The 144,179-nt window shown below is 43.2% G+C and overlaps 2 protein-coding genes and 1 pseudogene across 16 annotated transcripts; 2 read left to right on the top strand and 1 right to left on the bottom strand.

Moving 5' to 3' along the window:
- The first annotated feature begins 12,897 nt into the window (after positions 1-12,897).
- FMR1 (fragile X messenger ribonucleoprotein 1) lies at positions 12,898-57,089 on the top strand. 15 transcript variants are annotated; one of them, XM_059679525.1, is made up of 17 exons: positions 12,899-13,198; positions 26,741-26,793; positions 30,648-30,741; positions 33,307-33,378; positions 33,653-33,801; positions 34,854-34,947; positions 35,035-35,151; positions 36,144-36,314; positions 36,406-36,484; positions 43,012-43,121; positions 43,792-43,929; positions 44,434-44,496; positions 46,743-46,829; positions 49,242-49,437; positions 51,059-51,166; positions 52,308-52,390; positions 54,663-57,089. In XM_059679525.1, the coding sequence occupies exons 1-17, from the start codon at positions 13,148-13,150 to the stop codon at positions 54,771-54,773; spliced, it is 1,776 nt and encodes a 591-aa protein (XP_059535508.1). In that variant the 5' UTR covers positions 12,899-13,147; the 3' UTR covers positions 54,774-57,089. The 15 variants fall into 15 exon arrangements, with proteins under 15 accessions (XP_059535513.1, XP_059535508.1, XP_059535506.1 ...); XM_059679523.1 differs by having other exon boundaries at positions 51,020-51,166; XM_059679519.1 differs by having other exon boundaries at positions 51,020-51,166; positions 54,612-57,089.
- A 25,119-nt stretch (positions 57,090-82,208) lies between these two features.
- Positions 82,209-131,303, top strand: FMR1NB (FMR1 neighbor). The gene is made up of 6 exons (XM_059678623.1): positions 82,209-82,530; positions 106,226-106,345; positions 115,967-116,107; positions 117,446-117,542; positions 130,393-130,544; positions 131,299-131,303. Exons 1-6 carry the CDS (start codon positions 82,209-82,211, stop codon positions 131,301-131,303), a joined length of 837 nt encoding a protein of 278 aa, XP_059534606.1.
- Positions 113,319-113,831, bottom strand: LOC132224528 (ferritin, heavy subunit-like; annotated as a pseudogene).
- Positions 131,304-144,179: the final 12,876 nt, after the last annotated feature.

Genomic DNA, 144,179 nt, shown 5'->3' with positions numbered 1-144,179 from the left:
ATCGGGAGGGAGTCGCAGACTCTGAGCACCAGATCCGGGCGAGTCTTTAGGGACCCAGACTCAAACGGGAGAAGCGGGACTGTCTGGCTTCGGTCAGAGCGAGTGCAGCTTTCTCTCCCAGCTTTGCAGCGGGTGCTGGGACTCAGAGAGGCAGAGCCCCTGGGGACAGGACTGAGAGCCGCCATAACTGCTCTCTCCGGCCCACCCTGTTGATCCTGTGCGACCCGACCCGCCCAAGCCCTGCACAGAGGCATTTGCCGGATAGCCTCAGGCAAAGGCTAGATTAGCACCTCCCTAGAGGACAGAAGTTCTCTCACTGCTGACACAGCTGATTCTCATAGCCACTTGGCCTGGAGGTCAAACCCTCCCTGGAATTAGCTACAACAATCAAGATTTATCTATAAGACTGCGAACAAAGACCACTAGGGGGTGCACCAAGGAAGCATAACAAAATGCGGAGACAAAGAAACAGGACAAAATTGTCAATGGAAGAAATAGAGTTCAGAACCACACTTTTAAGGTCTCTCAAGAACTGTTTAGAAGCTGCCGATAAACTTAATGAGATCTACACGAAAACTAATAAGACCCTCGATCTTATATTGGGGAACCAACTAGAAATTAAGCACACACAGACTGAAATAACGAATATTATACAGACGCCCGACAGCAGACCAGAGGAGCGCAAGAATCAAGTCAATGATTTGAAATGCGAGGAAGCAAAAAACATCCAACCGGAAAAGCAAAATGAAAAAAGAATCCAAAAATGCGAGGATAGTGTAAGGAGCCTCTGGGACAGCTTCAAGCGTACCAACATCAGAATTATAGGGGTGCCAGAAGATGAGAGAGACCAAGATATTGAAAACCTATTTGAAGAAATAATGACAGAAAACTTCCCCCACCTGGTGAAAGAAATGGACTTACAGGTCCAAGAAGCGTGGAGAACCCCAAACAAAAGGAATCCAAAGAGGACCACACCAAGACACATCATAATTAAAATGCCAAGAGCAAAAGATAAAGAGAGAATCTTAAAAACAGCAAGAGAAAGAAACTCAGTTACCTACAAGGGAATACCCATACGACTGTCAGCTGATTTCTCAACAGAAACTTTACAGGCCAGAAGGGAGTGGCAAGAAATATTCAAAGTGATGAATACCAAGAACCTACAACCAAGATTACTTTATCCAGCAAAGCTATCATTCAGAATTGAAGGTCAGATAAAGAGCTTCACAGATAAGGAAAAGTTAAAGGAGTTCATCACCACCAAACCAGGATTATATGAAATGCTGAAAGGTATCCTTTAAGAAGAGGAAGAGGAAGAAAAAGGTAAAGATACAAATTATGAACAACAAATATGCATCTATCAACAAGTGAATCTAAGAATCAAGTGAATAAATAATCTGATGAACAGAATAAACTGTTGATTATAATAGAATCAGGGACATAGAAAGGGAATGGACTGACTATTCTTGGGGGGGAAAGGGGTGTGGGAGATGTGGGAAGAGACTGGACAAAAATCGTGCACCTATGGATGAGGACAGTGGGTGGGGAGTGAGGGCGGAGGGTGGGGCGGGAACTGGGAGGAGGAGAGTTATGGGGGGGGGAAAAAAAAAGGAACAAATGTAATAATCTGAACAATAAAGATTTAATTAAAAAAAAAAAAAAAAAACTCTTAGCAAGGTGAGACTAGAAGGATCATACCTCAACATAATAAAAGCCATATATGACAAACCCACAGCCAACATCATACTCAATGGGCAAAAATTAAAACCATATGCCCTAAGAACAGGAAAAAGACAGGGATGCCCCATCTCACCACTGCTGTTCGACATACTACGGGAAGTATTAGCCATTGCGATTAGACAAGGAGAAGAAATAAAAGGCATCCATATTGGGAAAGAAGTAAAACTTTCCTTATTCACAGATGACATGATATTGTACATAAAAACCCTAAAGACGCCATCAAAAAACTATTAAACTTAATAAATGAATTTGGCAATGTAGCAGGACACAAAATTAACACCAAGAAACCTATGGCATTTCTATACACCAATAGTAAACTTACAGAAAGAGAGACTAAAAAAGCAATCCCATTTACCATCACACCAAAAAAATTAAGATACCTAGGAATAAACTAAAGAGGTAAAAGACCTCTACTCAGAAAACTACAGGACGTTGAAAAAAGAGATAAAGGAATACATAAACAGATGGAAGAACATACCATGTTCATGGATTGGCAGAATCAACATCATTAAAATGTCCATACTACCCAAAGCAATCAATAAATTCAATGCACTCCCTATTAAAATACCAATGGCATATTTTACAGACCTAGAACGAACTCTCCAAAAATTGATCTGGAATAAAAAAAGATCCCGAATAGCTGCAGCGATCCTGAGAAAGAAGAAGAAAGTAAACTTTAAATGGATAAAGGGCTTAAATGTAAGATGGGAAACCATACAAATACTAGAGGAATCCAAAGGCAACAAAATCTTAGACAAAAGCCGAAGCAATTTCCTCACCGATACAGCTCCTAGGGCATTGGAAACTAAAGAGAAAATAAACAAATGGGACTACATCAAAATAAAAAGCTTCTGCACAGCAAAAGAAACCATCAACAAAACAACAAGAAAGCCCACTGCATGGGAGAACATATTTGCCAATGTTTTCACCAATAAAGGTTTAATCTCCAACATTTATAGGGAACTCATACAACTTAATAAAAGGAAGATAAACAATCCAATCTAAAATAGGCAAAGGACCTAAATAGACACTTTTCAAAAGAGGACATTCAGAAAGCCAAGAGACATATGAAAACATGCTCCAAGTCACTAATCATCTGAGAGATGCAAATCAAAACAACAATGAGGTACCATCTCACACCTGTCAGAATGGCTATCATCAACAAATCAACAAACGACAAGTGCTGGAGAGGATGTGGAAAAAAGGAACCCTCCTTCACTGCTGGTGGGAATGCAGACTGGTGCAGCCACTATGGAAGATAGTATGGAATTTCCTCTAAAAGTTAAAAATGGAACTCCCAGTTGATCCAGTGATCCCACTTCTAGGAATATATCCCAAGAAAACAGAAACACCAATCAGAAAGGATATACGCATCCCTATGTTCATAGCAGCACAATTTACCATAGGTAAGATTTGGAAACAGCCTAAGTGCCCATCAGTAGATGAATGGATTAGAAAACCATGGTACATCTACACAATGGAATACTATGCTGCTGTACAAAAGAAGGAATTCTTACCATTTCCAACAGCATGGATGGAACTGGAGAGCATTTATGCTAAATGAAATAAGCCAGTCAATGAAAGAAAAATACCACATGATCTCACTCATTTATGGATAACAAAGACCATTATAAACTGATGAACAAAAATAGATACAGAGGCAGAGTAGCATCGAACAGATTGTCAAACTACAGCAGGAAGGCCGGGGAGGCTTGGTGGGGGGGCAGTAAGAGATCAACCAAAGGACTTGTATGCATGCCTATAAGCATAACCAATGGACCAAGACACTGGGGGGTAGGGGAGGCCGGGGGAATGTGATGGGGGGGGGGGAGGAGACATATGTACCACTCTTTGTAATATTTTAAGCAATAAAACAAAATTAAAAAAATTAAAAATAAATAAAAGAACAGAAATCATACAATGTCTGCTCTAAAACACAATGAAATTGAACTAGAAATCAATAACATAAAGATAATTGGGAAATCCCCAAATATTTGGCAATTACACAATGCGTTTCTAAATGACACATGGATCAATGGAGAAGTTTTCAAAAGTTTTAAAAATATTTTGAACTAAATGAAAAAATACAACTTATCAAAATGTATGGGGTGCATCAAAAGCAGTAAAAGGGGATTGATATGTCAGCAACGAACAATTGGAATTTGAAATTAAAAACACAATACCTTTCCCAATAGCATCAAGGAAACCATTGACAAAATGCAAAGGGAAACCACTGAATGGGAGAACATATTTGCCAATGATATATCTGATAAGGAATTAACATCCAAAATTTATAAAGAACTCAACACCAAAAACAAACAAACAATCAATTTTAAAAATGGGCAAAGGAGTTGAATAGACACTTCTCCAAAGAGGATGTACAGATGGCCAATAGGCATATGAAAATATGCTCAACATCACTAATCATCAGAGAAAAGCAAATTAAAACCACAATAAGATATCACCTCACACCTGTCAGAATGGCTATCATCAATAAATCCACCAATGACAAGTGCTGGCAAGGATGCGGAGAAAAGGAAACCCTACTGCACTGTTGGTGGGAATGCAGACTGGTGCATCCTCTGTGGAAAACAGTATGGAGTTTCCTCAAAAACTTAAAAATGGAACTGCCTATGCCCCAGTGATTTCACTTCTGGAAATATATTACAAGAAACCCAAAACACTGATTCAAAATAATATATGCACGCTTATGTTCATTCCAGGGCTATTTATAAAGCTAAGATTCGGAAGCAGCTCAAATACCCGTCAGTAGATGAGTGGATAAACAGCTGTAGAACATTTACACAATGGAATTCTATGCAGCTGTAAAAAGAAGGATCTCTTACCTTTTGCAACAGCATGGATGGACTTAGAGGTATTATGCTTAGTGAAATAAGGCAGTCAGAAAAAGACAAATACTATATGATTTCACTTACATATGAAATCAAATGAACAAAATGAATAGACTCGTAGATACAGAGAATAGACTGACAGCTGTCAAAGGGGAGGGGGGATGGGAGGCTGGGTGAAATGCATGAAAGGGTTAAGTAGGAAAAAAACCCCTCATAGACAGGGACAACAGTACAGTGATTACCGGAGAGAAGGGGGATGGGAGTAGGTAGAAGAGGGTAAATGGGGGATAAATGGTGACAGAAGGAGACTAGATTTTGGATCGTGAACACACAATACAATATACAGATGATGTATTATAGAATTGTACACCTGAAACCTATATAATTTTATTAACCAATATAATCTCAATAAATTCAATTAAAAAAGAAGATAAGAACAGGGAATATATCAAAGAAGATATTCAGAGGGCTAATAAGCATATAAAAAGATGCTCAACATAAAGTCATTAGGGAATTGCAAATTAAAACATTAAGATTCCAGGAGACACCTATTAGAATGGCCAAAATTCAAAACATTGACAAACAAAATATGAGGATATGGAGCAACATGAATTCTCATACATTGCTGGTGGGAATATAAAATGGTACAGCAATTTTGAAAGAGAGTTTGCAGTTTCTTACAGAACTAAACATACTCTTACCATATGACCTAGCAGTAGTTCTGTACCTTGGCATTTACCCAAAAGAGTTGAAAACTTATGTCCACAGAAACTTCACATTAATGTTTATAGTAGCTTTATTCATAATTGACAAAAAACTGGAAGCAATCAAAATATCCTTCATAAGTTAATGGATAAACAAACCATGATACATACAACAGACAATGGAATATTATCTACACTAATAAAAGAGAAAAATGGTAATTGGCGTATGACGCTACCCTTTTCATTGGCTAATCAGGGCTATATGCAAATTAACTGCCAACTAAGATTGGCAGTTAACTGCCAACAAGATGGCGGTTAATTTGCATATGTAGGCACAATGCAGGGAGGTGAAAGGGAAAGCAGGAAGAAGCTCCCTGCCACTGACAGTGATCAGAAACCCAGGGGGGAGCTAAGAGCTGGGGGGCAGGGCAAAGGTGGCCCTGCCCCCCAGCCATGATCAGGGAATCAGGAGCCTTTTCCACCCTGGCCAGTGATAGCAGGAAGTAGGGGTGGAGCCAGCGATGGGAGCTGGGCATGGTCGAAGGTGGCAGTCCCGGGAGCTAGGGGTCCCTTGCCTGGGCCTAAAGCGAAGCCCACGATCATGGGGCCGCTGCAGCTGCGGGTCCCCGCTGCCCGGGCCGGACGCCTCAGCCAGAGGCGTCCTGCAGGGGCAGGGGTGGAGCCCGCGTGATCGCAGTGCCCCCCGCTGCCACTGCAGGTCCCTGCTGCCCAGGCCGGACGCGGCCGCCTAGGCCAGAGGCGTTAGGCCTGGGCAGGGGCGGAGCCTGCAACCACGGGGAGCTGGGGGTCCCCTGCCCAGGCCTGACACCTCTGCTAGAGGCCTCAGGCCTGGTCAAGTGGCCGATCCAGTGATTGGTGATCGGAGGGTGATGAGGGTCAACTCCTCTGGCCGAGGCATCAGGCCTGGGTGGGGGGCAGGGCCAGGGATTGGGGGGATATGATGGTCCCCTTGCCCAGGCCTGAAGCCTGGGTCAGAGGCGTCAGGCTTGGGCGGGGGGTGGAACAAGTGATCAGAGGGAGATGGGGATCCCCTGCCCAGGCATGATTCCTGGGCCAGAGGCCTCAGGCCTGGGCGGGGGCCAGAGCCAGTGATCGGGGGGAGATGGGGGTCCCCTGTCCAAGCCTGACACCTCTGGCGGAGGCGTCAGGCCTGGGCAAGGGGCCGGTCAGGCGATCAGAGGGTGATGGGGGTCTACGCCTCTGGCCGAGGCATCAGGCCTGGGCAAGGGGCAGAGCCAGCAATCGGAGGGGTCTGGGGGTCCCCTGCCCAGGCCTGATGCCTGGGCCAGAGGCATCAGGCCTGGGCTGGGGGCAGAACCAGTGATGGGGGGAAATGAGGGTCCCCTGCCCAGGCTGATCCTGCGATTGGAGGGTGATGGGGGTCAACGCCTGAGGGCTCCCAGTATGTGAGAGGGGGCAGGCTGGGCTGAGGGACACTCCCCCCACACACATACCCAGTGCACGAATTTTGTGCACCGGGCCCCTAGTCCTATATAATAAAAGGCCAATATGCAAATTGTCCCCTTGGGAGCTCAACAGGGAGAGCAGGAGTTTGATTGCTCGCTATTATGTGTGATGACCACCAGGGGCGGCACAGAATGAAGGAAGGCCCCAGACGGTAGCTAGAATGCCCCGACTAGCCCTGATGGCTGACCCGGCCTAGGGACCCTATCTGTGCACGAATTTCATGTACTGGGCCTCTAGTTCCCCAATAAAAAGAAATGCACTACGAAGTCATGAAAAGACATGAAGAAACCTTAAATGCATATTGTTAAGTGAAAGAAACCAATATGGAAAGGTTACATACTGTATGATTCTATTTAAGTGACTTTCTGAATAAGACACATATATGGAGACAGTAAAATCTCAGTGGTTGCCAGGGATTAGAGGGTTGAGCTAATGACTAAGTATTTTTAGGGTGATGGAACATTATGCTTTTGTCCAAATCCATACACTGTACAACACAAAGATTAAATCTTTTTTTTTAATTAACTCTTTATTGTTCAGATTATTACATTTGTTCCTCTTTTTTTTCCCCCCCATAACTCCCCTCCTCCCAGTTCCCGCCCCACCCTCCGCCCTCACTCCCCACCCACTGTCCTCATCCATAGGTGCACGATTTTTGTCCAGTCTCTTCCCACATCTCCCACACCCCTTTCCCCCCCAAGAATAGTCAGTCCATTCCCTTTCTATGTCCCTGATTCTATTATAATCAACAGTTCATTCTGTTCATCAGATTATTTATTCACTTGATTCTTAGATTCACTTGTTGATAGATGCATATTTGTTGTTCATAATTTGTATCTTTACTTTTTTCTTCCTCTTCCTCTTCTTAAAGGATACCTTTCAGCATTTCATATAATCCTGCTTTGGTGGTGATGAACTCCTTTAGCTTTTCCTTATCTGTGAAGCTCTTTATCTGACCTTCAATTCTGAATGATAGCTTTGCTGGATAAAGTAATCTTGGTTGTAGGTTCTTGGTATTCATCACTTTGAATATTTCTTGCCACTCCCTTCTGGCCTGCAAAGTTTCTGTTGAGAAATCAGCTGACAGTCGTATGGGTATTCCCTTGTAGGTAACTGAGTTTCTTTCTCTTGCTGTTTTTAAGATTCTTTCTTTATCTTTTGCTCTTGGCATTTTAATTATGATGTGTCTTGGTGTGGTCCTCTTTGGATTCCTTTTGTTTGGGGTTCTCCGCGCTTCTTGGACCTGTAAGTCCATTTCTTTCACCAGGTGGGGGAAGTTTTCTGTCATTATTTCTTCAAATAGGTTTTCAATATCTTGGTCTCTCTCATCTTCTGGCACCCCTATAATTCTGATGTTGGTACGCTTGAAGCTGTCCCAGAGGCTCCTTACACTATCCTCGCATTTTTGGATTCTTTTTTCATTTTGCTTTTCCGGTTGGATGTTTTTTGCTTCCTCGCATTTCAAATCATTGACTTGATTCTTGCGCTCCTCTGGTCTGCTGTCGGGCGTCTGTATAATATTCGTTATTTCAGTCCGTGTATGCTTAATTTCTAGTTGGTTCCCCAATATAAGATCGAGGGTCTTATTAGTTTTCGTGTAGATCTCATTAAGTTTATCGGCAGCTTCTAAACAGTTCTTGAGAGACCTTAAAAGTGTGGTTCTGAACTCTATTTCTTCCTTTGACAATTTTGTCCTGTTTCTTTGTCTCCGCATTTTGTTATGCTTCCTTGGTGCACCCCCTAATGGTCTTTGTTCGCAGTCTTATAGTTAAATCTTGATTGTTGTAGCTAATTCCAGGGAGGGTTTGACCTCCAGGCCAAGTGGCTATGAGAATCAGCTGTGTCAGCAGTGAGAGAACTTCTGTCCTCTAGGGAGGTGCTAATCTAGCCTTTGCCTGAGGCTATCCGGCAAATGCCTCTGTGCAGGGCTTGGGCGGGGTGGGTCGCACAGGATCAACAGGGTGGGCCGGAGAGAGCAGTTATGGCGGCTGTCAGTCCTGTCCCCAGGGGCTCTGCCTCTCTGGGTCCCAGCACCCGCTGCAAAGCTGGGAGAGAAAGCTGCACTCGCTCTGACCGAAGCCAGACAGTCCCGCTTCTCCCGTTTGAGTCTGGGTCCCTAAAGACTCGCCCGGATCTGGTGCTCAGATTCTGCCACTCCCTCCGGATTGAAAACAACAACCGCGCCTCCGCCGCCAGCCCGCTCCGTGCACTCCGCACCTCAGAATTTGACTTCAGCACTGCGCCTCCTCTGAGTGTCCCTGTGTGTTTCTCTTTCCTCCTAGTTGTAGGACTTCCACTCAGCCAGCGTTCCTGTGGTTCTGGGTGATGTCCCTTCCGTTTTTTGGTTTCACTTTTGAAGTAGTTGTTCAAAGCAGCAAACTCCGGCATTAACCTATGCCGCCATCTTGGTTCTCCCAAAGATTAAATCTTAATGTAAACTATGGACTTTAGTTAATAATAATGTATTGACATTGGCTCATCAGTGATAACAATTATAGCACAGTAATGCAAGATATTAATAGAGGAAACTGGGAGGGAAGTGTCAGGAAACTCATATGGGAACTCTATGTTTTCAATTTTCCTATAAGTCTGAAATTGTTTTAAAACTTAGAGACGATGTAATTTTTTTCTACTATCTAGTTCAAAGGTGATGTCAAAGTAAGGCAAAATAGACAGAATGTGCTATGAGAGAAATGAAGCTTTAGCAGTGTATGTAAGATTTCTAGAGTTAGAAAGGACAAGGAATTTCAGCTGGGATTGAGGCATGAAAAAGACTCAGAGGGTAAATTGAGGAGCAGGAAATATAACACAGAATAAATCAATGCAAAGACAATAGGCAGCAATTTGATGGAGGCAAGGAACCAAGGCTTACAGGCATGGAAGTGGACTTGACCAGGGCTTTGTCCTCAACACATATACATTCAATAAATATTGAGTAAGCACCTACTATGTTCCAAACATTGTGTTGTAGTAGGCACTGGGGACAAGCAGTGAATAAAAGAAACAAAAAGTTCTGTTCTCACTGAGTTTACATTCTAGTGAGAAGAGACAGACAAAACCTGCCTGGTGTTTTTAAGAAATAGCAAAGAAGCCAGTATGGCTGGAATGGAATGGAGGTAAAAGGTGAGATAGAGGAGATAATAGACTCCAGTATGTGAAGAGCACTAAGACCAGAATAAATAAGGGCTTTGAGTTTTACCCTGAGGCATTTAGAGAACAATTGGAGGGTTCTGAGTGGCAAAGGGTCTTGACTGAATAAGGTCACCCTCTATTCTGCTGAGAGACCAGAGAAGTTGGTGCAGTAATATAGGTAAGAGACAATGGGGGCTTAAACCATGGTTTTACCAGTTCAACCAGTTATAAATAGATTGTGGACTCTGAAAGAATTTGCTGATGAATTAGATGAGTGAGAGAAAGAGAGTCAAAATGAAACAGTTTTAGGCCTGAGCAACGAATTCCAAGAAGAGGTTGCCAGTGACCGAGAGAAGGATATGGGAGGAGCAGGGTCACAAGCAGGGTTGAGCCTGAGTCTGAATTCAGCATTCAGTGGAGCTGTCTTGAAATGGGGCATTTCAAGAGCTAGAGATCAGAGAGAGGCTGAGATACAGAGTTAAGTGGGCAAGACTAAGTCACAGTATATACAGGTATCTAGGATAGTCATGTTGATTCACTGAACATTTCATAAAATCAGCCACATTGTATGTGCCAAAGATACAAAGGTGAACAAGATATCTTTCCTGACCAGAAAGAAGTCACAGTCCAATTAGGGAAATATAAATAAGTGATCCTAGTCCAATAAGCATAATAGTAGAGGTAGTCAACATCTACTGAGTCCCTGCTATATGCCAAGCAGTATGGTGAGGAAGCAGGGTGTATGAATAAAATTCTATAAGATCATAAAAGAAATTCTTACAAAGGTTCATAAAGACATTCACAAGGATTTTCACCATACTGTGACATCAGGGAGTTGGCAGTGACCTAGACACCCATCACCAGGGAAATGTATTAGTAAAATCTATGGAATACTCAGCAACAGTTATAAGCAAAAACCAGGTGTACGCACAGCAATGTGGATTAGCTCAAGAACATAGTGCTGAGAGGAAACAGTGGGAAACAGATTTACAGTTCAAAGCTATCTCTATAAATGTAAAAGGCATACACACAAAACACTACATGCCTTAAATTTTCAAAGATCTATATCAAACATATTTCAATTGGTGTCTAGAAAAAGAATGAGAGTGGGGATTGGGAAAGTTGAGGAAAAATAATATTTACAATATAAAATAATATAAATAATAGAAAGGCCTTGCAGGGATTGATGATAATGTGCTGAGAATTGAAGAGCAAAGTTAGCTAAAATCTCTGCACCTGAGTTAAAATAACTAGGTAATAGGAATATAGATGATAACCCAATGGAGAAGGGTATTTCTGGGGGCCAGGAAGGGTGTGAAGAGACATGAAGGCATGATAGTGCATCATAGGTTCAGGGAACAGCAGCATGTTTAGTGTGGTTTGTGGTGGTTGTGGAGAGCTGATAATAACTGGAAGTTCTGGGTAAAGGGAATAACACCTTACACATGGAAGGTATTATCATTCTCATCAATATGTCCCTTTTTACACCATTGGGGTTAAAGATCATGCTGTGCTCCCATCCAGGTTATAGTGAGATTTTCTTTCAGCCCTATTGCAGTCTTTGCTTCCGTGACTACTCCAGAAATCCTAGTCCAATAAGTCATTCTTATTTACTGTGGCCTCAAGGAATGTGACCCTTGGTCTGTTGCTTTTTTCAAGTAACACTGATGCTCTAGCTAGGAATGAGGTAGGAAGAGAACTGGAGGCCCAAGGATGCCTCTCATTTTGGGGCACTTACTTGGGACAGTTCACCTTGCCCCCCCCCAAATCAGTGCTAGGAGTTAACTCTCACTGGTCATATTCTAGGTGGAGTCTGGCCACCCCTCCTTCACCCCAGACTGGATCCTTTTCCATTATCATAGGTGTACCTATCTTTATCACAGTTGCAACTCCATATTAACTGTTCTGATGATTTGATTTCTGTCCATCTATGCTTCTGGGATCCAAGTTCAATGCCTACAGTCTTTTCTTTCTTTTTTTCTTCACCAATGATTCATTAGCACTTAGCATAGTGCCTGGCATATGGTAGAGGCTTAATAAACTTCTCAGTTGGATACAAGCCTTCCAAAAGAAAACTAGGTTAAGGTGGATCCAATTATACTGCAGAAGTAGGAATGAGAAAGTTGGGGTTTGTTCTGTGGAGGGTAAGGCGGAAGAGCTGCAAGGAGTGCATGGGCCCCTATAGATGGGTTGCCTGGCTGCTGCTATACATATGCCCACCCCACCCTTTAGGGAAATAAGCTGCAAGTAAATGAACAAGTGTTTAACACATTCTTCTTTTTTTTTTTTGTATGTCAAGTAAAACAATGAGACTAAATCAAGGGAAGGGAAGTATATGGGTAAGTGCTGGGTCTGTGGAAGGACTAACATTTCCAGTGGTCCAGTCACAATCCATTGCAACTCAGAGAACACAGGATGTATCTACAGGACAGCCCAAAACATCTTGGGGAGGAGGCAGCATTACTCTCATTGTAGTTGCCACCTTAACTAGTTCAAAGTCTTCAATCTAATGATTCACCTTTATTCTTGACCTCCTCCCCCCCAACACACACTCCACCTTCACCTCAATCAGGCTTTGCCCCACTTTAAAAAAACAAAACTCAAAACAAAACAAAAAAACTCCAAACCAAAACCGCCAGGTTTCTAAGTGAATGCACTTGATCGCGATGGTAGGCCCTTTCCCACGCCTCCATTTGCCCTTCTATACAGGAATGAGCACTCTAGCTGTCCCCCAGAGACGCCAGGCGGCCTGACCTCCACCTTCCAGACGACTAGTCGCCGCCCTTCCCACCTTCCCGCGTTCCTCAGAGTCCAGGAACCCTGAGTCCGCGCGCGAAGCAGTTTTCAGGTTACATGCAGCAGATTTCACGCTGTACGCAGGCGCGCGCTCCAAGGCCCGCGCAGAGAGAGGGCGGGGATGAGGGGCCGAACCCTGGGGGGGGAGGGGCGGTACCGATCACGTGACGTGGTTTCACTGTTTACACGCGGAACGGCCGGAGCGTTTGGCCTCAGTCAGTCGTTGGGCTCCGTTTCGGTTTCACTTCCGGTGAGGGGCAGCCTCCGACTGGCCGTAAGCCGACGGTGAGAGCAGGCGGCAGCGGTGACGGCGGCGCCTCTGCCGGGGGGCGTGCGGTAGCGCGGCGGCGGCGGCGGCGGCGGCGGTTGGGCCTTTAGCGCCCACAGACCACCTCTCCAGGACGGACTCCAGGTGCCAGCAGGGCCGTCGAGAAGATGGAGGAGCTGGTGGTAGAAGTGCGGGGCTCCAATGGCGCTTTCTACAAGGTACTTGGCTTCAGGGCAGGCCCCATCTTCGCCCTTCTTTCCCTCCCTTTTCTTGTCGGCCTCGGCGGGAGGCAGGCCTGGGGCCCTCTTCCCTAGTGCTGCGCCCTAGGGGACTGGACGCTCTAGGCGGGATGTTGTTTGGAAGGGAAGGACCGGACTTGGGGCCTGTAGGAAGCCCCTCGAGCTTCGCTTCCTTTCCCGTTAGCGGCCCTGGCGCCCTAACAGAATGAGAAGCGAACCAGGAGGAGAGGGTCCCCTTTTGGGGGCCGAGCCGCGCCAGGGAGAGCTGGGAATGGGCGCGGACCAGTGGCAGGTTGGAGATCCTTGCAGGAAGGGCCGATGTCTATGTGAAGGGACTGCATGGCTTATTTCTCTTTTCCTAAATATCCTCTCCCAGTGGGATCAGGGCCTGACGTGATGGTAGTTGCTGAGGAGCGGGGGGCGCTTTGGTGGAGCCCCCTTCTGCCTTGCAGAGGGTTTGATATCTCCTTTGGCTTCTCTTTTTCGGTCCAGCATTGGGACTTCGGAGAGCTCCACTGTTCTGGGCAAGGGACGTGAAGAAAGCAGTAAGAAGCTGTAGCCACTACCAAATCACAATGGCAACTGATTTTTAGTGGCTTCTCTTTGTAGCTCTCAGAAGAGATTTTTAGATCCAAAACTTTCAGGAAGACACTGACATATCCAAGTAATGTATTAAAGAAGTTAGTAATCTTGAATATTCGTGGCCCCTCTACCTTGTTATAAATGTGAGCAAATTCAGGAATAAAGATGCTTCAGTAACTAAAAACATTAGCTACTGTACCACTTAAAAAACAAAATTTTAACCCTCCAAAGACCTGAATATATGCTATGAAACTAAAGGAAATTAACTGAATGTTATTATAGGGAATTTTTTTTAAATGAGTAAAAAAATTGTTTTGTACTTAACTGTCTCTCTGAATGTGCCGTGTTGCAGTAGATTGTATTGTTGAGGTTTTAAATCGGCATGATGGCTTTACTGTGTGTTTTTCTTTTTTAAGTTATGCCACTGCAGATCAACTAATATCTTACATTTTCAAAAGGAAGATTAAAAAATATTTGAGGTATTAGTAGTGCATCTGTTGTTACACACTAACTCTAGATCTAATAATCTATAAATTCTTGTTTCCTCTTCAGTATCCTTCTGTAACTTCTGCAGGTAATATCTCACCTTGCTATACAGTCTTGGCAATAGAAGGTGTGTATGACAGGAAGCATGGAAAGTAGCTGTTGCCATTGTCCAGCATGATTCTTAAATTTATTATAGAACAACTTAAATGTTTCAAATGAGACTGATTTGGCTGAAGGAAAATAAACAATTGACTCAATTATATATGTGTTTACCAATTTTATGGAGATATTTGGAAATCAACATATTTCATAAATGAGTAAAGTATATAAAGTGTTCCATTCCATACTTTTAGCAAAAAGATAAAACATTTTGCTGTAAAAGGAGGAAAAAATAACCCAACATTTATGTTCTTAAGTCTCACCAATATAAAATTGTTTCTGTTGACTCTGCAGTCAAAATTTTTATTGCATTTATTTCAGGGGTCCATAATATCTGCTAGTTAGTTTGTGTGGAATTTTCTTTGGTTCCAAGATGGGTAGTTTTGCTTACTAGATTTGTGGTGCTAAGTATTAATAAATATAAGCAGGGGCTAATGGTTGAACAATATTCTAATCTGTGTTATTAGCTTAGATTGCATGCCACTCTTATTGTTTTGTAGTGGAGTTTGCTTGCTATACAGGGCAAGTAGCACATCCTGGTCTTGAAGGATTTATCATTCTCTTCCAGCAACTTATGATTTGTTCCCATGATTTTGCTTGCAAACTTATTGGAGTATAAGAAGCCACCACATAATTTTATACAAGAAACATAAAGTGAATTAAGCCTGCTAAAAAAATACCCTCTGTCTTTCCTATCAACCCCAGGTTTTTGTTGTGTGTGTGTGTGTGTTTAACAAAGTTGCTTAATTTGAAGGTGAATAAAAAGAATGGGTGTCCTGTCCCATAGTTTCCTGAGGGGAAATTTGAACAAATATATGAAGTGAAATTGCTGTTTTATTTAGTTAATTAGGTTTAAGAAAACCTCAAATGATCTGTATTGGTGGAAAAATAGTTTCTATAATGAAAAAGGTTTAAACTTTTATAGGATTCATTGTTGTGAGTTATAAAAGTAAAGCAAAAGTAAACTAAGTTGCTTATCCAGTGGGATTGGCAGAAAAGATGGGAAATAAAGACCAATAAAAAATAAACTATTGTGGAGAAATGTTAAATTTATGAAAAAAGGAAGCTGGTTCATTAAATTGATAGAAAAGCTCTTAAAAACAAAACAACTTCAGTATAATTTAACTCAGACTTTAATTTGCCTAACAGAACCACCATATTACAAGGGACAGTTCTTCATATTCTGTGAGCATATTATACACAACCTTGCAATACAAACTGGGTAGATATGGCAACAGTTGAATTATTTTTTCTAAAAAATAACTTACGCTCAGGATGCAGAATTAACAGAACCATGAAACCTAAACCCTAAAATAATAAAAGCTCATTTCTATTTTTCCCTCTGGTGTTTATTTTTAAAAACTTGAAAGTTAGATTTATTAATTATCAAAACCACTATTATTATGCTTAGCTATTTCTTTGACTTAGAAAATGATAGTCACATGTACAACTTATAGAGCCTTAAGTTATTTAAGACATGAAAACACTTGCATTATACCTCACAAAATCTTTACAAAGCAGTTCCTAAACGAATAATGTTGAAATATAGTCTTTATTCTAGGGCATCTGCCTAAAATTGTGCAGTGGGAGTTTTGTTGTTATTGTTGTTGGGTTTTTCTTTTGCCGAGTTTATATATTGAGAATGGTAATGAATTAACTCCATTTTAGATGTAGAATGTATGTCATTTCAATATGAATGTACTAATATATTCCAAGATATGTAGGTTTTGTATACTAGTATGGAAATTATTAAAAATGGCTAAGTTGTATGTTGGAAGCATAAGATACAATACCTTTTTGTTTTCTGAAAATACAGGGTTTCTCAAAAAGTATACACACTTTAACAGCTGATAGCTCAATTTTGAAAATGAACTGTATTTTAATAAACACTGCCTTTATAATTATTCAAAGTTTGTATATACATTTTTGGAGGTCACCTTAAATACTGACTGATAAGTAATATGGTGTAAATATAATGAACTACATTTTTATTGCTAAATTAAATTTTAATATAATTTATGTTTTTAAGTTTGGAATCTGAGGATAGACATTAATTTGGTAAATAGTGATATGGAGCTAGCAGCTAAAGATGGCAAAATCTACAATCCAGGATTTTTTTTTTTTTTTACCGAAGACATAAGTGGTCCAACATGTCATATCAGCTACATAACCTGCTAGAAATCACTGTTTTACTAAACTTGCATAAGGCACTATTCATGTTTCCTCTGAAGTCTCTAAATCTAACTTTGCATGCTGGTGATATTCTGTACTTCGAGGAAATAAATTATTCAGTTCAACCACATTTTTTTCTTCCAAGAGTCTAAATAATTTTTTTTTAATGTGCAGTATCTTTGTGGATGCATTATTTTCCCCTTTGAAACTGTGTTTTTTTCCAACTTCATACTCAAACATTCTGAAAATCTCCAAATAATGAATTAAATACAAAATTCAATGCTGTAATAACTGGATTTCTGATTCCTGCCCACTATGGAATGTACTTACAGATTGATAGCTGTTAACAGATGCTGAGAGCTTTCTAGGTGCCAGGCATTGTTCTAGGTGCTTTCCTTCTGTTAATTTATTTAATATTCTCCCATTATGAGGTACTGTGGTTTCCATTTTATAGATGAGAATTTAGATGTACAGACAGATTAGGTAAGTGACTTAGTACTATATGTCAGCTAGTAAGGGTCAGATCTGAGATTTGAGATCAGGTCTGACTTCCTGAAATGATGAAATTTAGTTTGAAGAAATGAATTGGATTTGATTTCCTACCCATTTTTTTTTACTTCACTGTAATCTTTTATTGTATTTATTACTGTAACACTGCCTTAGCATTCTCTAAGTAAGTTGCAAGGTTATATTGCCATTTTTTATTGTTGATGCAAAGATGTCATATCATGTAAAATGTTCAACTAATCTATCTTCATGCTTTTTATACACTCTTGCAACTTGAAATATTACACTGTCATTCTTTGTATGAATTCTTTTAATGAAAGATAAAGTTAGAAATCTTTGACCTTGCTGTGAAACTGGCTTTTGTTACAATGAGAGCACGTAAGAACCAAACTATTCAAAAGTTAGAATACAGTCCCTTTCGGGTGGCTTAGTTGGTTGGAGCCCTGTCCAGTGCACCAAAAGGTTGCAGGTTTGATTCCCAGTCAGGGCACATACCTAGGTTGCGGGATCGATTCTCTGGTTGTGCATGAACCGGAGGCAACCAATCTATGTTTCTCTCTCTCTCTCTCTCTCTCTCTCTCTCTCTCTCTCTCTCTCTCTCAAATAATAAAAAACATATCCTCAGGTATGGATTTTTTTAAAAAAGTTAGAATATATACAGGAAAATTAATAGCTTTTAATATTATTCTCTTTGTACTTGTATGTTGTCTTTGGTTCAGGGTAACCCACATGGACATACACTATGGTTGGAAGGTTGTTGATGAGGTTTATGTACTTTTCCCTTTTTGTTCATTCCCTTGTTTTTGTTTTTTAAAAAATCTTTATTGTTGGAAGTATTACATATGACCCCTTTTCCCCCCATTGACCCCTTTTAGCCTGTCCTGGCCCCCCACCCCAGGCCTTCACCACACTACTGTCTATGTCCATCAGTCATGCATATATGCATACAAGTTTTTTGGTTGATCCATTCCCTTATTTTATTATTGCCTACATAGTAACTTTATATGTGAGACCTTGGGTTTGAGTCACAATTTTTTTATATGATTTTTAAAATGTTTTATTGATTTCAGAGAGAAAAAGGGAGAGAGAGATAAAAACATCAATGATGAGGGAGCTGCCTCCTGCATGCTCCCTACTAGGGATTGAGCCTGCAACCTGGGCATGTGCTGTTACCTTCTGGTTTATTGGTCGATGCCCAACCACTGAGCTACACCAGCCAGGCTGAATCATATTTTATCACATATTTTATCTATCCTCTATCTCTTATAGGTTTTCTTTTGAAGGATTATTTTGCAATGCTCTTAAGTTTTCTCTAGTGAGAATTATCACTGCATTACATGTGCTGTCTTCAATGATAATATAGAGATTATATTTATTAGTGGTCAGGGGCTTACAATGAAATTTCCCTACATGGTAATGTCTCTAGTGACCAGTGACTCATATCTGTGAGAGTTTACTAAACCAAAGGGTGTGAGGTATAGGGGGGGAGTAAGAGTTCACCCAGATGGGATGGATTTTCATCTTAGTTTCATCCATCCTGATAATGTAATATTTGAATTGGATTTCTAGTCATTATACACTTTGGTAAGTATGACTTTTGTGATTGTCTCTTTGGGCCAGTAGCCAATAACTTGGGAATCCCATAATGATTTTTTGATTTCTTATTTATCCCCCCTGATGGGGAACCAGTGTCTGCCTTTAGCTGCACTTAAGCACCTTTCTCAGACCCCAAAGATTTTCATCACATTTTTTCTTTCTCAGAGTCTAAATAACCTTTTAGTATTTACTATCTATCTTTGAGAAAATAGCCATTTCCTTTTCTGTCTCAGTTTTTAAATCTTTAAAAGTATGATTTTGTTGAGATGTAACTCTGAAATGTAAGAGCACTTATGGTTCTGCATCTTTTATAAAGTATGTTCCTGTATGCTTTACCTCTAAATTATTTAATGACAACTATGTGCCAGGCATTGTGCTAGACACTGGACATGTGTGATTTTATTACTCACAACAGCATTAAAAGGCAGGTCCCGTTCCCCTGTATCTGTTCCTTACTTGCAGATGAATGAGGAATCTGAAGTCTAAACCACTTTTTGGAGATTCCCACAGCTATGATGTGGTAGAACCAAGATTTTGAACCTGGATATCATTCACAGCAAAATTTTTTAAAATATATTTTATTGATTTTTTTACAGAGAGGAAGGGAGAGGGATAGAGAGTTAGAAATATCGATGAGAGAGAAACATTGATCAGCTGCCTCCTGCACACCCCCTACTGGGGATGTGCCCGCAACCAAGGTACATGCTCTTGACCAGAATCGAACCTGGGACCTCTCAGTCCGCAGGCTAACTCTCTATTCACTGAGCCAAACCGGTTACGGCAAACAGCAAAAATTTTAACCACTAAGTTAATTGACTCTTACAAGAATCCTAGCTCTCATTCAGTACAGCTCCCTTTGTGTATTCATTCAAACCCATTCAATCAACCTTCTTCGGTAATCTCTCAGAAATCCCCTCCCCAAACACCAACTTGACTATCTTCTCCCCAAACACCAGTTTTGCTTGATAATAGGTAGGTAGGGATTACAAAAAATGTAGTTCTCCAAGTTGGTGGTGGGGGTATGATAGTACTCTGGAAGTGTCCAGGGAAGGGAGAGTATGAATGTTGTGGTAAGGGAAGGACAGGGCCAAAAGGAGGATTATTGGAGACATAATAAGAAACAGAAAGATGGGACCCTTGTTGGAGGTGACACTTTAGCAAAAGGCCTTAGAAGTCATAGGAGGTGGTTGTTCTTGGTGTGAGTGCAGAAGAAACCAGTTAGTTTCTGTTATTTCACTTATTACAGCAGCAACGAGAAGGTATTATTACATGCCTTCTGTATTTACTTAATATGCAAACAGTGACCAAAAATGACTGATTTTGGAATAATCATACAAATATCCATCCATATACAGATAAGCCTCCTTAATTCAAAGGCAGTGGCCCTGGTAGGCTGTGATGATTACTCAAACCATTTCTGACACTACATCCAGAATTGCTTTCAAAGCCTTTGAAAGCATTTTTGTTTTGTTTTGTTTTCTTTTGTTTTGTTTTGTTTTCTTTTGTTTTGTTTTGTTTTGTTTTGTTTTAAATAGTCACAACAATTGTAGATCTCCCTTCTTTGAGGGAATGTTTGATTTAGGAAATAGACAAATGTGAATGAATATGATTAAACTGTGCAATATCTTTTTGGCAAATAGAAAAAATATATAGCAATGAAGTAACTGATTTTCAGAGTGCTTTTAAGGTGGTTTTGAAAATAATCCCCAACATTTGTAAATGTTTTAAGTCAGTATAGTCCAGTATAACTTTATTCGATGAAAGAAATAGTTTCTACTTACACTGTCCACTACAGTAGGCACTAAGCCATGTGTGGCTATTGAGCAATTGAAATGTGGTAAGTATGAGCAGGAGACTGATTTTTCATTTTATTTCATTGTAATTAATTTAAATATAGAAAGTCACATATGACCAATGGCTGCTAAGGTGGACAGCACAGTTTTATACAATGGCAATAGTATTGGAAAGACACCTGATTTAATGACAACAGTTTTTCACCCAGCAGTAATAAAGTTCTCTTACCTAACTAAAGGATTTAACATTTTCAGCATCTAATATACAGTAAAGAATTAATATTAATTACAGTTGACCTTTGAATATCCCTGGGGTTAGGGGTGCAAACCTCCATGCATTAAAAAAATCTGTGTATAACTTTTGACTCCCCCAAAACTTAGTTTTCCTTTGGTATTTGTGGAAGATTGGTTCCAGAATTCCCCACGAATACCAAAATCTTTGGTTGCTCAAATCTGCTATATAAAATTGTGTAGATGAATGCATAATAGGCCCTTTACATCCGCAGTCTCCAGTGTGGATTGAAAACAGTACAGGTACTTATTGGGGAAAAAAAATCCGTGTGTAAGTGGACCCATGCAGTTCAAACCCATGTTGTTCAAAGGTTAACTGTACTGCCAAAATATGCAAACATAAAACTTTAGACAGAAGCAGTGGCCCTTCTGCCACACCCATTTCTCCAATTCTAAGCCTTTGTTCCTGCTGCCCCTTAGGCCTGTGCCTCCCTAACCTCCACTCCCTTTTGTTGGGCTAATTCTTCCTTTAAAGCTCAATAGGAACCTCATCTTCTTTTGTGTCTTCCTGATCAACACATCCACACACCTTCCCTCTAACACACATACCTTTCCTCCAAGGCTAGCATAGGAACCCCTGAGGCAATGATCCACTTAATAACTACTCATACAGTTCTTAGTAGGTACTCAAGACCTGCCCTCTCACCCCCAGGAAGTTTGCTGTTAGTGGGAAAATGGTCAATACTGTAGTAATAAAATGGGATATGTTTATAGAAGTGATAAGCATAGGATGTATAAGAATGCAGAAGACAGAATTTAACTTAGTCTTCAGGGTTTTCTCATAGGAGGTGAGATCTGAGCTGAAACCTAAAAGACCAATAGGAAGTAGCTAAGTTAAAAGAGAGGGAGGACAATTGGAAAGAAGGAACAGCATTTACAAAGAGAGGCCCAAATAGTTTAGCACTGCTGAGTCACAACCTCCAAGGATGTGAAAGATGAAGCTTGGAGAGATAAGCAGTGGGGCCAGGTCATGAAGGGACTTTTACAGCCAGAGGAATTTGGCCATTATCCTTGCAGGTAGGGAAAACTACGGAAGAGAAAGGTACAGAACAAAATTGAGTAAGAATCTTAAATCTCTCAAGCCATTATAAAATGAATTAAGATATAAAGCTCTTTGGGTTTCTTTAGTTTGTCCTACTCATTTACTTTTCAAAAAACAAAAACAAAACCTTCCACACCTATTAAAAACTTAATTTTACAGAATTACGGACATGCTGATTAACAAATTCTTCATAATAAGTTAGCTGTTACTTTTGTTATGTCATTTTATAGAATTATGGGCAGCATACTGATTAAGGAATTCCCCATAATTAGCTATTATTTTTGTTATGTCTTTCTACGGGTTACTAGCAATTGTGGTATCAGATTTTAAAGAGTTATTACCTCTGTGCTTTATATTACTACTAGTGACCTGTTGCACAAAATTCTTGCACATTAAAAGGGAATGAATTTGAGCAGTGGTTTTCAACCTTCTGGCCCTTTAAATACAGTTACTCATGTTGTGACCCAACCATAAAGTTATTTTCATTGCTACTTCATAACTGTAATGTTGCTACTGTTATGAATCGTAATGTAAATATCTGATATGCAGGATGGTCTTAGGCGACCCCTGTGAAAGGGTCCTTCAACCGCCAAAGGGGTCGCGACCCATAGGTTGAGAACTGCTGAATTAGAGGAAATATTTTAATATTGCTATTTTGTTTCCATCTCTCCATCCCAATCTCTCCCAGTCTCTGTCTCTCTTTGTTTTTCTCAGCAGTCCTCCAGACCTGCCTGCTTCCCTCTCTCCCTCTTCATCGTTCCCAGCTGGGAGGGGGCTGGGCCAGTGGGGGCAGCTCCACCCTCTGCCTGCCCTGGGGCCTCATTCTGAGAGAGGCTCTGAGTGAGCTGGGAGGGAGGGAAAGAAAGGGAGAAAAGGCTGTGAGCTGGTGGGTGCTGTGTGTTTGTGCGTGTGTGCGGTTGTGAGTGAGCATGAGTGCCAGCCCTGCCTCCCCTGGCCCCATCCCCGCTGCCACAAATCCCCACCCACCAGAGCCTGCTGCACGCACAGCTTGGGCATTAGGTTGAGCCTTCGGTTGTTTTGGATGTAACAGACCCTGGCTCTTTATATATATACTAGCAGCCCATTGCAGGAATATTCCTGCAAGATTAGGGTTTCCTCTGGCCAATCTTGCCGCCAAGCCCCGCCACACAGGGCCGCACATGGGGCTCCCGGCTCGGGGCAGAGCTTAGGCAGCTTGTTTGCGCCACCAAGCCCCGCTGCGCCCAGGGCCGCACGTGGGGGTCCCGGCTGGGGGCGAGGCTTAGGCAGCACACAGGGTCCTGGATGGCATCTCACGCTGGCCTGCCCTGCCTGCAGTATGCAAATTAGCCGCCATCTTTGTTGGCGGTTAATTTGCATATCACACTGATTAGCCAATGGGAGGCGTAGCAAAGGTACAGTCAATTACCATGTTTTTCTATTATTACATAGGATACTAGAGGACTGGTGCACGAAATTCATGCACGGGGCGGGGGGGCTGTGTGTCCCTCAGCCCAGCCTGTACCCTCTCCAATCTGGAACCCCTCGAGGGATGTCGGACAGCCCTCTCATAATCCAGGACTGCTGGCTCTCAACCACTCGCCTGCCTGCCTGCCTGACTGCCCCTAACCGCTTCTGCCTGCCACCCTGATCACCCCTTAACCACTCTTCTGCCAGCCTGATCGACTAACTGCTCCCCTGCAGGCCTGGTTGCCCCCAACTGGCCTCCCCTGCCAACCCAATTGCCCCTAAATGCCTTCCCCTGATGGCCTGGTCACCCCTAACTGTCCTCCCCTATAGGCCTGGTTGCCCCCAACTGCCTTCCCCTGCAGGCCTTGGCCCTCCCAACTGCCCTCCCCTGGAGGCCTGGTTGCCCCCAACTGCCCTCCCCTGCCGACTCGATTGCCCCTAACTGCCCTCCCCTACAGGCCTAGTTGCCCCTAACTCTCCTCCCCTATAGGCCTGTTTGCCCCCAACTGGCCTCCTCTGCTGTCCCGGTCACCCCAACTGCCCTCCCTTGCCAGCCTGGTCACCCCTAAATGCCCTCCGCTGCAGGCTTGGTTGCTCCCAACTGCCCTCCCCTGCAGGCCTAGTCCCCCCAAACTGCCCTCCCCTGCAAGCCTGGTCGCCTCTAACTGCGCTCCCCTGCCGGCTATCTTGTGGTGGCCATCTTTGACCACATGGGGGTGGCCATCTTGGTGTTGGTGTGATGGTCAATTTGCATATTACCCTTTTATTCGATTAGATAGACTAGAGGCCTGGTGCACAATATTCGTGCACAGGGCGGGGGTTCCCTCAGCCTGGCCTGCACCCTCTCCAATTCGGGACCTCTCGGGGGATGTCTGACTGCCTCTCACAGTTCGGGACCGCTGTCTCCTAACCGCTTGCCTGCCTGCCTGCCTGGCTAATCGCCCCAACCACCTCTGTCTGCCTGATTGCCCCTTACCACCTCTACCTGCCTGCCTGATCGCCCCTTACTGCTCTGTTGCTGGCCTGATCGCCCCTAACCGCCTCTGCTTCACTCCGCACCCAGGACCCAGGATTCCCTCCTCTGGCAGGTTGCAGGCACCTGGGACCTGGGCTTCCCTCCCTCTGGCCGACCATAGGCACCCAGGACCCGGGCCGGCTTTGCCCGGGCTGGCTGCAGCCGCAGGGGACTGTGGCCCGGCGGCTTTACCTGGGCCGCAGGCGCTGGCTCCCTAGACCATGGGGCGAGTGGCTTGTCCGTCTCCAGTGCCACAGTCGCAGGCGAAGCCGCTGGCGCCCGTGACCACAGGGCGGGCGGCTTGTCCCTCTCCTTGGCTGCAGCCCAGCTGCTGGGACCATGGGGCGGATGGCTTATCCCTCTCCCGGGCCTCAGGCGCAGCTGCTGGCACCTGGGACCACAGGTTGGGTAGCTTGTCTCTCTCCCAGGCCGCAGGTGCAGCCACTGGCTCCCGGGACTGCGGGGTGGGTGGCTTGTCCCTCTCCCGGGCCACAGGCGCAGGCGAAGCTGCTGGTGCCTGGTACCGTGGCGTAGGTGGCTTGTCCCTCTCTTGGGCTGCAGCCGTAGCTGCTGGCACCCGGGACTGCAGGGCAGGTGGCTTGTCCCCATTCTTCTCTTGCGAGCTCATTTGTGCCTGGCTGGTTCCCATTCCTCTCTCTCCATTGTTGAGTGTCTGAGCTGTGATGGCATGACGGCGTGAGGGTGTGGCATTCATTTGCATATTAGCTCTTTATTATATAGGATATTTTTCTCCAAGTACATATGAGATTGAGAATTTAATTACACTCTGGTAATGGGACATTTTAGTGGTATTAGAAGTATATTGTTGTTAAAGAAAATTTAGTGTACTTGTGTATATATAGATTTTCAGTTTTTGCAGTTACATTAGTTATTTATTACTGTGTACTAACATTTTATTAAGGAGAAAAAGATATGTTACAACAGATCTATACCAGCTGACATAGGGCTCTGGAACAAGTTTCATAGTCTCCAGCTTTGTACTCACTACCTCTCCTATTAGATGCTGAACTCTGGAGCAGTTTTTTCATGTTTTGTTTTAACTAGTCAGTATTCCCAGGGCCTAGCACAGAGTAGGTGACTACATATAGATGTGATTCATGAATGAGTTATCCTCATGAAATGAACAAACTTTAATTTGAATTTCCATTTTATTATTTTTTTTAATATGTTTGTATTGATTTTGAGAAGAAGGGAGAGGGATAAAGAGACAGAAACATCAATGAGAGGAAAGCATCGATGGGTTACCTCTTGCATGTCCCCCACTGGAGATCAAGCCCACAGCCCCTGCATATGCCCTGACTAGGAATCAAACCGGAAACCTCTTGGTTCATGGGTCAATGCTCAACCACTGAGCCATACCAGCTGGGCTCCATTTCATTCTTAAATATAAAATATTTGGTATCTGTGATTTTTTTAAAAATATATTTTATTGATTTTTCACAGAGAGGAAGGGAGAGAGACAGAGAGTTAGAAACATCGATGAGAGAGAAACATCGATCAGCTGCCTCCCGCACATCTCCCACCGGGGATGTGCCTGCAACCAGGCACATGCCCCCGACTGGAATCGAACCTGGGACCCTTCAGTCCGCAAGCCGACGCTCCATCCACTGAGCCAAACCGGCTTCGGCGGTATCTGTGATTTTTATTTATTTATTTACTTACTTACTAGGGGCCCGGTGCACGAAATTCGTGCACTGGGTGTGGGGCGTGGGGGGGAGTGTCCCTCAGCCCAGCCTGCCCTCTCTCACATACTGGGAGCCCTCAGGCGTTGACCCCCATCACCCTCCAATCGCAGGATCGGCCCCTTGCCCAGGCCTGACACCTCTGGCCTAGGCGTCCGCCCCGGGCAGCGGGGACCCACAGCTGCAGCGGTCCTGCGATCATGGGCTTCGCTTTAGGCCCAGGCAAGGGACCCCTAGCTCCTGGGACTGCCAGCTTCGACCATGCCCAGCTCCCATCGCTGGCTCCACCCCTGCTTCCTGCTATCACTGGCCAGGGTGGAAAAGGCACCTGATTCTCTGATCATGGCTGGGGGGCAGGGCAAAGGCGGCCCCAGGGCCGCCTTTGCCCTGCCCCCCAGCTCTTAGCTCCCCCCTGGGTTTCCGATCACTGTCAGTGGCAGGGAGCTTCTTCCTGCTTTCCCTTTTGCCTCCCTGCATTGTGCCTACATATGCAAAGTAACCGCCATCTTGTTGGCAGTTAACTGCCAATCTTAGTTGGCAGTTAACTGCCAATCTTAGTTGGCAGTTAATTTGCATATAGCCCTGATTAGCCAATGAAAAGGGTAGCTCGTACGCCAATTACCATTTTTCTCTTTTATTAGTGTTGATTTATTGGTATCTGTGAAATTTAACTAAAAACAAATGATCTTCAAGTTTAGAAGGTAACTTAACTGTTTGTTTTTACAGGCCTTTGTAAAGGACGTTCATGAAGATTCAATAACAGTTGCATTTGAAAACAAGTAAGTGTCGATATAATTTTAGTGTTCAGGTTCTTTAATATTTTATGCTAATTACTCGTTTTACTCCTCATTAAAAAAAAATTCAAGTTTAGTTTGAGTGTTTTTCAGGAATGCATCTTCATGTTACTGACCAGGAAGTTCCTGAACAATTCAGTATTAAACCAATGGAAAAACTGTTCCTGCTAATGACCTCAGAGATTCCTTTTGTATATTCTTGATCCTTATATCTCAGTTTCCTTGAATGTGAAGAGAGAAACCAGATCCTTCTCTATTAATAACTGAGAGTTTGGATAGGAATATTTGTAATTGTTAAAAGATGAAAATGAATGGATTCACAGGTATTGGTAAAATTGATGTGTTTTGTAAGGTTAAATCTAAAATTAGTGGCTTTAGTTTTCTAGTATATTTTGTTGGAAATAATCATGTTTACCCCTTATTTTTTATTTGTTTCATATATTTATATTCAATAATAGTGGTAACTGATCTTTTCTGCTTTCTTCTGTTAGATGAGTAAATAAACATATAATAGGTCTAGGAATATTAGCTGTACAAAAGTATCAGTAATATAGATGTTACCATTTTATTTGGGGAGGCCAGTCTCTTGCTTAAAACTTGTTTTCAATTACAGTTTATATTCAGTGTTATTCTGTATCAATTTCAGATGTACAGAAAAGTGGCCAGAAAAATCCTGCACTTTACAGAGTGGTCCCCCTGGTGCCCCAAGCACCCACCTGGCCACACATAGTCATTATGACACTGTTGACTATATTCCCTATGCTGTAATCCACATCTCTGTGACTATTCTGTAACTACCAATTTATACTGCTTAATTCCTTCACCCTTTTCACCCAGCCCACCTTACCTCCTCCCATCTGACAACCGTCAATCTGTTGTCTGTATCTATGTTTACTAAGATTTTTGATTGCTAATAAAGGCTATTTTCAGAGTAGCCATTCAAGATTGTAAAATACGAACAAACTCCTTGACTGCAGTGTAGACATGGTCATGATATTAGAATTTTATTGAACTCTGAAGAATAGTCAATAATGATAAAGTTTTGACTTTTATATACCAAGAGAATTAACAGTACATCAAAAGCAAATTACAAATTTACAGAGAGAAGAAATAGATTAGTGGTTGCTTAGCACTTGGGGAGATAGGGAGCTACAGCTAGAGTATAAGATTTCTTATTAAGATGATGAAAATGTTCTAAAATTGACTTTAATGGTTGCACATATCTGTGACTATACTTAAAACCATTACATTGTACATACACTTAAGTGGATGGATTATATGATATGTGAATTATATACCTCAAATCTGTTAAAACATAGTATCTGACCCAGATGTACTGTAATTAGATTGTTCACAGATTCTTTTAGCTACCAACAGGGCAAAGTAGTATTCTCTGATCCCTAAAACACATTTAGGTGACAGAGATAAAAGGATTTAGTGTATCCGACTCTGTTCTTAGTTCCAGACTAATAATTTCAGTCCAAATTACAGTTTACATGTTAGAATACCTTTCTCTGTATACATAGAGCCAAAAGTTCTAGAATCTGCGTCTTTGCTGTTTCTGGTATCCACGGTTATACACTAGACCAGTGATGGCGAACCTTTTGAGCTCGGCGTGTCAGCATTTTGAAAAACCCTAACTTAACTCTGGTGCTGTGTCACATATAGAAATTTTTTTGATATTTGCAACCATAGTAAAACAAAGATTTATATTTTTGATATTTATTTTATATATTTAAATGCCATTTAACAAAGAAAAATCAACCAAAAAAATGAGTTCGCGTGTCAGAGGTTCGCCATCACTGCACTAGACAATAGCATCACACCTCTAACGGAGGAATCTTTGATAACTTGGAGAGTAATTTTTTTTTCTCATAATTATACTCTTTACTGCTTGCTCCAATCACTAGTTAAACACTGTTTCCCATAAAAGGAGAATTATCTTTATTTGCCACTCTTAGTTTCTCCTGTAGTCCTTAATCTAGAGTATTAAGCAAACAGTCATTTCCTCTGTATTTAAGAATTATCTAGTTTACACACTGCTTTATCAGATCATTTCTCTTGTTTCCAATCAAATTTCTACTATAAACTTAAAACTATCATATCTTTGGACCTACTACTTCTCTTGTGTACTCTAGCTGTATAAAAATTTCTCTTCAAACTATCTGCCATCTCTGGAATTTGAAATAGATAAACTGTTTTTCCTTGAATTCATAGAGTATATTTTAGAGTCAACGCTGTATTTAAGCACATCACCAGGACTTGCTAGGTCCCTACCAGAGTAGTCTCTTTGCCCTTTTTTGTTTTCTTTTTAACAGAAAAGCAACTAATATTTTATAGAACTTCGGATTATATTTACCCTTCCTTTCAATCATAACCTCCTATTACTGTAATACAAAATTATTTTACATGCTTTTTTTGTTTATTTGGTTTTTTACCTTCCTTATTTCATGTATTTTGAATAAAGAATTTGAATTTTTCATTCTGGCTGGTTTGGCTCAGTGTTTAGAGCTTTGGCCTGCGGACCAAAGGCTCTCAGGTTTGATTCCCAGGCAAGGGCATGCACCTCAGCTGTAGGTTCCCCAGCCGTGGTAGGTTGTGGGAGACAACCAATTGATGTGTCTCTCTCACATGGATGTTTCTCTATCCTCCTCTCTCCTTTCCACTGTCTCTGGAGATCAACAGGAAAAATATCCTAGGAACCAAGAAAATGACATTATGTATTATTACTTGCTTTACAAATCGAATTTAACAATGATTTGTAACATGTTAAAAGTCACTGGTTTTCAATAAGTTGAAAAAGGCTTTTCTGAAGTAAAGACATTTTTTTTTTTGTTTTATAGTTTTCAAGTATGTATAATACTAGAGAAAGGGCTCAGTCTAACATAGGTCCTAATCAGATTTCCACACATTCTGACTTAATTACCTACTCTCCTGTCTTATATAATAGCTCTTCTTTAAAAAAAAAAAATTGTACTTTTCTCAGTAGAATTTTACTAAGAAAGCTCTTTAGTAAAAAAAACCAGAACAAAACAAAAACCAGACATGACTGCTCTAGCAGTTGAATCCTCCAGTGTTTTTGTTTTTTTTTTAAGTTTGTCTTTTAGTATTTTATATCATTGTGAATATAAAAGAGTAATTTGGTGTTTTTCAAAATTGTTCCATATCATTTAAAATTAAAAACAAACAGGCAACTTACTGAACTCCTATAGGCTGTCTCCATTGGGTTTCTGTGGTTTAGGAGACCCCCATCAGGCCCCACCATACTGATCAGCAGCCAGCTATCCATGGCAAGAATTGACCACCTCGTGGGATCTAAAATTTAAATAGGGAAAAGTGAGTTCTGAATTGCTAATGTGCTGACTGCCCCATTTTGCTTGGGAATTAGATGGCATTTAGTACCAGTTTCTGTGGTAATTGGAATGTGGTTAAAATTCCTTTGCAAGTAGAAGTATGGCGATGGTATTACTAACACTTACTAATATTAACATATTTAATTTAAGCATCAAAGGAAATTGCTGTTGTGCCCTTACATTTAGAACTCTTAGAGGTTGGAATTAATGAAAAAAACTCGTTTGGAAAATTGTAATGTTGATCTGTTGTGTTTAAAGAAATATTCCAAATGGAACTACAGGGCTCCTGTGCTGCATGCAGGCTTTGTTGAGATGTCTCTATATTGCCCTTGTGCCCCACTCAGCAAAACACTGAAAGTTTTAAAGCATTTGCTTCTTTAAATTAGAAAAACAGAGGGTCACATTTAACCAAAGTTGTTGGCATCGTGGTCATTGTTTCTATTAAACACACAAGCTTGTTAAATAATTGTGTTTGCTTATTTGCAGCTGGCAGCCAGAGAGGCAGATTCCATTCCATGATGTGAGATTCCCACCACCTGTAGGTTATAATAAAGATATAAATGAAAGTGATGAAGTTGAGGTAAGTTTCCCATGTCATCAAGTTATTGAGCACTGAAGGAATGGGAGCATTTAAATTCCCTGTGCCTTTTGTACTCCTTGTTTTTAACACTGTTTAAACTACCTTGAGAATTTTAGCTGTGATGGACATTTGTTTTTAATTTGAAATATATGTTGCTTAAATGTGGCTGCCTGAGTAGCGGTTTGGGGCCCATTTTTGAAAATCACCACTGATTTCCTTTGTCCACTAGTACTTCTTTTCTTGCTTCCCTCAATCTCTGAATCTTTGGATTAGGAAAATTAGTTTTACAAAGGAAAAAAATCATAACTTCATAATAGAGCATCATCCTTGAATTTCTTTAAGTAGTAGTAAATCATCCTGGTATATTTTTTCAAAGCCATGTATGTGTTTTAATATATACATATGTAGGCAAAACCTTTTTACAGGGCATGCTGTGAACCACCAGCTCATGTACTATTTATGTCTTTGACCAAAAGGTGCTGTGGAGATGTAACACATTAACCGAAACATTGTGTTTGTGTTTTCTCTAGTTACAGAAAATTGGGGGGCATGGCTTAAGACACTTAGAGTCTGGCTTATGTTATGCTTGATCTGTGTAGTATCCTCTCTTTCCTCATCTTTCACACACTCCATTTTAAGTTTCTTCTTTCTCCACAATGCCTTGTTAGTAGATGCCACTTTATGAGTATGTGTGTATTAAGGAAGCAGTTAAATAGACATTTGTACAGGTAAGGTAAGTATACTAGGTCTTTGAATTCTTATTTTTTGTACTAGGTACAGATGGTGCAGTGAAACAGAAGAGTCCCTGCCTTTATGAGGTCACATTCTAGTGAGGATTGCTAACATGGCAGGTGTAAGTCCTAGGAAGAAAAAAAAATTCAGGATAGAAGGTGATGTAGGGGTAGGAGTGCTCAGAGAAGGTCTCTGGATGTTCAGGTCTGTGTTCTTTTCTCTATAATTATAAATTAGAAATAGAATAAAGTACTATTTATTTACAAAAAATGTACTCAGTACCTTGGACTTGGTTTTATGAGGGATCCCAGTAGAGAACTAAACACGGTTTATACTTGAGAACCTTTAACTGTTAATTTTCCCCAGGAGACTACAAGCTTCCTGAAGGCACGAATCAGGACTTTTGGTCTGTCTATATTGGGAGTGCTTATAATATTTGGGTGGATAAATGGGACCTTTTTTTTCTTCAAATGAAACACATGACAGGTGGTAACCAATGAGACCCTGTTGCTACGGTGACCTCCCTATATTGCCTAACAATAATACCTAACTGAGGTTACTGGTCTGGCTAGAGCAGAGTTGAAAGGGGCTGATGGTGGCAAGAAGGGGAAGGTAGGTTAAATTAAGCTGTATTTAGTCACTGTATTGTATTACTATTAACTTAAGTTATAGAAGGGAAGTAAGATACCAGGTCTTTTTGGTCTGTCTATATCAGGAATGTTCATAATAGTGAGGGATAGAGCTTTTTTCCCCCCACCCCTCACCCCAAACTTAGTCACTTGACAGGGAGACCAATGAGACACTGTTGCCAGGGCAACCTCTTTGTTTTACATAATAATGACCAAGTTATATCTCTGGCTAGGGCAAAGTTAATAGGAAGTCATGGAGGCAAGAGGGAAAGGTAGGTTTGGTTTAGTTGTATTTAGTCACTGTATTGTATAACTATTACAATTATAGTTACAACTATTAACTTCAGTTGTAAAAGAAAGAGTTGGAGCTTTGTGTTGCTTGTTAGCCTTAGGCTCTGTACCTTTTTCAGTTCTCTCCTCCCCACCCATCTTGTCCTCCTCCCTTCTGCTGCTGCTTCTGCTTCTTAGTATTTCTGTTTCTCTCCCCATGTATACTGTATTGTCTCTTTTCCTATTAACTTTAATTTGCTAGTGTCTTCACAAAAGGTTCCATGCTGAACATAGTAAGTGAACTTGAAGTGGTCATGAGGGAAATTGATGTGAGAGCAAGAAGGTGGTATCCAGAGTATTGCCAGTGTGGAGTTGCCCATTTTAGTAGAGAGCAGACAGGAGAAGAGAGAGTGACCAAGGATCTCTTCATTTAGTCCTTAGGAGACATGAATGCCAGGATGGTATTTTCAGTGGGCTGTGAGTGGTCAGCGGCCTTACCCATTTAGTGACCATGCAGCCAGGTGTAGACCAGAATCAATAACTTCCAGTTATTTGCTTATTAGAACAATACAAAAACCAGATTGTACATTTTAGATAACTTTTTTAGCCTTCAAAGTATCTAAGGAAAGTATGCCCAGGTTTATGGTCAGTTAGCTTATCCTGAGCATTCATATTCAGAGTACTAATTATTATTGAATTAGAGCAGATAAATAGGAAAGCTCTTTTTACAGGGCTCTCTGAGGTAATCAGGCAGCTTCTGATTATGTATCTGTGTTTAGCTGTAGGGGTACAATCTGATTTAAGGATACAGGATACAGGATATGGGTTCAAAAGACACCTAGAGTCATTTTAAGAAATTTTCCTCAATGTCTGATAATCTATAAATTTCTGAGTGATGTTAATCATGAAATATTCTCTTGTAATTTTTGTGTAGGTTTATTCCAGAGCAAATGAAAAAGAACCTTGCTGTTGGTGGTTAGCTAAAGTGAGGATGATAAAGGGTGAGGTAGGAAAATGCATATTTAAAATTTTTTCTTATACTATTTCCCTTTTCTAAATCCAGGTACTACATTTCAGTCTGGATTTTTATTTTAAAGTAATAAGTAACGTGAGTCATTTTATTACAATGTTTTCTGTATATTTTAAGTATGTTTCATGTGTTTAAGTTGATCAAAAAGTGTTTTTTAATATCAAGAATTTAAAAATTGCTGAATTGGCAAAGCTTATTGTTCTTTCTATAAATACTATGACCAGGAATAAATTTTATTTATTTCTCTCAGTTTTATGTGATAGAATATGCAGCATGTGATGCTACATACAATGAAATTGTCACAATTGAACGTCTACGATCAGTTAATCCCAACAAACCTGCCACAAAAGATACCTTCCATAAAATCAAACTGGATGTGCCAGAAGACTTACGACAAATGTAAGTTGATGGGCAAGAAACTCTGAGAATTTACAGGTGATGTGCAATGAGTTTAAAAGAATATACATGTTAAAATAATAAAAATCAATTTTTAAATTCAGTGAAAATGGTTTTTAAAATGTAGTGAAAAAAAGTGCTTAGCTTTTTTGAGTATATAACTAAGCCAGCATTGCACTTGCTTAAACTTGGCTAGATACCTGGCTCATGCACATTTGTTTTCTAAAATAAACTAACTTTCTTAACAGACTTTTAAGGTTTTGAAGCTGATTAATACAGATTGTCATAAGTCACAAATAAAATTCTAGACAATGAAAATTACTCCAGGTTTTTTTCCCTTTTAGCTAATATTTTCAGATAAATATGTAATAACTAGGGCTAATGAAGCTTCAAAAGGTCATCTCTATCTTTATCTGTAGTAATGCTTAAAGATTTTTAGTTAAGAGATTCCTTTTTAAAGATTGCATCGAAGGAATATAATATGTTTTATTTGTACATGCTGTACTTTAAACATTAACTTGCAGTTCAAACTACATAGGAATCTTACATTTTGATCATAGAGATTAAATAGGCATGTACATTTTTGTGCCTTCTGATTTATGTACATTTCCTTCTCTTCCTTAAATTGGTCAGCAGTTTTTCTTTAGAAAAAAACAAAAACAAAAGTTGGGTACCCTATAGCTATCCCAACAGTTTTCAACAGTTAATTCAAGAAAATAACTTACTTATATGTAAGTGAAATGAAGTCTGCAGAGGAATAATGGCTTTCCTAACTATGTCACCTTTAGTAATATAAGACCATCTGAAATCCCTTAAGAACATAACTGTGTGGGTTTTTTTTTCTTTTTCTATAATCTCAAATGCTTGACTGAGCTGAGTATTGCTAAGGTGAACAGCAAAGGAACTAAACCTTTAAATGGATATAAGTATATCTTGCATAAATCAAATTTAATATGAATCCACAATTCTAATTGGAAATCTCTCTGCATATATTTATGCCAGTAGTTGGTAATCATTCATTTTAACTTCACAATGGATATTTATTTTATTTTTAGGTGTGCCAAAGAATCGGCACATAAGGACTTTAAAAAGGCAGTTGGTGCCTTTTCTGTAACTTATGATCCAGAAACTTATCAGCTTGTCATTTTGGTGAGTGTTTTGAGTTATTTATTTTGGTGTATATCATTTGGGGTATTTGCTTTGATAATAATGTTGTTATATAATAATATCTTTTAGTCTATCAATGAAGTCACCGCAAAACGAGCCCACATGCTGATTGACATGCACTTTCGGAGTCTGCGCACTAAGCTGTCTCTCATACTGAGAAATGAAGAAGCCAGTAAACAGCTAGAGGTAGGTTGAATAATGAGAAACTAGTATGCATACCTATCTTTCCTCACTACTATTAAAGAGATACACATATTCAGATAAGAAATTTTCGTTTTTCAACATAAGTCACGAATATGTTTGGGCTTCATTAATGGCATGCTAGAACCAAATATTAAATTGTGATAATAATGTTTAAAGAGAGTGCTTATCCACAAGTTTTGTGTGTCATTTTAACTTAGTTCAGTCATCACTGAGTATTTGAAAGAATTCATAGTATTTGTGGATCCAGATCATTAGTTCTTATAGACTCTGATCTCATTTTAGGTTGCAGGTGCATATGTAAGATAAGTTGTAAATCACTGACATTCTATAATTATTCAGTGTAATTTAATTACTGTATCAACAGTTTTTATAAATCCCTTTTTTCAGGTTGGGGGGTGAGATGAGATGATATCATTTTAATGCTTCCATCACTTCATCAAAGGGCTGTCTAGACCCTAGTATCTAGTGATAAGTTATATAAATGGCACTGTTTCTAGAATATATAAACCAATGTCCATTAATAAAAGTGAAACTAATACAATTTTCTGTGGAGATGTTATTTATTTTTTTTTTTACTTGAAAAACATTGAGTCTAACAGACCCAGTGAGCTGGTTTTTATTTAGGGAACATTTGATCTGATTCTTAATCCTACATTGTTTTCATCACTACATTGTTGATGTCATTGGCTAACTAAGGCAGCCTTGCAAATAGGTTTTCAAAAGTTACCTTGGAAAATTGTCAACAAGCCCTTTCCTGTTAACAAAAATATCTCAGATAGCATAAAGACCTTCAGTAACCTAAAAAGAACTTACGCTATGGGTGGGTGTTATTTTCTAAAACCTGTTAATTTCCAACATAAATGAATTTATAGGCCCCTGGTATACAGGTTCAAGATAATTTACATGGCTGACCTAAATACAGTTGTCTCAATAGTGAAAAGCATAATATTAATCAGATATACATTTCCCATCAGAGTTCAAGGCAGCTTGCCTCAAGATTTCATGAACAGTTTATTGTACGAGAAGATCTGATGGGTCTAGCTATTGGTACTCATGGTGCTAATATTCAGCAAGCTAGAAAAGTACCTGGGGTCACTGCTATCGATCTAGATGAAGATACCTGCACATTTCATATTTATGGAGAGGTAAATATTTGACTAGTTTTTTTTTCTAAAATAAAATCCAGTATTTCAAATGGTTCATCTTTTGGCTTAAATATTTTTCCCCTTTTATTAGGATCAGGATGCAGTTAAAAAGGCTAGAAGCTTTCTTGAATTTGCTGAAGATGTCATACAAGTTCCAAGGAACTTAGTGGGTGAGTCAGAAATTGCTGTTGAGCCCTGGCCATATGCTAAGTGATTAAAACACCGGCCCTCGCAAGGAAAGGTCATGTGTTGGATTTCCGGTCAAGGCTACATACTTGGATTGTAGGTTTGACAATTCTTGTCCTCATTGGGGCATGTGTGGGAGGCAACCAATAGATGTGTCTCTCTTACATTGATGTGTCTCTCCCTATTCCTTTCCCTCTCTCCCTCCCTTTCTTTCTCTGCCCCCTCCCTCCCTTTTACTCTCTCTAAAAATCAATGGAAAAAATATCCTGTTGACATACTCTACAAAAACAAAAGTTTGGTAAATCATTTACACCAATAGAATTTCATTTTAATTCATTTAATTGAAATATAATATTTGAAATATGATCTATTGCTGTAATGTACAGAAAATATTAGGTAAATGTGATACTCCAAGATTACATTTCAGAAGGTGTACAAAAGATACTGCTTTGTTAGTTCAAACCAATTAGTGCCGAGAAAGATACATTTTGCACAGTCTCTTCACTATATTTTACATATATTAAAATTAAGTATGTTTTTTCAAAATGAATGACATTTTGGGTGCTTTATAATTTGGAATAGATTCATATTTGATCCCTCTAATGGGGCTATAAAACAATAGCATCCTTAATTATCTCAGAGTTGAAAATCTGAATGTAGGCTTAAATCTAGTAAGTTTCAAAGCTATAAATATCTCTGAAGGTCTTGGGCTTTCTGCAACATCAATGGTAATTATATTTTTACTAGAGGCCCGATGCACAAAATTCGTGCAAAGGGCTCAGCCCTTGAAGCCCTGGCTGCCGCGGCCCTCGTAGCCCCAGCTTTATCCGAAAGGTCCTCCAGACAGTCGATCTGCTGTTTGGCCGTTTGGTCAATTTCCATATTATGCTTTTATTATAGATTCTACCCATTTCCTCCTCTCACTTGGCATTAGCTTGTTCTTTGTACCTATGGGTCTGTATATGTTTTGTTTTGTTTGTTTTGCTTACTTCAGTTTCCACATATAAGTGAAATCATGGTATATGTCTTTAACTTCTTTCATTTACATAATACCCTCTGGGTCCATAGGTTCTGTTACAAATAGCAAGGTATCATTCTTTTTAATGACTGATTCCATTGTGAGTGTGTGTGTTTGTGTGTGTGTGTATTTAGCACATATTTATCCATTCCTCTATCCATAGGCACCTAAGTTGCTTTCATATATTTTTTAAAATATATTTTTATTATTTCAGAGAGGAAGGGAGAGGGAGAGAGAGAGAAGCATCAATGGTGACAGAATCATTGATCAGCTGCCTCCTGCATGCTGTCACTGGGGATGGAGCCCACAACCTGGGCATGTGCTCAAAACAAATTTTGGCTTCAGTTTTACCCCATCCCTTCCTTAGATGAGATGGTGGGGCAAGCACATGATGAAGGTGGTCAGTACAAGGGTGCTTTAGGTACTTTGGGAGAGCCCTTGGAGTTAGATGTAATTTACATGTAGATTGCTTGAATCAGCATTTCTTACGTATGTAATTTATGATGATGTCTATGAAAGCAGTCACTTCTCAGTTAATGATATGACTGAATTTTATAAAATGAGTGAAAGAATAAAGTGCTTGAAGTCTATGGAGTTTTAACAGATGTATTGAATAATAATCTTAAACTGGTGTTGAGCTTTTTCATAGTAGTTCTGAGTTATTAAAGTGTGATTTCTTAATCTTTTACTCTTGACGTATCCCTTCAACTTTTAATATACTGATATAATTTGTAAGGCACAGAAGAATATTCTGTTAACACATTGGCCTAAAGAATGTGCACTTCTTTTAGATGTATCTGTAGCTGCTTAAGCTGCTTTAAAATTTAAAGGATCATTTATAAATCTGTCATAAAATTCTAAAAATACATTCATATGCTACATATGACATTTTGGTCAACAGCACTCCACATATACTTCAGTGGTCTCATGAGATCATAATGGAACTGAAAAATTTTTGTCGCCTAGTGACACTGTAGGTATTGTGACATCATAGTGCAATGCATTACTCACATGTTTGGGTGATGCTAGTGTAACCACACCTACTGTGCTGGCAGTCATATAAAAGTTTAGCACATACAATGATCTACAGTGTATATACTTGATAATGATGATAAATGACTGTTACTGGTGTATTTTCTATGTTATGTTCTTATCATTATTTTAGAGTGTGCTCTCTACTTACAAGAAAAAAATTTGCTGTAAAAGTATATCGTGTTATGCCAGTAGCAGCCTCATACATCTCCTGTTCATTGTGTCTCAATTGCATCATTTTCTCTTATGCTTTATTTAATTTATTTTTGTTTTATATAATAACACTAGTGGCCCAGTGTACGGAATTCGTGCACGGGGAGAGGGGCTGTCCCTCAGCCCACCCTGCACCCTCTCCAATCTGGGACCCCTCGAAGGATGTCCTACTGCCGGTTTACAGGGATCAGGCCTAAACAGGCAGTCAGACATCCCTCTCGTAATCCGGGACTGCTGGCTTCTAACCACTCACCTGCCTGCCTGATTGCCCCTAACCACTCTGCCTGCCGGCCTGCTCGCCCCCAACTGCTCCCCACCACCAGCCTGCTCGCCTCCAAATGCCCCCGCTGCTGGCCTGCTTGCCCCCAACTGCCCCCCCTGCTGGCCTGATCACTCCAAATTGCCCCCCCCCCCCGCTGTCCTGATCACCTCCAACTGACCCCCACTGATGGCCTGCTCACCGCCAACTGGTCCCCTGCTGGTCTGCTTACCCCCAACAGCCCCGCCCCTCATCAGCCCGATCACCCACAACTGCCCTCCCCTCTTGCCCTCTAACCACCTCTACCTCAGCCCAGCCACCATGGCTTTGTCCAGAAGAACATCTGGAAGGTCTCCTAATCTGATTAGCATATTACCCTTTTATTAGTATAGATAGAGGCCTGGTGCACAGGTGGTGGCTGGCTGGTTTGCCCTGAAGGGTGTCCTGGATCAGGGTTGGGGGGGCCCGCTGGGGTGTCTGGCCAGCCTGAGTGAGGGGTTGAGGGCTGTTTTCAGGCTGGCGATGCCCCCCAGCAACCCAAGCTTCCCGCCTCTCCTTTTTTTTTAAGCACCTCCTTGAGCGGAGGCCAGGGTGGGCTGGACGCAGGTATCTGGGATTTATTTATCTTTTATAATTGAAACTTTGTAGCCTTGAGTGGAGCCCACAGCCGGCCAGGGCAGGTGGGAAGCTCGGCTTCCTCCATCGCCGGGGGAAACCCAAGCCTCCTCACTCCAGCTCTGTGGCTGCCGCCATCTTAGTTGGGTTAATTTGCTTATTTGCTCCTGATTGGCTTTTGGATGTAGAGGAGTGGTGGAGTGATGGTTAATTTGCATGTTTCTCTTTTATTAGTATAGATGCTGTAGAGACTCATAGCCTAAGGGTTGGCTATAACATAGCCTAGATTCACAGTAGGCTATACCATCTAGTTTTGTGTAATTGTAGTTTAGTTTTTGCACAATGACAAAATTCCTCAGCTAAGCATTTCTCAGAACATATTAAGTGGTGTATGACTGTATTTGCCATGGGCAAAGAAGCAAATTTAAATCAGGTACAGATAGAATTGAAATTGTCAAATAAATATGCATATATTTTTATTTGTTAATACATTTATTTAAAATATATTTTTATTGATTTCAGAGAGGAAAGGAGTGGGAGTGAGAGAGAAAAAAACACCAATGATGAGAGAGATTCATTGATCAACTGCCTCCTGTATGATCCCTACTGGGGATCGAGCCTGGACCAAGAATCACACTGACTGCTCAACTACTGAGCTATGCCAGCTGGATGCAAAGATAGTTTTCCTAGAGGCCCAGTGCATGAGATGCGTGCACTTGGGGAGGGGAGTTTCCTCAGCCTGGCATGTGTCCTGTCACAGTCTGGGGCTCTTGCAGGCCGGGCCCCCTCACTCCTTACTGCCCGCCAGCAGTGGAGGCAGGAGAGAGGCTCCTGCCAACTGCCGCTGCACTTGTCAGCCATGAGCCCAGCTTCTGGCTGAGCAGTGCTCCCCCTGTGGGAGTGCACTGACCACCAAGGGGCAGCTCTTGCATTGAGCATCTGCCCCCTGGTGGTCAGTGCACGGCACAGCAACTGGTCATTCCGCTGTTCAGTCAATTTGCATATTACCCATTTATTATGTAGGATTATATATCCTTTTCCTTAACTTTTAATAGAACGTTGAAGAAAGATTGATATACACCACTGTACTAGCAAGTTTAAAGTGTACACTTTTGTGCAAAATAAGAACCTATCTTTGAAATGCTTTAAAAATTCAAAATTCTCCAATCAGTTTATGAGTATTAATCAATTCTAATACCTAGCCATGGAGTTTAAACAATGATAACCTTGCCGAAACCGGTTTGGCTCAGTGGATAGAGCATCGGCCTGCGGACTGAAAGGTCCCAGGTTCGATTCCGGTCAAGGGCATGTACCTGGGTTGCGGGCATATCCCCAGTAGCAGATGTGCAGGAGGCAGCTGATTGATGTTTCTCTCTCATCGATGTGTCTAACTCTCTATCTCTCTCCCTTCCTCTCTGTAAAAAATCAATAAAATATATTAAAAAAATAATAATAAAAAAATAAAAAACAATGATAACCTAGTAAAATGGAAAGCCAAGTTTAACTCTATCTATTCATTTGAAGAGTCTCTGTTTTGGTCTTTCAGTTTTATTTAAAACTAGAAGCCGGGTGCATGAAATTCATGCCGGGGAAGGGGGGTGTCCCTCAGTCCAGCCTGTGCCCTCTCGCAATCTGGGACCCCTTGGGTAGGATCCCTAGACCTGGCCAGCAATCAGGGCCTATAGGGACTTTCCTTCCCCTCGGCTGCTGGCAGCTGGCCCTGCCCCCGCCACTACCACTGCTTGCCATCTGTGTGGTGCTTGCCCGCCACCGGTCACCTCCCTCTGCAGGCAACAAACGGGTGTGATCGCTTGGCTGGCCTGGACCTCCCTCTGTGGGATGATTGATCGTGGGGCCCCCAGATTGATTGTCCTGAAGAGAGAGGCCCCACCCACCCGGCGAGGGCTCCACAATCAATCGCTATGCAGAGGGTGGTCTGGGTCTCCCTTTTGGGGGCAATCGCGGAGCCCCCTCCCCCAGTTGATCACCCCGCCTGGGCCCCTCTGCGGGGCGACCAATCGTGGAGCCCCCACATCGATCGCCCTGCAAAGGGTAGTCTGGGCCTCCCTCTGCACGGTGATCATGGGGTGATGGCAGTGTCCCCCCGACCAGTCACATCACACCTGCCTTGGCTGACCTGGCACCAGTGTGTGTCATAGTGTGGTTGTCCAGAAGATCGTCCAGACGGTCGTTCTGCTGTTCCGTTGTTTGGTCGATTTGCATATTACGCTTTTCTTATTATAGACTAGAGGTCCAGTGCATGAAATTCGTGCACAGGTAGGGTCCATAGTCCTGGCCAGCTATCAGGGCTGATTGGGGCCTTCTGGCTGCCAGCCGGGGCCTTCCTTCCCTTGCTGCCAACTGCCAGTTGGGGCCTTCCTTCATTCTGCGCCGCCCCTGGTGGTCAGCGCACATCATAGTGAGTGAGCGAACTCCCGCTCTCCTGGTCAAACTTCCAAGGGGACCCTTTGCATATTAGCCTTTTATATATGTACTAGAGGCCCATTGCAGGAAGATTCCTGCAGGAACAGGGCTTCCTACGGCTGGAGAAAAGAAACACTGCGGCTGTGTTTCACCTCCCGCTCCCAGCCGCTGCGGCAGTTTTCTTTCTCCCACTCCCAGCCGCTGCGGCCGGGTTTTTTTCTCCCGCTCCCAGCCACTGCAGCCAGGTTTTGGTGTTTTTTTTTTCTCCCACCCCAGCCACTGCGGCCAGGTTTTTTTCTTTTTTTTTTTCCTGCTCCCAGCCGCTGTGGCTGGGTTTCCCCTCCTGCTCCCAGCTGCTCCGGCTGGGTTTCCCTTCCCACCTCCCACCTCCGCAGCCTTGGCTCCGTTCCTGTCCACACCACCTCTACTTTGCTCCCTCCTGTAGCGCTTCACTTCCACGTTGGCTTCAGTCTTTGCTCCCATCTTTGTTGGCAGTTAATTTGCATATTGCACTGATTAGCCAGTGGGAGGCGTAGCAAAGGTATGGTTAATTACCATGTTTGACTAGAGGCCCAGCGCATGATTGAAATCACGCAAGGAGGCGCCCTGCCTCCCGCCCTGCAAGGAGGCACCCCGCGGGGGACCACTACCCACGCCTGACCCGCGTAGCTCCTGGCCGTCATGTTGTGTCCACTGGGGTGGGGGCAGGTGTGCTCCTGTGTGTTGTGTCCCCGCTCCCTCCCGCCCCCAGCCCCAGCCGCCCTTCCTGTCCATCTGCGTGCGCAGCTCCTCCTGAGTGGTCGTGATGCAGCCTCCTCCTGAGCAGTAGTGAAGCTCGGCTAATTAGCATATTCTGTTTATATAGATAGATAGATAATGCAGTTGTTTACAGTGGGGTGTAAGGTATGTGTTCTTAAAGCCAAACATGAATTATTCATTTCTTAATTTAGGCAAAGTAATAGGAAAAAATGGAAAACTGATTCAGGAGATTGTGGACAAGTCAGGAGTTGTGAGGGTGAGAATTGAGGCCGAAAATGAGAAAAATGTTCCACAAGAAGAGGTATGTTCTAATGCATATGTTTCTGGTTTGTATAAGAAAAGTAAAAGATTTTTATTTTTTTATTTAAGATTAATTTAGAGTCCTGTGATACGCACATAATGTAGATGTACAAATTCTTGATTATCAGACATGCCAGTTAGTGGTATAGTTGTAGATACGGCCTCTGTTAATTCTCTAATGCCGTGACTTTGGATTGGTCACTTTAATCCCTTTAACTCTTATTTCTCAATCTTTAAAATGGGTTGTTGTAATTGTAAAAAAAGTACAAAGCACTTTTCAAATATCATTTAACTTTACTGATAAACAAAATTGGGACACTGCTTAGGTTTTCTGGCTTTTATGTTTTGCCTTTATTATTTTGTGTGTATGTATAAATATTTGTGTGGGGGTTGGGGAGGTGAGGGCATGCTCTTCTGTACAATGGTACTGTGTTTAAAATAAAATTTAAATTGCCATAATTTTCATATATTATCTAGTCTTCCTTTTGTGAAAGGTTCTTTTGGCTGAAATTAAATCTTTTGGGGTTTTTATTGCATGATTTTTGCATTCTGTTTTGTTTACTAAAACTGTTTATAATAATTTATCTTCCTAAAATATGATCATTGATACAATAATGGTGCTAAATAAAGACTTAAAATTAGTTATTTTTTCTCTTTTGTGTTTTACCAAGGAAATTATGCCACCAAATTCCCTGCCTTCCACTAGTAACTCAAGGGTTGGACCTATTCCCTCGGAAGAAAAAAAACATATAGATATAAAGGAAAGCAGCGCTCATTTTTCTCAACCTAACAGTACAAAAGTACAGAGGGTAAGAAATATTTATCACGTTGAATTACACTGAAAGTAATTTCTTCCACCCAGATGTTACAAATGGGCATTTTGGGTATTTTCTCTGGTTAGACTTACAAGATACTCATGTATTTTTTTCAAATCTGATTTTTAGGTTATGAGATATTACAAACCAAAGTGATACCTACTTTTCATTTTATTTACAGTGACAAATCTTATGTTGTAAACATAAAATATGGGGTTGCATTTAATGGTCACATTTTTCTTTTGAGGGTGGACTTTAATTTTTCCATGTTGTATCTCTTGAAATTTTGCAGGTTGTATTAGGTCAAAATGTACCATCTGTTTACATGCATTAGTTACTACTTAAAACCATATTTTAGAAACAGATTTTCAATATTTGAACTAACCTAACTGTTTAGAAATGAGTTTAAAAGTCCTACAGTGAAAGTCCTGCGTTCAGGCTTCTGCGTATCATTTGTTATAGTTAATGACATCACTTGCATTCCTTATACTGCTTTAGGTGTTAGTGATTTCATCAATTGTAGCAGGGGAATCCCAGAAACCTGAACTCAAGGCTTGGCAGGTAGGAAAACATTCCTTGAAAAATACATTTTAATTTTATATTTTAATGTTTATCACCCTTGTTAAGAGAGACTGCAAATGACCTTCAGGGTTGGAGGCTGGTAGAGGAGTGTTTATGGGTACATGAATTTATTGCCCTGGGGAGAAAGCTCAGATTTCTTCCTGTTGCTTATAAGGCCTTTCTTTCATGGTAACCTGTCCAATATCATTTGTTACAACTCCTCCCCCTTGCATTCTAGAGAGACTTAAAGCCATACTGAAGTATTTAGAGGTCTCTGAACAGTCATACTGAACAGTCAGATGCATATGTTTTCTCCGCCTAGAACACTCTTCTTCCTGCCACCATGCTTTGACCTTACTCCTTATGCAGCTTTCTGTGTGTACTTGTCACAGGTCCCCGATCGTAGCACTCAGAACGTACACATTTACTTATCTACCTCCTCATCCACATTGTGAGTTCCTTCCTTGAGTGCAGGGACTTCTACATAGCTCGTGAGAACTGTTTATGGGGAAAATGTTGTGACTCACGAGATTCAAAGCAAAAATGCCATTTTATAAAGAGAAATATAACCTCAAGTGCCTTAGATATTCCTCTCTGCTGGGCAGCTCAGTTCTCACCCTAGAATAGGGAATCAATTTTCTTGGTGTTAAGTATAGAAGGCCACCATTCTACTCTCACAATTTTTTCATTTTAATTTACTATTCTGGTCCACTAGCGATAATGCTTAAATTAGAGTGGCACTTGGATACACTAACAGTTTGGATATGTTGAAAAAGAAAATGTTTTAAAATTATTTGTCCCAACGTTGATCAAACTAAATCAGTGACATAGGGTTTCAAAGCTTATTTTGGTAGCATATGATCCAAAGGATCATATAGCATTTCATCATATGACATTTTAGAAAATAGTACACTTTACTGCTTTCTAACAGTCAATTGGGGGAAAAACTCAATAGTCAAGATGTTTTTGAGAAGGAGATCTGATCCATGGGCTTGATAATTTCCATAGTTCATTTATTATTTGATGCAAAAAAAATCCATTATGAAGTCCATGGGTTTTCAATTGCACCTGATTATTCAGATGGTCATTGCTACTAGGAAGCAGTTCCTTTTCTACCAGATAAAGGTCAGTCTGCAAGCTATATTTCCTAATTGTTCAGTTTTGTTCCCCATCAATAGCCATGTTCATGTGGAAGGAAAAAGAAAAAAACCTGTTCCAGCCCCACATCCGTTTAAGATTCTGTGTACTGAATGCAAGCAAGCAAAAGCAGCCCAGGAGTAGCCACACCTATCAAATGAATGCTCTTTTTAAGAGTGATACTTGCTAAAGAGACAGCTTCTTGGCTTCTAATACCTAGAAACTTCGCCTAGAAACTATAATATTCACATCAGAGCCATTGTATGTTTTTTTAGTTACTTGTGAATATTAGTAACCATGTGTATTTCTTCAGCAAAATGTAGAACTGTTCTCAACTTTGAACGTCATAATTGCCAGCTGTTAGTTTGCACAACTGGCCTAGGCTTCCCTATAACTTGTGACAAGAAATAGTGTTTTTTCTCATTTGTACTGATGGGCTGGAAGTATAAATTTTTAGTATACAACTTTTAAAAAATCTATCCTTATATTAAAGTAGTACCATAGAAAGAAGATGAAACTTAACTTGTGATTCAGCTTTTTTTATAATTTTCAGAGCAAATTGTTGAAATGTATTGTAATGTTAAATTTTATGCTCATGGAAATGCCAGGTTTTTTTCCCCCCTCACGGAATAATTACTCAGTGCATTTTAATGTATCCTAATTCTGTTTGTGTGTTTTTTTGTTCTCTGTTGATTTGGTTAGCTAATTGATTTAATTTTTAATTTTGTACCATAATATCAAAATTTTAATGATTTTTAAAAGAATTTGATTTCGATAAAAATTTTAGATGAATTAAAGTATTTTGTTTATGCATCTCATGTTAGTTAAAGCCTGTATAATTTTGAATTACATAATTTGTGACTTTGCCAACATTTTTAATTGTAGTGTTTAAAACGTAATAACCTGATGCATTTAAGGGGTTGCTATATTGATCTGTCCTTATTCACAGATGTGTAAAATATGCCAGCTATTTTTGTTTTCATGTATTACTGATTATTTGTGTACCTACTGTTTGTCAGACCTTGTCCTAGGGATTCAGTCATTATTTGCATTTTTCAGATTAATCCATTATTAATTTTATGGGATCATTGTCACCATTTCTTTTCCAGGGTATGGTACCATTTGTTTTTGTGGGAACAAAGGACAGCATCGCTAATGCCACTGTTCTTTTGGATTATCACCTGAACTATTTAAAGGTGAGAACAGCAAGAACTTTAATTTTAAATTCTTTTTGCACTAAAATATAAAAACTCCATAGTAAACCTTTCAGTAGTTAAGATTCATTCTGAACATATAATGAATGACCTGTAAAAAGTAATAGATAAAATACTTTGTTTAGCTTATTATATTCCTTTTGAAAACACAAGTCAATTTTCATCATCATCATAAATGTAAGAACCAATATCCCAGTTCTCGGTAAATTCCCCCGTTTCCCATTATTCCTCTTTTAAACCTTGCACTTAATTTAGGTTAATCCTTTACACAGCTTTTTCATTAGGTAGATCCTTTCTAGCCTTTGTGAGTTTTCCACTTGCTTTTGTTGTCTCTTTTATGTCATTTATTAAGGAAATCCCAGTGTTTCACAAAATCTTTTTAAATGTGTACCCTTCATATTTTTCTCTATACTCTGTTATACAAAACAAACAATTTTTGTAGCATTTATCCCCCCTCTAGATTGCAAACTGGAAAATAGGAACGAGGTTGCTACAAGGTATAAATAGAAAGGGCACTAGATTGGCAATTCAGCGATTTGCTTCTAGATTATCTTTTGTCATGGACTAGCTGTGTAACTTTAGGCAAGTCGCTTCCCTAGATGCTTTTTAAAATTTCTGGCCAAAAAGTTCTATAAATCAATAAGATGGAGTCTTATCCATGTCACTTCATAATTCCTTCGATCCATGTGTTTCAAAATATAATGTAACTGGTACTAAGTAATATTTTAAAAGTAATCCAAGTTTCTATTTCATTTATAATGCTATCTTAAGAATTTGTTGCCTATTTCTTAGAGAAATAAAATTAAACAATTTCTACTTGTATGCAAATAAGGGAAAAAAAGGTTCAGTAGTTAGACATTTCATTCATTTTTATGGTGGTTAGTTAATTGAAAGTGGGAAAGTTTTATCCAGCAAGGCTTGCATGGGTAGGATTTCCCATTGATTTGCTTATTTATTTTTGTTTTAAAACATGTTTATGTGTAATCTGTTGTATGTGTTTTTCTTCATATTCTTAGCTTACATTATAAAGACCTGGAGAGTTAGTGTGCATTGTATTGATCCCTTGTTCTTTTGACTAATCTTCTTTCTTAGATCTTTTGATTTATTCTTCACAATTGAATATCTTTTTTGGTTATCAGCAGCTGTCCTGTTGCCATTCTTTCCATCACCAGATCTTCACTTAATTGGGCCTGGCATCTTTCACCAAAAGGTGACTGCTTTGCCCCAGTGAGATAACATGGACTACCATTCTGTTTTGCAAGATATACCCATTCCATTAGCTATAACTATGCTTTTGGAGTAAGCCACTCACTCAGCTGCAGTCTCTTCTTTGTTCAAGTCCGTTGTAAAACAAATTCTAGTTCAGAGCTCAGATCAAACTCACCCAAATCCTTACCTGCCCTTTCTTTTCCAGAAAACTGCCACAACCAAGATTTTAGGAGCTTAGCTTTTCAGGGGCTTCTCCAGTGACTATTCATGTAGACAGTTTCTCTGGTGGCCTCTGCTTGACTGAGACACTCAGTACTACTATATTTATGAATCTAGCTCCCTATAGCCCATAAATGAGATGTTTATGGGTAGATTGGAAGGATGAGGCTTATAATTGAGACTGTATATGGATTTGACAGAACCCAACATATTGGAAGCACTGTATGTAAGGATCTGTCTGTGGAACCTAGGTGTATATTTTGATCAACTAAATTTATATTGTTCATCATACTTGGTCTAGCAGAGTTGTAGTGTTTAAGAGGTTTGCAAGGCATGATGTAAGACCTAACTTTTTTGGCCAGCTATTAAATAGTTTCCTGCCCTCTGTAAGGAATATGAGAATTTTCAGTTCATTGAAAATAATTGTTCCTTAATTGTATAATCACATCCAAAGACCTACTGTAGTATATGTTCTTTGCAGACAAGATGGCCCAAACTCAATGCTTTGTAAATTAAGATTAACTGGCAAATCTATTTCAATTCAGAGTATTTACAATGTGTGATTTTTAGGGTTGGCTGGTTAAACCTTAAATGTCTATTTCTGTATTCATACATTTTAGAGTTGTTTTATTCAATATCCTGTCATTAAGAAGTCCCAAAATTAGCATATCTGTACCTTAGCAGATTCCGTTGAGTAACAGTGCCAAATCAAGCAACTTTAAATTCTACTAATGCTGAGTATTTTTGTTATATCTCTAATTCTGGGCATCAGTAATCTGTTATTTAATTTTGTTTTTTAAGGAGATCATTCAATTTCCTGATAATTCTGTGTAACAGTGTTGACTATAAATTAAGAACTAAAATTGAAATATTTCCAGTATACTTTTTTATCTTATGAAAAGGAGAAAGGTATTATTAAGTAAAATGTCAAATTATTTTTACTGTTATCTTGTATATTTTAAATAGGAAGTAGACCAGTTGCGTTTGGAGAGATTACAAATTGATGAGCAGTTGCGACAGATTGGAGCTAGTTCTAGACCACCACCAAATCGTACAGATAAGGAAAAAGGCTATGTGACTGATGATGGTCAAGGAATGGGTCGAGGTAGTAGACCTTACAGAAATAGGGGGCACGGCAGACGCGGTCCTGGATATACTTCAGGTACAAACTAAGCATTTTACTCAGTAACTTTATCTGTTCCTACACTTAATAGCTGCTAACCTCTAATATTCATTAGAACCCCATTATAACTATTTCTCACTACATGGTTTCTGATTCACAATGGGTCAAATTGTGTTGCAAGAGACATAGAGTAAAAACCTGATAATGACACATAGAGTTCACAGGGCAGGTGTGAGTTCTGTCCACGTTCTGACTGGGGATAAATCTGCTTAAGCCCTTGTGTGTTGATGATTTTCTTAAGGCCTTTCCTAATTTTATTACTGTATAGCCAAAACTTTTTTACATTTGTGTACTGTGGCTCATTTTTTGTCAGGCATGTGCTGGTCATACTTGCTGGATGGACTGTGTAAATCAGGGGTCTACATCCTGTGGCTCATAAGGTGATTTTGTATGGCATGGCCAAAGTCAGCCCTAGGCACAGTCAAGAAGTCGGCAAAGTTTCTCTTTGCCTTCCCAGCTCTTCTGTCAGTGCTTCTTTCTTCTCTCCCAGTACCTTTCCTGAATGCTGTCCCCACCTGCCAGTGCCTACTGTCTTTCTTGATCAACTGTGTAACTACTATGTAACTTGCTGATGATGGTATAAGGTATAATCCATCTCACAAATATTTGCGTTTCAAAAAGGAACTCTTTAAGATGGAAAGCCTTCGAGATCCACAGGAATGAAGCTATAATGGTGAAGCTATAATTGGTCATTAGCTCCAACAAAGGAAGAGAGAGAGGTAGTAGAGTTGACATTCTGGAGTTGGGGAGAGATATACCTACTCCTATGGCCAACTTTGAACCTAACCCATAACCCTCTTTCAAAAGTTTGTTCTTTTTGATGTTGAAGTCCCACCGCACTTTTGAGCTCTTTTCTTCCACTCCCATCCCTTAGGTCATTAATCCACCTTCTCAGGCATAATGACTGTATTATAATAAAACTTTCATTAATAATAAATTATTCTAGTGGGAATGGGAGGGAAGGTTGTGGACCAAGTATCAGGAAAGCATATCCCCATTCATCTGGTTCAATCCCTGTTCCTACAAGAGATCCTTCCCTGAGACAGTTGCCATGGTGGCCGCCTTTGCCAGTCTCTCAGAGGTGACCAAAATGTGTGCTGCATTCCCCTATGTTCCTTAGCCAAAACTTATTAAAATGAACTCTATGAGAGGTTTTGTTTCTCAAGGTATTACTTTTAAACATTGTAGACAACTTTTCCTCCAGAGAGCGCAGATGGTTAAAGGAGTACAGCTGTTTAATGATGTGGCATACTCAGATTTGAACTTAGATGGCTAATAAAATGCCTTTTTTTAAAAATGAGAACCAAAAATGTTTTCCAAGATTACCTAAAAAATTGTAAAACCCTTCATTTTGAATTTAAGATAATTTGTTTCACAAAGCAGAAGGTGATAATACCTTTTGGTAGACATATAAATTGGGAGGAAGAGTATTAGATTACCCCTGAAAGGTTTCTGGAAGCTTCTGATAACCTAACTTTTTTTTTTTTAAGTCGGACAATGGTATATAACTTTTAACTCTCGATAGGAACTAATTCTGAAGCATCAAATGCTTCTGAAACAGAATCTGACCACAGAGACGAACTCAGTGATTGGTCATTAGCTCCAACAGAGGAAGAGAGGGAGAACTTCCTGCGCAGAGGAGAGGGACGACGACGTGGCGGTGGAGGAAGAGGACAGGGAGGAAGAGGACGCGGAGGCGGCTTCAAAGGTAGAGGTTTTCTTTTTTAAAAAATCTCTGTTGTTGAAAGTATCACATATACCCCCTTCTCCTCCCCTCCATTGACCTCTTCTAGCCCACCCTCATCCCCCATCCTATATAATAAAAGGCTAATACTAGTATGCAAATCTACCAAACAGCGGAATGACCAGTCGCTATGATGTGCACTGACCACCAGGGGACAGATGCTCAACACAGGAGCTGCCCACTGGTGGTCAGTGTGCTCCCACAGGGGGAGCACTGCTCAGCCAGAAGCTGGGCTCACAGCTAGCAAGTGCAGCTGGGGTGGCAAGAGCCTCTCCCACCTCAGTGGCAGTGCTAATGATGTCCAACTGCTGGCTTAGGCCCTAATCCGGCAGTCAGACATCCCCCAAGGGCTCCTGGACTGAGAGAGGGCGCAGGCTGGGCTGAGGGATCCCCCTGTCCCCCGAGTGCATGAATGTCATGCACCAGGCCTCTAGTAAGAAATAAAGGTGAATTGTAACAACTGCCTGAAGTTAAGTTAAAAATCTTGGTGATTTAACACTGTATTACCAAGACCCCATTTCTCCTGTTTTGTACTGCTCATTATAGTAAAGCCTCAGCCTTTCATACAGTAATTGACAAAATATTAGCCTTTCTTATGGTTCATGTAGAATATGTAAATCAGCACTGATAACTAGTTCAGCTTCTTCGGAGAGTCTAAACATAGCATCTGAAATTAGCTCAGATTGACCTGTGACAGTTGCACAGTTGTAATGCCTTCAAAATATTTTGTTTCTATGTAACTGTAATCACTAGGTTGATTATATTTTGGATTTTTTGGTTGGTGTAAGTCAGTGGTCAGCAAACTGCAGCTCAGTAAACTGCGGCTCACGAGCCACATGCGGCTCTTTGGCCCCTTGAGTGTGGCTCTTCCACAAAATACCGACTCTGCACATGGGCCACGAAGTTTCAATCGCACTGTACATGTGTGCCCGCACGTGGTATTTTGTGGAAGAGCCACACTCAAGGGGCCAAAGAGCCGCATGTGGCTCGAGAGCCGCGGTTTGCCGACCACTGGTCTAAGTAAATTGAGGATATGGGAATAAAGAGCTTCCAATAAGCATGTTAGAATCAATAATTGTTGAACCTTTTTAAAACGCCCCTATAGGAAACGACGATCACTCCCGAACAGATAATCGTCCTCGTAATCCGAGAGAGGCTAAAGGGAGAACTGCAGATGGATCCCTCCAGGTAAACCCATATTCCTTTTTCATCTAAATTATTTGCATTACGGTAGTTTGAAATTTAATGAGTTTATTTTTGAACATATTCAAAGATTATAAATTTGATATCTGTGAAATAATTTCCTTTTACCATTACAACTGTGATAATCTTTGTTTTCATGCAAACATACAAAGATTTCTCTAGAGAATATGTAGTTAAAGTATTTGTGAAGACTTTAATTGTCATATGACTTCAATACCACATTGGTGGTCCCTCTGATTTCCCCAAGAAAAAAACACACCCTGGAATGTACTGAGAGTGAGACCTGAGTCAACCTTGTGGGTCCCTCTTCCCCTGAGAAGCAGGAATAGAGTATCCTCTTTAAATGGAAAGTAAGGAAAAGAAGGCATGTATTTCAAAAGTAATAATTATAATAGGCAGGGCTGATGATACTCAGCTAGAACCTGCTGAATCAGTCAGCTGCTTGTTTACAGCCAGCCTCTATTCTGAAACTCCCATATCAATTGGTTGTCACCTGTACTGTATCTATTGTTAAATAATTTTAAAATTACTTCGGACAATGTCCAGACACCTTTGCTAAGTGTTTTGTGTGTATTTTATCTAATTTAATCTTGCAGCAGCCACCTAAGGTAAGTCTTTTTGTTCTTCTGTTTTAAAGGATAGTAAATGGAAGTTTAGAAATATTCAGTTCTTTGCCCAAGATCACATAGTTAGCATATGGTGCAGTGATATTTGAACCCTGGTGTCTGATTCCAAGAGCACATGTTCTCTTCTACTTCTTTGACTCTTAATTCTTACCCCAACTAGTTAGGATTCCTTCTCGACTATGGATTGGTTTGGGACCAACACCCTAGATAAGTGAGAAAGAACTTTTTAAAAGCAGAATCTTTATGACAAAATGTTCTTTAAAATTCATAGTAGTTGTAAGTACATGTTAACTACTGGTGGGTTCTTCAGGACCAGCATAGAAAAGACTTTAGACCTAGATAAAAATATGGATGAAATAATGTACTTACATGTATTTACAAAGATGTAAGGCATTTAATGTACCAGTTTTGTAATTCCTTTCTTAAATGGACATATTTGATGAACTAGGCTTTCTGATCACATTGGTTAAAAGGATGCATATTTGTAACTAAAATAGCATATCAAAAGAAAGGCTGTACTTTCTATGTAAGTATGAGAATAGATGTAAATCAGACACTTACTGGCTCATTTCACTTAACATAATACTCTCCAGGTCCCTCTGTGCATGCAAAAATGAAATAAAATAAATCAAAGCACCAAACCCTTGACAACAAAACATTTAAAACATACAACCATACCCAACATTTAAACACTCTTTGAAATTACATTGAACCATTTTGGGATATATGTAGCATTTGTACTTGAAGCAGATCAATATTTGTCATTATTTTAGGCCCATTTGTCAATATTACCTTCCCTTTGTACAGTGTCTAGAATTCTATTAGCAGTGTTTTAAGTGTCCTGTGTTAGCACTTAAAATATTGTATAAATCAGTATTTTATTTGTAATTGCATTCATCTTTACACTCTTCCTGGGATTACAGTTCCTCTGGTAATTAGTGTCTCCAAATTTCCCTGTACAGCTTTTATTCAAAGTTCAAGTTATATTATCATCTGACTTTCCTTACTGAAATACAAGCTGCTAGAAACCAATGCTCATATTCTTCTACCATAGACAATGGGAGCGCTCAGTATAGACAAACTTAATCACACCCATGATGGATATAAAGGTGTAAACTGAAGGCTAGTTAATAAGAGAGTTGAGTTATTATCCTGGTAAAGTCAGATTCGAAAGATATTAATTTGCCTCTTTTCTCCTGCATTTCATAATCTTTGAAGAATAACTCACTTTTAAATTCTGAATATTATAGCCATGTTTATTTTGTAATAATCATTCGTTTTAATTATTTGTTTCTCACTGTTTTATTCTGCTTAGAAGAAGACACAGTAGGATTGTTTTTATCTAACTTTGAATGCAATGGGATGACCAGTGTGTTCCAGTTAAAGAAGAAGAGTGTCTTAAAATCATAAACAAAATAAAGATCCTACCTGACCTGATTTCTTTCACTACTTCTATTCTCATCCCTCATTTCCCTTTTTGACATGTGGAGTTTACACTTCAGGCTTAAATTTCTTGTCAGGCCAATTACAGATTACAATAGGATTTGGTGTGTGTATATAACAAATATAACTTGTTTTAGATCAGAGTTGACTGCAATAATGAAAGGAGTGTCCACACTAAAACATTACAGAATACCTCCAGTGAAGGTAATCGGCTGCGCACGGGTAAAGATCGTAACCAGAAGAAGGAAAAGCCAGACAACGTGGATGGTCAGCAACCACTTGTGAATGGAGTACCCTAAACTGCGTAATTCTGAAGTTATATTTCCATTACCATTTCCATAATTCTTATTCCATATTAGAAAACTTTGTTAGGCCAAAGACAAAAGGTAGGCAAGATGGCACAGGGCATGAAATGAACACAAATTCTGTTTAAGAATTTTATTTTTCTGGTATTGGCCATAAGCAACAATTCTCAGATTTGCACAAAAATGATATCTTGATCTTGAAATTTTCAAGCACTGCTTTTAAGTATACTTAGCACTTCAGGACAGGATTTTAGTTTGGTTTATTTTTTAAAGTACTGAAAAGTGATATTCTTTGTTAATTTGGATCATTTTCCTACATAGGTGATAACACTGGTACATTTCAGTTTTTCTGAATAAATAGCACTTATGGTAATCATATTAGACTTCTGTTTTCAGTCTCGTATAGAAGTCAATGAAATAATATGTCATTTCATGTCCTGTGTCAATTTATGTGTTGGTCCACTATTTCAGTATTTTAGTGGACCCTGAGATGTGTGTGATGTGACGTTTGTCATTTCATTAGCAAAAAAAAAAAAAAAAAAAGTTGTATGATCTGTGCCTTTTCTATATCTTGGCAGGTAGGAATATTATATTTGGATGCAGAGTTCAGGGAAGATAAGTTGGAACACTAAATATTAAAGATGTTGCAAACCCTGTCAAACATTAGTACTTTATAGAAGAATGCATGCTTTCCACTTTTGTTCCTTGCATAAACATCAGGTTAGGCAGTATAAAGAATAGGATTGTTTTTGTTTATGTTTTGTTGCACTGAAGTTTGACAAATAGTGTTATTGAGAGGGTTGTGTAATTTTTTTCTGAATACACAGGAGAAGAAGTAACTGTCTTTTCATTTGAGAGAGGCTAAAATGTTTTCAGCTAGGAGTAAATCTTTTTGGTTGAAAGTTAGTAGAATATGCCTGCTCTTTGGCCTGATGACCAGTTTTAACTTAGAGCCTTTTTTATTTTGTTCTCCCCTTGTTTTGTGAAGATTTTCATATTTTAATTTCAGGCTTAATTTGGGGAGATAGGAGGGTCATTTCTGTGTGTGCATAATAAACCTGTGAAGTACAGGTACTTTGTCTAAAAAATATTGGAAGCAGGTTAAATGTTTTGTAAACTTTGAAATATTAGGTCTAATGCATAAGCAGAATTGGAAAGCAGACTAAGATTGATTAACAAAAAAATTTTTTCTTTTTTTTTCTTTTTATTAAGCAGAATTGGAAAGCAGACTAAGATTGGTTAACAAAAACTGTTTTGTTTTTTTTTTAGTTTCTTTTTCTTGTTTGATGTGTTGGGTTTGGTTTTGTTTTTGAGTCTTTTTTTTTTTTTAAATGGGTGAAACTTAGTGAGGCAAATTATGTGAAGGACCTTCACTCTAAGATGTTATATTTTTCTTAAAAAATAACTCCAAGCCGGGGTACCACTGAATCTGTATAGAGCCGTACAAACAGAAGTTCTGCCTCTGATGTATTTTGTGAGTTTGTTTCTTTGAATTTTCATTTTACAGTTACTTTTCCTTGCATACAAATAAACATAAAATGGCAACAAACTGCACATGATTTCAAGAATATTAAAAAGTCTCTTAAAAATATTGCCAAAATTAATGTTGATTTCTAGTTATTTATTCTTGGAATGTATAGTATTTGAAAACAGAAATTGGTACCTTGCACACATCATCTGTAAGCTGTTTGGTTTAAAATACTGTAGATAATTAACCAAGGTAGAATGACCTTGTAATGTAACTGCTCTTGGGCAATATTCTCTGTACATATTAGCGACAACAGATTGGATTTTATGTTGACATTTGTTTGGTTATAGTGCAATATATTTTGTATGCAAGCAGTTTCAATAAAGTTTGATCTTCCTCTGCAAAATTGATGTTGATGCAATCCTTACAAATGATTGCTTTTAAAATTTTAAGATAGAAAAAGAAATCTATAGAAAGTGTTCTGTTATAAAATGTAACTGTTACCATTGGAAATTCACGTCATAGAAAGTTAGCCGTTATCTACCAACTTTCAATAACTTGATCATATTTAATAAGGTGAAAAAAATCAACAAAATGGTACAGAAGCACATTGTGCCATTACGATATGCACTAAGTCTCTTTTTTTACAAAGGCTGAATTCAGCAGGGCGCTAACTTGCTTAAATGTGAATTACTAACTTCTAAAACTGTAATTTGATTCACATGTTTTCAAATAGAGTTGGAGTTGATTCATATTACAATATTTGTGTGCTAAATGTGTATGTTTTTCAGTTAAAAGTTATGATGTTTTTAAAATCTTATTAAAGTTTCAAAAAATCTGAAGATTGTTTATCTAGATGTAAATTTTTATTAAAAAGTTGCACTTATGAAAAAGCAAAAAATTAGTCTGACAAATGTTTGCTCCTGGTCTTAAATTTCTAAATATATTTTAAAAAATTAATGATATGTGGGGGGAAAGTTATTTACCATACATAGCATATATGCCTTGCAAATCTTTTTATGTGTCCTTAAAAGGTAAAAATGTTGATATTTGAAAATATAATTATCCATATTCCCAGTTAGAAGATTTCAACACATTAATTACATACAATGCCACTAAACCATATTAAACACATACTTTTATCTGTGTAACCATAAACATACCCTGCCATTTGGAAAATATTAAAGTGTCTATGTAGCTAAAAATGAAAATAACTTTGATGTCAATATCCATTAAGAAAATAAATGACAAGACTGAGGTAGAATGAGCCTGAATTGGCTATTGTGGTCACTTCAAGGAACTCTGGCACAGCCTGGAAAAGAAGGATAGAAATGGAGAGGCAACAGTGTCAAAGTTCTACGTGGTGTTAGTCCAAAATGATTCAACGATGCAGGACAATCTCCTCTACATTGATGTTTTTGTTTTGTTTTTCAGAAAAATTAGCCTTTGTTTTCTGCTTGTCTAGTTTTTCATTGTGGTACTTTGTGGTTCTTTGATACTTGTTTTGCCTAGTTCTGGGCTCCTCCAGAGCCAGAAGAGCTGATCACAGTCTATTAGAGGTGGTAGGCAGAAACAGTCCTCAAGTAACTTGGTTGAGTTTTCTTGGTTTCAGTCTTTTTTCAGTGCTACACATGAACAGCCTGCTGGTAGTACTGACCTTGAGACTCAACTGGGTTCACTCAGAGGCATTTCTCTCATTTGATCACGATCTTAAAGGTCCTGGTAGCTTGGAGTCTACTGCCCTTTTAGAGTCAATATACTGATTTGATCCCTATTGAGCCAGTTTGTTTCATGACCATAAACAGTATCTTTCCCTCATAACCCTCTAATCCCTCTGATAACCAGATAATTCTGAAATAGCTATTACGAGATGCTCATCTGATCGCTTAGAAGGCTTAACAGGTACCAGCATTTAAATCTTGAGCATCTTTTCCTCTGTGTGTTTGTCTAGGGCTGTTTAAAATATTTGGGACTATTTATAAATTTTCCTTCTATTTTGCAGAACTTTAAGAAATGGGGAAATTATTTTTTATGCTGAGTTTTATTGTTAGTGGGAGAGGTTTTTTAAAAGTCTTTGCAAGTATAGCTGCTAAATGTTTAAAAACTGACCTTCAAAATTGATTGCTTAAAATTCTTGCCACCCGTTTTGGTATACCATACACTTTATCACAGGAGTAGTTTGAAAGTTGGAAAGAAGATTACGTATCAACAAAAGATGGTTCCACAGAATACTGGGAATTAGAGTCTATTATCATTATTCAGCATATACAGAACTTGAATGACTTGCTAAGAGGAAAAAAGAATGCTAGTGTTATTTCAAGTATATAGCTTTTTTTTAAAATACTATGACATCTTTATTAAATTTCTCTGGCGATCAATACTTGTAAGATAATTGCATCAAAGAACAGTACCTGTGATCAAGGAATATATATCATTGAAGGGGCAAGTGCAGCATAGATACTACATGATAGAAAGGGACATACGGAGTTTTGCTGTAAAATGGATGAATCCAGAGATAGAGTCCACACTTGACCAGGGCATGGAATAGCTTTGTGATAACTGGATGAGTCATTTCACCTCTAGGTTTTGATCTTTTGGGTTAAATAAATGGTTGCTAAGGTATCTGAACTCCAAAGTGTGTACACATTAACCCTTTGAGTGCCAACCAATATCCTAGGAACTATGCTAAAATTGCCAAGGCATTTTTGCTGATTTTTACAGCAGTTTAGGAAAAAAATAATGAATTGCAAGTAAATGAAGTTACATATTCAAAAACTTAAGGAAACCTTTACTACATTTGTTTTCATCTTTGACATATATTGTTTGCTGATTGTATTATAAAATACTAGTAGAAAAAAATTGCCGATAGCGCTCCTGGTACTTTTGGCAAAGGACAGGAGGAGCGCGATTGCGCTCCCAGGCACTCAAAGGGTTAATAAAGTATTCATTATTTATATGGAGAAAGCTACAGAGAGTATTAACAAACCACCCACCTGATTTCATCAGGTTCTCATTAAATATTTACCAAATATTCACTAAATAGCAGGCACTTCACAAGCTTTTTAGGGATACAAAGATTCTATTTCATGCCTTATGAAAGCTCAGTTTTTTAATAGAATTTATTGGGTTGACATTGGTTCACAAAACCATACATGTTTCAAGTGTACAACTCAATAAAACATCTGCACACTGTATCGTGCACCCATCACACCAAGTAAAGCCTCTTTCAGTCCCCATTCATCTACCTTTGCCCACCTCCACCTAGCCTCCACTCCTATTTCCCCCTGGCTATCACCACATTGTTGTCTGTGTCTGTGTGTTATGTATATATGTTTTCTGGCCAATTCCTTCACCTTCTTTCTACTAGTTCCCCCACCGCCCTCCCCTCTGACAGCTGTCAGTCCATGCCTCTGTTTCTTTGTTCCATCAGTTTATTTTGTTCATTAGATTCCACACATAAGTGAGATCATATGGTGTTTGTCTTTCTCTGACTGGCTTAGTTCACTTAGCATAATAATCTCCAGGTCCATCCATGCTATCGCAAAATGTAAGAGTTCCTTCTTTTTTATGGTTGTTAGTATTCCATTTTGTAAAGGTACCACAGTGAAAGCTCAGTGTTGAGTGCGCTTTATGAGTCAATGGGCAGTTCTGGTATATGGTATAGTAAGTGCGAAGATGCTCAGGGTGCGGTGGGAGCTCTTTGGAGAAACAGTCACGGGTTTTGTCAGGAAAGGGCTTCTCAGGTGAAGTGAAATTTTACCTATGAGGGAGGACAGATTGGAAGAGTTAACCAGGAGAAAAAGTGCTGCAGGCATTGATCTAGGTATGAAAAAGTATACTATTCAGGAAGCTTCCAGGATTTCAGTGTGACTCAGACATAGGATTTGAGGTACAGATTAAGAGAGGTGAGCTAGAGATACTGTCAAGGAGAGCCTATGGTGCCACGTTAAAGGTTAGACTTTAGGAAGCCTTTGAAGGATTAGAAACAGATTTACACTTGTGTGGAGGGACAGATAGAATTGCTGCACAACTTGAATCCTCTGTCAAGTTGCCTGGTTACCAGCTAGCAGGAGGTACTAGGCCCAAATCCTCTGCCCCACAGTCCAAATCCAGCTTCCCACAAGGTCACAGCTGTTAGCAGTCTGTGTTCCCACACAGCTGCCTGACAGATGGTATTTAAGTCCTGATTTGATTTGCATGCAAGGCTGTTGTCAGGGTTGCTCTGTGGAAGGGTAGACTCAGGTTTTTTAGTACAGCCATAAGGTGCAGCCAACAGTACCCTAGCCTTTGCATGTCTGCATGAGCGAATGGGTGTCCATATGCCTCTTCTTTCTGATTCACCTTGCTAATATTTTTCCCTCATTAAAACCTTTTCCTTTTGCATGGTGGTATGCTGTTTGCCTTCATCCACTACTTTACAGATGGTGCCCAATAGGCAAACTCCACTTGTTCACCTGGCCTTTTGAAAATGGCAAAAGGGATCAAATAAGCCATACCAAGGGATGCACCAGATCCCTCCTAGGGCTGGTGGTGGGGAACCTAGCTGAGCTGAAATCACTAGTGAACATGTTATTGTAGTGTATATGTATGGCCATGCCATGTACCACAAAGGCCCTGGAAAATTCTCCATGTAAGGCAGATTGAGAAAGTTTGATTCCTTGACACTCCCTTACAAGTCAGCCAGCCATGTGAGCCTATGGTAGAAGAAGAGAAAATAGCCCTTGGTCCCAAGTGCACTGAAACAGTAGATGCAACCTAACCTTTTAGATTTGAAATCTGTCATTGTGTAGTGTAGCATCCAGGGGCTTGAGGGGTGGTGGTTGAGGTACAGCCTGAGGGGCTTCAATAATGCTAACAGAATTTGACTCCCAGCAATGGTCACAGGCTTGAAATGCTTGAGCCACACCCATGAGATAAGTGACACTGAATGGGAAAAATTGGGGGGTTACCACCAGATTCCCTTTTGCTGAATGAATTGGCTAGTCCAACTTTTGGGGAGAGAGCAAATGTGCCTGCCCTGTGCTTGAATTAGATGCTCCTGAAAATTGGATTCACATAGCCACAAAGAGGAGACTTTCCCAAGGTGCTGAATGAAAACTGGAACATGCCTACTGAGGTCACAGCTTCTTTGAGGCACTCTGGCATTATATAATGGTTGTGTGAAAATCCTAGGCATCAGGGATAACTCATGACCAAATGAACTTAATTCAGAGAATGCTGGAAAAGTTGATGCAATCTTACATGAGGATATCTCTTACTTGACTCTGCCAGGGAGTAAGGGATGGGATAATACTTTAGGGTTGATTTAGGTCCCACCCTAAAGTGACACATGACATAATGAGCCCTGTAAGGTTTTCCAGGTCTCAGCAGAAATTAAAAGGAGAAGAGCACCACTCCAAACTTCATTCTGAGGCTCCCTCAGGCAGCACGCTATGGGCTCTCGGTCTTGAGCAAAGGGATTGCTAGGTAAAGAGATGGGCAAAGCAGAGGGGCTGGTGGGCTGATAAGCAACCTAAGTCACTCCAAGGAGGTTTCAGGGAGAATAGGAAGAAGAAGAAGAAAAAAAAAAAGACTGAGCCTGGCCCACGTGGCTTGGTGGTTGAGCATTGACCTATGAACCAGGAGGTCATGATTCCTGGTCAGGGCATATGCCCGGTGTGGGACGTTCAGGGGGCAGCTGATTCATGATTAGCTCTCATCATTCATGTTTCTATCTCTCTCTCTCCCTTCATCTCTGAAATCAATAAAAATATATTTTAAAAAATTATATTACATGTGTTCTCTAGGTTTTTCTGGGTAGAAAGGGGGAAAACATTTTATTTTTAGTTGATAGAGTATGAAGTTTACCTTTACCGTCCTGTTTCAGGCATTTTGGACTTCCCCAGAAACACTTAATAACTGCAATATATCAGTGATAATTTGGGCAAGCCCATTCCATTATAGTGATGACATTTTAAAAATTTATCTTTTTTAAAATTTCTTTATTGATTAAGGTATTACACATGTGTTCTTATCCCCTCATTGCCCCCCCACTCATGCCGTCACCCCCCCCCCCCGTTGTCTGTGTCCATTGGTTAGGTTTATATGCATGCATACAAGTCCTTTGGTTGATCTCTCCCCCTTACCCCCACCCTCCCCTACCTTCCCTCTGAGGTCTGAGCATCTGATTGATGCTTCTGTCTCTGGATCTGTTTTTGTTCATCAGTTTATGTTGTTCATTATATTGCATAAATGAATGAGATAATATGTATCTTTCTCTGACTGGCTTATTTCACTTAGCATAATGCTCTCCAGTTCTAAAATTTATCTTTATTTAAGAGTCTGTTCTAAGTCAACCAAATTTGATTCGGGAGTGCTGCAGTAAAAAGCCACAGAAGCAATACAGGCCCCTCAGAATTTCAGACCTCTAGGAAAGGGGCACTTGCAGTCGGTTCTGGTAACTTGGTAACTCCCAGGCAGTCCTTTATAGTGCTGGGATTTAGACCACAAAGGAGAGGGTGCCAACAACTGGCTGATACTGGTGTCTCTGAGGAGACGTGATACTGGTCCTGAAAGAAGTGTGTATGTGGAGAGGGGGGTGGGCGGGGGGGAGGGTGGATCTGGAAATTGGTTTCAGCTACTACTAATGAACCATTTCTGCCAGAGTGGAGAACCATGGTCTTCCTATCTCCCTTTAGAGCAGTGGTTCTCAACCTTGGCTGCACATTAGAATCACCTGGGAATTTTTTTAAAATCCAGATTTCTGGGCCTCATCCTCTGGAAATTCTGTTTCTTTGTTACTAATGTTGTGGCCCCACCCCATAACAAAGAAACAGAATTTCCGGAGGATGAGGCCCAGAAATCAGGATTTTAAAAAGATTCCCAGGTGATTCTAATGTGCACCAAGGTTGAGAACCACTGCCTTAGAGCCTCTTACCAGCAGAACTTAATAGGCAGCACTGACAAAGGAGAAATGTGGTGTTTAGAGTCCCAGACCAACCTCACAAAGCAGAGTATAGAAAGAAGGATGATGTGGAACTGAGGGACGCTATCTTAATTATTGACAAAGTGCAACAAGCCAAAAACCTGTGAAATGGAAATGGTACATCCAATTGGGGGTCAAGCCAACTGCAAGAATAGATAGCTGCCCACCCAGTAGGTACTGAAATGGCCCCATTGCCTGCTTTGCTTGAACTACTGGCTAGATGGGGATCGCAATTTTGAGACTAGGTACCATACAAGGAAGCCTGTTTCACTAATGGGTAAGCAAGTTCAGTGGAATACTAAGCCATTTGTTATAATACTGGTACAACCAGTGGCATTGGCTGCTCTGCAGTATCTATAGGTGTAACTCCAAGTGTTGCTTTTGATAATAATTCATTCTGCTCCTTGATGAAGGAAATAAACCTTTACCTAGACTCACGGACTGCTGCTAATGGCCTCACTCTTTAGTCAGGCCATTAGACCACCCAGGATGAGACTGTTAAAGTCATATCCTATGGAAACATATAAGTCACCCTCAAGGTCAATAAGTCACATATGTATCTCCTGAAAGGACCACATGCTGAGAAAAGCAAGGTATCTGCAATGGAAAAGTCAATCCTGTGAGCCATCATATCCATGGTGACCTCCTAGACCAGTGATGGCGAAACTTTTGAGCTCGGCGTGTCAGCATTTTGAAAAACCCTAACTTAACTCTGGTACCGTGTCACATATAGAATTTTTTTGATATTTGCAACCATAGTAAAACAAAGACATTTTTGATATTTATTTTATATATTTAAATGCCATTTAACAAAGAAAAATCAACCAAAAAAATGAGTTCTTGTGTCACCTCTGACACGCGTGCCATAGGTTTGCCATCACTGTCCTAGATCCATGTCCAGACCCACCACAGTAACAAAACCAACATAAAAAACTAGCCTTCGGTTGGTTATTCAGATTGATTTTAATTTAGCTATAAATCCAGTTTGGAACTGGGAGAAGGTGAGTGTAGCTTACACCTACTCTGCAGCCATCTTGGAATTCAAAGGGAGTCTCTTAAATGCAGCAAGAAAAAAACTGTTGGATCCAAGATGGCAGCCGACAGGAGGGCAGTGAGGGAAAGAATGTGAGTGAGGGAGTGCGTGGACATGTGGGGCGTGTGCGTGCATGTGTGAGTGAGGGACAGTTATATTCTGCAGGACTGTTGGGGGCTGGAGGACCAGGCTCCCCTAGCCGGGCAGCCTCTACTACCGCTGCAATCTCTCCTGGGGTGGCAGGTTCTGCTGCAGAGGCCATGCCATCTTGAAGGGGAGAGAGGCTGTGACTGGGAGCCCAGCCTCACCTCCACCTGGGGAAACCTTGGACACCACCCGGGACCCTACAGCCACAGAGGCCAGGAACCTGCTGCCTTGGTTGCGAACCCATGAACACCAAGACTCCAGCCTCCCCAGCTGCGAGCTCCTAAAAAGTTTGTCCAGGGGGAGACAGAATGGCAGCCAAATAGGCAGATGTGTCCTGTGCCTTCTCATGGAGCAGATAGAAGAAACAGCTGAATCAAATAACATCCACCTGGAATTGGCAAATTAAACACAGCTGGTGGGACAATCCATGGCCCGAAAGGTCAGAGGTCGCCTGGAGAATAGTGGGATTGGGGATCTGAGCTTGAGGGAGAAATATGCGCAGCCGGGAATAGGGTCAGAAGGAGACTGCACTGCACCAACTCCATGTCCCTTGGGGACAATATAGTGCTTGACTATGGAAGGGGGTCCACAAGGCTGCTGGCATCGGGGGGACTCTAGATCTAAGCCCACAGCCATGAGAGGCTACACCCAGAAAGGCAGCCTGAAGTTCTGCACTGGTCGCACAGTGCTGGAGGGAGAGAGACGCACAGTGGCACAGTTGCTCTGTCTTTATAATTCCCTTGCTTTTACTCACTAAACCCAATGCATAGGATCTTTCAATTACAAACACTCACTGAAGCTGCAGTGCTTGGGAAGGTGGCTTTGTGGAAGCTGGGGAGCAAAATAGGGAGAGGCGACCAGGAAACCAGTTCTGGGACAGTCTAGTTCCTCCAACCAAAACAGCCATTTTTCTCCTGAAGACCAGGCCCCTCCTAGCAGCACAGCCGCACCCAGCCTTTAGCTCTGCAGGGAAACAAGGATTCTGAATACTCTCAGGGAGCCCTCAGGGACTGGGTTGAGGGGCCATTTGGTCCCAGAAACTAATACAGCAACACCCCCACCTAGAGCTCATGTCAGAAATGCACCCTTGTGTAAATACGACTGAAAGGAGGCAGAAAAACAAAAGAGGCAGATTGATCTCGCCTGCCTGAAACCAAGGCTGTGGAATCTGACACAGAGTAGCAGTAGATCGCTGGGAACTTCAACAGGATGCTGACTACCTAACAGGAAACTGAGACATGACAGACAGAACAGTAGAGAGGCGTCTTAAACGAGCCCCCATGGGACACTAAAACTCAGCTGAAGTGAATGAACTTCACTACTTCATATTTTTATTTTTTTATCTTTTACTTAAGAAACTAAATTTTTCTCTTTATTTTATTTATTATTATTATTAACCTTTCATTTGTAATTAATTAATTAATTAATTAATTGGATTAGTGTTCAATCTATTTTTATTTTCATTTTTAATCATTATTTTACTCTATCTCATTTTTTTCCTTTATGCCAACCCTTTCTTTCTCATTTTCCCCCTTTTCATCTTCTCTTCTCCTGTACCTGCTTTACTTTTTTTCTCTCTCTTTTTACTCCTTGTTAAAATTGATCTTCTTTATATGCTTTATTGATGCATTACTAATATAGTAGTCTCTGTTGGCTTACTCATATATCTAATTTCCTCTCCTCTGCTCCAAGTCCATGCACCCTTTTCTTTTCTCTTTCTTTGCTAGACAATTTTTTTCTTGCTGCTGTTGTTTGTTTGATTGTTTTGTTAATTTTGTTTTTTTGTTTTTTTATTTTATGCTTTTGTTTTTCCTCCCCTCGATTGTTTTCTTCTCCTATTAATAGCTTAATTAGTTTCACTCATCAAACTCAGGCCTATCTGCTCCCTATTCTCCTTTCCCCAAAATAGATAAATATATACATAGATAGATTAAAGAAAGGGGAAATATATATATATATATATATATATATATATATATAGATATATATATGTATATAATTTATGTATATATAATTTATGTATATATTTATATATTATTATGTTTAATTATTATTTATTATTTTATATTTAATTATTTATTATTGAATTTTGGGTTTTTTTACTTTTCTTATATACTCCTTATCTTTCTACCTCCTTTATACTGCATTGTGGCCATTTCCCCATTCATTCAATTTCTTTACCTTAACTCCTGGAAATAAGCTCTGAATCTTCAGATTCAGCTCCCTTCCTTTTTTTCTGGGTGTTTGTTGTTTGCATTTTTTGGTTTAGTTGTTGGTTTTGTGGAGTTTTCTCCCCACATACATATAGTTTCTCCCCTTCTTTTTTCTTTTCTCTGTTACCATTTTTCCTTTTCTCAATATCATTTTTGTGCTCTTTTTTTCTTCCCTAATTCTCTTTTATCTGGTGGTCACCTTTATTGGGGTTATCGGTTTCATAAATACATTCATGTTTTGTTCCCTCTGAGTTGTCAGTCTAGTCAGGTTGTATTTTGTACCTTTTGTTCAATGTGGTAAAGAGTAAGCCACATAAACAGACGCCCTGAAAGGAGCAAACATGGAGAGAAAAAGAAACAGCCCCATACAAAAGAAAAAGAGGAATCACCAGGGAAACAAGTAAACAAAATGGAGGCAAGCAATTTGTCAGAGAAAGAATTCAGAACAATGGTCATAAGGACACAGAAAAGGATGGAAGACTAATTCAACAACATGTGTAAGAATCAAGAAGAAATAAAGAAGGACCAAGAAGAAATGAAGAATGAAATAACTGCAATAAAGAACACAGTGGAAAGCATCAATAGTAGACTAGAATAAGCTGAGGACCACATCAGTGAGCTAGAAGACAAGGTAGGAAAAAATATCCAAGCAGAGTAGCAACTGTAAAAAAGAAAAAACTTCAAAAAGAGTAGTAGAGCCTAAGGGAGCTTTGGGACAACATGAAACAAAACAACACCCTCATAATAGGAGTGCCAGAAGGAGAGGAAACTGAATAAGGAATAGAAAACCTGTTTGAAGAAATAATGACAGAAAATGTCCCTGATATTGGGAAGAAAAAACTCACACAATTCCAAGAAGCTCACAGAGTCTCAAACAATTTGAACCCCAAAGGACCAACACCAAGACACATCATAATTAAATTGGCAAACACTCACAACAAAGTAAAAATTATAAAGGCTGCCAGAGAGAGACAGAAAGTTACCTATAAGGGATCTCCCATTAGACTATCAACTGATTTGTCAACAGAAATACATCAGGCCAGAAGGGAATGGAATGAAATATACAAAGTGAGGCAAAGCAAGGGACTGAATCCAAGAATACTATACCCAGCAAGGCTATCATTCAAAATTAAAGGTGAAATCAGGAGCTTCACAGACAAAAAAGGGCTAAGGGAGTTTATTACCACCAAGCCAGCAATGCAAGAAATGCTAAAGGGTCTGCTGTAAAAAGAATAAATGGGAAGGGAAGAAGGAACACAGGCATAAAGAATAAAAATGGTGACAAACAAGTACCTAACAGTAATAACCTTGAACGTAAATGGATTAAATGATCCAATCAAAAGACATAGGGTAGCTGAATGGATAAGATAAAATGATCCATGTATTTGCTGTCTAACAGAGACCCACCTCAGAACAAAGGACTTACTCAGACTGATAGTGAAGGATGGAAAAAAAAACTTTTTCAGGCAAATAGAAATGAAAAAAGAAGCTGGGGTAGCAATACTTATATATGCCAAAATAGAGCTCAAAGTGAAGGCCATAACAAGAGATAAGGAAGGCCACTTCATAATACTAAAGGGAGCAATTCCACAAGAGGACATAACTCTGGTAAACATATACTAGTATGCACCCAATACAGGAGCACCCAAATACATAAAAAACAAACAAACAAACAAAAACTTCTGGAAGATAACAAGGGAGAGATCCACAGCAATACAGTCATAGCAAGGAACCTTAATACCCCACTGACACCACTGGATAAATCCTCTAAACAAAAAATCAGCAAAGAAACAACAATCCTAAATGAATCACTAGATCAGATGGAATAAATTGACATCTTCAGGACATTTCACCCAAAAGCTACAGAATATACATTCTTTTCATGTGCACATGGGACATTTTCAAAGATAGACCACATATTGGGACACAGGCAAAGTCTCTGCAAATTCAAGAAGATAGAAATCATATCAAACATTTCTCAGATCATAATGGCATAAAATTAGAAATCAAATACAATAAAAACTGAATAAAAAAATCAAACACTTGGAGGCTAAATAGCATGCAATTAAACAATGACTGGGTTACCAAAGAGATCAAAGAAGAAATAAAAACAATCCTGTTAAGAAATGACAATGAAAATACAACAATCCAAAATCTAAGGGACACAACAAAAACAGTCCTGAGAGGGAAGTTTATAGCTCTACAGGCCTACCTTAAAAAACAAGAAAAAATGGTAATAAATAATCTAACCTTACAACTCACAGAATTAGAAAGAGAGCAACAAGAACAGCCCAGAGTGAGCAGGAAGAAGGAAATAATAAAGATCAGAGTGGAGATAAATGACATAGAGAAAAAAAATACAAAAGATAAATAAAACCAAGAGCTGGTTCTTTGAAAGGATAAACAAGATTGATGAACCTCTAGCCAGGCTCACCAAGAAGCAAAGAGCGAGGACCCAAATAAACAAAATCAGAAATGAAAGAAGTAACAACTGACCTCACAGAAATACAAAGGATTATGAAAAAATGCTATGAGCAACTCTGTTCCAACAAAATGGACAACCTAGATGAAATGGACATATTCTTAGAAAAATACAAGCTCCAAAAACTCAACCAAGAAGAAAAAAGAAACCTGAATAGGCCAATATCTACTGAAGAAATTATAGCAGTAATCAAAAATCTTCCAGCAAACAAAAGCCTTGGTCCAGACAGCTTTCCAGGGGAGTTCTATCAAGCATTTACAGAAGAACTGAAACCTATCCTACTCAGACTATTCTAAAAAAAATTTAAGAGGAAGGCATACTTCTAAGCTCTTTCCATGAAGCCAGCATTACCCTAATTCCAAAATCAGAGAAAGACACCACAAAGAAAGAGAATGATAGGCCAATATCCTTAATGAACATAGATGCTAAAATTCTCAACAAAATTCTAGCAAATCAGATTCAGCATTACATTAGAAAGATCATAACACATGACTAAGTGGGATTTATTCCAGGGATGCAAGGATGTTACAATATCCACAAATCAATAAATGTGATACATCACATAAAGAAATTGAGAGACAAAAATTACATAATCCTATCTAATAAAAGAGAAAAATGGTAATTGGCGTACGACGATACCCTTTTCATTGGCTAATCAGGGCTATATGCAAATTAACTGCCAACTAAGATTGGCAGTTAACTGCCAACAAGATGGCGGTTAATTTGCATATGTAGGCACAATGCAGGGAGGCAAAAGGGAAAGCAGGAAGAAGCCCCCTGCCACTGACAGTGATCGGAAACCCAGGGGGGAGCTAAGAGCTGGGGGGCAGGGCAAAGGCGGCCCTGGGGCCGCCTTTGCCCTGCCCCCCAGCCATGATTGGAGAATCAGGTGCCTTTGCCGCCCTGGCCAGTGATAGCAGGAAGTAGGGGTGGAGCCAGCGATGGGAGCTGGGCACGGTTGAAGCTGGCAGTCCCGGGAGCTAGGGGTCCCTTGCCTGGGCCTAAAGCGGAGCCCACGGTCACGGAGCTGCTGCCGCTGCGGGTCCCCGCTGCCCGGGCCGGACGCCTAGGCCAGAGGCGTTAGTCCTGGGCAGGGGTGGAGCCTGCAACGCGGGGAGCTGGGGGTCCCCTGCCCAGGCCTGACACCTCTGCCAGAGGCCTCAGGCCTGGTCAAGGGGCCGATCCGGTGATTGGTGATCGGAGGGTGATGAGGGTCAACTCCTCTGGCCGAGGCATCAGGCCTGGGTGAGGGGCGGAGCCAGGGATTGGGGGGATATGATGGTCCCCTTGCCCAGGCCTGAAGCCTGGGTCAGAGGTGTCAGGCTTGGGCGGGGAGTGGAGCAAGTGATCAGAGGGAGATGGGGGTCCCCTGCTCAGGCATGATTCCTGGGCCAGAGGCCTCAGGCCTGGGCGGGGGTCAGAGGCAGTGATCGGGGGGAGGCGTCAGGCCGGGGCAAGGGGCCAATCAGGTGATCGGAGGGTGATGGGGGCCTACACCTCTGTCAGAGGCGTCAGGCCTGGGCAAGGGGCTGATCCTGCGATTGGAGGGTGATGGGGATCAACGCCTGAGGGCTCCCAGTATGTGAGAGGGGGCAGGCTGGGCTGAGGGACACTCCCCCCCCACACACACACCCAGTGCACGAATTTCATGCACCGGGCCCCTAGTCATATCAATAGATGCAGAAAAAGCATTTGACAAAATCCAAAACCCTTTCTTGATAAAAACTCTCAGAAAAGTGGGAATAGAGGGGTCATACCTCAACATAATAAAAGCCTTTTATGACAAACCTACAGCCAACATCATACTCAATGGGAAAAAACGAAATCCTTTTCCCCTAAGAAAAGGAACAAGAGAGGGATGCCCACTTTCACCACTCCTGTTCAACATAGTACTGGAAGTGCTAGCCATAGCAATCAGACCAGAAGAAAAAATAGAAGGCATACAAATTGAAAAAGAAGAAGTAAAACTGTCCTCATTTGCAGATGACATGATACTGTACATAGAAAACCCCAAGGACTCCATAAAAAAACTACTAGACTTACTAAATGAATTTGGCAATGTAGTAGGATACAAAATTAACACCCAGAAATCTATGGCTTTTTTTATACACCAAGAATGAGCTCACAGATAGAGGAACTAAAAAAAAAATAGCATTTACCATTGCACCAAAAAATTGAGATAACTAGGAATAAACTTAACTTAGGAGGTAAAAGATCTGTACTCAGAAAACTACAGGACATTGAAAAAAGAGGTAGAGGAAGACATAAACAAGTGGAAAAACATACTGTGTTCATGTATTGGTAGAATTAACATCATTAAAATGTCCATACTACCCAAAGGAATTTATAGATTAGATTCAATGTAATCCCCATTAAATTCCAACTGCATATTTCAGAGACCTAGAACAAACTCTCCAAAAATTTGTCTGGAATAAAAAAAGACCCCCGAATAGCCACAGCAATCCTTGAGAAAGAAGAACAAAGTTGGAGGGATCACAATTCCAGATATCAAGCTATATTTTAAAGCCAAAGTTCTCAAAACTGCCTGGTACTGGCACAGGAACAGACATACAGACCAATGGAACAGAACAGAGAACCCAGAAATAGACCCAAGCCATTATGCTCAATTAATATTTGACGAAGTAAGAGCATACAATGGAGTCAAGACAGTCTCTTCAATAAATGGTGTTGGGAAAATTGGACAGATACATGCAAAAAAATGAAACTAGATCACCAACTTACACCATACACAAAAACAAACTCTAAATTGTTAACTGTCTTAAATGTAAGATGGAAAACCATAAAAATCTTAGAAAACTCCATATGCAGCAGAATATCAGACATGTGTCATTTCAATATCTTGACTGATACAGCTCCTGAGGCAATGGAAACTATGGAGAGAGTAAACAAATGGGACTACATCCAAGTAAAAAGCTTTTGCACAGCAAAAGAAACTATCAACAAAACAACAAGAAAGTCCACTACATGGGAGAACATATTTGCCAATGCTATTTCAGATAAGTATTTAATCTCCAAAATTTACAGAGAACTCATACAGCTTAACCAAAGGAAGATAAAGAATCCAATAAAAAAAATGGACAAAGGACCTAAATAGATACTTTTTAGAAAAGGACATACAGAAGGCCAAGAGACATATGAAAACATGTTCAAAGTCACTAATCATCCGAGAGATGCAAATCAAAACAACAATGAGGTATCATCTCACTCCTGTCAGAATGGCTATTATCAACAAATCAACAAACGACGAGCGCTGGTGAGGATGTGGAGAAAAAGGAACCCTTGTGCACTGTTGATGGGAATGCAGAGTGGTGCAGCCACTGTGGAAAACAGTATGGAGTTTCCTCAAAAAGTTAAAACTGGAACTGCCATTTGACCCAGTAATTCCTCTTCTAAGAATATATCCCAAGAAACCAGAAACACCAATCAGAAAGGACATATATACCCCTATGTTCATAGCAGCACAATTTACCATAGCTAAGATTTGGAAACAGCCTAAGTACCCATCAGCAGATGAGTGGATTAAAAAACTGTGGTACATCTACACAATGGAAGAGTACGCTGCTATAAAATAGAAGGAACTTTTACCATTTGCAACAGCATGGATGGAACTGGAGAGCATTATGCTAAGCAAAATAAGCCAGTCAGAGAAACATAAATATCACATGATCTCACTCATATGTGGGATATAGTGATCAACATAAACTGATGAACAGCAATAAAATCCAGAGACAAAGTTTCACTGAACAGACTGTCGAACTTTAGAGAGAAGGCAAGGGAGGCTGGTAGTTAGAGATCAACCAAAGGACTTGTGTGCATGCATATTAGCATGACCAATGGACACTGACACTGGGGCGGTGGAGGCTTGCCCTCAGGGGTGGGAGTGGCCGGGAGTCAGTAGAGGAAAAAGGAGACATATGTAATATTTTTAAAAATAAAATAATAATAATAATGATAATATATAATAGGGAATATGCACCACCACACCACCATCACACCACCACAAAAATGGTGTCACCCACAGCAGAAGCAGGGTTTCTATAACAGAAGATGACTGCACCCCATAACAAGCAACAGGAACCTGAGGCTGCGCACCCAACCCTGGCACCAGGCCGGGGAACCTCAGGCTGCACCCCCCGCCCAGTAGGACTTGATGGGGGACATCAAGGTGTGTACCCCGCTCTAGTGCTGAGCTGGCAGGCCTCAGGCTGCTCCCCCCGCCAGGCTGGGGGACATCAGGCCATGCACCCCCACCTTGGCACCAGGCCAGGGGACCTCAGGCTGTGACCCCGCCCAGCAGGGCTTGATGGGGGACCTCAGGCTGTGCCCCCTGCCCCAGCGCCAGACTGGGGGGCCTCAGGCTGCACCCCCTGCCCAGCGGGGCTTGATGTGGGACCTGAGGCTGCACCCCTCTCCCGGTGGGGCTTGAGGGGGGACCTGAGGCCATGCCCCCTGCCCAGTAGGGCTTGATGGGGGACCTCAGGCTGCACCCCCCACCTGGCAGGGCTTGATGAGGGTGGGACCGGCTGGGTCTGGATCCAGCCCAATGAGTGTGGGGGGGGCATGGCGGGGTCTGGGTCTCATGCGATTTTGAGGCGCACATGGGTGGGCAGAGACTTGATTCTGGGTGCCATGGTGTGCCCCGGCCTCTGACAGGAGCAAGATTTTCATATACATTTTACTAATTTTCTTTCATCTCTGACACTTCTATTATAAAGGGAAAATAGCAATATTAAAATATTTCCTCTAATTAATCCCCCTTTAATGTGCATGAATTTTGTGCACCAGGCCACTAGTAGTAATAATAATAATAATAATAATAATTGCTTTAAAAAAACAGTAACAAAAAGCAGTTAGTTACTTATAAAGGAAGTCCCCTAAGACCATCAGCTTATTTCTCAACAGAAACTTTGCTGGACAGCAGGGACTGGCACAAAATATTCAAAGTGATGAAAAGCAAGGACCTACAACCCAGTTAAGCTCTCATTTGGAATCAAAGGACAGAACTTCCCAGACAACAAAAAGCTAAAGGTGTTCATCACCACCAAACTAGTATTACATGAAATGTTAAAGGATCGTCTTTAAGAAGAAAAATAATAAAAACTATGAATGATAGAATGGCAGTAAATGAGTATCTATCAACAATTATTTTATTTTTTTCTTTTTTATTGAATTTATTGTGGTGACATTGCTTAATAAAATTATATAGGATTCTGGTGTCCAAATCTATAATATATCATGTGTATATTGCATTGTGTGTTCACCACCCCAAGTCAAGTCTCTTCCATTACCATTTATTCCCCATACCCTAATACCTCCCCCACCCCCTTTCAACAATTATGCAAATGGATTAAATCCTCAAGCAAAAGACATGGTGATTGAATGGATAACAAAACAAGATCCTTACATATACTGTTTACAAGAGACTCACTTCAGATCTAAACACACAGACTGAAAGTAAAGGGGGGAAAAAGTATTTCATGAAAATGGAAACAAACAAACAAAAGCTTGGGTAGCAATACTTATATCAGACAAAATCAATTTAAAACAACAGGTATAACAGGAGACAAAGAAGGACCCAGCAATTCTACTTCTGGGTAGTTATCCAAAGAAACCCAAATCACTAAATCGAAAAGACATATGCATCTATATGTTCATTGCAGTAAATTTACAATAGCCAATATATGGCACCAACCTAAATGCCCATCAATAGACAAATAGATAAAGAAGAAGTGGTGCATATATACAATGAAATGTTACTTGGCCATAAAGAAGAGTGAAATCTTGCCATCTGCAAAAACACCAATGGACTTAGAGGATATTGTGGTGAGTGAAATAAGTCAGACAAAGACAAATGCCATATGATTTCACTTATATATGGAATAAGAAAAACAAAATAACAAACAAGCAGAACAGAAACAGACTCAGATATAGAGACCATTTTGCCAGATGGGAGGTGGTTCAGGGAAATGGATGAAAAAGGGGAAGTCCTTAAGAAGTACAAAGTGGTGGTTACAGAATAGTCATGGGGATGTGAAGTACAGCATAAGGAATATAATCAACAACATTGTAATAACTATGTATGGTGTCACATGGGTACTAGATATATTTGTAACCTCATCGAACCTGAGGCCCTTCAATCCGCAGGCCAAAGCTCTATCCACTAAGCCAAACCAATCTGTGCTCTTCTTCTTCTCCTTCTCCTTCTTCTTCTTCTTCTTCTTCTTCTTCTTCTTCTTCTTCTTCTTCTTCTTCTTCTTCTTCTTCTTCTTCTTCTTCTTCTCTCTCTCTCTCTCTCTCTCTCTCTCTCTCTCTCTCTCTCTCTCTCTCTCTCGGAGATAAGGCAGAGGGTTTTGAAGCCGTACCAACAGGAGGGATAAAAAACTCTACTTCTCTACTTGCACACAGAGCAGTCCAAGTAAGACCCCAGAGGCTTGACATAGTGTACAAGTTGGGGAATTATGATGTGTTCCAACCATAAAGTGAAAGAAAGGATGGAAGGAGATGAGGTTGGAGAAAGGGGTCCCAGGCTGTCCTCACATGGAAATCATTACAAAGCCTCTCTTTCCCATACTCCCTCTTCACTCTTTCTCCCTTTCACCAGGTTCACCTATTTGCTTTAAAATAACCCCTCAATTGAAAATTGAAAACAATTCAGGCCTTACTCAGGATTTTCACCTTTATCCTGAGAACAATAGGAAGCCATTTGGCAGACTTAATTAAATGAGTGGTCAGAGCAGGTTTTCTTTTTAAGTTTGTTCTTGTTGCTGCATTGAGAATGGTCTGAGAAGGAATGGACAAGAAAGATTTGGACAGACCAGTCAGGTGGTGATAGGTAAGAGAGATCATGGTGAACTGAAGTGGTGGTAGCAATAAGATAGAAGGAGTATTGGACAGGTGTGGAAAGCATTTCTAAGGTAGAATTGATAGGTCTTGCTGATGGGTTGAATGATCTTTTACCCTCTCTGCATCCACCCCCTTGGGCATTTAACTTTGAAGTGTCCTCTGCCTCTGTCTCTGGACTTGACCATGTGCCTGGCTTTGGGTAATAGAATGAAGCAGAAGTGCAAGTATGGTGCTTAAAAGTCTACAACTCGAGAGGTCTTGCTCTTTCTTGTGTTTCTGTCATCTCCATGAGGACATTCCTGAGGTAGCCTACTGGCATGGAAAAGATATGTGGCAGAGACTTGAAGTGCCCAGTCAGCCCAGTTGAGACTCATCTAGATCAGTGGTTGGCAAACTCATTAATCAACAGAGCCAAATATCAACAGTACAACGATTGAAATTTCTTTTGAGAGCCAAATTTTTTAAACTTAAACTATATAGATAGGTACATTGTTATTAACTTAATTAGGGTACTCCTAAGGCTTAGAAAGAGCCACACTCAAGGGGCCAAAGAGCCACATGTGGCTCGCGAGCCACAGTTTGCAGACCACGAAATTAGCAGAAGTGCCAGGCTCACCTGTCAAGTGTGTGTGGGAAGAGGGGTAGCACTAACTGCCAGTTCATTGACAAAGGCTCTACCCAGCTTATATCATCTATAGCCTCAAGCAAGTCACACAATCTCTCTGAACCTTAGTTTCCCCTAAAAATGGAGATATTAACACTTACCTGAGGCTTGTTAGGAGAATTAGTGTAATGAGCACATAGCTCATCTTAAATAAAGAATAGCTGTTAAATCTGGTGTTAGACATTTTTAGGGCTTGCCAAATTTTCTGTTTTTTTTATTTCCTTCCAGGCACAGGCCTCCCATGAATGAAGCATGGCTCCATAACTTCCTTTGGCCAGTGAAGTGGATGGAAATAGAAAGGATAAGTGTCCTTGCTGGGCCAAAGCACTGAAGAGCCAGGGTGGTGTGTTTCTCTACACTCTCTTCCCCTGACACAGCAATTTGGAAGCTCAAGTTGAGATGGCAACTGGTCTCATGCCAATTCTAGATAGGGAAAAGCTATCACACCTTGTTGATAGGGTGACAAAATTGGACGCAAGGCTTAGAAACATGTTAACAGAGGAATTCCAACTCAATGTAAACAAAGAAAAGCCACCAGGAAGACTGATGGCTAAGTCAAGCCATCCAGTCTTGCAAAAACTCCCAAACAATGAGTGGAGAAAGTGGTAAACATTCAACATTCAGCATATCTTTTTCTTTGTCTGAATTAACTATGAGTTCTATTTTTCACTTTCAAGCACCATAAGATTAATAATATTAAACCTAACCTTGCCTTGGCCGGTTTGGCTCAGTGGATAGAGTGTCACCCTGCGAGCTGAAGGGTCCCACGTTCGATTCCAGTTGGGGGGCATATGCCGGGGTTGTGGGCTTGGTCCCCAGTGGGGGCATGTGGGAGGCGGCTGATAGAAGGTTCTTTCTCATTGATGTTTCTGTCTCTCTCTCCCTCTCCCTTCCTCTCTGGAATCAATAGAGATGTATTAAAGAAAACAACAACACCTAACTTTATAGGGAAGTATGAGAAGAGGATCTAACCTGGTCTGGGGTTCAGGTAAGGTCTGCTGAAGAAATAATATTTAAGCCAGCTGTGGGCAAACTAAGGCCCGCGGGCCGGATCCAGCCCATTTGAAATTAATAAAACTAAAAAAAAAAAAAAAAAAAAAAAGACCGTACCCTTTTATGTAATGATGTTTACTTTGAATTTATATTAGTTCACACAAACACTCCATCCATGCTTTTGTTCCGGCCCTCTGGTCCAGTTTAAGAACCCATTGTGGCCCTGGAGTCAAAAAGTTTGCCCACCTCTGATTTAAGCTGAGACCTGAAGGAGGAAGAGGAGGAGTTAGCCAAGGAGAATGGAAGGGAAAGCATATGCAAAGGCAGGAGAGAACACTGTGAGTCTGGGCCTGTTGGGTATGGCCATAACATACGAATGAGGAAAAGGTACTAGAGCTAAGGCTGAGAACCAGCCAGTGTGGCTCAGTTGGTTGTGCATCATCCCATGGTACAAGTCACTGGTTTGATGCCCAGGTTTAAGGCTTGATCCCCAGTAGGGGGCATGCAGTATACAGCTGATCAATATTTCTATCTCCCTCTTCCTTCCTCTAAAACTTAACCACTGTGCAACATTGCCCAGGCTCTATCATATCTTTTCATTCCTCTAAGTCTTTCTTAAGCCTCTGCCATGAAAAATACCTTTCACATCTTTTTTGTCAGGACATTTTCTATTCAATCTTCAAAGCCCAAATTAAATGTCATTTCTCAGTAGCTTTCACTGAGTTTAGGCAGAATTATTTGCCCTTTCCTCTGTGTTCCTGCAGCTCTGTGTTCATACATTTGTTTTTAAGAGCAGCCATCATATTGTATTTTACATGCCTGCTTCTCACACTAGACTGGAGCTCCCTGAGCCCAGGGCCTCTGAATTATTTCATTTTGTTCTCCTAGAAGCAAGACCATTGAACTTGCTTGGTTGATCTCCAGCTTGGGGCAGTGGACAAGGATGAGGCTAGATATTTAAATAGGAAAGCATAATTGACATAGTGGTGTTCCGTGAAGAAATGGGAGTGAATATATCACTGGAGGTGGGTGGCTAGAGAACACAAATAGTAGGTAGTAGTGGGCTAAATCTTGGGGCATGCCTACATTTAGCCAATAGGATGAGGATTAGAAGGACATGAGAATCCTGCTTTATCATAGCAATTATCCATTAAAATGTTTTTAGTCAGAGGATACCATGTGCCACTCACTATTTAGACACTGAAAATACATCAATAAACAAGGCAAACAAGATCTCTGCTTTCATAGAGCTTACAGTCCAATAGGGATACATAGTTTTGCTTAGGGAAAGAGGAAGGTTAATAGTTTCAAATGTTGTAAAGATTTTGAGGAGGATAAATACTTCAGTGGTCTTGGAATTTGAAAATTGTAAGGTGAAGGAGCCATGCAGCCAGTTTCATTCCAAAGATAATGACCAAGAGTTGTGATGGGAGGGAAGTCAGAGATTCAGATAGTAAAATATGAAAGAAGAGGATAGAACTTTCTGGAATTTAGTAAGCCCTTGAAATGCTGAAAATGAAGCAGTTGCTATAATCAGATAATGTAAGCTTCAAAAGAGAGGAGGTTTAACACAAGCATTAAAAACATGATTTGGGGTAACAAAGCATCTAAAGAGTTTATTGACCCCTTTTCTTCACCTGGAAGTGAAAGGAGAGTTTCCGGGGCAGTGAGGAACCCCAGGGAGGGTCAATCAATAAGAAGCCCAACTTCAGCCATTTACTGTTCTATAAACCAGAGAGTGCCTAGTCATGATCTGAGGAATTTTGTCCACCTGAGTTCTTGTTAAAATTTTGGTTTCTAGTGGTATGATATGGATTCCTCAGGAATATTGCACTGTTGTAGAACTGTCATGCCTAGCCTTTACAGAAAACACAGATGCTACAGTTAATTACTAGACATAGTAAGCCAGATCCGGAAGGAATCTTCACAATCAGGCTGTCCACAGCCTGTAATTTTCAGAAGGGTAAACAAAGGCTCAGAGAATGCAACCCATGAGTTGGTCGAGAACTGATATTCCAGCCTGTGTTCTCTCGTTTAATCCCCTGTTCTCTCAGGGCATCTGCATGGTGCCCAGCAATATGATTATTTTCCACATGTGCTCTGACATGAAGAAGGTTGCTATTGGGTGGCAATTGTTCATAAGTCTCTCGAGTTTCTGCATGTCTCAGGAGAGCTTTTGTTATTTGTCTCTGACCCAATAGTCTTGCATACTCTGCTAGAATCTGTGAAACTGTGTCAGGCTACCTTGTAACCCACAGAGTAAAACCTCAGACACTTCACAAGTTCCAAGCAGTGGTTTCAAGAAGCAGTTAATAGTATTTTGTGGGACAGGCATCTTCTGGTCAAATTAAAGAAAAGCTGAGGCAAAACAAGCAAAAACAACAACAATAACAAAAACACAAACCCTGCCCTAACTGGTTTGGCTCAGTGGATAGAGCGTCGGCCTGCGGACTGAAGGGTCCCAGGTTCGATTCCGGTCAAGGGCATGTACCTTGGTTGCGAGCACATCCCCAGTAGGAGGTGTGCAGGAGGCAGCTGATTGATGTTTCTCTCTCATCGATGTTTCTAACTCTCTATCTCTCTCCCTTCCTCTCTGTAAAAAAATCAATAAAATATATTAAAAAAAACACACACACACAAAACCCCCCCACACACTTAAAATATAAAAAAAATAAAAATAAAAAAGCAGTTTCTTTTTGGTCACATCCTTTAAAAAACTAAAGAGCATTATTAATTGCTCCTGTATGTGAGCATGGGGTGGGGTGGAATGTGCTAAATTTTAAGAATTATTTTCATAGGAAACCTCTTTCTCTCTCCCCCGCCCTGTAGAATACCTATTAACATTGGAAAGAACAATAGAATAAAAATTAGTAGCAAGTCATTTTGAAAGCCAGAGTAAAATGTAATAAGAACAAGGCTGGAAATACAGTTGACGGGGGTAGTTTTCACATCCCTTGAAAATTAGAATAAAATAGGTTAGCAAATATGCTAGCACCACCTACAGCATCCCTTTGCAGGCATGCCCAAACCAAGCAATTTTTTCTTTTTAAAAAATATATTTTTATTTATTTCCCGGAGGAAGGGAGAAGGAGAGAGATATAGAAACATCAATGATGAGAGAAAAATCAATGATCTGCTTCTCCTGCACGTCCTCCACTGGGGATCGAGCCCACAACCCGGGCATATTTCCTGACTGGGAATTGAACTGTGACCTCCTGGTTTAAAGGTCAACGCTCAACCAGCTGGGTCAAACCAAACTATTTAATGGGATTTTGCTTATGGTTAGATTTTAGAGCAAGAAGGGGTCTTAGAGACAATGCTAACTCTCTCATTTTACACATGCAATACTGAGGCCCAGCAAGTTGAAGGCACTTAGGATCATCCAATTCATTAGTGGCAAATGATGGGAATACATGTAAGTGTTCTACATTACTCATTAGTGTTCCTCACACACTCTTTGTTTTCATGTTTCCTATGTAAAGAGTTTCTAACTCAACCTTAATTTCTCTGAAGGCAAATATTATTTGTTCCACTTAAAAGCTCGTACTACAGTGTAACAACCTATTGAATATCTACCCTATTCACTATAGTCACTGTGCACATCCAGCACTGCCCCTCACAAATTTCTGCTGTGATGAAAATGCTTCATATTTGCACTGTCAAACATGGGCACCATGAGATAGGTATCTATATATCTATATCTATATCTATATCTATATCTATATCTAACTATATATCTATCTATATCTATACATCTGTCTATATCTATCTATCTATCTATCTATCTATCTATCTATCTATCATCTATCTATATATCTATGTCTATGTCTATGTCTGTCTTTATCTATATTTATTAATATATATATATATATATATATATATATATATATATATATAGCACTGGATATATTGCTACTGTGACTAAGGAACTGATTTCTTAATTCCGTGTACTTAAAAAAAAAAAGTTTTATTGCTTTCAGAGAGGAAGGAAGAGGGAGAGATAGAAATATCCATGATGAGAGAGAATCATGTATCGGCTGCCTCCTGCAAGTCCCCCACTGGGGACTGAGTCCACAACCCGGGCATGTGCCCTTGACCAGAATTGAACCTGGGACCTTTCAGTTCGCAGGCTGACGCTCTATCCACTGAGCAAAACTGCCTAAGGCTTTCCATGTACTTTTTAATTAATTAAAATGTACATTTAAGCAGACACATTTGGCTAGTGGATACTGTAATGAGCAACTGTAGTGACCATAGATGCTACAGTGCCTTTCATAGGACTGAATCTGAGTAGGAATTAACAGTCAAGGCTGGAATCTAAATTCCATTTATCCATTTTGTTGATCTATGACAAACTGCCATGATCGTGGCACAATCGTCAGGCCCTATTTATTTATTCAACAATTAACGAACACTAGAAAGACCAGGCCTTGAATGGGAGAGGGAGCACTAGATATCCAAATGACCGTTAAAAAGGGGCGGGGCCTAACTGCTGGCATGTGCTGCGCAGGGCGTACCACGCATGCGTCAAAGCCCAAGCGCCTGTTGGGTGAAGGGCTGTTGGCTGGGAGGCGTCGTTTGAGGTAGTCGGCAGCGGAGCAATGCCGTCGGAAGGGAGATGCTCGAGAGGGAAGACCAGGCCGAGGAACAAGGCTCTGAAAGGGGCTCGCATAAGGCTGGTCAGATGTGACGAGTCCTATGCTGCCGAAAACCCGGTGGTGAGGTCGCATTTCAGAGGCAGCATCGATCTTGGGCGCCATCCCATCATGGCTGCCACACCTCAGCCCGGCTGGCAGGCGTCCCTGCGCGGCCTGGAAGCTGAGAGGCGCAGGCCTCTGATGAACATGTGGGCCAAAAATCGCTTGGTCCTGTTCCTGCTCACCATCCTTGGCATGACGCTGCTGTGCTACCATTTGGATTTCAGTGAGTATCCACTCTGGGGAGGCCACCAGGGAAGGGGTGCGTAGGCGCCCCATGGCAGCCACCCACGAACCTGCCCTCCCCGCTTCCTCCCTCCCCCCTACAGGCCTCTCTCACCCAATCTCCCTTCATAACCATCCTCACACCCCACAGAAAGCCCTTCTGTCCTCAACTTTACCTCACCAAACACTGAACTCCCTTACTGCCTCACCTTTTTAGAAAAATTGAGGTGAAATTTATGGAATATAAATTTTACCGTTTTACAGTGGACAATTTGGTGGCTACCACCTCTCTTTGGTTCCAAAATATTTTCATAACTCCAAATGAAAATCCACACCCGTTAATAATGTGGTTCCTCCCCATTTTCTAACCCCTGGTCACCCCCAAACTCCACTCTGTCTCTATGGATTGAGCTAGTCTGTGGACATTTCATAGCAATGGTAACATATTTGTACTTTTGTGTCTGGCTTGTTTAAATAGCATAATGGTTTTGAGACTTATCCATGTTGCAGTTTGTATCAGTACTTCATCCTTATCCACTGAGCCAAACCAGCTAGGGCAGTACTTCATCCTTATGAGTGAAAAATATTCCATTGTATGGCTCTACTGCATTTTATTTATCCATTTATAACCTAATGGACATTTGGGTTTCCAGTTGTTGACTATTATGAATAACTAGAGGCCCAATGCACAACAATTTGTGCACTTGGGGGGGGGGGTCACTCAGCCCGGCCTGTGCCCTCTCACAGTCTGGGACCCCTCGGAAGATAACTACCTGCTGGCTTAGGCCTGCTCCCGGGTGGCAAAGGGCAGGCCCAATCCCTAGGTGCAGCCCCTGGTTGGGCTCAGAGCAGGGCCGATTGGGGAGTTGGGGCGCCGCCCCCTGTCATGCACAGAGCAGGGCAGGGCAGATTGGGATGTTGCGATGCCACCCTCAGTCACGCTCAGGGTAGGGCCGACTGGGGGGTTGGGGCACCGCCCCCTGTCACACTCAAGGCAGGGTCGATGGGGAGGTTGGGGCACCAACCCTGTCATGCACAGAGCAGGGCCGATGGGCTGAGGGGGTTGGGGCGCCGCCTCCTGTCACTCACAGAGCAGGACTGATGGGAGGGTTGGGGCGCTGCCCCTTGTCACGCACAGAGCCAGCTGATCTGGGGGTTGGGGCGCCGCCCCCTGTCACGCACAGAGCAGGGCCAACCAGGGGGTTGGGAAGCTCCCCTCTGTCACACACAGAGCAGGGCCGATCCGGGATTTGGGACGCTGCCCCTTGGCATGCACAGAGCAGGGCTGATCAGGGGGTTGGGGTGCTGCCCCCTGTCACCCACAGAGCAGAGTGGATCACAGGGTTGGGGCCCTGCCCCCTGTCAGGCACAGAACAGGGCTGCCCCCTGTCACACTGCTCCAGGGGCTGGGAGGCCTCAAGGCTCTGCTGATCCTGGGGTGTGAGGCCTCGAGGCTCTGCTTGATGCCAGGGCCATGAGGCCTCACGGCTCGGCTGATCTCGGGGCCAGGAGGCCTCGCGGCACCTCTGATCCCGGGGCAGTGAGGCCTCGCTGCTCGGCAGCTTCGGGGCTGTTTGGCTTTGCTCCACCACTTGGAGCCTGCCTATGCAAATTAACTGCCATTTTGTTGGCGGTTAATTTGCATATCACCCTGATTAGCCAATGGGAAGCATAGCAGAGGTACGGTTAATTACCCTTTTTGTCTTTTATTAAATAGGATACCTCTGTGACTATTCCTTTACAATCTGTGTCAACATGTTTTCAGTTCTTTTGAGTATAGACCTAGAGGTGGAAATGTTGGGTCACATGGGAATTACATGGTGAATTTTTTTGAGGAAGTCCTAATCTGTTTACCAGTGTGACTGAACCATTTTACATTGTCACCAACAATGTGTGAGGATCCCAGTTTTATCATTTGCTATAACCTTCCCATTTTTTGATTATCACCATCCTAGCAGGTATGAAGTGGTGGCTTAAGGTTTTCATTAGTAAACTGTCTCATGCTCTTGAGCATTTTTTCACGTGCTTTTGCATTTTTGTATATCTTCTTTGGGGAAATGTCTATTCAAGTTCTTTGACCAATAGAATATAACATTCTATTTTTTTATTTTTGTTTTTACTAAATGCTAGAGGCCAAGTGCACAAAAATTTGTGCACTCCGGGGGGAGGGGGGGGGTCCCTCAGCCTGGCCTGTGCCCTCTTGCAGTCTGGGACCCCTCAGGAGATAACAACCTGCTGGCTTAGGCCTGCTCCCGGGTGGCAAAGGGCAGGCCCAATCCCTAGGTGCAGCCCCTGGTTGGGCTCAGAGCAGGGCCGATTGGGGAGTTGGGGCGCCGCCCCCTGTCATGCACAGAGCAGGGCAGATTGGGATGTTGCGATGCCACCCTCAGTCACGCTCAGGGTAGGGCCGACTGGGGGGTTGGGGCACCGCCCCCTGTCACACTCAAGGCAGGGTCGATGGGGAGGTTGGGGCACCAACCCTGTCATGCACAGAGCAGGGCCGATGGGCTGAGGGGGTTGGGGCGCCGCCTCCTGTCACTCACAGAGCAGGACTGATGGGAGGGTTGGGGCGCTGCCCCTTGTCACGCACAGAGCCAGCTGATCTGGGGGTTGGGGCGCCGCCCCCTGTCACGCACAGAGCAGGGCCAACCAGGGGGTTGGGAAGCTCCCCTCTGTCACACACAGAGCAGGGCCGATCCGGGATTTGGGACGCTGCCCCTTGGCATGCACAGAGCAGGGCTGATCAGGGGGTTGGGGTGCTGCCCCCTGTCACCCACAGAGCAGAGTGGATCACAGGGTTGGGGCCCTGCCCCCTGTCAGGCACAGAACAGGGCTGCCCCCTGTCACACTGCTCCAGGGGCTGGGAGGCCTCAAGGCTCTGCTGATCCTGGGGTGTGAGGCCTCGAGGCTCTGCTTGATGCCAGGGCCATGAGGCCTCACGGCTCGGCTGATCTCGGGGCCAGGAGGCCTCGCGGCACCTCTGATCCCGGGGCAGTGAGGCCTCGCTGCTCGGCAGCTTCGGGGCTGTTTGGCTTTGCTCCACCACTTGGAGCCTGCCTATGCAAATTAACTGCCATTTTGTTGGCGGTTAATTTGCATATCACCCTGATTAGCCAATGGGAAGCATAGCAGAGGTACGGTTAATTACCCTTTTTGTCTTTTATTAAATAGGATACCTCTGTGACTATTCCTTTACAATCTGTGTCAACATGTTTTCAGTTCTTTGAGTATAGACCTAGAGGTGGAAATGTTGGGTCACATGGGAATTACATGGTGAATTTTTTTGAGGAAGTCCTAATCTGTTTACCAGTGTGACTGAACCATTTTACATTGTCACCAACAATGTGTGAGGATCCCAGTTTTATCATTTGCTATAACCTTCCCATTTTTTGATTATCACCATCCTAGCAGGTATGAAGTGGTGGCTTAAGGTTTTCATTAGTAAACTGTCTCATGCTCTTGAGCATTTTTTCACGTGCTTTTGCATTTTTGTATATCTTCTTTGGGGAAATGTCTATTCAAGTTCTTTGACCAATAGAATATAACATTCTATTTTTTTATTTTTGTTTTTACTAAATGCTAGAGGCCAAGTGCACAAAAATTTGTGCACTCCGGGGGGAGGGGGGGGGTCCCTCAGCCTGGCCTGTGCCCTCTCGCAGTCTGGGACCCCTTGGGAGATAACAACCTGCTGGCTTAGGCCTGCTCCCGGGTGGCAAAGGGCAGGCCCAATCCCTAGGTGCAGCCCCTGGTTGGGCTCAGAGCAGGGCCGATTGGGGAGTTGGGGCGCCGCCCCCTGTCATGCACAGAGCAGGGCAGGGCAGATTGGGATGTTGCGATGCCACCCTCAGTCACGCTCAGGGTAGGGCCGACTGGGGGGTTGGGGCACCGCCCCCTGTCACACTCAAGGCAGGGTCGATGGGGAGGTTGGGGCACCACCCCCTGTCATGCACAGAGCAGGGCCGATGGGCTGAGGGGGTTGGGGCGCCGCCTCCTGTCACTCACAGAGCAGGACTGATGGGAGGGTTGGGGCGCTGCCCCTTGTCACGCACAGAGCCAGCTGATCTGGGGGTTGGGGCGCCGCCCCCTGTCACGCACAGAGCAGGGCCAACCAGGGGGTTGGGAAGCTCCCCTCTGTCACACACAGAGCAGGGCCGATCCGGGATTTGGGACGCTGCCCCTTGGCATGCACAGAGCAGGGCTGATCAGGGGGTTGGGGTGCTGCCCCCTGTCACCCACAGAGCAGAGTGGATCACAGGGTTGGGGCCCTGCCCCCTGTCAGGCACAGAACAGGGCTGCCCCCTGTCACACTGCTCCAGGGGCTGGGAGGCCTCAAGGCTCTGCTGATCCTGGGGTGTGAGGCCTCGAGGCTCTGCTTGATGCCAGGGCCATGAGGCCTCACGGCTCGGCTGATCTCGGGGCCAGGAGGCCTCGCGGCACCTCTGATCCCGGGGCAGTGAGGCCTCGCTGCTCGGCAGCTTCGGGGCTGTTTGGCTTTGCTCCACCACTTGGAGCCTGCCTATGCAAATTAACTGCCATTTTGTTGGCGGTTAATTTGCATATCACCCTGATTAGCCAATGGGAAGCATAGCAGAGGTACGGTTAATTACCCTTTTTGTCTTTTATTAAATAGGATACCTCTGTGACTATTCCTTTACAATCTGTGTCAACATGTTTTCAGTTCTTTTGAGTATAGACCTAGAGGTGGAAATGTTGGGTCACATGGGAATTACATGGTGAATTTTTTTGAGGAAGTCCTAATCTGTTTACCAGTGTGACTGAACCATTTTACATTGTCACCAACAATGTGTGAGGATCCCAGTTTTATCATTTGCTATAACCTTCCCATTTTTTGATTATCACCATCCTAGCAGGTATGAAGTGGTGGCTTAAGGTTTTCATTAGTAAACTGTCTCATGCTCTTGAGCATTTTTTCACGTGCTTTTGCATTTTTGTATATCTTCTTTGGGGAAATGTCTATTCAAGTTCTTTGACCAATAGAATATAACATTCTATTTTTTTATTTTTGTTTTTACTAAATGCTAGAGGCCAAGTGCACAAAAATTTGTGCACTCCGGGGGGAGGGGGGGGTCCCTCAGCCTGGCCTGTGCCCTCTTGCAGTCTGGGACCCCTCAGGAGATAACAACCTGCTGGCTTAGGCCTGCTCCCGGGTGGCAAAGGGCAGGCCCAATCCCTAGGTGCAGCCCCTGGTTGGGCTCAGAGCAGGGCCGATTGGGGAGTTGGGGCGCCGCCCCCTGTCATGCACAGAGCAGGGCAGATTGGGATGTTGCGATGCCACCCTCAGTCACGCTCAGGGTAGGGCCGACTGGGGGGTTGGGGCACCGCCCCCTGTCACACTCAAGGCAGGGTCGATGGGGAGGTTGGGGCACCAACCCTGTCATGCACAGAGCAGGGCCGATGGGCTGAGGGGGTTGGGGCGCCGCCTCCTGTCACTCACAGAGCAGGACTGATGGGAGGGTTGGGGCGCTGCCCCTTGTCACGCACAGAGCCAGCTGATCTGGGGGTTGGGGCGCCGCCCCCTGTCACGCACAGAGCAGGGCCAACCAGGGGGTTGGGAAGCTCCCCTCTGTCACACACAGAGCAGGGCCGATCCGGGATTTGGGACGCTGCCCCTTGGCATGCACAGAGCAGGGCTGATCAGGGGGTTGGGGTGCTGCCCCCTGTCACCCACAGAGCAGAGTGGATCACAGGGTTGGGGCCCTGCCCCCTGTCAGGCACAGAACAGGGCTGCCCCCTGTCACACTGCTCCAGGGGCTGGGAGGCCTCAAGGCTCTGCTGATCCTGGGGTGTGAGGCCTCGAGGCTCTGCTTGATGCCAGGGCCATGAGGCCTCACGGCTCGGCTGATCTCGGGGCCAGGAGGCCTCGCGGCACCTCTGATCCCGGGGCAGTGAGGCCTCGCTGCTCGGCAGCTTCGGGGCTGTTTGGCTTTGCTCCACCACTTGGAGCCTGCCTATGCAAATTAACTGCCATTTTGTTGGCGGTTAATTTGCATATCACCCTGATTAGCCAATGGGAAGCATAGCAGAGGTACGGTTAATTACCCTTTTTGTCTTTTATTAAATAGGATACCTCTGTGACTATTCCTTTACAATCTGTGTCAACATGTTTTCAGTTCTTTTGAGTATAGACCTAGAGGTGGAAATGTTGGGTCACATGGGAATTACATGGTGAATTTTTTTGAGGAAGTCCTAATCTGTTTACCAGTGTGACTGAACCATTTTACATTGTCACCAACAATGTGTGAGGATCCCAGTTTTATCATTTGCTATAACCTTCCCATTTTTTGATTATCACCATCCTAGCAGGTATGAAGTGGTGGCTTAAGGTTTTCATTAGTAAACTGTCTCATGCTCTTGAGCATTTTTTCACGTGCTTTTGCATTTTTGTATATCTTCTTTGGGGAAATGTCTATTCAAGTTCTTTGACCAATAGAATATAACATTCTATTTTTTTATTTTTGTTTTTACTAAATGCTAGAGGCCAAGTGCACAAAAATTTGTGCACTCCGGGGGGAGGGGGGGGGTCCCTCAGCCTGGCCTGTGCCCTCTTGCAGTCTGGGACCCCTCAGGAGATAACAACCTGCTGGCTTAGGCCTGCTCCCGGGTGGCAAAGGGCAGGCCCAATCCCTAGGTGCAGCCCCTGGTTGGGCTCAGAGCAGGGCCGATTGGGGAGTTGGGGCGCCGCCCCCTGTCATGCACAGAGCAGGGCAGATTGGGATGTTGCGATGCCACCCTCAGTCACGCTCAGGGTAGGGCCGACTGGGGGGTTGGGGCACCGCCCCCTGTCACACTCAAGGCAGGGTCGATGGGGAGGTTGGGGCACCAACCCTGTCATGCACAGAGCAGGGCCGATGGGCTGAGGGGGTTGGGGCGCCGCCTCCTGTCACTCACAGAGCAGGACTGATGGGAGGGTTGGGGCGCTGCCCCTTGTCACGCACAGAGCCAGCTGATCTGGGGGTTGGGGCGCCGCCCCCTGTCACGCACAGAGCAGGGCCAACCAGGGGGTTGGGAAGCTCCCCTCTGTCACACACAGAGCAGGGCCGATCCGGGATTTGGGACGCTGCCCCTTGGCATGCACAGAGCAGGGCTGATCAGGGGGTTGGGGTGCTGCCCCCTGTCACCCACAGAGCAGAGTGGATCACAGGGTTGGGGCCCTGCCCCCTGTCAGGCACAGAACAGGGCTGCCCCCTGTCACACTGCTCCAGGGGCTGGGAGGCCTCAAGGCTCTGCTGATCCTGGGGTGTGAGGCCTCGAGGCTCTGCTTGATGCCAGGGCCATGAGGCCTCACGGCTCAGCTGATCTCGGGGCCAGGAGGCCTCGCGGCACCTCTGATCCCGGGGCAGTGAGGCCTCGCTGCTCGGCAGCTTCGGGGCTGTTTGGCTTTGCTCCACCACTTGGAGCCTGCCTGTGCAAATTAACTGCCATTTTGTTGGCGGTTAATTTGCATATCACCCTGATTAGCCAATGGGAAGCATAGCAGAGGTACGGTTAATTACCCTTTTTGTCTTTTATTAAATAGGATACCTCTGTGACTATTCCTCTACAATCTGTGTCAACATGTTTTCAGTTCTTTTGAGTATAGACCTAGAGGTGGAAATGTTGGGTCACATGGGAATTACATGGTGAATTTTTTTGAGGAAGTCCTAATCTGTTTACCAGTGTGACTGAACCATTTTACATTGTCACCAACAATGTGTGAGGATCCCAGTTTTATCATTTGCTATAACCTTCCCATTTTTTGATTATCACCATCCTAGCAGGTATGAAGTGGTGGCTTAAGGTTTTCATTAGTAAACTGTCTCATGCTCTTGAGCATTTTTTCACGTGCTTTTGCATTTTTGTATATCTTCTTTGGGGAAATGTCTATTCAAGTTCTTTGACCAATAGAATATAACATTCTATTTTTTCATTTTTGTTTTTACTAAATGCTAGAGGCCAAGTGCACAAAAATTTGTGCACTCCGGGGGGAGGGGGGGGGGTCCCTCAGCCTGGCCTGTGCCCTCTCACAGTCTGGGACCCCTCGGGAGATAACAACCTGCTGGCTTAGGCCTGCTCCCGGGTGGCAAAGGGCAGGCCCAATCCCTAGGTGCAGCCCCTGGTTGGGCTCAGAGCAGGGCCGATTGGGGAGTTGGGGCGCCGCCCCCTGTCATGCACAGAGCAGGGCAGGGCAGATTGGGATGTTGCGATGCCACCCTCAGTCACGCTCAGGGTAGGGCCGACTGGGGGGTTGGGGCACTGCCCCCTGTCACACTCAAGGCAGGGTCGATGGGGAGGTTGGGGCGCCACCCCCTGTCATGCACAGAGCAGGGCCAATGAGGAGGTTGGGGCGCCGCCTCCTGTCACTCACAGAGCAGGACTGATGGGAGGGTTGGGGCGCTGCCCCTTGTCACGCACAGAGCCAGCTGATCTGGGGGTTGGGGCGCCGCCCCCTGTCACGCACAGAGCAGGGCCAACCAGGGGGTTGGGAAGCTCCCCTCTGTCACACATAGAGCAGGGCCGATCCAGGATTTGGGACGCTGCCCCTTGGCATGCACAGAGCAGGGCTGATCAGGGGGTTGGGGTGCTGCCCCCTGTCACCCACAGAGCAGAGTGGATCACAGGGTTGGGGCCCTGCCCCCTGTCAGGCACAGAACAGGGCTGCCCCCTGTCACACTGCTCCAGGGGCTGGGAGGCCTCAAGGCTCTGCTGATCCTGGGGTGTGAGGCCTCGAGGCTCTGCTTGATGCCAGGGCCATGAGGCCTCACGGCTCGGCTGATCTCGGGGCCAGGAGGCCTCGCGGCACCTCTGATCCCGGGGCAGTGAGGCCTCGCTGCTCGGCAGCTTCGGGGCTGTTTGGCTTTGCTCCACCACTTGGAGCCTGCCTATGCAAATTAACTGCCATTTTGTTGGCGGTTAATTTGCATATCACCCTGATTAGCCAATGGGAAGCATAGCAGAGGTACGGTTAATTACCCTTTTTGTCTTTTATTAAATAGGATACCTCTGTGACTATTCCTTTACAATCTGTGTCAACATGTTTTCAGTTCTTTTGAGTATAGACCTAGAGGTGGAAATGTTGGGTCACATGGGAATTACATGGTGAATTTTTTTGAGGAAGTCCTAATCTGTTTACCAGTGTGACTGAACCATTTTACATTGTCACCAACAATGTGTGAGGATCCCAGTTTTATCATTTGCTATAACCTTCCCATTTTTTGATTATCACCATCCTAGCAGGTATGAAGTGGTGGCTTAAGGTTTTCATTAGTAAACTGTCTCATGCTCTTGAGCATTTTTTCACGTGCTTTTGCATTTTTGTATATCTTCTTTGGGGAAATGTCTATTCAAGTTCTTTGACCAATAGAATATAACATTCTATTTTTTTATTTTTGTTTTTACTAAATGCTAGAGGCCAAGTGCACAAAAATTTGTGCACTCCGGGGGGAGGGGGGGGGTCCCTCAGCCTGGCCTGTGCCCTCTCGCAGTCTGGGACCCCTCGGGAGATAACAACCTGCTGGCTTAGGCCTGCTCCCGGGTGGCAAAGGGCAGGCCCAATCCCTAGGTGCAGCCCCTGGTTGGGCTCAGAGCAGGGCCGATTGGGGAGTTGGGGCGCCGCCCCCTGTCATGCACAGAGCAGGGCAGGGCAGATTGGGATGTTGCGATGCCACCCTCAGTCACGCTCAGGGTAGGGCCGACTGGGGGGTTGGGGCACCGCCCCCTGTCACACTCAAGGCAGGGTCGATGGGGAGGTTGGGGCACCACCCCCTGTCACGCACAGAGCAGGGCCGATGGGCTGAGGGGGTTGGGGCGCCGCCTCCTGTCACTCACAGAGCAGGACTGATGGGAGGGTTGGGGCGCTGCCCCTTGTCACGCACAGAGCCAGCTGATCTGGGGGTTGGGGCGCCGCCCCCTGTCACGCACAGAGCAGGGCCAACCAGGGGGTTGGGAAGCTCCCCTCTGTCACACACAGAGCAGGGCCGATCCGGGATTTGGGACGCTGCCCCTTGGCATGCACAGAGCAGGGCTGATCAGGGGGTTGGGGTGCTGCCCCCTGTCACCCACAGAGCAGAGTGGATCACAGGGTTGGGGCCCTGCCCCCTGTCAGGCACAGAACAGGGCTGCCCCCTGTCACACTGCTCCAGGGGCTGGGAGGCCTCAAGGCTCTGCTGATCCTGGGGTGTGAGGCCTCGAGGCTCTGCTTGATGCCAGGGCCATGAGGCCTCACGGCTCGGCTGATCTCGGGGCCAGGAGGCCTCGCGGCACCTCTGATCCCGGGGCAGTGAGGCCTCGCTGCTCGGCAGCTTCGGGGCTGTTTGGCTTTGCTCCACCACTTGGAGCCTGCCTATGCAAATTAACTGCCATTTTGTTGGCGGTTAATTTGCATATCACCCTGATTAGCCAATGGGAAGCATAGCAGAGGTACGGTTAATTACCCTTTTTGTCTTTTATTAAATAGGATACCTCTGTGACTATTCCTCTACAATCTGTGTCAACATGTTTTCAGTTCTTTTGAGTATAGACCTAGAGGTGGAAATGTTGGGTCACATGGGAATTACATGGTGAATTTTTTTGAGGAAGTCCTAATCTGTTTACCAGTGTGACTGAACCATTTTACATTGTCACCAACAATGTGTGAGGATCCCAGTTTTATCATTTGCTATAACCTTCCCATTTTTTGATTATCACCATCCTAGCAGGTATGAAGTGGTGGCTTAAGGTTTTCATTAGTAAACTGTCTCATGCTCTTGAGCATTTTTTCACGTGCTTTTGCATTTTTGTATATCTTCTTTGGGGAAATGTCTATTCAAGTTCTTTGACCAATAGAATATAACATTCTATTTTTTTTCATTTTTGTTTTTACTAAATGCTAGAGGCCAAGTGCACAAAAATTTGTGCACTCCGGGGGGAGGGGGGGGGTCCCTCAGCCTGGCCTGTGCCCTCTCGCAGTCTGGGACCCCTCGGGAGATAACAACCTGCTGGCTTAGGCCTGCTCCCGGGTGGCAAAGGGCAGGCCCAATCCCTAGGTGCAGCCCCTGGTTGGGCTCAGAGCAGGGCCGATTGGGGAGTTGGGGCGCCGCCCCCTGTCATGCACAGAGCAGGGCAGGGCAGATTGGGATGTTGCGATGCCACCCTCAGTCACGCTCAGGGTAGGGCCGACTGGGGGGTTGGGGCACTGCCCCCTGTCACACTCAAGGCAGGGTCGATGGGGAGGTTGGGGCGCCACCCCCTGTCATGCACAGAGCAGGGCCAATGAGGAGGTTGGGGCGCCGCCTCCTGTCACTCACAGAGCAGGACTGATGGGAGGGTTGGGGCGCTGCCCCTTGTCACGCACAGAGCCAGCTGATCTGGGGGTTGGGGCGCCGCCCCCTGTCACGCACAGAGTAGGGCCAACCAGGGTAGTTCGGAAGCTCCCCTCTGTCACACACAGAGCAGGGCCGATCCGGGATTTGGGACGCTGCCCCTTGGCATGCACAGAGCAGGGCTGATCAGGGGGTTGGGGTGCTGCCCCCTGTCACCCACAGAGCAGAGTGGATCACAGGGTTGGGGCCCTGCCCCCTGTCAGGCACAGAACAGGGCTGCCCCCTGTCACACTGCTCCAGGGGCTGGGAGGCCTCAAGGCTCTGCTGATCCTGGGGTGTGAGGCCTCGAGGCTCTGCTTGATGCCAGGGCCATGAGGCCTCACGGCTCGGCTGATCCCGGGGCAGTGAGGCCTCGCTGCTCGGCAGCTTCGGGGCTGTTTGGCTTTGCTCCACCACTTGGAGCCTGCCTATGCAAATTAACTGCCATTTTGTTGGCGGTTAATTTGCATATCACCCTGATTAGCCAATGGGAAGCATAGCAGAGGTACGGTTAATTACCCTTTTTGTCTTTTATTAAATAGGATACCTCTGTGACTATTCCTCTACAATCTGTGTCAACATGTTTTCAGTTCTTTTGAGTATAGACCTAGAGGTGGAAATGTTGGGTCACATGGGAATTACATGGTGAATTTTTTTGAGGAAGTCCTAATCTGTTTACCAGTGTGACTGAACCATTTTACATTGTCACCAACAATGTGTGAGGATCCCAGTTTTATCATTTGCTATAACCTTCCCATTTTTTGATTATCACCATCCTAGCAGGTATGAAGTGGTGGCTTAAGGTTTTCATTAGTAAACTGTCTCATGCTCTTGAGCATTTTTTCACGTGCTTTTGCATTTTTGTATATCTTCTTTGGGGAAATGTCTATTCAAGTTCTTTGACCAATAGAATATAACATTCTATTTTTTCATTTTTGTTTTTACTAAATGCTAGAGGCCAAGTGCACAAAAATTTGTGCACTCCGGGGGGAGGGGGGGGGTCCCTCAGCCTGGCCTGTGCCCTCTCGCAGTCTGGGACCCCTTGGGAGATAACAACCTGCTGGCTTAGGCCTGCTCCCGGGTGGCAAAGGGCAGGCCCAATCCCTAGGTGCAGCCCCTGGTTGGGCTCAGAGCAGGGCCGATTGGGGAGTTGGGGCGCCGCCCCCTGTCATGCACAGAGCAGGGCAGGGCAGATTGGGATGTTGCGATGCCACCCTCAGTCACGCTCAGGGTAGGGCCGACTGGGGGGTTGGGGCACCGCCCCCTGTCACACTCAAGGCAGGGTCGATGGGGAGGTTGGTGCACCACCCCCTGTCATGCACAGAGCAGGGCCGATGGGCTGAGGGGGTTGGGGCGCCGCCTCCTGTCACTCACAGAGCAGGACTGATGGGAGGGTTGGGGCGCTGCCCCTTGTCACGCACAGAGCCAGCTGATCTGGGGGTTGGGGCGCCGCCCCCTGTCACGCACAGAGCAGGGCCAACCAGGGGGTTGGGAAGCTCCCCTCTGTCACACACAGAGCAGGGCCGATCCGGGATTTGGGACGCTGCCCCTTGGCATGCACAGAGCAGGGCTGATCAGGGGGTTGGGGTGCTGCCCCCTGTCACCCACAGAGCAGAGTGGATCACAGGGTTGGGGCCCTGCCCCCTGTCAGGCACAGAACAGGGCTGCCCCCTGTCACACTGCTCCAGGGGCTGGGAGGCCTCAAGGCTCTGCTGATCCTGGGGTGTGAGGCCTCGAGGCTCTGCTTGATGCCAGGGCCATGAGGCCTCACGGCTCGGCTGATCTCGGGGCCAGGAGGCCTCGCGGCACCTCTGATCCCGGGGCAGTGAGGCCTCGCTGCTCGGCAGCTTCGGGGCTGTTTGGCTTTGCTCCACCACTTGGAGCCTGCCTATGCAAATTAACTGCCATTTTGTTGGCGGTTAATTTGCATATCACCCTGATTAGCCAATGGGAAGCATAGCAGAGGTACGGTTAATTACCCTTTTTGTCTTTTATTAAATAGGATACCTCTGTGACTATTCCTTTACAATCTGTGTCAACATGTTTTCAGTTCTTTTGAGTATAGACCTAGAGGTGGAAATGTTGGGTCACATGGGAATTACATGGTGAATTTTTTTGAGGAAGTCCTAATCTGTTTACCAGTGTGACTGAACCATTTTACATTGTCACCAACAATGTGTGAGGATCCCAGTTTTATCATTTGCTATAACCTTCCCATTTTTTGATTATCACCATCCTAGCAGGTATGAAGTGGTGGCTTAAGGTTTTCATTAGTAAACTGTCTCATGCTCTTGAGCATTTTTTCACGTGCTTTTGCATTTTTGTATATCTTCTTTGGGGAAATGTCTATTCAAGTTCTTTGACCAATAGAATATAACATTCTATTTTTTCATTTTTGTTTTTACTAAATGCTAGAGGCCAAGTGCACAAAAATTTGTGCACTCCGGGGGGAGGGGGGGGGTCCCTCAGCCTGGCCTGTGCCCTCTCGCAGTCTGGGACCCCTTGGGAGATAACAACCTGCTGGCTTAGGCCTGCTCCCGGGTGGCAAAGGGCAGGCCCAATCCCTAGGTGCAGCCCCTGGTTGGGCTCAGAGCAGGGCCGATTGGGGAGTTGGGGCGCCGCCCCCTGTCATGCACAGAGCAGGGCAGGGCAGATTGGGATGTTGCGATGCCACCCTCAGTCACGCTCAGGGTAGGGCCGACTGGGGGGTTGGGGCACCGCCCCCTGTCACACTCAAGGCAGGGTCGATGGGGAGGTTGGGGCACCACCCCCTGTCACGCACAGAGCAGGGCCGATGGGCTGAGGGGGTTGGGGCGCCGCCTCCTGTCACTCACAGAGCAGGACTGATGGGAGGGTTGGGGCGCTGCCCCTTGTCACGCACAGAGCCAGCTGATCTGGGGGTTGGGGCGCCGCCCCCTGTCACGCACAGAGTAGGGCCAACCAGGGTAGTTCGGAAGCTCCCCTCTGTCACACACAGAGCAGGGCCGATCCGGGATTTGGGACGCTGCCCCTTGGCATGCACAGAGCAGGGCTGATCAGGGGGTTGGGGTGCTGCCCCCTGTCACCCACAGAGCAGAGTGGATCACAGGGTTGGGGCCCTGCCCCCTGTCAGGCACAGAACAGGGCTGCCCCCTGTCACACTGCTCCAGGGGCTGGGAGGCCTCAAGGCTCTGCTGATCCTGGGGTGTGAGGCCTCGAGGCTCTGCTTGATGCCAGGGCCATGAGGCCTCACGGCTCGGCTGATCCCGGGGCAGTGAGGCCTCGCTGCTCGGCAGCTTCGGGGCTGTTTGGCTTTGCTCCACCACTTGGAGCCTGCCTATGCAAATTAACTGCCATTTTGTTGGCGGTTAATTTGCATATCACCCTGATTAGCCAATGGGAAGCATAGCAGAGGTACGGTTAATTACCCTTTCTGTCTTTTATTAAATAGGATACCTCTGTGACTATTCCTCTACAATCTGTGTCAACATGTTTTCAGTTCTTTTGAGTATAGACCTAGAGGTGGAAATGTTGGGTCACATGGGAATTACATGGTGAATTTTTTTGAGGAAGTCCTAATCTGTTTACCAGTGTGACTGAACCATTTTACATTGTCACCAACAATGTGTGAGGATCCCAGTTTTATCATTTGCTATAACCTTCCCATTTTTTGATTATCACCATCCTAGCAGGTATGAAGTGGTGGCTTAAGGTTTTCATTAGTAAACTGTCTCATGCTCTTGAGCATTTTTTCACGTGCTTTTGCATTTTTGTATATCTTCTTTGGGGAAATGTCTATTCAAGTTCTTTGACCAATAGAATATAACATTCTATTTTTTCATTTTTGTTTTTACTAAATGCTAGAGGCCAAGTGCACAAAAATTTGTGCACTCCGGGGGGAGGGGGGGGTCCCTCAGCCTGGCCTGTGCCCTCTTGCAGTCTGGGACCCCTTGGGAGATAACAACCTGCTGGGTTAGGCCTGCTCCCGGGTGGCAAAGGGCAGGCCCAATCCCTAGGTGCAGCCCCTGGTTGGGCTCAGAGCAGGGCCGATTGGGGAGTTGGGGCGCCGCCCCCTGTCATGCACAGAGCAGGGCAGGGCAGATTGGGATGTTGCGATGCCACCCTCAGTCACGCTCAGGGTAGGGCCGACTGGGGGGTTGGGGCACCGCCCCCTGTCACACTCAAGGCAGGGTCGATGGGGAGGTTGGGGCACCACCCCCTGTCACGCACAGAGCAGGGCCGATGGGCTGAGGGGGTTGGGGCGCCGCCTCCTGTCACTCACAGAGCAGGACTGATGGGAGGGTTGGGGCGCTGCCCCTTGTCACGCACAGAGCCAGCTGATCTGGGGGTTGGGGCGCCGCCCCCTGTCACGCACAGAGCAGGGCCAACCAGGGGGTTGGGAAGCTCCCCTCTGTCACACACAGAGCAGGGCCGATCCGGGATTTGGGACGCTGCCCCTTGGCATGCACAGAGCAGGGCTGATCAGGGGGTTGGGGTGCTGCCCCCTGTCACCCACAGAGCAGAGTGGATCACAGGGTTGGGGCCCTGCCCCCTGTCAGGCACAGAACAGGGCTGCCCCCTGTCACACTGCTCCAGGGGCTGGGAGGCCTCAAGGCTCTGCTGATCCTGGGGTGTGAGGCCTCGAGGCTCTGCTTGATGCCAGGGCCATGAGGCCTCACGGCTCAGCTGATCTCGGGGCCAGGAGGCCTCGCGGCACCTCTGATCCCGGGGCAGTGAGGCCTCGCTGCTCGGCAGCTTCGGGGCTGTTTGGCTTTGCTCCACCACTTGGAGCCTGCCTGTGCAAATTAACTGCCATTTTGTTGGCGGTTAATTTGCATATCACCCTGATTAGCCAATGGGAAGCATAGCAGAGGTACGGTTAATTACCCTTTTTGTCTTTTATTAAATAGGATACCTCTGTGACTATTCCTCTACAATCTGTGTCAACATGTTTTCAGTTCTTTTGAGTATAGACCTAGAGGTGGAAATGTTGGGTCACATGGGAATTACATGGTGAATTTTTTTGAGGAAGTCCTAATCTGTTTACCAGTGTGACTGAACCATTTTACATTGTCACCAACAATGTGTGAGGATCCCAGTTTTATCATTTGCTATAACCTTCCCATTTTTTGATTATCACCATCCTAGCAGGTATGAAGTGGTGGCTTAAGGTTTTCATTAGTAAACTGTCTCATGCTCTTGAGCATTTTTTCACGTGCTTTTGCATTTTTGTATATCTTCTTTGGGGAAATGTCTATTCAAGTTCTTTGACCAATAGAATATAACATTCTATTTTTTCATTTTTGTTTTTACTAAATGCTAGAGGCCAAGTGCACAAAAATTTGTGCACTCCGGGGGGAGGGGGGGGGTCCCTCAGCCTGGCCTGTGCCCTCTCGCAGTCTGGGACCCCTTGGGAGATAACAACCTGCTGGCTTAGGCCTGCTCCCGGGTGGCAAAGGGCAGGCCCAATCCCTAGGTGCAGCCCCTGGTTGGGCTCAGAGCAGGGCCGATTGGGGAGTTGGGGCGCCGCCCCCTGTCATGCACAGAGCAGGGCAGGGCAGATTGGGATGTTGCGATGCCACCCTCAGTCACGCTCAGGGTAGGGCCGACTGGGGGGTTGGGGCACCGCCCCCTGTCACACTCAAGGCAGGGTCGATGGGGAGGTTGGGGCACCACCCCCTGTCACGCACAGAGCAGGGCCGATGGGCTGAGGGGGTTGGGGCGCCGCCTCCTGTCACTCACAGAGCAGGACTGATGGGAGGGTTGGGGCGCTGCCCCTTGTCACGCACAGAGCCAGCTGATCTGGGGGTTGGGGCGCCGCCCCCTGTCACGCACAGAGTAGGGCCAACCAGGGTAGTTCGGAAGCTCCCCTCTGTCACACACAGAGCAGGGCCGATCCGGGATTTGGGACGCTGCCCCTTGGCATGCACAGAGCAGGGCTGATCAGGGGGTTGGGGTGCTGCCCCCTGTCACCCACAGAGCAGAGTGGATCACAGGGTTGGGGCCCTGCCCCCTGTCAGGCACAGAACAGGGCTGCCCCCTGTCACACTGCTCCAGGGGCTGGGAGGCCTCAAGGCTCTGCTGATCCTGGGGTGTGAGGCCTCGAGGCTCTGCTTGATGCCAGGGCCATGAGGCCTCACGGCTCGGCTGATCCCGGGGCAGTGAGGCCTCGCTGCTCGGCAGCTTCGGGGCTGTTTGGCTTTGCTCCACCACTTGGAGCCTGCCTATGCAAATTAACTGCCATTTTGTTGGCGGTTAATTTGCATATCACCCTGATTAGCCAATGGGAAGCATAGCAGAGGTACGGTTAATTACCCTTTTTGTCTTTTATTAAATAGGATACCTCTGTGACTATTCCTCTACAATCTGTGTCAACATGTTTTCAGTTCTTTTGAGTATAGACCTAGAGGTGGAAATGTTGGGTCACATGGGAATTACATGGTGAATTTTTTTGAGGAAGTCCTAATCTGTTTACCAGTGTGACTGAACCATTTTACATTGTCACCAACAATGTGTGAGGATCCCAGTTTTATCATTTGCTATAACCTTCCCATTTTTTGATTATCACCATCCTAGCAGGTATGAAGTGGTGGCTTAAGGTTTTCATTAGTAAACTGTCTCATGCTCTTGAGCATTTTTTCACGTGCTTTTGCATTTTTGTATATCTTCTTTGGGGAAATGTCTATTCAAGTTCTTTGACCAATAGAATATAACATTCTATTTTTTCATTTTTGTTTTTACTAAATGCTAGAGGCCAAGTGCACAAAAATTTGTGCACTCCGGGGGGAGGGGGGGGTCCCTCAGCCTGGCCTGTGCCCTCTCGCAGTCTGGGACCCCTTGGGAGATAACAACCTGCTGGGTTAGGCCTGCTCCCGGGTGGCAAAGGGCAGGCCCAATCCCTAGGTGCAGCCCCTGGTTGGGCTCAGAGCAGGGCCGATTGGGGAGTTGGGGCGCCGCCCCCTGTCATGCACAGAGCAGGGCAGGGCAGATTGGGATGTTGCGATGCCACCCTCAGTCACGCTCAGGGTAGGGCCGACTGGGGGGTTGGGGCACCGCCCCCTGTCACACTCAAGGCAGGGTCGATGGGGAGGTTGGGGCACCACCCCCTGTCACGCACAGAGCAGGGCCGATGGGCTGAGGGGGTTGGGGCGCCGCCTCCTGTCACTCACAGAGCAGGACTGATGGGAGGGTTGGGGCGCTGCCCCTTGTCACGCACAGAGCCAGCTGATCTGGGGGTTGGGGCGCCGCCCCCTGTCACGCACAGAGCAGGGCCAACCAGGGGGTTGGGAAGCTCCCCTCTGTCACACACAGAGCAGGGCCGATCCGGGATTTGGGACGCTGCCCCTTGGCATGCACAGAGCAGGGCTGATCAGGGGGTTGGGGTGCTGCCCCCTGTCACCCACAGAGCAGAGTGGATCACAGGGTTGGGGCCCTGCCCCCTGTCAGGCACAGAACAGGGCTGCCCCCTGTCACACTGCTCCAGGGGCTGGGAGGCCTCAAGGCTCTGCTGATCCTGGGGTGTGAGGCCTCGAGGCTCTGCTTGATGCCAGGGCCATGAGGCCTCACGGCTCGGCTGATCCCGGGGCAGTGAGGCCTCGCTGCTCGGCAGCTTCGGGGCTGTTTGGCTTTGCTCCACCACTTGGAGCCTGCCTATGCAAATTAACTGCCATTTTGTTGGCGGTTAATTTGCATATCACCCTGATTAGCCAATGGGAAGCATAGCAGAGGTACGGTTAATTACCCTTTTTGTCTTTTATTAAATAGGATACCTCTGTGACTATTCCTCTACAATCTGTGTCAACATGTTTTCAGTTCTTTTGAGTATAGACCTAGAGGTGGAAATGTTGGGTCACATGGGAATTACATGGTGAATTTTTTTGAGGAAGTCCTAATCTGTTTACCAGTGTGACTGAACCATTTTACATTGTCACCAACAATGTGTGAGGATCCCAGTTTTATCATTTGCTATAACCTTCCCATTTTTTGATTATCACCATCCTAGCAGGTATGAAGTGGTGGCTTAAGGTTTTCATTAGTAAACTGTCTCATGCTCTTGAGCATTTTTTCACGTGCTTTTGCATTTTTGTATATCTTCTTTGGGGAAATGTCTATTCAAGTTCTTTGACCAATAGAATATAACATTCTATTTTTTCATTTTTTTTTTTACTAAATGCTAGAGGCCAAGTGCACAAAAATTTGTGCACTCCGGGGGGAGGGGGGGGGTCCCTCAGCCTGGCCTGTGCCCTCTCGCAGTCTGGGACCCCTTGGGAGATAACAACCTGCTGGCTTAGGCCTGCTCCCGGGTGGCAAAGGGCAGGCCCAATCCCTAGGTGCAGCCCCTGGTTGGGCTCAGAGCAGGGCCGATTGGGGAGTTGGGGCGCCGCCCCCTGTCATGCACAGAGCAGGGCAGGGCAGATTGGGATGTTGCGATGCCACCCTCAGTCACGCTCAGGGTAGGGCCGACTGGGGGGTTGGGGCACCGCCCCCTGTCACACTCAAGGCAGGGTCGATGGGGAGGTTGGGGCGCCACCCCCTGTCATGCACAGAGCAGGGCCAATGAGGAGGTTGGGGCGCCGCCTCCTGTCACTCACAGAGCAGGACTGATGGGAGGGTTGGGGCGCTGCCCCTTGTCACGCACAGAGCCAGCTGATCTGGGGGTTGGGGCGCCGCCCCCTGTCACGCACAGAGCAGGGCCAACCAGGGGGTTGGGAAGCTCCCCTCTGTCACACACAGAGCAGGGCCGATCCGGGATTTGGGACGCTGCCCCTTGGCATGCACAGAGCAGGGCTGATCAGGGGGTTGGGGTGCTGCCCCCTGTCACCCACAGAGCAGAGTGGATCACAGGGTTGGGGCCCTGCCCCCTGTCAGGCACAGAACAGGGCTGCCCCCTGTCACACTGCTCCAGGGGCTGGGAGGCCTCAAGGCTCTGCTGATCCTGGGGTGTGAGGCCTCGAGGCTCTGCTTGATGCCAGGGCCATGAGGCCTCACGGCTCGGCTGATCTCGGGGCCAGGAGGCCTCGCGGCACCTCTGATCCCGGGGCAGTGAGGCCTCGCTGCTCGGCAGCTTCGGGGCTGTTTGGCTTTGCTCCACCACTTGGAGCCTGCCTATGCAAATTAACTGCCATTTTGTTGGCGGTTAATTTGCATATCACCCTGATTAGCCAATGGGAAGCATAGCAGAGGTACGGTTAATTACCCTTTTTGTCTTTTATTAAATAGGATACCTCTGTGACTATTCCTCTACAATCTGTGTCAACATGTTTTCAGTTCTTTTGAGTATAGACCTAGAGGTGGAAATGTTGGGTCACATGGGAATTACATGGTGAATTTTTTTGAGGAAGTCCTAATCTGTTTACCAGTGTGACTGAACCATTTTACATTGTCACCAACAATGTGTGAGGATCCCAGTTTTATCATTTGCTATAACCTTCCCATTTTTTGATTATCACCATCCTAGCAGGTATGAAGTGGTGGCTTAAGGTTTTCCTTAGTAAACTGTCTCATGCTCTTGAGCATTTTTTCACGTGCTTTTGCATTTTTGTATATCTTCTTTGGGGAAATGTCTATTCAAGTTCTTTGACCAATAGAATATAACATTCTATTTTTTTTTATTTTTGTTTTTACTAAATGCTAGAGGCCAAGTGCACAAAAATTTGTGCACTCCGGGGGGAGGGGGGGGGTCCCTCAGCCTGGCCTGTGCCCTCTCGCAGTCTGGGACCCCTTGGGAGATAACAACCTGCTGGCTTAGGCCTGCTCCCGGGTGGCAAAGGGCAGGCCCAATCCCTAGGTGCAGCCCCTGGTTGGGCTCAGAGCAGGGCCGATTGGGGAGTTGGGGCGCCGCCCCCTGTCATGCACAGAGCAGGGCAGATTGGGATGTTGCGATGCCACCCTCAGTCACGCTCAGGGTAGGGCCGACTGGGGGGTTGGGGCGCCACCCCCGTCATGCACAGATCAGGGCCAATGAGGAGGTTGGGGCGCCGCCACTCTCACGCTCAGGGCAGGGCCGATGGGGAGGTCATGGCTCTACCCCGTCACACACAGAGCAGGGACCGTGGGGAGGGGGGGGTTTTGGGGCACCACACCCTATCACACACAGAGCACCACGGCGATCAGGGGGTTGTGGACCTTCCCCCTATCAGGCACATAGCAGGGCTGATCAGGGGTTTGGGGCGCCTACCCCTGTCATGAAACGAGCAGGGCGGATAGGGAGGTTGTGGCCCCACCCCCTGTCTCACAGAGCTGCAGTGCGATCAGGGGCTTTGGGCGCTGCCCCCTGTCATGCTGATCCCGGTGCCGGGAGGCATATTACCCTTTTACTATATAGGATAGAGGCCTGGTGCATGGGTGGGGGCCAGCTGGTTTGCCCTGAAGAGTGTCCCGGATCAGGGTGGGGGTCCCCACTGGGGTGCCTGGCTAGCCTGGGTGAGGGGATGATGGCTGTTTGCAGCTGGTCACACCCCTTTCAGGGTGGGGGTCCCCACTGGGGTGCTTGGCCAGTCTGGGTGAGGAGCTGAGGGCTGTTTTCAGGCTGGCGGGTGACTGAAGCTCCCAACTGCTCCTTTTTTTCTTTTTTCTTTTTTTATTCTCGGCCAGCTTTAGCTCTGGCTCCAGCTCTGAGGCCTCTGCTACTGAAAGCAGGTATCTGGTTTGTTTGGGTTCTATAATGGAAACACTGTATCGACTCCAGCTCTGAGATCCCGGCTGGCTGAAAGCAGGTTTCTGGGGTTTTGTTTAGCTTCTATATTTGTAACAATGTTTCAAACTGCAAGCTCAGAGGCCGGCAGTGGCAGGCGGGGAACGTTGGAGTCCTCCGTCACTGAAACAAGCAAGCCTCATGTTCGCTTCAAGCTGCCTGGCTGCCAGCCGCCATCTTGGCTGGCAGTTAATTTGCATATCGCCCTGATTAGCCAGTGGTAAGGGTAGCGGATGTACGGCTAATTACCATGTTTCTCTTTTATTAGATAGGACTAGAGGCCCGGTGCACAAAAATTTGTTCACTCGGGGGTAGGGGGTCTCTCATCCGGCCTGTGCCTTCACACAGTCTGGGACCCCTGGGGGGTGACCACTTGCTGTTTTAGGCCTGCTCCCCGGGGGATTGGGCCTAAGATGGCAAACAGACATCCCTCTGGCAGCCTGGCAGCCCTCAGGGGATGTCCATTTCCCAGCGGGGATCAGACCTAAGCTGCAGTCAGACATCCTTAGCGCTGCTGAGGAGGCAGGAGAGGCTCCCACCACCACTGCTGTACTGGCAGCCATCAGCCTGGCTTGTGGCTGAGCAGAGCTCCCCCCTGTGAGAGCGCACTGACCACCAGAGGGTAGCTCCTGCATTGAGTGTCTGCCCCCTGGTGGTCAGTGTGTGTCATAATGGCCAGTCAGTCCCAGTCTTTCTGCTGTTAGGGTCAGTTTGCATATTACCCTTTTACTATATAGGATAGAGGCCTGGTGAATGGGTGGGGGCTGGCTGGTTTGCCCTGAAGGGTGATCCGGATCAGGGTGGGCATCCCGCTTGGGTGCCTGGACAGCGTGGATGACGAGCTGATGGCTGTTTGCAGCTGGTCACACCCCCTTTAGGGTGGGAGTCCCCACTGGGGTGCCTGGCCAGTCTGGGTGAGGGGCTGATGGCTGTTTGCAGCTGGTCACACCCACTTTAGGGTGGGGGTCCCCACTGGGGTGCCTGGCCAACCTGGATAAGGGGCTTATGGCTGTTTGCATCTGGTCACACCCCCTTCAGGGTGGGGGTCCCCACTGGGGTGCCTGGCTAGTCTGGGTGAGGGGCTGAAGGCCATTTTCAGGCTGGCAGGCAACTGAAGCTCCCAGCCTCTTTTTTTTTTCTTTTTTTTATTCTGGGATTTATTTACCTTCCATAGCTGTCACTGGAGCTGAGAGCCGGCTCCAGCTCTGAGGCCTGGCTCCAGCTCTGAGGCCGTGGCTAGCTGAAAGCAGGTATCTGGGGTTTGTTTGGCTTCTATAATTGAAACTCTGTTGCCATCACTGGCGCTCTAAGCTCTGAGGCCGTGGTGGCTGAAAGTAGGCATCTGGGGTTTGTTTAGCTTCTATAATTGAAACATTGTTGCTTCTGGAGCTCAGAGCTGGGCTGCGGCAGGTGGGGAACCTTGGCTTCCTCCATCACTGGAGCAAGCAAGCCTCATGTTCGCTTCAGCTGCGTGGCTGTCGGCCACCATCTTTGTTGGCAGTTAATTTGCATATCCTGCTGATTAGTCAATTGGAAGCATAGCGGAGGTATGGTTAAGGTATGTTATGAGGTGTAAGTACAATATCTGTTAGCTCTTATGTTTTCCATTATTAACTTTGGGGGCCAAAGAGAGTTATAGATGCTTTATATGCTGGGATTAATAATTTCACCTTTTTTTTTTTATTAAGATTTCTCAAATTCTGTGACTGAAAGTGAATATATTCTGTGGAGCAGTGAAAATCCTAATGGACAATCTCTGGAAAAAACTTATGTACGGAGAGCTCTGATAAGTTTCTTCTTTCCCACAAGTAAGTTCTTGGTTGATTCCCCCCACCCACCGCCAGGGTCCTTGTTTTGAAAATAGTAGTTAAATGTTTAGGAGGCAGTATGGTGTATTGGCATTGGAGTGGGATAGACCTGAGTTTTCATCCTGACTCTGCCTGTTGTCTTTGGCAAGATTACCTCTTTGAACTTCAGTGTCCTCAACTTTAAAATGAAAATATTTACCACAAAGAATTGCAAGGAAGAGCTGAGACCATATTTTACAGGAACTCCATATGTTTGTTACTCTTTACAAAATAGTTTTCCTTCACAATTATCTAAACCTTTTACAATTTACCTTAATGGCATTGCCTGAAATTTAGTCCCTGACCCAGTTTTGTGAAATCAATATCTTTTGTGGCATAAATCAGGGTGCTGTGTAGCTCTAATGTACGGAATATACCAGATGTTTTCCCATCTGTTTTAATGATAAAAAGTTCAGGTTTCAAGTCACATCGCCTTTCTGTGATTCTGTATATAATGAGTTTATCAAGCACATGATGACCCCTGAGAATTATTAACCACAAATAACAATGTTTCATTTTGTACAGCATGTGGTGCCCTTTCAAGGAGAAGCTTAAAATAAATTGACATATATGAATTACAAAGATGAAGCTTTCATTATAAATCATGCAGAATTTATTCTAATAATATTTGATGTACATATATAAGAAAAAAATAATTTTCATTGTTTAATTCCAGACTCTAGCACTGAATTCTTCTGTGACCTTGCATAAATATCTCTATACTGGTTTCATGAAATACAAGACAGACATTATAATACCTACCACCAATGAGAATAGCAAAATAAACAAGCTCCTTAAATAAATTAAAAATACTGCCATGGTCAAGTTGAGGGGAGAAAGAGCAATCTGAGAAGGTGGTATGTTGTAAAGCTAAAAGAATGATTCAGTGAGTGCTAAAGTTGATCATAAACAACAACAAATGATCATTTGTTTCCCATAGTTACCTATAACTATATTATACAAATACTGAAGCCACCTTTAAAAAATCTAAATAAGATACCTATCTATATTTCCAAAATATTCCTCCAGCCTGGCAGTAACTTGAGTCAAAACCAACTGTATGAGATATTTTCCCCAACAAAACCAAACTGTTCTATTATAAGGGAAAGATATGACTTAGGTTAATTCAAATATTTCAAAACATATATATATCTGCCCTCTTTGAAAAGAATAATTACAAGTTCATAAAATGTGAAATAATTTTAACAAATTTATTTCCTCCTTTGTATAATTGAATATGAACACTCTTACTACATAAGCACTAAAACGAAAGTCTGTTGTTTTGTCATTCAGCTGTTGTTTGTAAAAGATTCATCTCTTATAGATTAAAACTAGAGGACCAGTGTACAAAAATTTGTGCCCTCAGGGGGGTCCCTCAGCCGGCCTGTGCCCTCTTGCAGTCTGGGACCCCTCAGGGGATATCAACTGGCTGGCTTAGGTCCGCTCCCCAGGGGAACGGGCCTAAGCTGGCAGTTAGACATCCCTCTGGCAGCCTGGGAGCCCTTGGGGGATGTCCACTTGCCAGTGGGGAGCAGGCCTAAGCTGCAGTTGGACATCCTTAGCACTGCTGAGGAGGCGGGAGAGGCTCCCGCCACCACCGCTGTGCTGGCAGCCATCAGCCTGGCTTGTGGCTGAGCAGAGCTCTCCCTGTGGGAGCGCACTGACCACCAGGGGGAAGCTCCTGCATTGAGCGTCTGCCCCCTGGTGGTCAGTGTGTGTCATAGTGACCAGTCATTCCCAGTTGTTCTGCTGTTAGGGTCAATTTGCATATTACCCTTTTATTATATAGGATAGAGGCCTGGTGCATGGGTGGGGGCCAGCTGGTTTGCCCTGAAAGGTGTCACTGATCAGGGTGGGGGTCCCGCTGGGGTGCCTTGCCAACCTCAGTGAGGGGCTGAGGGCCGTTTTAAGGCTGGCCACACCCCCTTCAGGGTGGGGGTCCCCACTGGGGTTGCCTGGCCAGCCTGGGTGAGGGGCTGATGGCTGTTTGCAGTCTGGCCAAACCCCCAGTGGGGACCCTCACCCCATGGGGATTTGGCCAGCCTGGTTGAGGGGCTGAGGACTGTTTTCAGGCTACCCACAGCCCCTTCAGGGTGTGGGAGTCCCGCTGGGGTGCCTGGCAACCTGGGTAAGGGGCTGATGGCCGTTTTCAGGCTGGCCGTGCCCTCAGGCGACCCAAGCTCCCAGCCTCTCCTTTCTTTCTTTTATTTTTTCAGCGCCTCCTTAAGCGGAGGCCAGGGCAGTCTGGAAGCAGGTATCTGGGATTTATTTATCTTCTATAATTGAAACTTTGTAGCCTTGAGCAGAGCCCAGGGCTGGCCAGGGAAGGCGGGAAGCTTGGCTTCCTCCATTGCTGGGGGCAACCCAAGCCTCCTGCTCACTCCAGCTCTGTGGCCGCGGCCATCTTAGTTGGGTTAATTTGCATACTCTCTCCTGATTGGCTGGTGGGAATGGCTTGTGGATATAGCAGAGTGGTGGAGTGATGGTTAATTTGCTTATTTTTTATTAGTGTAGATGATTACCTTGAGACAGACTGTCATGGAAGCTTGAGAGGTTACGTGATTCTTCCCTTTTTGGAGAAAATTATATACTTAAACCTGATAAAAGTTGTTCTATAATTTTTTTTTTTATTTTTTTTAATTAAATCTTTATTGTTCAGATTATTACATTTGTTCCTTTTTTTCCCCCCCATAACTCCCCTCCTCCCAGTTCCCGCCCCACCCTCCGCCCTCACTCCCCACCCACTGTCCTCATCCATAGGTGCATGATTTTTGTCCAGTTTCTTCCCACATCTCCCACCCCCCTTTCCCCCCCAAGAATAGTCAGTCCATTCCCTTTCTATGTCCCTGATTCTATTATAATCACCAGTTCATTCTGTTCATCAGATTATTTATTCACTTGATTCTTAGATTCACTTGTTGATAGATGCATATTTGTTGTTCATAATTTGTATCTTTACCTTTTTCTTCCTCTTCCTCTTCTTAAAGGATACCTTTCAGCATTTCATATAATCCTGGTTTGGTGGTGATGAACTCCTTTAGCTTTTCCTTATCTGTGAAGCTCTTTATCTGACCTTCAATTCTGAATGATAGCTTTGCTGGATAAAGTAATCTTGGTTGTAGGTTCTTGGTATTCATCACTTTGAATATTTCTTGCCACTCCCTTCTGGCCTGCAAAGTTTCTGTTGAGAAATCAGCTGACAGTCGTATGGGTATTCCCTTGTAGGTAACTGAGTTTCTTTCTCTTGCTGTTTTTAAGATTCTCTCTTTATCTTTTGCTCTTGGCATTTTAATTATGATGTGTCTTGGTGTGGTCCTCTTTGGATTCCTTTTGTTTGGGGTTCTCCGCGCTTCTTGGACCTGTAAGTCCATTTCTTTCACCAGGTGGGGGAAGTTTTCTGTCATTATTTCTTCAAATAGGTTTTCAATATCTTGCTCTCTCTCATCTTCTGGCACCCCTATAATTCTGATGTTGGTACGCTTGAAGCTGTCCCAGAGGCTCCTTACACTATCCTCGCATTTTTGGATTCTTTTTTCATTTTGCTTTTCCGGTTGGATGTTTTTTGCTTCCTCGCATTTCAAATCATTGACTTGATTCTTGCGCTCCTCTGGTCTGCTGTCGGGCGTCTGTATAATATTCGTTATTTCAGTCCGTGTGTGCTTAATTTCTAGTTGGTTCCCCAATATAAGATCGAGGGTCTTATTAGTTTTCGTGTAGATCTCATTAAGTTTATCGGCAGCTTCTAAACAGTTCTTGAGAGACCTTAAAAGTGTGGTTCTGAACTCTATTTCTTCCATTGACAATTTTGTCCTGTTTCTTTGTCTCCGCATTTTGTTATGCTTCCTTGGTGCACCCCCTAGTGATCTTTGTTCGCAGTCTTATAGATAAATCTTGATTGTTGTAGCTAATTCCAGGGAGGGTTTGACCTCCAGGCCAAGTGGCTATGAGAATCAGCTGTGTCAGCAGTGAGAGAACTTCTGTCCTCTAGGGAGGTGCTAATCTAGCCTTTGCCTGAGGCTATCCGGCAAAGGCCTGTGTGCAGGGCTTGGGCGGGGCGGGTCGCACAGGATCAACAGAGTGGGCCGGAGAGAGCAGTTATGGCGGCTCTCAGTCCTGTCCCAAGGGGCTCTGCCTCTCTGAGTCCCAGCACCCGCTGCAAAGCTCGGAGAGAAAGCTGCACTTGCTCTGACCGAAGCCAGACAGTCCCGCTTCTCCCGTTTGAGTCTGGGTCCCTAAAGACTCGCCCGGATCTGGAGCTCAGAGTCTGCGACTCCCTGCAGATTGAAAACGCCAACCGCACCCTCCGCCGCCAGCCCGCTCCGCGCACTCCGCACCTCAGAATTTGACTTCAGCACTGCGCCTCCTCTGAGTGTCCGTGTGCGTTTCTCTTTCCTCCTAGTTGTAGGACTTCCACTCAGCCAGCGTTCCTGTGGTTCTGGGTAATGTCCCTTCCGTTTTTTGGTTTCACTTTTGAAGTAGTTGTTCAAAGCAGCAAACTCCGGCGTTAACCTATGCCGCCATCTTGGTTCTCCTTTCCATTATTGTTCTATAATTTTTATTCTTTAAAATTGCAAGTGTCTCTTAGTAATTTGAGTCTGAAAGTTAAATTTAGTATCTGGAATAAAGTTCATCAGATACCATCTATAATTATCCTATATAATAAAGAGGTAATATGCAAATTGACCATCATGTTCTCTCACAAGATGGCCGCCCCATGTGGTCACAAGATGGCCATGCCCATGTGGTCACAAGAGAACCGCCCCCATGTGGTCACAAGATGGCTGTGCCCATGTGGTCACAAGATGGCCGCCCCCATGTGGTCACAGGTGGCCACCACAAGATGGCCGGCTGGGGAGGGCAGTTTTGGGCAATCAGGCCAGCAGGGGAGGGCAGTTGAGGGCGATTGGGCCAGCAGGGGAGGGCAGTTAGGGATGACCAGGCTGGCGGGGGAGGGCAGTTGTGGGTGATCAGGCCTGCAGTGGAGGGAAGTTGGGGGAGACAAGGCTGGCAGGGGAGGGCAGTTGAGGGCGATTAGGCCAGCAGGGGAGCAGTTAGGCATAGATCAGGCTGGCAGGGGAGTGGTTAGGGGGCAAGCAGGCTGGCAGGCAGATGTGGTTAGGTGTGATCAGGCAGGCAGGCAGGCAGGCAGATGAGCGGTTAGGACCCAGCAGTTCTGGATTGTGAGAGGGATGTCTGACTGCCAGTTTAGGCCCAACCCCCAAGGATTTCTGTGGGATCAGGCCTAAACCGGCAGTCGGACATCCTCTGAGGGGTCCCAGATTGGAGAGCGTTCAGGCTGGGCTGAGGAACACCCTCTCCCACTGCATGAATTTCATAATATGCTAATTAGTCTGGACAGCTGAATGACCTTCCAAACATCATTCCAGACATCCTTCTGGATGAAGCTGCTGTGGTGGGGGCTGAGGCAGAGGTGGTTAGGGGCGAGCAGGCGAGCAGTTAGGGGTGATCAGGCAGGTAGGCGAGTGGTTAGGGGCAATAAGGCAGGCAGGCAGAGGTGGTTAGGGGTTATGAGGCAGGCAGGCAATGTGGTTAGAGGCGATGAGGCAGGCAGGAAGACGAGTGTTTAGGAACCAGCAGTCCAGGATCGCGAGAGGAATGTCTGAATGCCAGTTTAGGCCCAATGCAAGGATCAGGCCTAAAGTAGCAGTCGGACATCCCCCAAGGGGTCCCGGATTGCGAGAGGGTGCAGGCTGGGCTGAGGGACCCCTGCCCCCATGCACGATTTTGTCCACCATTCCTCTAGTTTAAGTATAAAATAACAGAAAATCAGCATCAGAATGGACCTTAGGGATCATCTAGTCTGTTCTCGTCTATGATTTAAAATCTCTTCTATGATTTCTACTCCTTGAAAGTGATCTTTGAACAATGCCAATAGTGAGGAACTCAGCACATAGGAAGTCCGTCCCATCTCTGACCAGGCGCTGACTATTGCCACTCTTTTCTGGGTGTGTAATGCCCAGCCTGAACATGATATTTCACATGCAGTCCAACTTGGGGAGTAGTCACTCTGGCTCTGGCAGAATTGAAGAAATAATAGCTTAGAGTATACAACAACAAAGTAGGCAAACTCTTAAATGTCTAAAATGCTTGGGAAATCAAAATCAATATCCAGGCCAATTGGTAATGCATTAAATTTGTGACTTTGCACAAGTTATTGTGACCCTTGATGTTATTAATTAATTACTTAATTTTAATCCTCACCCGAGGATAGGATATGTTTCTATTGATTTTAGAGAGGAAGGGGGTAGGGGGAGAGAGAGAGAGAGAGAGAGAGAGAGAGAGAGAGAGAGTAAGAGAGAGAGGGAATGATATAAGAGAGAAACATGGATCAATTGCTTCCTGTACATGACCCAACCAGGGATCGAATCTGCAACCTAGGTATGTGCCCTGATTGGGAATAGAATCTGCAATCTTGTGGTGTATGGGATGATGCTCCAAACAACTGAGCCACCTGGCGAAGGCTATGTGTTTATTTTTTTAGATGCAGGTTGTAAAACTCATTTTGAGAGTTTTTTGTGAAGATTAGAAATGATGTTTGTAAAGCAAGGTAACTGGCCCAAATATGTGGCCTAGTGAATGGTAGCTATTATCCTATACTAGAGGCCCAGTGCACAAATTCGTGCATCAGTGGGGTCCCTTGGCCTGGCCTGCAGGACCGGGCCGAAACTGGCTCTCTGACATCCCACGAGGGGTTCCAGACTGCAAGAGGGTGCAGGCCGGGCTGAGCCCCCCTCCCCCCACCCAGTGTACAAATGTCATGCACTGGGCCTCTAGTTTTTTTATACTGCCCAAACAGATTTATTTGTATACATACCAATGAAGAAAAGTAGTCTTCTGTCAAATGGAGAAGATTAAAATTCTTAAGTAGCTGATTTTGGGACCTACTACAATGGGAAGACTTGCTTTATTGTCTTCAGATGTTAGGTCTATTTACAGGCTTTTTAAATGGGTCTTCCTTTCCCTGGGGCCTGCTTTTCCACTTCCCAATGATATACAAGCTGGTGTTCCAGGTAGTTTCTGTTCTTTTGTTCATCCAGGTACATTCCCATGAAGCATAAGACATCGTATTCATTGTTGGCAGAAGCTATGGTCTTCAGGTCTAGCAAGAGCTTGGTTAACTGGTTCTCTAACTCCAGAACAGACTCTAGAGCTTGTATGCCAGTTTTCCAGTTATCTATCTCAGGCCGCTTAATCACTGGAAGGCAGATTTTACTCTCACATCCTCTTAGATACCTTAGGAATTGCTTTCCATGTTCCCTCTTCACCTCAGCTTAATTTTCAAACAATGTGGCAAAACGAGGTTCTCCTGGGCCTTCAATGTAATAACAGGCCATAGATAAATAAGCATTACTGATGTGCAGCTCATAGATGCCACGTGATTAATAGCAAACCTACACTCTTTAGAGAAGAGGTACTGGGCTGCCATCTCAGCTTTAGTAAAACAACAACACAGGCATGTACAGTACTCTGAATGGTAGGTATTATTTTTACTTTAGCTTCAGAAATTGCCAGTCTTTAAAGAAGAACATAATAAAATAAACCATGAAGTAAAAGTATGCTTTTAACCACTATGTTGTTATTTGCTTATGTTGAGTATCTTTAAAGTCATCATAAAACATCAATCTGTAGTTGTTGATGACATTGGAGATTGAACGTAATCTAAGCTGGCCTTAAGCAATACTGTGGAGATTTTCTTTTTGAGTAACAATCTGTTATCTTCCTTTTTACTGTAGTCGTCATTTGCTTCTCTTCTAAAGCAGGTTGTTAAAAAAATTGGCATTTGAACTCATGAGTCTTACTAGTATAGATTCAAACCTGTATGACTTTATTGCAGTTGCATGAATCTTGGCATTCATGCCATAAATCATTGAATATCCAAAATTATAGTCATAACTTAAGTTCAAAAGGAAGAATCTTAAAATATATGGTAGTGCCAATATGACAAGTGTCCACAGAAAGTAGGTTAGTCCCAATAGCATCACCTTACTCTCTAGCAATAAACTGTGTGAATTTTACTTATGTTCTGCCGGGAGCCGGTCCATCCTTGCTGTTTCAAGGGACCTGGCATATATGGCATACGGTTCTTAATATGTTTGCTCACCTTCTTGGCGCTGTGTTTTAACCAAGGTCACCTCTCCGAGAAAGGTTGAATCCCCAGGTAGGGATTTTCCCCTGAAGTTAGGGAGGGAATAAAACCCCTCAACTAAGTGCCAGGCGGGTAATTAATCACTTTAACTATGAGCAATCATGCTTAAGATACATAATCTTTACTCCCTGGAATGGAGATAAGAAATGCCCTAACCTTTGTAATAGAGATTGATAGGATTGAATCAACTGGTATAAATACAGATGTAACAAGACAGAAAGAGACAGAACTTAGAACACAGAACTTGAGAGACAGAACTCAGGAGACAGAACTAAGAAGAGAGAACCTACAGACGGAACCTACACAGAACCTACAGACAGAAGAACTTCGCTGGAGAGAACATGGCAAAAGATCCTGGACTGAACCTGACTACAGTAATATGGCAAGAGAACCTGACTAGAACCTGGTGACCGAACCTGGCTGGAGATCTCAGACAGAATCTGGCTGGAGAACCTAGCGAGGGAACATGGCCACAGAACCTGGCTGGCGATCCTAAGCAGAACCTCACTGGAGATCCAGACCAGAACTTGGCTAGAGATCCTGCCTGGAGATCCTGGCTAGGCTGCTGATCAACTGAACACTGTCTCCGTGTCCTTCCTTCTTCGCCGACTCCGTCCAAACCTTTGGGGACCCCTGGACCTGCTGGGGTTGGACCCCGGCAATGTTCATTCTTACTGATGCATTCAATGAGTTTCTGTAGCTTAATAAAAAAGAATGAAAGAGGGGAGGCCAGGGTCTGGGTGGAGGAAGGCAAAGGGGGAAATGGGAGACAATTGTAATGTCAAAAATAAAAATAAACTATAATCTATCTATATATATATATGCCTAAGTGACCGTCAGACCACTCTACCATTCGCCTGGTAGCTATGATGTTCAATGACCACCAGGGGGCAAATACTCCGACCAGTAGCGGAGGGAGCCCAATTCCTTGCAGAACCAGCTGTGGGTTAGGTTACTGCTGGGGCACTGTTGGCCCAGAATCTGCTTCACCCGCACCCTAGACCCAGAGATCGGTTTCGACCGGATCCCCGCAGGCCAGGCAAAGGGATCCCACCAGTGCATGAATCCGTGCACCAGGCCTCTAGTTTAAAATAAAATAAATGTGTGAGAGGATATCTGTTGCATTTAAAAAGATGTTATTTTAAGGACATTTTTGGCCTATTCTTGTTCATTTATTCTTGTTCATTTTCTGCATTTCATTTAGAATAGAAAGTGTGATGTTAAATAATCTTGTGGTAATTTTTAGTTTAACTCTTATTTTTTCAGCATTCATTGCTATTTGTATGTCATTCAAACTTTTCATTAAATGTACCAGCTTAAATGTTTGTTTTTTTCTCTCTCACTAATTATTTTAATTCAGGAAAATAATTATTAATCACATTGAATTTTTTTTTCTTGGATTTTGTTTCTAAAAGCATGCATTGTAAAGGAGAATCAGGAAGTGGAGGCTTGCAATAATCTGCCAAATCTTAACAAGAGTGCATGTTTGGAATACAGATGCTGTTATTCATCATTTGGGACCAAGAACTTCAGCTGTTTTGCCCCATTAAGCAATAGTAAGTTCATCCTTTTACATTTATTGTATGTCTATTTTTAAAAATTGAATAAGCAGGTCACAATGCCATACATTTAAATTTGGCTTTCCCAATTTCACATTTAGTAAATGGGGCTTCGATCTCTAGGGAACTACTATCTGTATAATGTCCTGAGGTGGCCAGGCCACCTCATTCATGAGCAGTTTCTGTTTAGCCAATAGATGTGACTATGGAAGTTTGAAATGAGTTTCTTCTTTTGCTTTAGTCACTATCTTGTTCCAAAGATTTCAGACTCTATGAGAGATAACTTTCATTGCCTGGTAGAATGTACCAATGAGACATTCCTTAGCTTACTTTTTTCTCCCCATTTACTTATCCTGAATAGACTTCTTCCCATTTATCTTATCTTCTGCACCTTATTATGTGACAGTAGACTTAAGTATTTTTTATTAAGGCCTGTGTATTCATTTATCTTGGTTTTATTATTTTTGAATTAGGTTCTTCTATTAAGATTTTTTTCTTTTCAACGTTTTGAGAACTAGACAATCTCTTTTTGCTCCTTCATTTGGATAGTAGGGACATATTACCAGTAAGTCCCATGATGAATATATTTGATATGATTAAACACTAACAGATACCACAAAAAGGATGCATGCAAAGCAATGTCTTAGGTTAATATAGCCCCTATTCAATTTACAGCTCTTTGTTGAACATCTAGTATTAATAATGGGAGATGAAATCTGATCATGAATATAGAATTACAATTTTAACACTGTCACGCAGTGTTTATAATTTATTCATCATTTAGTCTTTATATTATGTGAGAAGAGACATTTGGTTTTTGTAGAGGGAAAATTTGAACCGTGACTTACAATTCCCCAATCATATTAGAATGTATTTCTAAACAAAATATACTTATTCATCTGCAAATTCTTGATATTTATTTAATTAAAGTTTATAATTTGGAAGTAAACATTTAAGAAGCCATTCCTTTATCAAGTTAACTATTCATAGATTAATTTACTCTTTGAGTGCTCTAAGATGTATAACATTTGGCTAAAGAAAAACATATTGAGGCCATAGGAAGAATTATGAATCATAATAATATGTTAAGAGAAACAGTAGGATCATTTTGTTAAGATTTCCATTGGGAGGCACGTATTTAAAGTGTCGACTTTAGTTGTGTTTCAAGAACATTTCATAAACTCCTGCACTTATAAAGGAGCAAGTATATTTACCTATCATATATGAATACCTCCTTATTTTACTTTACTGATACTTTTTATAAAGACTTTATGAAAGAGCTCATATTTGCTTCTCTTAATTCATAAAAATAACAAGATATAATTAAATCAACAGAGCCTTTGCAGATATTCCGGATGTTTGGATTTGGTGTGATTAGCATGATCATCCTGGGATGTCTGCCCATTTATTGCTTTTCTCTTCACTGTAGAAGGTAGGCAAACATAAACTTACATTTGTTGACTACTGAGTATACTTGGATATTACTGTTTAGACACATTTATTCATACATTCTAGAAACACGGGGATTACGTTTGGGTCCCTTTTGTTTAAAAAAAGGGAGCTCAGTAAAAATCTAAAAGTAAAATTGCCATAACATTTAAAAATACATGTTATTTTATTTTTCCATAAATTTAAAATATCTTCTTACATAGTCTGCACATTGTCTCATTAAACAAAATACCAACTGGAAGAAAACTTAAATCAGTGAGCTGACTGGGGGTTTTTGAGTGGAAATAGTTTTTAACTGCAAAACAGAAGGATTCCAGCAAGTGTTAGTCTAAAGAGATGGTCATCTATCATTGTGCCTTAAAGCCTTGGTCTGTCTTCAAGCTTATTTTTATCAGATTTCCTCTTAGCATCTCATACAAACTTCCAGTGCATTATTGGCATAATGCTTTTAGTTTATTTTTTAACTAGAGGCTCAGTGCATGGATTCATGCATGGGTGGGGTCCCTTGGCCTGGCCTGCAGGGATTGGGCTGAAACCAGCTCTCTGACATCCCTTGAGGGGTCCCAGATTGTGAGAGGGCAGTTCTCAGGTGGCACACCCCAGAATTGGGCTCCCTTCTCTCTGGTTCCAAGTGTGTCACCTGAGAACTGCAGCTGCTAAGTCACCGCAGCTTGGCAGCTCCTGCATTGAGCGTCTGCCCCCTGGTGGTCATTGCATATCATAGCTACTGGTCAGATGGTTGAACGGTCGAATGGTCACTTAGGCTTTTATATATATACTAGGGGCCCAGTGCATGAATTTGTGCACCTTGAAAGGAACTGTGGGCCATGAGGCTGCGGTGGGCACAGGGGCGGGTCTCCTCAAATCCTCTGCACCCCTGCCTGGCCCCTCCTGCCTGGCCCCTGGTCTCCTCTCTGCTGTCAGCCCTGTTCCCACCACCACCGCTCCCATGTATTGACAGGTCCAGCTCTACTCGCACCTGCTGATGGTGCAGAGTGATTGGGATCAGCACCAGCAGTGGGTGGGAGCGGTACTGGCACTGTCAGAGGGTGCAAGCTGTGGCTGCTGCCCCAATCGCCCCTCAGGAGCAGGGGCAAGTGGAGAAGCCCTCAGGGGCGATTGGGGCCTGCAGCCGCTCATACCCGCTAATGGCACCGAGTGATCAGGAGCGGTGCTGGCAGTGGGTGCGAGAGGCAGTTACTGGCCCAATTGCCACTCAGGAGCAGGGGTAGGTGGAGAAGATCTGAGGGGTGATTGGGGTCAGCAGCCACCACTTGTACCTGCTGATGGCACTGAGTGATTGGGGCCAGCAGCAGGTGTGAGTGGCGGCTCAGGTGCTGGCAGTGGGTGCGAGCGGGGCCAGTGCCAGTAGCAGGTGGGAGTGCTGGGCAGGACCACGGCATGCGGGAGCAAAGAATTTTCAGTAACCACCAGAGGCTAGCCCCGATGACCGCCACCAGTGCCCCGCCTTGGTCTGGCACCCCCTCTCACCTGCTCCACCACCCCTCCAAGGCCGACACCTGCCATATTCCACACTCTGCTGCCTGCTGCTGATATCCGCCATGTTCTGTGCCTGCCCCCCTGGTGGTCAGCACACTTCATAGCGACCAGTTTGGTTGTTCTGCATTCGGTCTATTTGCATATTAGCTCTTTATTATATAGGATAGATAACTCTCCAGCTACTGGGGACAGAGTGGATGTGGAGGGAGAAAGCAGGTTCAGGACTAGGGAGAGGTGAGTGAGGCACTTGGAGCACAAAATCTAAGAAGGCACTCACTGTGAAGTTTGTGCAAATGCAGAGTTGGCTCTAATATGACTCTGAGAGTAATACCTCCTTATATCTTCTGGTAAAGAAAAGGTGCTTGTTGAAGTTTAAACATATTTGATATTTTTATTCACTTTAATAAGAAAGTGGTATTTGGGTTACAAAAATTGATTAGATTTTACTGGAAGATTTAGACATACACATGTTACCTTATTTTCTGTAAAGTTCATTGTGTCTTTTATTTTCTTTCCTTTTCTCTTCTCTTCTTTTCTTTTTTTTCTTTCTTTTCTCTTCTTACCTTTTACTTAAGTCTGATGAAGGTGTCATTGTATTTATAGTTCATAGCAACCTCATATTAGTGGAAGCTTAATATATTTTATTGAATAAATGAATGGTTCAAAAAATAAAGAAATACAGTGCATGGAGTTGGCTAGCCTGGAAGGCAGTCCTATAGTAATTTAAACTTTCTCATTGCTCACATCACTTACTCAGAACACTGTGAAGATACTATTGGGTCACAGCCTTTCAGCTCTTCAATTTTCATACGACAGTATATTATTTTCTCAGTTTTTACTTAGTTGCCTATACTGAGTGGGTAATCTATTCCTTGGCTGCTCTCATTTTCTTTCTTGTTTCAGGGAATAGGAATGGACTTTCTGAGTCCTCCCTTCTTCTGCCCAAATCTTGATTTCATATAAAATATAACCCATATATAAAAATGAAGTTATATTTTCTAGAAACTGGTGGCTAGGATTATGCTGTACTATTTAGTCTCTTATATGATAGGACTGATATAATAATTTCAGTATGGCATCTTTATTGTGACTCTGCCAGAGAGTTTTATGGGTATGTTTAGATTTTTCTCTAAAATAAATTGCAAAGCATTATTCCTGATAAGAATATATTTTCTTCTTTTTACACAATAAGAACTGCTTAAGAGACTGGAACAATGTGAAGAGTATATACATATTGAACACCATACATTTCAGTTTATTATGATTAATTAATTAACTTATTTTACTGTTTTGTATAAGAGTGGTATGTATGTTCCTTCAGTCATTCTGAGCTGCTTGTTGAACCCCAGAGCAGGTGTCAGTTTCATCTTTCTGCTTAGCTGAATTCCCAGGAAGAGTGGATGGTTGAGGGTAGATGGGCCACTGTCAGCTTTTCCTAGCAAGCTGATTTTAGCAGCAAGGGAAATAATTGTGTTAGAACAAAGACCCTGTCCTTGATACCAAACAAGGAGCTAAAATAGAGTTCAAAGCCTGCCAACTCTCTCCCCTTAACTTCCTCTTCTTCATTTCAAAGAATAAAGAGATAGATAAAATATTTCAGAAGGTAAAACAAATGTTTGCATAAAAAGAAAATAGATGCACCAGGAAAAGAAATATGTAGTGGTTTAAAAAAGAAAAAGAAAGAAACCAATCACAGTTTGTCTAAATCAGAAGGGCTAAAAGCCAAATCCAGATCTGCAGTAACATGATCTGGGCCTCTTTGCTGGAAGAACTCTTGAGAAATTGGAAGATACTCTTAAACTCCTCCGGCTGTATCCTGTCCTATAAGTCAAATATGCATTCTTTCAGGAATAAGCTGTTGTAGCTCTCCTCTCTTGACCCTCAGTGGTAAGCCAAAGTAAATTATGTTTTGACATTCCCCTTAACTACTTCTCATTTCTAAGCAGAGGTGGCTTAATTTTGTCCCTGGAATAATCTATAACTAAATCTCTAGTTTACTTCCATTTGACTTGAGTTTAGGTGTGATATGAACCAGGTACACAGAGAACTCAAGCAAGCTTAAACTAGGTGTACATTATAAAAATGGGAGCAGGGAGCATTAAAAAAAATGCTTTCTAAGATTTGCTACTAATAACCTTATTAAACTCCCCTATAAGATATGTTTTGAAATTTGTTACATCTTCAAGGTTACTTAAGTTCTATTTTTGTTCTCATTAATAAGGATCAGAAGCCTCATTAGGTTTAAGTGTCACTGCTAGGCTTAAGATTTATGTATATATGAAGGAAGGAAAAGATCGGGTGGATAGGGACAAAAGAAAGCATGGCAGGGGTCCTTTAGCGGGGAGAGGGCTAGAGAGATAGAAACATCAATGAGAGAGAGAAACATCATTGATTGGCGGCCTCCTACATACCTCCCACAGGGGATCAAGCCCACAACCTGGACATGCTCCCTTAACAGGAATTGAACCGGCAACCTCTTGATTCCTGGGTTGATGCTCAACCACTGACCTACACTGGCCGGAGATGTTCTGTGCTTTTGTGGATGAATGACTCTTAAATCTGAATCCTGAAATTTTCAACTCCACCTTTTCCATATTTCTACCTGCCCTCATGAATTAGATATTCTGTTAGCACTTTATATGCAACATGTGCAAAACTGAAATTATCTTCCTTTTCTTCCAAATCATCTCCCCTTGACAGCTCTGAATTTCTGTCAGTGATTTCTTTAGTCTCCCAGACTAGAAGTCTTGGAGTCATCTGTGACTATTTACTTTATTTCATCCTTAATATGTAATCTGTTCTCTTAGTCTCCCTGTCATTTTTGTTGTTGTTGTTTTCTTTGGAATGAATCTGAAATTTGCCTCTTATCCCATTTTATTGTCACAGCTTAGTCCAGGCCTTGTCATGCTTTCAACTGCTATCCTTGGTAAGTGATTTCAGGAGAGGGGCAAAAGGGTACCAAGGTGTGTTCATCTTCTAGGGCTGCTATAACAAATTACCACAGACTGGATGGCTTAAACAATAGACATTTATTTTCTCACTGTTCTTCAGGCTAGAAGTCCATGATAAAGTTGCCAACTGATTTGGTTTCTGGTGAGGACTCTCTTCCTGGCTTGCAGGTGGCCACCTTCTTGCTGTATTTTCACATGGCCCTTCCTTGATCCATGCAAGAGTGGGGAAAGAGAGAAAGAACAAGCTCTCTGTTTTTTAGCAACAAAAAAAAATTCCTAAAATTTTAGTTTTTATAATGACACTAATTTTATCAATTGTGGCTCCACCCTTATGAACTTACTTAACCTTAATCAATTTTTTTGAGGCCCCATATGCAAACACAACCAAACTTGGAGTTAGGGTTTCAAATATGAATTTTAGGGATACAACCAATCAGTTCAAAACACAAGGCTAGTTAGCATATAAGATCAAAGTCAGGATAGGGGACTGAGGAAGACATCAGAATGAGATGTTTAATCCAAAGAGTTAATATAAGAGTGACAATAACTGGGATGGGGCTGAAAATGGTGTTTGTAAGATGGCTAGAAGGTGAGTCTCAGAGAAGTTTCCTGGAACTTCAATAGGAATGTATTACAGCTGTGACATTAGGAAGGAGGTAAAGCATACGGATGCTTGTCAACTCATTTGGGACATATACTTGAACTCCTAATCTAATTTCCTTCTATTCCAACATGTAAGACTCTGCCAGAATATCTTTCTAAAATAGTATTATTTCACCCTAGCTAGTTTATCTCAGTGGATAGAGCGTCGGCCTGTGGACTGAAGGGTCCAGGGTTCGATTCCGGCCAAAGTCACGTGCCCAGGTTGCTGGCTCAATCCCAGTGTGGGGCATGCAGGAGGCAGCCAATCAATGTTTGTCTCTCATTATTGATGTTTCTCTCTCTCCCTCTCTCTTCCTCTCTGAAACCAATAAAAATATATTAAAAATAAAATAGTATTATTTCATTTCTATATATCATTCAGGAACTTCTGGATTCCAGGCTTTGTACCAGATGCTATGAAGGATAAAATGCTTAATCAGATCATGTTCTGTGGTCTCAAGTGACACATAGTCTAATAAAGGATATATACAAGTTTATAAGGTAGAAAGTCTCACACCATATAAAAAGGTATAGATAAAAACAATTTGCATGTTTGGCTTTTTCCAGTTTATGTTAACTTTTCATACACATTGTCTTATGTGACCTTCAAAACAGAGGTGCAGGGCCCTGGCTTGTGTGGCTCAGTTGGCTGGAGTGTCATCCCATGCATTGGAAAGTAGGTTTGATTCCCGTTCAGGGAACATACCTAGGTTGTGGGTTTGGTCCTCGGTCAGGGCACATATGAGCAACCGAGCAATGTATCTTTGTCACATAAGTGTCTTTCTCTCCCTCTCTCCCTTTCCCTCTTCCTTCCTCTCTGGAATCAATAAAATAAAATTTAAAAAATTTTAAAAAAAACCCACAGAGGTGCAGGGAGATTTGTCCTCTTGCTCAAGATTACATAGCGAAAAAACAAGGTTTCCAATCTATCTTCTGAGCCTGTTACTTTTTCTACTATAGGAAATAGCAAGAATAAAAATGTAAATAAAATAACACAATGTCATCTTATTGCTTCAGATTTACTCAAAGGGCTTTAGCTTTCAAAGTTATCTATATTGGACTCATCCTTTAATTCCAATAATCTTAGAACATTCCATATACCATTTGCTCCAACCAGGGAACTATCTTTATGTTCCTTGGCATACACCAGCCTTTATTCTTCCCTCTGCTCTTTACTTTGCCCATGTTGCTCCCCAATCCTGGGATTGTTCTCTATCTGCTTTACTTACTTGAATTCTTTCTGACCTTCAAATTGCATCTGCTTCAATTCTCCCATGAGGTGTTCTACAACTGCTCCAGGTCCCAGTGTTTTCTCTTTTCTTGGAACCTTTTTTCTGCACTTGTATTCTTATCCTATCTATCTATCTATCTATCTATCTATCTATCTATCTATCTATCATCTATCTATCTATCTATCTATCTGGCTAATATGCAAAGTGTCCCCTTGGGAGTTCGACCAGGAGACCAGGAGTTCAATTGCTTGCTATGATGTGCACTGACCACCAGGGGGCAGCAAGGAACAAAGGAAGGCCCCAGCCAGCAGCTGGCAGCCGGGGAAGGGAGGCCCCAGCCAGCAGCCAGAAGGCCCCATCAGCACTGATTGCCGGCCAGGCCTAGGGACCTTACCTGTGCATGACACCCACTGACCATCAAGGGGCAGATGCTCCAACTGATAGTTTAGCTTGCTGCTGGTGCTGGTGGGCTGAACTGGAAAGTGAGGTGTGAGGTGAGAGCCCTCAGGAAGCTCCCAGGGTTTGGCCCAAGCCCCAGGTGGAGGTGGGCAGGGGCGGGAGCGAGGAGGGACCAGGTGGCACGGAAGGCTGCTACTAGGGATCCCAGAGCCATGGACTGCTCAGCCCTCCGCAGCCTGTGGCATTCTCAGTGCACAATTTGTAATCTTCAGAGCTGCTTCTTTTTATTTGTTAAGTTTCACTAACTACTCCAGCTCTCCTCCGAGGCCCTGCCTGGGCTCACCCCTGCACAAGTCCACACCACCGCATGGACTGCACAGCCCCGTCTGCACTGCCTCACTGGCACCACTTCACCTGCCCCGCACATCCCCACAAGTCCCACCCTGCACAGCCTTTGAGGAGCTCTGCACCCAGAGGAGAAAGAGGGAGGCTGCAGACAGGAGGTCGCAGGAGGAGAGAGCAGAGCAGGGCCCACCAAGTTAGATGGAGGGGAGGGAGGGAGAGACCCCACAGGACTGGGGACAGAGATGGCGGGGAAGAGGGGCTGTGCGGAAGTGTCACCCTTGGTTGAAATAGAAATCCTGACACTATTTTACAGACCTCAGCAGATGTGTGTGTGGCGGGGGGATGGAGACAAAAGAGGGTATGAGGGGACTGGATGGATGGAGAGCAGAGACGTTTGATTCATGACATATTTATTTTTATTTTTGTTAATATATTTTTATTGATTTCAGAGAGGAAGGCAGAGGGAGAAGGAGGTATAAACATCAATGATGAGAGAGAATCACTCTGCTGCCTCCCGCACCACCCCCCCTACTGGGAATTGAGCCCACAACCCAGGGATGTGCCCTTGACTGGAATCAAACCCAGGACCCTTCAGTCCACAGTGGCTCTATCTGCGGAGGCAAACCATCTAGGGCGACCCATGGCCTATTTAAAACCTCTGCAGTAGGCTGAGCAGGGGTCTTACCACAATGCTGTTACCTGATAATGAAGGTGTCTCTCCTTATGTTGGGGTAATCGGAACTGCAGGGAAGTAAAGGCACACCCATGGATCCTGCAAAGAGTTTCCATGCACATGATGCAATTTACTTCGTGTGGCAGCTGAAGAGGGTGAGCAGAACCTTGGAAGGACATGAGGTCTCCAAGACCAGGGGTTGGACGGAAAGTGTGTGCCAAGCATTCTGCACCCTGAATTACAATCTATATATATATAAGAAACATGGAGAAATCAACCTTCTAGACTAGTGTTTCTCAAATTCTGATATTTAGATGGCTTCTATGGAAGTAACCTTGGGGATATTTAATAATACAGATTCCCAGGCTTTAACCAAGAGATTCTGATTTAAGAAGTCTGTGGTTTGGTTCTGACATCTTTAAAGCACTCCACCTCAATCTAGTATGCAGGCCATTTGGAACTATTCTAGACTCCCCAGTTCAATAATTTATTCATAATTTCTTTCTGCAAATATTTATTAAGATTCTAATTTGGTCTAGGCACTTGCATGATGTTGTATTCTTCTCCATTGATAATCTCTTGGGCAGCCCCACTGTCCATGTTATGAGCCATCTAACCCCATATTTCAGAGTTCCCTAATGTACTCATTTCTGAGGAATCTCTCCTGTATTCTGCATTGGCCACCATTTTTCATGCCCACATCCAGAACCTTAACATTCATAAAAAATTAAACTGCTGAGTCTCTGAAATCTTAAACTTCAAAATCCTACTCTTTAACAAAGGTGCCTTGTCCTCTAGGTATTTCCTGTCTTTATCCTTGCTATACCTGTACTCATTGAGACCTCCAGGTTCTTTAATTCTCTGTATTCCCCTAGTCTTCTATATTTTTTAACATAATCTGATTTCTTTAACTAGCCTAGATCCTATTGCCTGATACTTTAATCCATTCTTTCCACCCCATTTATTTCATTGCAACTAAATCCACATACCACTTCTCTGGTCCTAGATCTAGGCTCCTAGGAATTCCTAGAGAAAGGAATTCTCACAAGTATATAGATCTGTATCACTAGAAATTCACAGTGGGCCAATTTAGTGTTTCTAGGCACACCAATCCGCCTGATGTTAACAAACAACATGCTGCCTCACCATCTGAGCTTTTTACACAGTGCATTTGCCCACTGATTGAAATGTTCTTATATACCTCCCCTTCTTCCTCTCCTTTATTTGGTTAACTCCACTCAGAATGTAGGCCTCAGCTTAGATGTCACCTGCCCTAGAAAGTATACACCAAACCTCCTGCCCAGACTGGGCCAGGCTTCTTCCTGTTTAACTCCTACCAGTCTTTGCTTACTTCTTTTGGATTATCTCAGTGTGATATATTTATCAGCCTATATATCTGTCTTCCCTTCTAAATGTTATGCTCCTTGAGGGCAGGTCCCATGCCTTATTCATCTTTATTTCTGTAGTATTTAGAATAGTGCTTATTTCATAAATGAGCAAATGTGTCAGTGAATGAATTGATATGGGATAAGTTGATCTGTACATTTAAAGTATGAGTATATTGGCCACAATATATGACATTTTAATGAAAAAAAAAAGAAATTCTTTTCTAGGACACTGAACAAATATTTTCACCCCTACTTTCCACCTGGGGCATTCTCATTACATATTGGCTAGAATATCTAACTTTGGATCTCAGTAATACATGTTAGAAGGCTGAATCTAAAACCAAGTCCTTGCACCTAGACCAGTGCAATGAGTTTTGAAACAATAAAGCTGTGTTACTGTTTTAGTTGTTAATTAAGATGAAATGCAAACCACTAAATTTAAAATGAAATTTATGGATAAAGAAAACATAGAGCCATTTAGACATGGCATTAAGAAAAAGTATAAGCCCCCAATTTTTATCTAAAATTCTGAAATTCAAATAGTTCTGCAAATCTAAAGCTTTTTTCCTAATCATTTGGCACCAAACCTTGATGTGACCTGACCTAATATACTTTCTAGTTGCCATTTCACGCTTAGAGTAAATATTCATATATTTTGTTGTAGAAATATTACTGTGTTTAATCATGATCCCAAGACTGCATGGGAATGTCATGTATATTCAGTATGTTATGTCATATTGCTTTTTTAAAATTTAAAATATTCTGTCAGGTCAGTACTAGACTATTAGGGAGAACACTTCATAAGTTATGTAAATGTCTAACCACTGTGTTGTAAACCTGAAACTAATTTAATATTGAAGGTCAGCTGTAATCCTATCTAATAAAAGAGAAACATGGTAATTGGCCTACGACCGATACCCTTTTCATTGGCTAATCAGCAAGTTATGCAAATTAACTGTCAGCCAAGATGGCGGCGGGCAGCCAGGCAGCTTGAAACTAACATGAGGCTTGGTTGCCTCAGTGACAGAGAATCGTTGGTTTCCAATGTTCCCCGCCTGCGGCTGCAGGCCTCTGAGCGGGCAGTTTAAGAAAGGGCAGTTTAAGAAACATTGTAACAAATACACCCAACTTCAGCCAGCAGATTCGCAACATTGTAAGCAAAGGCCAGAAACCTACTTTCAGCCGGAGGCCTAAGAGCTGGAGCCAAGCCTCAAGCTAAAGCTGGCCCAGAATTAAAAAAAAAAAAGGAAAAAAGGAGCGTTTGGGAGTTCAGTCACCCCCAGCCTGAAAACAGCCCTCAGCTCCTCACCCAGACTGGCCAGGCACCCCAGTGGGGACCCCCACCCTGATCCAGGACACCCTTCAGGGCAAACCAGCCGGCCCCACCCGTGCACCAGGCCTCTACCCTATATAGTAAAAGGGTAATATGCCTCCCAGAACCGGGATCAGCGGAGCCGTGAGGCCTCCCGGCACTGGAATCAGCATGACAGGGGGCAGCACCCAAACCCCCTGATCGTCCTGCGGCTCTGTGTGTGACAGGGGGCGGGGCCACAACCTCCCTATCCACCCTGCTCTGTGCCTGATAGGGGGGAGCTCCCCCCCCCACGGGCCCTGCTCTGTGTGTGACGGGGTAGAGCCATAACCTCCCCATCAGCCCTGCCCTGAGTGTGAGAGTGGCGGCGCCCCAACCCCCTGATCTGCCCTGCTCTGTGGGTGATAGAGGGCAGCACCCCAACCCCCTGATGGGCCCTGCTCTGTGCGTGACAGGGTACAGAGCCCCAACCCCCCTGATGGGCCCTGCTCTGTGTGTGACAGGGGGTTGCTCCACAACCTCCCCATCGACCCTGCCTTGAGTGTGACAGGTGGCAGCGCCCCAATTCCCCAATCAGCCCTGCTCTGAGCCCGACCAGGGGCTGCACCTAGGGATTGGGCCTGCCCTCTGCCACCTGGGAGCAAGCCTAAGCCAGCAGGTCGTTATCTCCCGAGGGGTCCCAGACTGCTAGAGGGCACAGGCCAGGCTGAGGGACCCCCCCTCCCCCCCCCGAGTGCACAAATTTTTGTGCACCGGGCCTCTAGTTGAAAAATAAAAAAATTCAAAATATTCTGCATTCTGAAACACATATATAGTTTCTTCAGTTATTATTTTTTGAGACTGTAGTTAACAACACTACAATATAAAAAGGCCACAGACAAATCATATAAATATAAATTTGGCCTTCACCCAGTACTTCATTTATGCCTGGAGACTATTTTTATGATTAATTGAGAAAAAGATATGTATTTGCTCCATATCTGTCTTACCTAGTGGAGCTCAGTGACACCCAGTAATGAAGTTTTAGTGGAGAAAAGTGAGTATTACCTTCAAAGTCATCATTTCAAAGGCAAGCTTATCTATCTCTGGGCCCTGTATGCTCAGAACCTGATTGCTCCTATTTCATGCATTGAGCTGAGGATAGGAATGCATTTGTTATTAACTCTTAATAATATTACTTGCAAATCTTTCTTCCTTTATTTCTCTTATGGGTTTCCATCGTTATCTCTGCTTTGAGCATTCCCTTTTCCCCCCTTCACTTGTGGTTAGAGAGTGAAAACTCTATAAACATGTAAATCAACATAGTTTCTGAACCCTCTTTGATTTCCAGGCTCTGTAGATTATTTAAAGTTACAAGGTACGGCTTTAGCCTGAAATTATTTCCAAGCTCCAAGGGGAAAAAGAGACAGGTTAGCATAATAGGTGAGAGATTGTGCTTTAGATCTAGGCAGGTCTGGATTTGAATCCTGGCTACACCACTGGGTAATCTGGTAACCTCAGGCAAGTTACTTTCCTTCTTGGTGCCTCAGTTTCCTCATCTGAAAATGTAAATTATGAAAGAAATACTTGCCTTATTAAGTCTTAATGAAGATTAAATAAGATTGTGCACATATAGTACTTATACACAAGCCTTGGCACACATTTCTCATTACTAGTCATTATTCACTAATGCTGCAGTGTGGTTTAATGGAAGAGTCTGTACTTTAGAGTCAGGCAGACCTAGCATCTCCATTTACCACTCCTAACCTCTTTAAGCCCCAGTTTAATCACTTGCAAAATAGGAAATACAATATTCACCTTCTAGGGTTGTTGTGAGGATTAAATGAGATAAATTATATAAAGCATCTGGCCAAGTTCTTGGCCTATCATAGAATCTCAAGGGCCCCCTTCCACCTACTGTCCACACAAATGCAAAGAAGTATAGGACTGAATACCAGAGATAGCAATAGTTAGTGAAAGTGAAAAATTATAAAATTATAGATGATAATATAATGTGAACTATTACTATTTAGTATTGAAGTTCATAGAAGGAAGGAATCCTTGTAGGTTAGGAGTGAAAAGGGAAGACCTATTAGAGAAATAATATATAAGCTGAGCCTTGAAATGTGGGTGATGTTGTCAGCAGAAGGAAATAGGACAGCATTACAGTTGAAGAGGATAAAATGATCAAAAAGACACCTCATAGATTAATAATAATGGTAATAATGAAAAATATGAGTGGGCCAAGTGCAATATTTTCTGTTAGATATTTAAATTCAGTGAGTTAAACAGTCAGGTTGGAATGTGTAGAGAGTTATGTGGGCAAATGGCCTTTTCCTTATAACATGCCAGTAGTTATTGTTCTATCACTGTTGAGAAACAAGGTTTCACTTTGAACTTTTAATATTACAGCAAATGGATCTATCCTTTACGAAGGAAGGCCAAAAGGATTTTCAAGAAGTTGAAGAAACAAAGAAACAAACTAAAGAGGGATGCTGAAATGTTAAGGGCAGCAATCGAAAATGAGGAAGGATTAAATGAGGACAAGGAACAAGAGGATGAAGGTAATGACAATAGAATATAAAGTTGAAGCACTTCATATTTTATTCTTGTTACCATCATCTTGGTTCATTTAATGTTTACTTTTTACCACAGATGTTAGGACCATAGGAGTATCAACTTCTGAAGTGATAATATCGCTAGGGCTATTTAGATGGTAGGAAGGTGGACAAGAAATGTACAAAGTTATTTGTGTGCCACATTATTGGTATATGTTGCTCAACCCTTCATGGGAACAAAGAAATGGAATCTGGCCTCTCTGACTCTGAGACTCCATGATAGACACATATACACTCTTGCAAAATAATAATGGCCATACTCTCCCATAGATCACACCACATATCTAGAGGACAGAGCATATAGTCTCAGGAGTCTGAAAGATCTGGGATTGAATCGGCTGTCTGCTCTCCAATCTTATCCAATGCAGTATTAGAATAAGCTGCATATATGTATATAGACATATGCACACATATATTACATTATAGCTAGATTAACAATACAAACTCTGTGGCTATTTACTGGGGCATAGAAGTTAACTTTTTTATTACAAAATCTTCATTGTGAGATAGCAGATTTTGTCTGTATGTCTCACAGTAATATAAGATGATATACTGGTAAACTGAAAATGCATGCTAATCATAAATTTCAATATATAGAGACTGAGAAATTTGTTGCAGTCATTTCCTTTTATAACAAAGTGTGATGTGTATATGGTAGTCCTTTCAAGTTGTTTAACTCTGGTTTACTTTTCTCCTGTAGCATGAGAAGAATGCAAACCATTCAGAGAAGACTTAACCTGATGGAGCATTTTAGAAGGATAAAAATTAGTCCTCAATTTTGTTATGTTTACTTCTTAAAATAAAGTTGATAGTTCTGTTTCTGTGCATCAAACCAGAGTCTGAGTTCTTTTCATTAAAAATAATTTCAACAGAATTTTAAAAAAACATACGAAAAGCACTCCTGGCATTTGAGGTCCTAGATAGTAATGGCAGAGATTTCATATTGTTATTCACCTTCTAGTAAAGTGGGTTAAAAAAAACCCCACCAGTGATCATATTTAACCGTATATGATACTCTGTTTATTTTAAGGAAAATATGTAAAAATATTTTGTAGTTGGGTTCTTCTTTTTATTTTATAACATAACATTTTTTTCACCATAAAAGTCAGGCATACTCATTATAGAAAATTTAGTAAATAAGGTTATGTGATTATGTAGAAGAAAGAAAAAAATTCCCACTACACAGAGATGAACATTGTTGTTATGGTATGTTTTCTTTACATTTTAAAGAAAACAGTTGTATTCTGTGACATATATAAATTGATATTTTAAAAATTTATATCTTATTTTATGATTCACTTTCTCCTTTTGAAATGTTTGGGGCTCAAGTTTACCTGGGCTTGTGGTTCATTCATTAAGTGAACATGAATTGAGCTCCTGCTATGGGCCATGAACTTTCTATGTGCTAGAGATGTAGTTATAGGCAAGTTAGAGTAGTCTATCTTGCCTATGACTATATCTCTAGTACATAGAAAGGCCTAGTCACTAGGCCTTTCCTTCGTGGAGCTCTACAGTCCAGCTGTGGAGGAAGCTAGTAAAGAAGTAATGACAGGGCTATAATAGGAGTACCAAGTTCCATGAGAACACATAGCAGGAGCACATAGCCCAGACTTCAAGAAGGGACATAAAATTAAAAGGAGAATCAACAGGTGTTTGCCATGTAATCACTGTGTCATAGGAGGAGTGTCTCAGGTACAAAGGCCCAAGTGCATGGAGTATTTATAGCACTGCAAGTTGTTCAGGATGGCAGCAGCTCGACTTAAATGTTAGATCAGAATATAATGCACATTAATAAGTTGGGTTTTATCCTCTGGACAGAAGGGACCCAATGAAGGGTTTTAAGCAAAGGAATGATATTCTAAAATCTATATCATTAGAGATTACTCTGTGTGTTGTTTGGAGAATTGGAAGCGAGCAACACTAGTGTCAAAGAAACCAGTTGTAAGGCTGTTGTATTAATATGGTGTGTGTGTGGGAAATTGATGGGGTTTAAAAGGGAGTATGACTTTCCGGCTTCTAAATGATGGCCCAAATGTAAAAATAGTGGTGTTATTGACTAAGATGGGACACTTGAGGAGAAGGACTGGTTTGGCACCCTATTATGCAGATGTTGTTTTGTTTCATGTTGTCCAAAATTTCCTTTATGTTCTCCTCTTGTTTTTTAAGTTTTTTTTCCAGTTGTTGCTCTGCTTGGGTGTTTTTCCTACCTTGTGTTCTAGCTCACTGATGTGGTCCTCTGCTTCCTCTAGTCTACTGCTAATGCTTTCTATTGTGTTCTTTATTACAGAGATGTCATTCTTCATTTCTTCTTGGTTCTTCTTCATTTCCTCTTGGTTGTTACACATGTTGTTGAATTTGTCTTCCATCCTTTCTGTGTCCTTATGACCATTGCTCTGAATTCTTTCTCTGACAAATTGCTTGCCTCCATTTTGTTTACTTCCTTTTCCAGTGATTCCTCTTTTTCTTTTGTATGGGGGCTGTTTCTTTGTCTCCCCATGTCTGATCCTCTCAGGATGTTTGGTTATGTAGCTCTCTCTCTCTCTCCTGCATCGACCTAAAGGCACAAAATACAACACAACCAGACACAACACACAGGGCACCAAACACAAATGCATTCATGATACCAATAATCCCAAATAGAGGTGACCACCAGAGAAAAGAGAATTAGAGGAGAGAAAAGACTGCAAAAATGATATTGAAAAAAGGAAAAATGTAGAAGGGAAAAGAAAAAGACTAAAAGTAGGGGTAAAATATATGTATATGAGGAGAAACCTCCACAAAACCAACAACTAATCCAAAAAAATGCAAACAGAAAACATCCAGAAGAGAAGGAGGGAAGCTGAATTTGAAGAGGCAGAGCTTATTTCCAGAAGGTAAGGTCACGGAATTGAATGAATGGGGAAATGGCCATGATTCAATATAGAGGAGGTAAAAAGAGAATGAGTGTATAAGAAGAAAAGTAAAAAACAAAATACTAAATAGATATATGCTATATAATAAAGAGCTAATATGCAAATGGTTGTCATGCCCTCACACCCTTGCACCCTCACACTGGAACTGCTCAGAAAGTCAACACTGGGGAGAGAGTAATGGGAACCAGCCAGGCACAAATGAGCTCATGAGAGAGGAATGGGGACCAGCCAGGCAGAAATGAGCTTGTGAGAGAGGAATGGGGACCAGACAGTCGCAAATGAGCTCACAAGAGAAGAATGGGGATCAGCCAGGCTGTGGGCCAGGAGAGGGACAAGCTGACTGCCCTGCGGTCCTGGATGCCAGTGGCTGTGCCTGTGCCTGAGGCCTGGGAGAGAGACAAGCCTCCCATCCCGTGATCCTGGGTGCCAGTTGCTGGGGCTGCAGCCTGGCAGAAAGACAAGCCATCCACCCCATGGTCCCAGGTGCCAGCGGCTTTGCCTGCACCAGAGACAAGCCACCCATCGCATGGTCTTGGGCACCAGCACCTGCGCCTGCAGCCTGGGAGAGGGAGAAGCCACCCACCCTGCAGTCCCGGATGCCAGTGCCTGTGGCTGTGGCCCAGGAGAAGGACAAGTGCCTACCCCGTGGTCCCAGGCATCTGTGGCTGCAGCCTGCCCATGGTCCCCTGCAGCTACAGCCAGCCTGGGCATAGCTGGCCCAGGTCTTGGGTGCCTGCGGCTAGCCACAGGGAGGGAAGCTCAGGTCCTGGATGCCTGCAACAGCCGGAGGAGGGAATCCTGGGTCTTAGGTGCAGAGTGAGGCAGAGGCAGGTAGGGGTGATCAGGCAGCAGGGGAGCAGTTAGGGCCATCAGGCAGGAAGAGATGGTCAGGGGCGATCAGGCAGGCAGGAGAGTGGTAAGGAGCCAGCTGTCCCGGACTGCGAGACGCAGTTGGACATCCCCCAAGGGGTCCTGGATCTGAGAGGGTGCAGGCTGGGCTGAGGGACCTCCCCCCCTTGTGCATGAATTTCGTGCACCAGGCCTCTAGTAATATAAAAGAATATATATATATATATATATATATATATATATATATATATATATAAATTTTTTCCTTTAATTTATTTATGTATTCATGTATTTTTGGAAAAGGGGAATGGAGAGTAGATATGCCTGAGTTGGTGATTGAAACTAATTAAGCTATTAGTAGAAGAAGAGTACAGGTGAGGAGAGGAAAAGCAGAAGCAAAAAAAAGAAAAGAAAAGAAAAAAACAAGACCAGTTATAAAGCAAACTAATGAACAATCAAACAAATAACAAGACAGAAAGAAAGAAAAAAAAGGAAAAGGAAGAAAAAATTTTGGCTAGTCAAGAAAAAGAAAAGAGAAGTGTGCATGGACTTGGACAGGGGAGAGGAAATTAGATATATGAGTAAGATCAGTTTTTAACACATTGTATGCGGGAAACGTATTTATACGTTTTACTTATATGTTTTACGTTGACTGGTAGTAGAGCGTGGGACACGTATTAATACGTTTTTTATAGACTAGCAGTAGAATGCGGGTAATGTATAAATACGTAAAACTAAAGTTATCGTAATTTTACTGAACGTTGCCATTTGCGCAAAAAATTAGCAAAAATGGCCCGCGCCACCTGTCAGCGCGCGATAAAAACTACCCGCAAACAATGTGTTAACAGTGAGCAAAAAGAAATGCTAGAGATAAACTAAAGCAGGAACAGGGTAAGAGAAACAGGATGAAAAATGGGAAGAGTTGCCGAAACTGGTTTGGCTCAGTGGATAGAGCGTCGGCCTGCGGACTGAAAGGTCCCAGGTTCGATTCCGGTCAAGGGCATGTACCTGGGTTTCAGGCACATCCCCAGTGGGGGGTGTGCAGGAGGCAGCTGATCGATGTTTCTCTCTCATCGATGTTTCTAACTCTCTATCTCTCTCCCTTTCTCTCTGTAAAAAATCAATAAAATATATATTTAAAAAAAATGGGAAGAGTGAGGAAGAAAGTGTTGGCATAAAGGAAAAATTGAGATAAAGTAAAATAATGCTAAAATAAAAATAAAAATAGTATGTAGAACACTAATCCAAAAAATAAAATAAAGAAGAAATGAAATAAAATAAAACTTTAAAAAAGGTAAAATAATAGTAATAATAATTAAATATAAAAATATAATAATAAAAAAGTAAAATAAAATGAGAAAAAATATTTTTTTAAGTAAAAGATAAAAAGTAAAAAACTGAAGTAGTGAAGGTCATTCACTTCAGTGGAGCTGAAATGACCCATAGGGGCTAGTTTAAGACCCCTCTCTACTGTTCTGCCTGGCACATCTCTTTCCTGTCAGGTAGTCAGCACAGCATTGAAGTTCCCTGTGATCCACCCTTCCTCTGTGTCATAAGCCACAACCTTGGTTTCAAGTAGGTGGGATCACTCTGCTCACTTTATTTCTCTGCCTGACTTCAGTTGTATTTACACAAGCATCTATTTCTGACACAGCCCCTGAGTGGTGGTGTTTTTGTATTGGTTTACGGGACCAAATGGCCCCTCAATCCATTGTTTTTAGACTCTTCCTTTCCCTGCCACACTCAATACTGGGCTGGAGGGACGGACTGTCCCAGAGCTGGTTTCCTGCTCATCTCTCCCTATTCTGCTCCCCAGTTTCCACAAAAACCACCTTCCCCTGTAGTCTTGGTGAGTGTTTTTTAATTGGAAGAGTCTATGTACTGGGTTTTGAAAGCAAAAGCAAAGAAGTCAAGAAGCAGCGATCAGACTGTCAAACCTTAGAGGGAAAGTAGGGGAGGGTGGGGGTCAGGGGGAGAGAGCAACCAAAGGACTTGTATGCATGAATATAAGCCCAACCAATGGACACAGACAAAAGGGGGAAGAGAGCATGAGTGGGGGGGATGGAGGTTAATGGGGGGGATGAGGACACATATGTAATACCTTATTCAATAAAGAAATTAAAGATTGAACAAAACAAAACAAAACAAAACAAAACAAAACAAAAGAAGTCAAAACAACAAAGCAACCTCGCTGGCTCACATCTTTCTTCCCCTGGCACTGTGTGGCCCGTACGGAACTTCAAGCAGCCTTTCTGGGCACAGTCTCTCACAGCTGAGGGCTTAGATCCAGAGTCCTCCTTCCACATTCCAGGGCTACACTGACCTCAAGGGCTGCGGATTTGATGGAGAGCAGTCTCCCTCTGAAACTCTAGATCCCGCCTCCCGCATTTCTCCCTCCAGCTCAGAACCCAGATCCCACCTATCTCCAGGCAATTTCTGACCTTTCCATCCACAGATTGCCTCACCAGCTGTGTTTAATTCACCAATTACAGGTGTATGTTATTTGATTCAGCTGTTCCTTTTATCCGCTCTGCGAGAAAAAGCAGGACCCGTCCGCGCTTTCGGCCGCCACCTTGTCTTCCCCAAGACAAACTTTTTAAGCACCCACAGTCTGGGAGGCTGGAGTCTTGGTGTTTGTGGGTTTGCAGCTGAGGCAGCTAGTCCCTGGGCGTTGTGGCTGTAGGGTCCCAGGAGGTATCTGAGGTCTCCCTAGGTGAAGGTAAGTCTGGGCTTCCCATCACAGCTGCTCTCCCCCTTCAAGATGGTGTGGTCTCTGCGGCAGAGCCGGCTGCTCTGGAAGAGATTTTCAGTGGTAGTAGAGGCTGCCCAGCCAGGGGAGCCTGGTCTGCCAGTCCCCAACAGTTCTGTGAAATATAACTGTCCCTCACTCACACATACAGACACTCTCCACGCACTCTCCTTTCACTCTCGCAGTCACACACTATCTTGCAGCCTGCTGTCCCGTTGGCCACTATCTTGGATCTCTGCCTATATTTGATAATCTTGGAAAGGATTTGATATATCTCAGATTTTTTTATGGGAATAAAGCAAACGGCTGTGAGCCCAGGCTCAAAACAGCTTTGATGAGTTGTCAGAGATTTCTTGGTAATGAAAATTATGGAGGTCTGTCTTTGGAATCAGTTAAATTCTACCTGAGGCAGTATATTCCCTAAATAGTTAAAAATAGGTTATGCAGAGAGGTGGGGGTAGGTCTAACTATAATTAAAAGCACTAGGGAGATCTTTGTGGTAAAGGAATAATGCTGTATCTGGATTCCAATAATGGTAATAATGAACCTGCATATGTGATAAAATGATATAGAACTATACGCACACATTGTACCAATGTCAATTTCTTGGTTTTGATATTGTACTGTAATTATATGAGATATTACCATTGAAGGAAACTGGATGAAAAATAATAGGGACCCCTCTGTTCTATCTTTGCAACTTCCTCTGAATTTATAATTATTTCCAAATAAAAGTTTTAAAAAATAGAGGAACAAAAACAAAAAAAAAATAGGTCACATAGACTAGCATCTCCCAGGAAAAGCCAACAATACTCCCAAGTATTCTGTTTACTTTGTCTCAGTTGAGCACCAAGGCTGGGAGACAAAGTTTGGGCTGACTGACACCTGTGTGCCTTGCCAAATAATGCGTTAGACAACAAAACATAAATATAGCCTTCACATGTCACCTGTGAAAAATCACAATTTTACTTCCTCCTTTCCAATTTGAATGCCTTTTATTTTGTCTTCTTGTCTGATCCCTGTGTCTTGGAGTTCTAGAGCTATGCTGAGCAAGAGTGGGGAAAGTGGACATCCCCATCTTGTTCCTGTGCTATAGGAAAATACTTTTAGTTTTTGCCCATTGAGTATGATGTTGGCTGTAGGATTGTCATATATGGTCTTTATTATGTTGTTATATGATCCCACTATTCATGCTTTGCTGAGAGTGTTTATTAAAAATGGGTGTTAAATTTTGTTGAATGCTTTTTCTATATCTATTGATATGATCATGTGTTTTTTATCCTTCATTTTGTTTATGTGATGTATCACACTTATTGATTTGTGACTATTATACCAGCCTTACATCCCCAGAATAAATCCCACTTGGTTATTGTGTATGATCTTTTTAATGTATTGATGGATCCTATTTGCTAAAATTTTGTTGATAATTTTAGCGTCTATGTTCATCAGGGATATTGGCCTTTAATTTTCTTTCTTTGTAGTGTCTTTATCTGGTTTTGGAAATAGGCTAAATCTGGCCTTGTAAAAGGAGCTTAGAAGTTTTCCTTCCTCTTGAAAATTTTGGGATAGAGTGAGGAGGATGGGTGTTAGTTCTTTGAATGTTTGGTAAAACTCATCTATGAAGCCATCCAGTCCATGACTTTTGTTTGCTGGGATTATTTTGATTACTGCTTCAATTTCACTCGTTGTTACCCACCTATTCAGGTTTTCTGATTCTTCCTGATTAAGGTTTGGAAGATTGTATTTTTCTAGGAATTTTTCCATTTTGTCCTGGTTGAACAGTTTGTTCGCATATAGTTGTTCATAGTATTTTCTTACCATCCTTTGTATGTCTATGGTGTTAGTTGTTACTTAACCTCTTTCATTTCTGATTTTATTTATTTGGGTCCCTATTTTTTAATGAGTCTGGCTATTCACAGATTGTTTTTAATAAAAGAACAAATGTACTCTTACAATGGAAAAGTCCAGTGGTAATCACCTTAACCAAGTGGTCAAGCTTGGCAGCACCAATAGTGGTTTTACTTTACACTGTGGAAGCCCAGTGTCATTTATGTGAGGTTCTTGCTGGAAATGTTTGACCTGAATTTTATCACAAGGAAACAGGCAGTTCTATAATGTGGAGTGTGATAGACAACTGACCAGGACTCTTTCAATTATTTGATGTCATGAAGAACAGAGGAAGGCAGGGGGATTGTTCTGGATTTCAGGACACTAAAGCGATAACAGCCAAATGCTTTGAGTGAATATTGAGTGGATTCTGGATTGGAAAAACATAATCTATAAATGACAGTTTAGGGACACTGAAAAAAATTTAGTATGGACTGGATACTAGATATATAATTTATTGTGATTTTTTTCAGGTGTGCTGTTGTTGCAGTTAAATAGCAGGATCTTTTCTTGGGAACTGCATACTAAAATATTTCATGTTGAAGTGTTATGATGAAAATAACCTAATTTTCTATGATTTGGAAAAAGTGAAGTGTGGGTGTGGGTATGTTGTGAGATGGAGTGGATGTAACAAGATTTTAAGAGTTGGTGAATATAGGTGATGGTATATGGGTTTTGAAAAATTAGAGATTAAAAAAAAACCCTGTAGCCTTTTCCTATTTTTTCATCAAGGAATCCACAAGATGGCAGTAGAGGAAAACTCTTAGCATGTGTTTGCAAATTTTTATAAGGTGACCTTATTTTCTGATTTGAAAAGCTATTGGGTCTCCACTTGAGTAGAGAAATTGCTATTTTGAGGGAACCACAGGATCTTCCGTGGGAGGAGGCTTCAGGGAATGGCCCTGTTCCAGGGTCCCTAAGCCAAGGACGGTTGTTCATGTCCCCACTGCTGGGACCCAAAGCCCCTGGGGCACACAGACCAGTCATAGTGGCCCAGTCTGCCTAAATGGTGGGATTCAGAGGACCAGTTGTCTGCCTGAACAGACAATGTCTGGGGTCTATCCGGCAATATTGGTGAGCAGAGCACCTGGCTGCCCCGTGCCCTCCACAGTGTAATCATCAACCTAGGTTGTATACACAACAAAAATAATTTTCAAAAATGACATAATTAAGGATATTTTTAGAAAAACAAATTTGATGTTTATTGTAAAAAACAACAACAACAACAACAACAACAACAACACACACACACACACACACACACACACACACACACACAAAACAGAGACTAATGGAAAAATTTAAGGCTATACTTCAGACAGGAGGAAAATGCTCCCAGAGAGAAAGCCTGGCAGACAATAAGGAATGTGAATAAAATGTTGGTAAGCATGGGTGTAAATCTAGAGCAACACTGATAGTATATAGCAGTGATGGCGAACCTTTTGAGCTTGGCCTGTCAGCATTTTGAAAAACCCTAACTTAACTCTGGTGCCGTGTCACATATAGAAATTTTATTATTATTATTATTTCTTTTTTATTAGTTAAGGTATTACAAATGTGTCCTCATCCCCCCCCCCATTAACCCCCAACCCCCCCCCCCCCGCCCCGCACACTCATGCTCCCATCCCCCTGTTGTCCATGTCCATTGGTTTGGCTTATATACATGTATACAAGTCCTTCGGTTGATCTCTTCCCCTTACCCCCGCCTTCCCCTACTTTCCTTCTGGGGATTGATAGCCTGATCGCTGTTTCTCAGTCTTTGGGTCTGTCCCTTTTCATCAGTCTATGTTGTTCTCTATAATCCACAAATGAGTGAGATCATGTGGTATTTATCTTTCTCTGACTGGCTTATTTCACTTAGCATAATGCTCTCCAGTTCCATCCATGCTGTCGCAAAAGGCAAGAGTTCCTTTTTTTTACCGCAGCATAGTATTCCATTGTGTATATGTACCACGGTTTTCTAATCCATTCATCTGCTGATGGGCACTTAGGCTGTTTCCAAATCTTAGCTATGGTGAATTGTGCTGCTATGAACATAGGGGTGCATATATCCTTTCTGATTGGCGTTTCTGGTTTCTTGGGATATATTCCTAGTAGTGGGATCACTGGGTCAAATGGGAGTTCCATTTTTAGTTTTTTTGAGGTAGCTCCAAACTGTTCTCCACAGTGGCTGCACCAGTCCGCATTCCCACCAGCAGTGCAGAAGAGTTCCTTTTTCTCCACATCCTCTCCAACACTTGTTGTTTGTTGATTTGTTGATGATAGCCATTCTGACAGGTGTGAGATGATAACGCATTGTCGTTTTGATTTGCATCTCTCGTATAATTAGTGACTTTGAGCATGTTTTCATATGTCTTTCGGCCTTCTGTATGTCCTCTATTCGAAAAGTGTCTATCTAGGTCCGTTGCCCATTTTTTTTTTATTGGATTGTTTATCTTCCTTTTGTTAAGTTTCATGAGATCCCTGTAAATGTTGGAAATTAAACCCTTATCGGTGGTATCATTGGCAAATATGTTCTCCGATGTAGTGGGTCTTCTTGTTGTTTTGTTGATGGTTTCCTTTGCTGTGCAAAAGCTTTTTATTTTGATGTAGTCCCATTTGTTTATTTTCTCTTTAGTTTCCATTGCCCTAGGAGCATTATCAGAGAAGAACTTCCTTCGGCATATGTTTGCGATTTCGCTGCCTGTGGATTCCTCTAGTATTTTTATGGTTTCCCGTCTTACGTTTAAGTCTTTTATCCATTTTGAGTTTATTTTTGTGTATGGTGTGAGTTGGTGGTCTAGTTTCATCTTTTTGCATGTATCTGTCCAATTTTCCCAACACCATTTATTAAAGAGACTGTCTTGACTCCATTGTATGCTCTTGCCTCCTTTGTCGAATATTAATTGGGCATAGTGGTTTGGGTCGATTTCTGGGGTCTCTATTCTATTCCATTGATCTATATGTCTGTTCTTGTGCCAGCACCAAGCTGTTTTAAGAACAGTGGCTTTGTAATACATCTTGAAATCTGGTATTGAGATCTCACCTACTTTGTTCTTTCTCAGGATTGCTGCAGCTATTTGGGGTCTTTTTTTATTCCAGATGAATTTTTGGAACGTTCGTTCTAGATTTGTGAAATATGCCGTTGGTAATTTACTGGGGATTGCATTGAATCTATAAATTGCTTTGGGTAGTATGGACATTTTGATGATGTTGATTCTACCAATCCATGAACACGGTATATTCTTCCATCTGTTTATGTCTTCCTCTATCTCTTTTTTCAGTGTCCTGTAGTTTTTGGCATATAAGTCTTTTACTTCCTTAGTTAAGTTTATTCCTAGGTATTTTAATTTTTTTGGTGCAATGGTAAATGGGATTGCTTCTGTAGTTTCACTTTCTGTAAGTTCACTATTGGTGTAAAGAAATGCCATGGATTTCTTAGCATTAATTTTGTATCCTGCTACATTGCCGAATTCATTTATATTTGCAACCATAGTAAAACAAAGACTTATATTTTTTATATTTATTTTATATATTTAAATGCCATTTAACAAAGAAAAATCAACCAAAAAATGAGTTCGCGTGTCACCTCTGACACGCCTGTCATAGGTTTGCCATCACTGGTATATAGTAATAAAAATATATCTAATTTGTAAAGTAAAAAATAGGCCAGAGTGAAACATCAGATAATGAGAGCATATAGTATTGTGAATTAGTGTGAGCCCCTGACTCCTATGCCTTCTGGACTTAATAGTCCAAATAGAGGTAGTTCTGGATCAATATACGCTGCTATTTATTGAAACCATGGGATCCAGGGGGCATTCATGCAACTGGCTGCTCTCTGAACATTGGGCATAGCTCCAAGTCGGTCAGCTGTGCTTATATTGCAGCTAGTTTAGCACTTCATTCTTGGGGTTCTAAACTAAGTCTGAATGGAAGAATGGATGTTGGGTTAGACACCTAGAAGTATCTGTCACCGTTGTACTAGTATAGTTACACCTGATTTCCTCAAGTTGCGGCTGGGGAAGAGGAGGCTCAGAGAGGTCACAAGTCTGATGGCTTGACAGAAAAGGGGCAATAGTCCATTTTTTTTTTGATTCTGATTTTAATGTTCTTTTCTCAGCACTATGTAATCTCCTTGCTCTTTCAGCAAAGTTATTTCACATCCACAACTTTTTTAAACAAGGGTATTTGGTTAGAGGATAACATTTAGATCTGATGTCAGACACTGGTCTGTGGATTATCATGTCAGTTGGACCTAGTCTACAGCCACCTCAAGAAGGATGAATTTAGAATTTCTGAGCAGACTAGTCAGTTTGAGATCCCATGTTCATGACTTTCAGCTGACTCTGAAGGGAGACTCCAGTGAACTGGGAAATAGCTTTCTTCCTGCTAGTAGTCACTTTAAACACTAGCTCTCAAGGTTCTCAGACCCTTGACAGCCTGGGAATTCATCTGACCTTGAAGGAATCAAAGACTATAATTTGCCTAATTGACAAGAGGAGGTCCTTTTAAGTTTAAGGAACTCTGTGAATGAAGGTCAATTGTGTGGTGGTGATATTAGAATAGGGGTTCATTTCTGGGTAGCTTTGATATTTTTAATGAGGTATCATTTGGTAGAGGGGTTGGTGAGAATCTAGTTGGGCTTTTAGGTGGTTAAAACAGCAATGATAATATATGGTGGTTCTAGCAATAGCTTATGATGCCTTGAGGCAGGAAAGCTGGCTGAAGTATTTAGAAATAGGCCAAACATGAGATCATCTTCAGGGATTTCAGGAAGGGGACTCTCCAAGATGCCACATATATGACTGACACACTTTGGAGATAATTGAATTGCCTAGTATCTTTGTATTAACAACAGCTGTTGGAGGGAAGAAAAGCTCCCCAAAGAGACCTTGACATTCTGGCAAGTATTTATTTGCACCACTCAACTAAATTCGATATTTTAATATCATAAATGGTTTTATACTTAAAACGGGACTTGATTACATGTTGATAATTGTTTTTAAAAATTCTCCTTGCTGATTATCTCTACTCATCTTTCTCATAGTCAGCTCAGATGACACTTTCCATAAGAAGTGTTAATCAAACCTGTATGTCTGGGAGAGATGCTCCTTTTATGCGCTCTAGCATTACCAGCGTGGGATACTGTGGTATAATTTCCTGTCTATTTGTCCATCTGAATCCTCAGTGCCATGTGCCTGA

The sequence above is a fragment of the Myotis daubentonii genome, chromosome X, assembly GCF_963259705.1.
Source record: "Myotis daubentonii chromosome X, mMyoDau2.1, whole genome shotgun sequence".
Classification (NCBI taxonomy): Eukaryota; Metazoa; Chordata; class Mammalia; order Chiroptera; family Vespertilionidae; genus Myotis; species Myotis daubentonii.
Note: the sequence above shows the minus strand (reverse complement) of the source record. Positions and strands in the feature narration are given on the sequence as shown.

Coding starts and splice junctions, on each gene's coding strand:
- FMR1 (XM_059679518.1), top strand. CDS start 13,148: ATGGAGGAGCTGGTGGTAGAAGTGCGGGGCTCCAATGGCGCTTTCTAC. Junction 13,199..26,740: donor CCAATGGCGCTTTCTACAAG/GTACTTGGCTTC, acceptor TTGTTTTTACAG/GCCTTTGTAAAGGACGTTCA. Junction 26,794..30,647: donor ACAGTTGCATTTGAAAACAA/GTAAGTGTCGAT, acceptor GCTTATTTGCAG/CTGGCAGCCAGAGAGGCAGA.
- FMR1NB (XM_059678623.1), top strand. CDS start 82,209: ATGCCGTCGGAAGGGAGATGCTCGAGAGGGAAGACCAGGCCGAGGAAC. Junction 106,346..115,966: donor AAGTTTCTTCTTTCCCACAA/GTAAGTTCTTGG, acceptor TGTTTCTAAAAG/CATGCATTGTAAAGGAGAAT. Junction 116,108..117,445: donor TTTTGCCCCATTAAGCAATA/GTAAGTTCATCC, acceptor TTAAATCAACAG/AGCCTTTGCAGATATTCCGG.